The sequence below is a fragment of the Molossus molossus genome, unplaced genomic scaffold (assembly GCF_014108415.1).
Source record: "Molossus molossus isolate mMolMol1 unplaced genomic scaffold, mMolMol1.p scaffold_m16_p_6, whole genome shotgun sequence".
Classification (NCBI taxonomy): Eukaryota; Metazoa; Chordata; class Mammalia; order Chiroptera; family Molossidae; genus Molossus; species Molossus molossus.
Window position 1 is genome coordinate 3,665,134 of NW_023425399.1, and position 139,036 is coordinate 3,804,169.

Genomic DNA, 139,036 nt, shown 5'->3' on the forward strand with positions numbered 1-139,036 from the left:
CGTCAGGCAGCAGCAGGCCCCTCTCTGCCCCGCCCACAGCCCCGCCCCCTCGGCATGGCCTGCGGTAGGGGGAGGATCCTCAGGGTCCTTGGACCCCGCATCACAGCACGACAAGCTGCACAGAGAAGGGCTCCACGTCCCATCCTCCCTCAGCCTGTGCAGGGAGCTGTCACGGGCCACACCCGCCGGCGCTTGCTGGCGCCCTTCTAGGTCAAGAACACAGGCTGGCACCCTAGAAGCCCACGGCCCGCTTCGCTCCCCACGCGTATTCCTCCACCTCTGCGGAAAGTGACCCAGATTCCCCTTTTAAGGTAGTGACACAGAGTTCACTTTTAAGATCAATTTGGTTTTTAAAGTCAGTCTTTTGAGACAGATACTGAAATATTTATGGCTGAAATGACATGATGTCTAGGATTTGCTTCAAAATAATCTGCAGTGGAGGGCCGGGGAGCAGAACCGTGGCAGACACAAGACTGGCCATCCGCTGAAAGGTTTTGAAGCTAGCTGACAGGGTTTTATGTATAATTATATATAAAAATGTACAGGCGATGTTAATACATTTTATGTATTGTATTATAAATTATATATAACCCTATAAATAATGTATGTTAATATATTAAAATAATTACATATAATACATTATATTGCAGTACATTTTATATTCTATATATTATAGATTGTGGGTACATTATATTATGTTATTCAGACTACTTTTGCACGTGTCTGAAATTTTCCATTGGAAAGGGTTTTTTTTATTGCTATATAAAATTTTTTTTTTAAGAAAGTCGTTTTAGGAAAAGGGCTACATAGTATAAAGTGGTGGGTGCCCAGATGTGGCAGACACGATGACAGCGAGGTGCAAACGAGCAGGGGGTGCACCACTGACACCCTGTTCCCATGCCGACAGGCTTCCTTTCCAGGAGGCAGGGGAAGGTGCAACCCCCCCACCCAGGACTTTCTCCCTCTGGCTGCATGGGGGCGCCTTGGAGAGGTCGGTGGCCTGATGCCATCCCTGTGGACACTGAGGGGGGGCAGGGAAGAAACCATTGCCTTCGTGTCTCTGCCCTTCAACAGCATAAAAGTGCCCTGTTGCTGCAGTGATCCCCACTCGGACACCCGAAGGCATCAGGGGTCAGCAGGCCTGGCCCAGCTTCTCCTTACAGGGCTCTGTGCTGAGGTCACTCACAGGCTGGCTGCAGGCCCCGCCCAGAGGACCACAGGCCCAGAGCTCGGACAGCCAGCCCCCGGGCCACCCAGAGCCCAGACCCAGGGAGGGCACCTCCACAGTGGATGGGACAGACCCCGAGAGGCTCAGGAGGCAGCTAAGGGGACTTGGCAGAGCAGAGACCATCAGCCCCTCAGAAGGTGTGGAGGGCCTCCGAGGCCCAAAGCTCAACCCCTGTCCCCTTGGACGCCTCCCAAGCAGGGACCCAATGATAGCTTCGAACTCGAACCACACAGCGCCTCCTTCTCGCTGGCATTCATTCAGTGTTCTGCTAACACTTACCAAGTGCCTCCTGCACTCTGGGGGCGTTCTAGAGCTGAACATACAAGACAAAGGATGACCCTCCCAGGCTCTTAGCACTGCCACATCAGGAGGACACTGTATCACCCCATTTTCAGATGGGGGACCCGAGGCGGTCAGGAGGGGGAAGGTGCTGCAGAGAAGAAACCAGACATACACACAGCTGAGAGCTACCGAGCACGACTGTATACTTTCCTCTCCACCATCATGAGTCGGTGCTGGTAGTAGACGCCTTCTGCGTACTGGGCTGAGGGGGGGCGGTGCAGCATGTTTGCTTAGTTTCAAACACGGTGGGGACCCTCCATTTGATCCTCCTTGTCTCGCGTGGCAGCTGCGCGTGGCCACTGAGCCCTGGCAATGTGCTGGGCTGAAACGAGACAGACGTTAAGTGTGAAACACTTGCTGATTTCCACAGCTTGATAGGAACACACGAGGAGGTGAAGTATCGCAGTGATCACGTTTTATTTGATGACATGTCAGCGTGGCAACATTTGGGATACGTTAGGTTAAACGTAACTTTTAAATACATTGTTAAAAGTAATGTCTTGTGTTTCTTTTTACCTTTTTAATGTGCCTGCTAGAAAGTGTTGAATGACATGTGTGTCTAAGTCCACTTTACAGATGGGGAAAGTAAGGACACAGGGGACCAAAGTCATGGGCGTGCACCTGTACGTCACGGGACCCGGTTCAACGCTGCGCTGTCCCTGTCTTGCCATTCTCGCTAACTCTGGACCGAGGGCCCGGGCATTTGCATTTCGCACGCGTGGAGGAGGCAGGCTGCCCACACTGGCCCAGACACACCGTAGCTGGGCGGCATTCGAACGCGGGGCCGGCGCTAAGCCCGCACTCCTCGCCGCTGTCTGGGCTGTGCGGGGAGGGCAGCCTGCAGGAGGGCCCAGGCCCCACACCCTCATTCCTTCGCCGTGTCCCTGGCGTTTCCTGGACCACATTTCTCTTTCTGAAAAGCCTGAAGGATGGGGTCTCCTTTAGAAGTGCAGGCACGTTCCCCAGCCCTGCTATTTAATTTCCCCAAACCTGCACAGCTCCTCACTGTTCCAGAAGGCTCCGTCCGGGGGCTCCTGAGGCCCCCTCCAGCCTCTGTTCCTTGAGTAGAGAGAAGAGAAGAGACCTAACTGGGAGCAGTTTTGATTGGGGCAGTATTACCGAGGCCCTTAGGAGTTATTAACACCTTTTACGAAGCCATTGTTTGCGAGCTTGCTGTGCTTAATCATGTTAGCACCGTTAACTCCGATCAGCAACAACCCCACCTGCACGAGACGTCACCATGTGATAACACTCAGGAAACCACCTCGGAAGCCTGGGGGGACGGGGGAGCGCTCAGCATCCCTGCTAACGAACGTGTCCTCAGCTCGGGGGCCTCGAATTCCAAGGGGGTCCCCTCCTGCCTGCGGCTCAGCACCTGCTGCTTCCCAGCCATTCATTCACCCATCACTAGGGCAGGTCTAGGGTCCCGAGACATCACCCGTGAGTCCCGTTGGGAGAACCCCCGGGGGGAAGGCCTGGGAGGGGCCTGGGGTCAAGAGGGCACCGGACAGGAACTGTCGACCTAGTCACGTTTAATTCTTTTTCATGCTTGTCAAACAACAGACATTCGTAAGGCGAGAAAGGCTTGCCTTTCCCCCCCACACTCAAGTCCCAGCTCCGCTACTTGAAAGCTGTGTGACTTTGGGCAAGGGACTTCACCTCTCTGGGCCTTATCGTCTCGTCTGTAAAAAGAACCCCGGAACAGCACCCGCCTCGGAGCCTTTGTAAAAGTGAGAGAGTCTGTGCATTCGGCACATGCTCAGGCACTAGTTAATGCTCCACAGGGCACATCACCTCTCAAATGTCAGCGGCCACACGCAGAGCAGGTGGGGGTACAGCCTTTCAGACCGGGCGCCCCTGTGAAAGACATCCGCACACACATTTCCGTAGTTGCATCTTTCACCGTCCTTTACGAAACAGACCGTCCTACGCACGCTCGTGTGTGTCTCCTCCCTCTCGGTACTGTCCCCAGGCAGCAGTAAGTGACGAGGGCCTTCCACCAGGGTGTGTATCGATGCAGAACTTTTCTGGAAATATTTCGGACCGACAGCAGTCCGCAGACTCCTTCCTCATAGCTCCGTGAGGCACGTCGGCTGTTCCCATCTTAGAGATGAGGATGCTGAGGCAGCAGGAGGTTTAGGGGCGTGTCCCAGATTCGCCCTCATGCTCTGGATTCGAGAAGCCCCACCTCTGGTCCGGCGGCGCCACCTCTCGCGGGCACCTCGCAGGCAGCACTTCCACAGTTACACAAACGGCAGAGTGCTGGATGCTCCCGGAAACCCAGAGACAACCTGTGAGTCCATCCACCGGGGACTGACCCAATCACACGTGCTCCGCTACCCGGAAGAGGGTGATATATCCGCATTCTTCAGCACGGGACACTGCGACAGCCCCGAGGGGGACGCGAGGCATGGAGCCGCACGCGGGGTGGATTCTATTTTTGCCTCAATATACATCTAATATAGATGCACACCCCCCACCATGTGTGCAAATACACACAGACATGAGACAGGAGGAACAATGTATCCAAATGTTAAAGGGCGTGTCTCTGGGCAGTAAGATTCTGGATTCTTTCCACTTATAATTTTCTTGTTTGGTTTTTTGTTGTTGTTGTTGTTTTTGCCATGAGCACGGATTGCTTTTATCATGGGGGACAGGTGGAGATGTAACACATGATTTTGATACTTTTCAATTTGAAAAATGTGCGTCTGCTTTCTGGACAGAAAGCTGAAACCACGGTCCCTCTCTAGCTCCAGAGAAATCTCAGCCTTCCTGAGTATTGATGCACCTGCTCTGGAGTGTGGAGGTACCGTTGTTTATTCAACCGTTCCCCTGGTGACAGGGGAGGGGACAGGGTGTCACTCCCCTGATTACACTGTTGTAAGACCCCATCTTCCCAGCAGACTCCTCCAGACTCTTGCTCTTTCTAGTGCTTTTGAAGGACACGGCCATGAGCCCCACGTGAGCCACGAGGAAATCGATTCTACCAGTAGCCCGCGGGACCTTGTCGCTGATTGTCACCCAGCCCCACACCTCGATTTCAGGTGAGACCACAGCCCTGTCAGTACCTGGCTCTCAGCCAGGTGAGATCCTGAAGCAGAGGCCAGACTCCTGACCCAGAGAAACCAAGAGATAATAAGTGGTGTTGTTTAGGCTGCTCAGTTTATGGTGATTTGTTACCAGCCACAGATAACAAGGACAAGCTCATTCATTCATTCATTCATCCAGCTCTCTGTTAGACAGGCTGCAGGTGGAGCAAATCAACACCCACGAAGCCTCGTCAGGTGCGGGTGTCTCTGGCATTCGGGGCACACCTCAGCTCTTCAGTGTCGAACTGCAGTTCAAACGGAACTGGGTGTCCTTTATTTCATCCGGTGACTCCGCTGCTAGGCCCCTTGGAAAAGACGCTGAGCGGGTACCTCCTGCTGGAGAGGCACGCAGCAGGCCCAGGGGACGCCCTGGAAACAGCCCCACCCGGCCAGCTGGGGAAAGACGGAGCCAAACCCTAAACCCCTCCCATAACCCAGATGTGCAGCCCGAGCCCAGCCACCGAGTCACCGACCCACAATGGCAGCGCCCTGCATGGGGGCTGCCTCAGCCAGACACACCTCCAGGCTCCCAGCTGGATCGGGGCGGTGGGGCTCTGGCTGGCCCTCTCCTGTGGAACAGGAATGAGGCTGCCCTGCCCACTTAGCTCTGCCGGGCACCTGTGACTCCCAGCTCAAGGCACCAAGTTACAAAGGTAAGGAAGAGACAGGCTCATTCCTCAAGGGGCTTAGGGGCCAGTAGGAGCCAGGAGGTGGAGGGAGGGAGGGAGGGAGGGAATGAATGCATTTGTGCAAAAACGTTCGCAGCAGCAACATTCATCCTGGCCACACACTGGAAACAGCCCAGCCGTCCCTCTCCGGGAGGCCGGATAAACAACCAGGGTCTGGACTCACAGCGGAATACTACTGAGCCACGAAAGGAACAAGCCTGCGACACAGGAGAACAAGGACGACTGCGAGGGAAGGAAGCCAGAGGCGAACAAAGGACACATTGTGGGACCGCCCGGCTGAAGCTGCGGGGCTCCCGCTTCTCCCACGGCTTAGGAACCGGGGCGGGGCTACCTCGAAGGGGCGGAGCGACCAGCGGGGCCCAGCGGCTTCTGCCGGTCATGCCCTGCCTCTCCGTCTGGGCGCCAGTAACACGGTGTGTGTGTTCGCTTCGTGGAAATTCACTCGTCTGATCGCGTGTGACTGGTGCACTTTTCTGCGTGCGGGTCATATTTCAGTAAATAATTGCGTGTGAAAAAGAGGCAGGGGGATCAACAGGTGAGTGGATCAACAAGCGGGGTGCACCCACACCAAGGAATACCACCCAGAAATAAAAGCTACACGCAACAACGTGAACACATCTCAGCGTGTTTCTATTGAGTGGGAAAAGCCAGACCTAAAACAGCACTGTGTGATTTCGTTCGTATAAAACCCTAGAAAATGTCAAGTCATCTATGGGGACAGAGCAGATCAGTGGTTGCTTTGAGGAGAAAGAGATCACCGGGGGACACAGGGAACCTTCTGGGGACGACAAGGAAGTGCCGTTCCCTGACGCGATGGTTTCCCGGGTGTGTACATGAGTCAGAACTGACCAAATTGCCCACGTCAGTGTGTACAGCACAGTGTGTCAGCAGGGCCTCGGTCAAGCTGTTTTTAAAGGGAAGGGCAGAACCCTGGGATGTGCCAATGGCTGGGATGTGGGGGGTGAGGGACAGCAGGCAGGTGACAGTGACCCGACTCATGGAACAGGAATAGGGTGCGAGGATAGGACCTTTCATCACAGTCATCATTTACTGCCTCACGCCACCCAAGATTCTGGAAGGCAGGGCCTGGGTCTGTATTTGGGTACCACTGTCCCCCTGTGGGCACCAGCACAGGGCCGGGCACCTGGAAGGACCCACACCTGTGTAATGAATGCTGGCTGCTCAGGAAAAAGCATCCTCTCCTAAAGATGGTGCAGGTGCCCTGGCTGGTTTGGCTCAGCAGTTAGAGTGTCGTGGGTTCGATTCCCAGTCAAGGGCACGCACCTGGGTTGCAGGTTTGATTCCTGGCCCCTGGTCAGGGTCGTGTAGGAGGCAACCAGTCGATGTGTCTCTCTCACACCAATGTTTCTTTCTCTCTCTCTCTCTCCCTCCCTCCCTTCCATGCTCTCTAAAAATCAAGGAAAAAATATCCTCGGGTGAAGATGAACAGCAGCAACCAAGATGATGTAGACTCAGGGCTCACACCCCGGAGGCGCGTTTGCTTTGCAGCAGGGCCCACGGCAGATCTGGGGCAGAGTGGGAGACGGTGGGAGGAGAAAAGAGGCCTGGCTTGTGGTGCCAAGGCCCCCACAATGTCCCCTAGAGAAGAGCAGCAGGCGTCCGCGGGGCACGCCCCACGTGCAACCACACCGCCAGCCTCCGCGCCATCCGTGCCTGCAACACCTTGACATGTCGGTACCAACACTACACCCACTTTACAGGCGAGGAGACTGGCGGTTAGAACCGAGCTTGAGAGCCGCAGTTCCCACCCGGGAGCAATGTGGCCCCAAGTTCGGGTTGGCAGAGGTACCAGATCACATACAGGACACACGGCTAAATCTGAATTTCAACAAACAATGAGTCATATTTTTTACTATAAGTATCTCCCAAATATTGCATGAGACATACTTATGTTTGGGACATAATTATACTAAAAATGATTCATTGTTAATCTGACAGCCAAAGGGCAGCAAGCAATATGTGGTGATGTCTAGAGACAGTTTGGGTTGTCATAGCTGGGGGACATCTAGTAGGGACCATGGTGAGCATGGTGTCAGCCCCCAGGACAGAGTTTCTGGCCGTGTCAATAGCGGCAACATTGAGAGATCCTGACCGAGAGCCAGACCGAGGGCTGAAGTTCGGGGTGTCCACCCTGGGGTGAGAGGGAAACCTGGGGTGTCATGCCTCACCTGGGAAGCTCCCAAATACGAACAGAGAGCAGCCCTTGCCCCATAAGAACAGGCCCATCAACACACACCCTGAAAGTGTGTATCTGATGGTCGCATTGGTCAGGAGTGTAGAGATGATACAGAGGGGTGAAGAATAAATAAATAACTAGAGAGGCTCAAATTAGCCATCTGATGGTTTCAGCGTGGAGATTTGGTACAGTTTGCTCCAAGCATCCTGGTTTCCTAGGATACACTGGCCACGCATTAGCTGTCTCAGGCCAAAAATAAAAGATTTGCGAGAAAGAAACCACAGGACGTTGCTGCTGCTTTTAAAAATCAGACACCCTGGGCTCCGGGACCGACCAGGGCTTAGCTCTCTCTCCCTCCTGTCTCAAGAGCGTGCAGGAGCTGACAGTGCGCTCTGAATTCAAATCCAGACCCTGTCGTAGCCAGACAGCTTTAAGCATGTAATAGCTGTCCTCCTCAGGCCTCGGAGAAGTGCCTTCTCTTTTCAGCACGAGGGAGATGCTCGCACTTCATAGAGCCGTTGGCACTGAGCAAGGCCCACCCCTAGGAGCCGCTCCCCGCTCTGCCAGGATGGGTGGGCAGGGGAAATGATGCACAGGTGTGCAGCGAGCACACGTGTCCTCCTGCGGCCCTGTCTGAAAAAATCAACAGCTGGAAACAACCACAATCAACCAGATAACAACAGGAGGATGCTGCATCGAGGTGGTCACCAATGCTGCAGAGCAGAAGGAACAAACCACTATGACAGCGACGGAGATGAGTCTCCCCAGACAGTGGGCGAAAGAGAAGCGGAGGGGAGAGAGCCGGCAGCGGCTGGCAGGTGGCAGGGAGGATCTGAGAACCGGGACTGCCACGGCGAGCTGCAGGGGCACGGACCACGCCTGCAGGTGCCCTTCCCTGGGCCCAATGGCAACTCCCCTCTCTCCGTGGGCTCCAGGCAGACCCCATCCAGCCACAGAGGTTCTGGAGGGTCTGCTTCACGAGGTGGGATGTGTGCACTCACCTGGGACTCTGTCCTCAGAAGGGGATCTGAGCTCTGCTCTCGTCACCTGGACATTCTTAGTCATTGTGAACGGGGAGCCCTACATTCGTAGTTTACACTGGACTCCACAAATGGCACAGCAGGTCCTGAATGGGAAGCCATGAGGTTTGGCGTGTCCTTATTTCTGAAGCACACTTACGCTGGCTGGAGCATGGAGTATGGACGTTGTGAAGCAGGCGGACCTCAGCTTGATAGAAAGAAGGACTTCCCGCCAGCGACTGTGGAAACACCTCTGCAGGCGCCCCAGGTCACCAGTTAGTGCTTGCTGGTTTAGAGGGCCAGCTCCATGAAGGCAGGTATGGGCCTGTCATGCCCACCAGTGTACCCCACCCTAACCCAGCACGGGGCCTGGTATGCCCCAGTGGCAGCCAGTCTATTTGCCACTCTGACTTGTGCCAGCTGGGCACTGAGGTGGGTGGCAGGACCCCAGCTCACTAGGCTGTGCCTTACCCACCTGATTTCGACCCCCTCCCTTCTCTCTTGGTTCCCAATAGCACAGTCCTGATTTATGAGAATTTTCTTGGAAAAGATTGAGAACTGGGTGAATATTGGGAAAATGAATCAGTGGTTAAGACCAAGGGCTCTGGAAACAGACAGACCTGGTTTGAATCTAGCCCCACCCCCTCCTAGCCACAGGACCTTAGAAAAGTTACCTGCCCTCCCTCTGCCTCAGTTTCCACATTTGTAAAACAGGAATGAATAGCACCCAACTTGTATGTTTGTGAATATCGAATTAGAGAAGACAGACTTGTAATCTTTTGAAAATTAAGTTAGATAAGACATGTCCTTTTGTAATAGTATTGGACTAAGGTTTGGGCTTCGAGATAATTATTCAGCAAGTATATATGGAGCATGAACCATGGGGCAGATCCTTCCCAGGGCACAAGGTACCTCCCACCATCACCTCCTCCCCCGCGGACTCATGCTGGGGAGACAGAGTGAGAAATACTGGAGCGCTGCCGTGGGGGAGGAGAAATTAAGCCACTTGCCCGCGGTCACACAGGTAGAAGCGTGGGAGTCACAGTGTATCTTTCGTGGGTTCTGCGTTATCCCATCTGACGCTGCCTGGCACAGAGTAGATGCTCAATAAACCTCTGGCGAATGGACGGATGCCCCTGGACCCTCAAAATCCTGTGAGGCACCTGCTGCTACAAACAGGCCTGGGACGGCAGGAGGCGTGCAGGGCGGCACCCACGCACACCTTTGGGGGGGTGGACCCCAGCCCCAGACGCGCTGCCGCCGCGGCCACGCCCTCTCGCCACCACGTGGATTTAAAACCCACGCTGCCGCCGAGCTCCTGCCCCTCTCTCGCCATTGGACGAGGCCGCCCGCACTTGTGTCCAATCGAATGGCTGCTCCCGGAATCCGAACTTGGGATTGGCCCGTCCGCGGTGTCATTTCGGGCTGCCCGTGACGTCAGAAGTGTCTGGCACCCCCGCCTCTTCTGTGTCTTGACTGCGGTTAAAGGATCCACAGGGAAGACGCGGGTGGGTGTCGCTTCAGAGGCGCTTTTAAGAAACCTTTAAAGAAAATTTAAACTCACGTTCATTGCAGAAAATACAGCAAATGTACGTCCCACAAAACCAAGTACTGTTAACATTTTGGCAAGACAGCATTTCAGTCTTTTTTAAAATATAATTTTATTTGTACAAAATTGGTATCAGTTCTGCAGCCTATTTTAAACTTTATAAAGGACTTTTCTCTCTCCTATCAAATTACCTTTGAAAACATCGTTTTTAACAGTTGAATTATCTTTGACCTTCTTTGTTTAACCAATCACCACCACCACCACTAATTTTGTTGCCTTTTTCTTTTAAAAAATGAAGGTAAGATCAATATTTGTGTTCTTAATACCCAGTTCTTTATGTCTTGAGAAGATGTAGAAAGGGGACTAGCGGGTGAGAACGCACCGACTTTGAAGACCTAGTACACATTGCAGATGGCCTTGCGCTCACTCGGACACGCACTGGGCCAGCTGACCCTGGGAGCTGCGGGTACAGCAAAGAACAAGACAAGGTCGCCCGTGGCCCTTTCAAAAAGGCAGTGGCATTCCATCACCTTTGAAGCAGGCTCGGGCACACGTGTTACCAGGCCCCGCGTGAGCACAGGGCTCCCTGGCAGAGTGGAGGGGCAGCATCTCCAATTCTGGCAGGGAAGTCAACGTGGAGGGCAAGGGTGTGTTTTGGATGTCCACTCCCTTGTGGGGACTGTCGGGGCATTGTGATAACCCTGCGGGGCCTGGGCTGAGAGTCGGGAACGGGGTCCGGGCTCAGCTCTGCGCTGCACCAGCAGCTTGACCTTGGCCAAGTCATGTCCGCTGTCAGAAGACAGAATTTGGCTCTAATATTTCCTTCGGTCCTTCTGCCTCCTCCTGTTCTTCCTGCCTCGGTCCCGAAGTCCTGTCTTCTCTGTGGAACCCAGGTCCCTGCTGGAAATGAGAAGCTAGAGAGGAGGAGGTGGCTCCCTGGTGGGGGGTTAGGATGGGGAATCTGTGACCCGTGTAGCAGGGCTTTTATTGGTTTGCCCTGCTCAACCATGTGCCATTTGTCCAAGAGCTAAGCTCCTGTATCAACACCTAAACACAGGACACAACCAACAAAACACAATGCATACAAACTGCCCCCAGCACGAGTCCTGTACACCCCACACGTACACGCAACGCACATACACACACACGCACACATGTGTGTCAACTTCATGGTTCAGACTACATCCGGCTCTGCTCTGGTACCAGGCAAGTACTTGGTCTTGGTAGGTGCTGGCCCAAGGGCCTGGCTTCCAGTATTTCTTAGAACAGTGGTTCTCAACCTTCCTGATGTGGTGGCCCCCCCAACCATAAAATTATTTTTGTTGCTACTTCATAACTGTAATTTTGCTACTGTTATGTCTTAGGCGACCCCTGTGAAAGGGTCATTTGACCCCCAAAGGGGTCGCGACCCACAGGTTGAGAACTCTTCAGAGCTTGTCATTAGGTGGGTATCCGAGGGACAGGACAAAAGGAGAGGTATGGGGTGGAGGATAGAATATCAGCAAGTGAAGTAGCCCAAACATGACTTGTATGGTTGTGTTGACCCAGAAGTTTGCTGAGTACTCAGGGTATGACAGACCCGGGCCACCAAACCCACAGGGAAGCACTCACTGGGGCAAGTCAGACCATCCTGCTCCCTGGAGTTGCCAGTTAAGGGGAGACAGACAGTGAACACTCAAACATACATGTTCAGTGCTGCTGGCCACTATGCTGAGGCCGCCACACACACACACACACACACACACACACACACACACACACTGTGAAACTTTCTACCCACACCGGGGGTGGAGGAGATGCAGGATCTTGAGGTGAAGCAACCCGACGTCACTCACACAGGGTTCTGGGAGCAGGGGCCCAGAGGCACCTCTCTGGGTTAGGTTTCAGGGAGCCCAGGGGCCGGTGGTGCCCGGGCCGGCAGGAAGGCCAGGGCAGACCCCAGCAGAGGCGGTGACGGCAGAAACACCATTCGCTAAGGCTGGGCTCTGAGGCCCAAATACCAGCAGTCATCCCACTCCCCCACCCATGGGTCCCTGAGCCTCAGTGTGCCCATCTGTCAAGTGGGAATGTAGGAGCTGGGACTTCCCGGGGCTGTTGTGGGGATCCACTGAGCTACCGTGGCTGGCCGTGGGACCTGACGTGTGCTGAATGATGACGCGGACGAATATGAGAATACAGGCACCAGAGCAGGGCCTGCCGCCCAGCAGTGTCCCAGGACATTAGCTCTTGTTATTGTTTAAAAGCCAAACAAGACCAAAAAAAAGAGAACATGAAGTCCAAAGATGCAAACCTGGGAATGTGGACAGGCCGATTAAACCCCGGCAGGACTTGAGAAAAGAATGCGTCAGCCCTGGCCGGTTTGGCTCAGCAGTTAGAGCGTTGGCCTGTGGTCTAGAGAGACCCGGGTTCGGTTCCCGCTAAGGGCACGTACCTCGGTTGCAGTGTGTCCCCGGCCCCGGTTGGGTGGTGCGGGTGGCAACCACTCGATGTGTCTCTCTCACATCGATGTTTCTCTCTCTCTCTTAGTCTCTCGCCCTCCCACTGTATCTGAACAAAAAGTGGAAAAGTGTCCTCAGGTGAGGATGAAAAAAAAAAAACGAGCCCACTGGCTGGTGTTTCCAAGCGGTTCAGTAGGAGAGGTCTTTAACCCGCTGGGGGTGTCCAGGCGGCTTCTGGCTTCTGCAAAGACAGCTCTGTGGCAGGCCTGGGGGACGTGGCAGGACCCAGGAGGCCGGGATCTGCTTTGTCCCACAGCCGGCTGGCTGTCGGAGCAGGCCCTTTGTTGACTCAGCCGGGCACTTTCCACCCTGCCCAACAGGCACAGTCAGGACTGAGCCAGCCACCCAGCTGTGGCCCAAACCCATGCTGGCTTACCCCGTCCCGGACTGGCTGCCGGCGAGGGCCCGGCACCTGAGTAGGATCGACTACAGGATCTGCATGTCCCCGTGTTCAGAAGTGAATAACAATGTCAAGATGGGGACACTAGGGTACTAAACCAAGCACAGGGCGTGGCGCCTGCACCGGGACACCCCGTGAAGCCAGCCATGCCCCCCACCCCCACCCAGCCCAGCAAGGCCTCCTGACTGGCTTAGACTGGACCTTCTCTCTCTAAAGGTCCCCCTTTGGCAGATCCAACCCACACTCAGGGCAGACAGGGCACGTGCTGTCTGGAGGCTGGGAAAGGCGTGTCCCCAGCCGTCGCCTGGGGACACACGCGATTTTCACAATCCTATGACCTGTACCAACCAACCAACCGAGTTGGGCAATGTGTCCCAAATCCCAGACTGCTGGGACCGTGAGGATCCCCTGCTCCCCTTCCACCAAGGGCTTTGGCACCTGTGCCCTGGTGTGAGACCCCCTCTCAGCTGTCCAACCCCCCCAGAGAGGCCACCCTGACCCCTTGGGCTCCAACTGAGTCCAGCCCCGGTTTCTTTGTATTCTTTCCAGCTCTTGCCCCTCTCTGAAGCTGTCACCTCGATTTACATGTCTACAGACCTGCAAGAATATGAACCCCAGGAGGGCAGAAAATTGTATGGGGCCCAGGTAGATGCTCAGCAAATATGAGTGGAATAAATCACCACCTCTTCAGGGTGGGCTTCCCTGATCACCAGCCAGGCCACTAGCTCATCATTACCATATCTGAAGTGCCCTAGTGTAGCTCTGGGTTTGCATGGAGGCCTCTAGTCTCTCCTGCCCCCCACCATGTCACCTAGAGGACAGGGTGCCCAGTACCCAGCACAGAGTCTGGCCCTGAATGAGGAGCATAATATTTACTGACTAAATGAAGGAAACTTTGTTTCCCTACTTGCAGCCTCCCTCCCATGGGCTCAGGCTGGCCCAGCAGAGGTGGTCTACCCCCACCAATCCCCCCCGTCCCCCGGCCAAGGCTGAGGCGCTCCCATCCGGGCCAGGAATACCTCTTCATGTGCCCAGTCTAACCGTGGGTTCTGTGGCCCTCACCACTGATCCCCAGCACCACACAGGGCGCTTGGCACACATTTTTGCATATACAGTTGTGACCACCATGCCTGACACCCTGCATTCGGCCTCTAGACAGACCCAACTTTGGAACAGGGCAGAGACCACTAACTCGTCCCAGGTGCCACCAGCAAAACAGTGAGGTCACATGGGAGTAGGCACGCAGTAAATATGACCAGTGCTCTTGTCCCAGACAGATCAACCAGAGCTCAATGTGGGTAGGGTTTTGTGTTTTATTTTTTCACCCACTGAATTAACTGGTTATTTTTGCCTGCTGGCGGTTTAACCTGGATTGTATAAATCCTGCCTCATTGCCAAGACAATCAACGTGTGTGTTTTTCCGCTTGCCAGACAGGCCAGATGTCTGCGAGAGACTTGGAGGAGGACAGGGGTTCGCCTGGCATGGCTGAATTCCCAGCGCTCGGTGGAAGTTTGTTGACTGAATGAAGGAATGGCTACAAGGAGGGGCACCATAGCGGTCTCCTTTGGCCTAGGCAATGAAGGGGACCCACGGTCATCCTCAGGCGCAGCCAACATTTGCAGGGTCCCCCAAGGAACCCTTAGAACCTCCTTCCTTGGGCTTTTTCTCCAAGCTGCAGAGACCAAATTTCAGCAAGACCTATCCCCTCCCTGCTCCTGGACCAGTTGTTGAAATTGACCCCTCCTCCAGGTGGGGCTGAGACTGCACAGTGATCTGACACAGGCCCTGAGTGCTCTCCCCATCCTGGCCCCTGGGCTTGGGCCTCGCTCTAAGAGTCAGCTTCTCCCAAACAAATGATGGCCAGTGCCTTTGAACCTCCCTCTGTACTGTGCACTCATGGGCTCCCCCATAAAAGTTCTGCAACGCTCTGATTGGTTCCAGTCTGTTAAAAGGAAATAACTTTTAGACTCCCCCCCCCCCCCAATACAAAAATAGTCTCTGCTTATTACTAAAACTCCAGGCATTACTGGGACTTGGGGATTTTTAAAGAACTAGATTGTGTGTGTTGCCCTGGACCGTTTTTGCTCAGCGGTTAGAGCGTCTGCCTGCGGTCGGGAGAGAGACCTGGGTTCGGTTCCCGTTAAGGGCACGTACCTCAGTTGTAGTTTGTCCCCGGCAGGTCATGCAGGAGGCAGCCACTCAATGTGTCCTTTTCACCTCAATGTTTCTCTCTCTTCCTCTCTCTCCCTCCCACTCTATCTGAACAAAAAATGGAAAAATGTCCTCGGATGAGGATAAAAAAAATTAGATGTGTGTGTTGAGCAGGGGGAGGTGGCACAGATGCCCAGGACTTGGATTGAATTTAGGTTCCACCATTGTGTGAGCTTGAATTAAGCAAACGACTCCAGGCCAGTTTCCGGGTCTGTAAAATGGGGCTAATAAAAATCCTGCCTCCCAGAGAAAGTGCCAGGTTGAGTTCATATCTGGTAAGTTTCTGGCACCGGGTAGACCCTCCATGTAAAATACAGGTTTAGGGAAGGGTCTAGGGGACACACCAAATTGCTAAAAGGTGGCGATGTGCCGGAAGGGGGCCTCTTACATAATATTTCAACGTCTTTTTAAACCAGGAGAATGTGTTCTTGGCACTTGTGTAATTAAAACTTAATGAAATAAAAGTACGTCTCCGCACTTCCTCCGCCTCTTTGTGCTCGGAGCCGCGCCCCCCGCAGCCGGCGGCCCCTCGGGCAGCAGACAATGGGTGTGGATTCGCCCCGGGCCCTGCCGGCTGGGACTTCTCACTCGTCCCGGACTCGTATTTACATGACAAGGGCTCTGGGCATTTATCTAAGCTGTCCGGGGCGTGTCTACGCGGTCTCCAGTTTTCCCAGTCGACCTGCTTGGGGTCGGGTAATAGGGCGCCAGGGGCGAAGTGGGCTAGGGGTCGCGTAGGCTGCAGACCTGGAGGCAGGGAGTTTTCTGCGGATCAGGTATTGGGTGATCTGGAGGGTGCCCCCTCCTCTAATTCCCCCTGCCTTGAGCCTCAGGGACCTCGTACTCCTTTGGGAGGACAGGCTCCCCCCAAACTCTAGGTCAAGGACTCGGGGGGCTCAGGGGGCGGGAAACGCACCCCCGCACGTGCAGCTGGAAACGAATCCTGCTCCTCACACCGGGGTGTGAAGGGCAGGGGTCCCAAACTGACCCTTGTAGGGGAGGGGACCCAACGCCCCTCTGCTGCGCGGGTCCCAGGTCTTTGCGGGCCGCCTCCCTCTGGCCCTTTAAGAACCCGCCCCCTTCCCCATTACCCCGCCCCGCGGCCCGGGGAGGGGGTGCGGGGGAACCTCGGCGGGGATTGGCGCAGCGCGCGCCCCCTCCCCGGCCCCCGCGCGGTGGGAACCGGCAGCCCCGTCTAGCGCTGACGTCAGACCGTCTGCCTGCCTCCGACCGCGGTCTCAGAGCGAAACCCGATCTCCTTGGACTTGAATGAGGAGGAGGCGGCGGCGAAGAAGGAGGCGCCCGGCTGGGGGAAGCCAGCAGCAGAGGCTCTGCCCCGGCGGCAGCGCGCGCCCCGGCTGCCAGCCCATTTTCCGGACGCCACCCGCGGGCACTGTCGACGCCCCCGGGGCTGCGGAGGGGCGGCCGGAGGACGCGGGGGAGCGCGGCCCCGCGCACTGAGTCCCGCGGCGCCCCGGAAACTTGGCGGCGTCCCGAGCCCGGCGAGCCGGGGCGCGCCTTCCCCGCCGCGCGCCTCCTGCATGCGGGGCCCGAGCACCGGGCGCCGGCCGGAGCCCCCCCCGGCCGCCCCCGTGCCCCCTGCGCCCCGCGCCGCGCCGCCACGCCGTCCATGCACCGCTTGATGGGGGTCAACAGCACCGCCGCCGCCGCCGCCGGGCAGCCCAATGTCTCCTGCACGTGCAACTGCAAACGCTCTTTGTTCCAGAGCATGGAGATCAGTGAGTGACCCCGCCCCCCCGGAGGCCCCATCGGGCTCAGACCCTGAGTCCAGGCGCAGCTGCGGGCGGGGGCCCGGGCTGTGCGCGCCCCCTCGGGCCGTGAGCCCTGCGCCCCGGCTGCGCCCGCCGCGCCCCGGGCGCGCCCTCCCGGCTCGCGGCAGCTGGCGGCCGGCCCGGCTTTGTCCCGCGGCGCTGCGAGCCTGGCACAGCCTCCACTGCCCGCGCCCCGCCCGCAGGGACTCGGACCCGGGGCCGAGTGGTGGAGGGCGGCGGGGCGCCCGGCGAGAGGGAGCTGGGGCGGGAGGAGGCGTGAAGTTTCCATTTTATTTCCCTAAGGGGCAGTCGCATTGGAGCAATTAGGCCGGCTCTGTATCAACTTTGGCTGGGAGGGGGGTGGCGGGCGTGTGAGACACTGGCTCGCGAGGTGTCTGAGGCTCTGGCTCTGTGTCTGGCGTGTGCGTGGCGCTGTGTGTCTCGGTGTCTGTGAGTGGGTTTCCGTGCGTTTGTGAAGTGTGCGTGTCTGTGTCTCTGGGTCTCAGCGCGTCGCTCTGTGTGTCTGGGTCACAGTCTGTCCCAGGAGTATGTGTTTGCAGTCTCCTTCCGTCTGTGTCTGGGGCTAGGTGCCGCTCTTGGGGGGGGGGGGGGGCTCTGGGGACCGTTTGTGTCCAGGTGTCCGAATCCAGGGCTCGGCGCTGGTGGGTCGGGCCCAACGTGGATCCCGAGTATGTGTGTCATTGTGTGAATGTCTGTGTCCCCGACGCACCTATAAATATCTTCTGTCTGGACAGCTTGGCTCAGTCTGACTGGGACGGTGGTTACAAATGAGTCAAAGTTTGGGGCTGTCTGTATTTGGGGCAGCCTTGCCCTGACCCGGAGGTAGAGGAGGGTAGGGAGAGGAGTGTCTGATTTGCCCCGTACTTCCGTCCTACGTAGCCCACCCAGGTGGAGGTGCGGTTGGATGGGAAATTGACTGCCACCCTCTGGGATCTGCCTTCTAGCCAACATCCCTCCCCCAGCCACCCTTCTGAGGACCTCTTGACTCTCTGAACTCGTTTCCCCAACCTGGGCGCCGAGCTCCCCAGGCTAGGGGGCACACGGCCCTTCTCTGCATGGCCAGCTTTCCAGCTGGGACCAGGAGCCAAGAGGCAGCTGCCACCGAGCCAGGGCAGTCACCAAGTGACTCATAAGCCAGTTTCCGCAGGCGGCTGCCACAGCTTTCTGCCCCTGAGCCTGTACAGTGAGGCTCAAGAGGTAAAAATAACCCATGACCTGCCTGCTGGGGCAGGCGGGCAGGCTTCGGCGGTGGGTCCTTCCATTCACTTCTCCCCACCCCCTCCAGTCCTGGAATGGAAAGCCTCGCCCCCACCCCCCCCACCCCCAGCAGCCCTGCGCCAGGCCCGCGAGGTGCCAGGAGAGCCTGCCCAGAGCCAGCGTTTGCGGAATTGAGTTGCATTTAAACCAGATTGCTTCCCAAAGGCCCTTTGTGAACTCCAGAGGCTAATGAAATGCACGAGGATATTATTAAAATATGTTTGCACATGTTTGGAGAGAGTCTTGCGGTGCCAAATGGATTGCTGCTTAAGTGCCCCCACCCCCTGCCTCCTCTTTACCCTCCCCTTCTGTGAAGCGGCTCAGGAAACCCCCGCCCAAGGGGTCCGCGCTGTGTTGAACTTGTCACCTTGAGGGCTGGGCTCTGACATTCCGCTCTTGTTCTTCCTTTGGGTTCAGGGCTTTAAAAAACACTCATTCTTATTTCTGTCCCTTCTGTGACTAATATTCTGGGTTAATACTTGCCCGCAGGGACCCTGGAGGGTAGCGCCTGGAACCCTGGTCTGTCCAGTTGGCCCTGGGGTGGCCCATTAACCTGGAATTTTTACACAGGGCCCCCTACTTATTGGAAGGAGGCAGCCAAAGCCCAGGTGTACCGGGACAGTTGCAAGCGTAGTCAGATTTCAGTGAAGGGTCTGTTGAGAAAGCCTTAGGGCCTGCAGTCTCTTTACACAAAAAGAAAGGAAGGAGGCAAAGAAAGATGGAAGGGAGGAGAGCATGAGCAGTGGCCACCGTGGAGCTCAGACGGATAGCTCCAGGAACACTGCAGATGGCTGTGGAGGTGGCAGCACCCCGGGGCTGTTCCCGGAGAGATTGTCCGGCGTTAAGCCTCCTCAGCCTCGGTTTCCTCACCTGGAAAAGGAGACCCTGAGGTTGAAATCCTACCATCTTTCAAGAGGGGCCTCTGCCCTCCAGACTCTGGCTGGAGGCTTCCATGTCAGAAGTGGTCCCTGCCCCCGTGGGCTGGGTCCTTCGTGTGGTCTTCAGTGGCCCCAGTTTCAGACCTGGGAGGAGCCTTGGCCAGCTCAGTGCCCTCGTTTTATAGATCAGGGGAGGTGGCGACAGAAAGCTTCGCCCCAGGTCCCTCACCCACGCTAGACCCAGACCCACGGTGATTACTCGTGGAGTGCACACACTGCCCCTTGAATGTGGAACTTGGGCCCCAGAGCAGGTCCACCTTGAACTTGGGGGGCTGGAGCAAATCAGCAGCATCCCTGGAGGGAGGGAAGTGGGGAGGGCTCTGAGGAAGCCAGACATCTGAAATGGGCTTGACTTGGCTTTCCCAAGACATGGCAGGGGCCCCCGTCATTTCTGAGAGTCAAGGGGTGAAGGGTGAGGTCTGATGGCAATTCACTGTTCCCAAAACACACCCCACAGAAAAATCCGCCATCCTTTAGAGAGCAGGGGTCTTGAGATGAAAAACAGTGGGTTCCAGTGACACCCCACCGGAGATGGCCGCCCGGGAGGGGGCTCGCTCCGGCTCCTTTGAAGAAGGGGATTCTCCTGGTATGAATTCTCCTCGCGTCCTTGCTGACCTCTCTTCAGTTCCGCTGTGTCTCTTAGAAACGACCCCTCTTCCTCCATCAGCGTCTGCTCTTGGGGGCAGGTAGAAGCAAACGGCTCTCTGGACAGATGGAATTGTAGGTCATTACAGCTGTTGGCTCTCGTGACGTTTCTTGAGGGCCCTGGGAGGCACCCCCGCCCTGCACCCAACCTGCACCCTGTGGGCAGTATCTGCAGTGGCATTTTGGGCTCAACCAGTCGTTGAGCCTCTGATGTCTCTTCTCCCCCTGATTCTGGACAAGCAGTCCGACACAGCCTTCGGGGACTCACAGGTTCTGATGGTTCGTCCGACAGTTGCTGTTCCCCGTTCACACTCAAATCCAGGCCAGATGATTCCTCGTGGGGATGGAGGGGAAGGTGGTGCTGTGCTGATGATTGGCAGCATCCCTGGCCTCTCCCCACTAGATGCCAGCCGGAGTAGCATTCACTCCGCCATCCGGGTCGGAACAAGTAAAAGCATCCGCGTGCTTCGCCCCAGGTCCCCCTAGGGTGCATGGCCCCTGGCTGAGAACCCCTGCGATGATTGGTTTCTGCAGGGGGGGAGTGGGGGGCGACACACAGATCTGAGTTGTCGAATCCTCAGTTCCCATCGGAGGTCAGTCCCTGTACATAAAGACGGTCACTCTCCAGTTTGGCTCCTGTTGTGTGAAGGGCAGGTTGGGCTCCTTGGTGAAGTTTCCAGTTTCCGTCATGGATTTGCATTTAACTGGAGGAGAGACAGGCATCCGTGACAAGTCGGTATGGAAGATTCGGGGTAAACTAGGGGTGCCGAAGGCCCGCTGCGCCCCTCTGGGCCCTCTCAGCTGGGATTTTCAACCCACAGATTTTTTTTTTTTTAATCCTCACCTGAGGACATTTTTTTCATTTCTTGTTCAGATAGAGTGGGAGAGAGAGAGAGAGAGGAACAGAGAGAGAGAGAAACATCGACGTGAAAAGGACACATCGAGTGGCTGCCACCCGCACGACCCAACCAGGGTCGGGGACAAACTGCAACCGACGTACATGCCCTCAGCGGGAACCGAACCCGGGTCTCTCTGGACCGCAGGCCGACGCTGTAACTGCTGAGCCAAACCGGCCAGGGCTCAACCCAGAGATTTTACGGCTGCATCTCAGGTTGAGGTGCAATTAGGGGTTGCGTTTTGACTGGACCTCAGCTGCACCGCTCGGTGTGGCCCGGGTCTGGGTGGGCTTAGCGTTTATCAAGACAAAACATCTAATTGCTGCTGCGTACAAGTACACACACGTGCACACCCACGTAGACGTGCACGCACACTCGGCCGCCACCTCTCCACTTTCCTACCAGCTTCTCTTTGGGTGGGGAATGGCTGCAGCTTCTCCTGGGCAGGCAGGTAAGAAAGAGAAATGGGCCCCGGCCGGTTTGGCCCAGCGGTTCGAGTGTCGGCCCGCCCACAGACCAACAAGTCGTCGGGGTTCGATTCCAGTCAAGGGCACGTACCTCGGTTGCAGTTTGTTCGCGGCCCTGGTGGGGGTCATGTGGGAGGCAACCAGTCGATGTTTCTCTCCCCCTTCACCCCTCCCTCCCTCCCTCCCACTCTGTCTGAAGATAAATGGAAAAATATCCTCAGGTGAGGATTAAAGGGAAAAAAAGAAGAAAGAAATGGGAAGAAAGTGCACACACATTTCCCCCTGAAAGTTGTACCGATGCATGTACTTTCCCTTCGAGAGAGAGGGGATGGAGTGACGTGGGAAGCCACCAGGAGAGAAGGCTGTTGAGGGGGTCCCGCCGTGGCTGCTGGTCTTCAGCACATAAGGTACACGGGCACCCCGATACCTGCCCCACCCAGGGTTTTGAAACGTCTATGGTTTGGTCAATTGTTCACACACAAGAAACATTTCGAGAGGAGGATCCTCCTGGTGGTCGGGCCCAAACCAGAGGGTCTGTGTGGGTTTTGGTTCCAAGTAGGATCACCCAGAGACAGCTGGGCAGCTGGGCCCCTGCCCACAGAGAAGACACTTACACATGGACTTTGGGAAGGCCGTGTGCCGCCCTTGGGCTCTGCTGCACAGCGCGTGTGCCGAGGGAAAGAGATCAAAGCCAAGGGCACATTTTGTGCTTTGTAAAAGGTGTGGTGGGCTCACGTGTGTGTTTACGGGGCCGGCCCGCCCTCTTCTCCGTGTGCCCGTGAGCAGCGAGGGTGGCAGCCCGCGCCCAGGGCTTCCCCAGCCGGGGGGCATGGTCTGGGTGGAGGCCAGCTTGCTCTCCGTGGGCCGCAGAGACCTGGGTCTGCCCCGAGAGGCCACTGCTGCTCGGCTCGGCGCCGCCACACCGGCCTGTGTGGCCGGCTCTTTCCGTTCCAGCGACCTGGGCAGCTTGACTTCGATGTAGAACTGGGGTTTTACGTACTGGAGAGTCCCTTTTTTTCTCACCACGAGGACCCCACAAAACCTGCCCACAGACCCGGTCTGGCCTGTGCGCTGCCTTCCGGTCAGAGTGTGCCCAGGGCCAGGGGGATTGAGGCCCCGCTCAGTTCTGGAAGCCCGGGCTGGGCCACCTTTGGCCCGTCTGCAGAATGGGGGGACAACAGCCCCGTGTGCTGGGTGTTGTGAGTATTCAGACCTCAGAGCTCTTGCTCCACCAGAGGTGGGCCGCGCCCTCCATGGAGTCATGACAACGCTGAGCAGTGACGGTGAACCCCCCTTCCCTTTGGGTGACACTACAGAGCTGAACCCTGACACCTCGGGGGTCTCATCAGGGCCTGCTCAGCTCTGGTACGAAGTCACCAAGCTGGACTGGCTCACCTACAGGAGCGGGGGCTCCAGCGCCCTGGGGGGGGGGCTGCGGCTGTGGGGACATCCCCAGGCTTGCTGAGAGCCACGGGCCTGCTTCTGTCTTCTGTTTCCAGGGTGACTGATGGATCTTTGCTTCCACTCCCTTTCTTAGTTGGGTACAGAGAGCTTATTATGTGCCAGGTACTAGTGACACATTTTTCTCAGTCTTCAAAACAGCTCTGCGAGAGGCCTACTGCTAGCACCGATTTGCAGATGCAGACATGGGATCAGAGAGGGTAAGACACTTGCCCCAGGTCACACAGCCAGGCTCCCATGATTTCCTCCCCATGACGCCACAATGACTCCCCGAGCCCCAGCGTTTTGTTTACCAGACTTGACGTTGCCGTGGTGGTTGAAATTTTATCCTCCGACCGCAAGCCCATGCTGGAGCTGCCTCCAGGGAGGAACACTAACGGACCTCTGAGCTCCCACTCTGACCCCACCCTGGCTGGTCCACGCGCTGTCCAGGTGCTCCGGGCCATCGGGCATCACAGTGGGAGCCTGCTCTCCGAGAGTCGCCGTTCTGATGAGGATGCGCAGGAGACTGTTCTTCAGGGAGGCAGCTGGTCACCCTCCCAGACTGGTCACCCACCTCACGGGTCTCTTGGTCAGAACTAGTGCATGGTATAGAATATCGTGTCGTTAGGGTGCTGTGCCTGTGCCCTCTGGTCGCCAAGCACTGAGGGGTTCCCGTTAGATCCCCCAGCCTGGTAGGTACCTTGTCTGTGTATGAGGAGGGAAGGAAGTGGGCAGGGTGGGTGGGTGGGCTTGTAGAAAATTCCAGACAGGCCCTGGCCAGCTTAGCTCAGCAGTGAGAGCATCGGCCCTCGGACCGAAGGGTCAGGGGTTCGATTCCCAGTCAAGGGCATGTACCTGGGTTTCGGGTTTGATCCCTGGCCCTGATCACGGTCATTCAGGAGGCAACCAGTTGATGTGTCTCTCTCACATCAATTTTTTTTTCTGTGTCTCCTTCCCTTCCACTCTCTCTAAAACAAACAAACAAAATTCAGTGGAAAAATATCCTTGGGTGAGGATTAACAACAACAACAAAAGAAAATTCTAGACAGGAGAGGAGTCAAGACACAGACTCTGAAAACCATCCTTCTCTGGGCAAGCATGGAGCCCCTCGGGCCTTCCTGGGCCCCCCTGGGAAGCTGTGCCCTCACGGGGATCGGGGCAGGCCCCCGGGAACAGAGTGTTGTTTTGAATTCTCCAAGGTGGACCCAGTGTCTGGGGCAGGAAGCTGTGCCTTAGCCTCTGGACACGTCCGAGCGGCCCGTCCCCTGGCCCCGTTGTGGGGGTCGCTGTAGTGCTGGTAAGAGCATCTGGGTGACCAGAAGGCGTCACCAGGGCCTGTCCTCGCCCCAGAGGGAGAATTTCTAGGGCGATTCTTCTCTGCACACACTTGGCGCCTGTCAGTTCCTCTCCTGCCGCCGGCACCCGCGGGTGGGGCTGCCGTTCGCCCTGAGGTGCCGGTGAGATGGCCCCTGTGGAAAGGAGTTAGGCAGCTGTGTGACTGACCTCCGGACGCATCAGGGGCGCTCGGATCTCCGTGGTGTTCCTGCGAATTCTGCTGTGTGTGTGTTTTCCACTGGGGCAGGTGGGTGGGAGAGAGGCTGGGTCCCTTGGCTGCGCACCGAGCCTGCAACACGCTTGCTGGGACGTCGGCGGGGAGCGGAGGCCTTGCTGCTCTTTCCGGCACGTGTGTTAACTAGTCACGTAGTAGTGTCTCTGGGTCTGGGAAATGGCTCTGCTACAGGAAAGCGAGTTGTAATAATTTGGTCACGAGTGTGAAGTCCCCAGTGGCTCTGCAATCTGGGGGCTGGATCAAGTTTGCTTCTGGATTCTAGGAGCCAATCCCAGAAACACCTCCTGGGGCTCCGGGGCTCAGTGCTGGGCTCCCCCAGGCTGGACAGATACAGCCACGTGGTTTGAGACACCACCGTGCCTTCTAAGCTCGGAGAGATTGTGGCACAGTCATTGTCCCTAATACGGACCCTGGTGTTGCCGGGGGAGGGGCAGCCTTAGGATCCTGGTTGGGATTGATGGAAAGTTTGCATGATCGTGGCAGAATAGACGGCCAGTAACCAGCCCCACAGTTGGTGACAGGGAGGATTGGTGGTGACCCTCGGCTTCCCCCGAGGCTGCTGGGAGCTTGCAGTGGTGGTGGTGACCCTCGGCTTCCCCCGAGGCTGCTGGGAGCTGGCAGTGGTGGTGGTGACCCTCGGCTTCCCCCGAGGCTGCTGGGAGCTGGCAGTGGTGGTGGTGACCCTCGGCTTCCCCCGAGGCTGCTGGGAGCTGGCAGTGGTGGTGGTGACCCTCGGCTTCCCCCGAGGCTGCTGGGAGCTGGCAGTGGTGGTGGTGACCCTCGGCTTCCCCCGAGGCTGCTGGGAGCTGGCAGTGGTGGTGGTGACCCTCGGCTTCCCCCGAGGCTGCTGGGAGCTGGCAGTGGTGGTGGTGACCCTCGGCTTCCCCCGAGGCTGCTGGGAGCTTGCAGTGGTGGTGGTGACCCTCGGCTTCCCCCGAGGCTGCTGGGAGCTGGCAGTGGTGGTGGTGACCCTCGGCTTCCCCCGAGGCTGCTGGGAGCTGGCAGTGATGTTCTGAGAACGGCTGTCGTCCGAGGAGGCCTGGCTGGCAGCTGCCGCCCTTTATTTTCTCTCACGGGGAGTCACCGATTTCCTGGTGTGGTGGTTCACGTAGGCTTCGAGGGTGTGTTGGTCCCGAAGGTGTCCCTGGCTTGGGAGGTGGCGGTAAGAAGTGACAACTCTGCTCATGGATTAGTCGGGGTGTCAGTGATTAAGAATATAGAAACATGTGCTCCTGTATATAAATCCACATATCTCTTGTGTGTATAAGACACGAAGATGTGTTTTCTTATCCAGTGTGTAGGATATTTTTAAGTGTGTGCATTCTGCTCCCCAAGGCTGGAGGCTTCTCTGAGGTCCCTCGACCAGAGTCCCTGCTGTTGGGATGGGGCTGAGCCTGAACCCCACCCCAGCTCTGCCCTGGGCTCCCCGAGGCGGAGGGACCAGGGTTCCCAGGCTCTGTCCTCAGAGCAAGACTAGTGGTGAGCTGAGTCTGTTTTCCTGCAAAGCTTGGGCCACACCAACTGCCCTTTCTCAAAAGAAGTTTTTCAGCCCCAGCGGTCTGGCTACCTGGTCACCCGCTGCTCCTCCAGAGTGGACTCCTGAGACCGCTGTGCACCCCCCACCCCCACCCGGCTTTGCCCGTAATTGTCCAGGCTGTTGGTGGCAAAGCGGGGTGTAAGCCGGGTGTAAACTCAGTTTTATTCTCTCCTATCTCTGTTTGCCCACAAGGGTTGGACATCTCTGACGGGAACACTTTCAGACTTTGCTAATACTGCCCGATAAGGCTCAGCTGCCTGGCCGACAGGGTTCGACCCAGCCCTGTGAGCGATGAACCCCCAGCGCTTCCCTGACGGAGACTCAGGATTTGCCTGTGGTCACAGCCAACGTTCTTCCTTCGTCGGCCGGAGTTAAACCGGGTAAAACCGCTTTGATCCGAGGGTAGAACTCCAGTTGCTGTCCGTGGAGAGGTGCCCTGCGAGTTTAGTTCTCGCGGGTGATGTTTCAGCAGCCTCCTCACAGGAGAGAAGCCCCGTGTTCTAGAATGGCCCCTCCCCTGAGAAATACACAGAAGGTAATGCCAAGACTGACACTGAAACGGTAACTATGTATAAACGTGCTTCCTCCCTCTGCGTTGCTCTCGTGGCTACACATTGCAGGGACTTCGTCAAGGTCTTCACCCTCCAGAGCGAGGTAGAAAGCGAAGGGGGTGGGAGCCCTGCAGGAGTTTGGGGGGCTGCACCAGCCCGTTTGCAAATTCCCAAACCATCCGCGCTAGCTCCAGCTGCCTCCCTGAAAACAATGTAGCCGGTAATAATTCTGTAAACCCAGGAGTCAACTTTGCGCAAACACCCTGAGTCATTTCTTTGTTCTTTTTTTTCTTTCTACTTTGTAATTGGTGTCTGTGGAAGCCGAAGGCTCGGGCTTGCAGAGGGCATGATTCACGCCTCGGTGTCTGCGCCCCGTCCTGCAGCCATCTCAGGGTGCCGCCGCGGTGAGCCGGGTGATTCACCGCCGGCCGAGCGGCCCGGGGTCACGCCAGTCGCAGGAAACTGTTTTCTAATCTATTTATGGTATGGGAGAAAGAGGTGGGTGTATTGACATGATGGAAAGGGTGTCAATTACATTAGTGAATATAACCGATTAAATAACACCAACCAGCCCTTTAAACACCACTCCATTTGCCGCGGTAGATCGTTACGATAGACCCCAGCCAAGCGCACTCCGTCTGGGCTGCCTCGCCGCCCGCGTGGACGGGGCGGGGGTGGGGGGGATCTCTGAGCAGGCTGACGGGCAGGGACCCCCCCCGAAGCCACACATGCGGGAATGTTGCCCTTTAAAAAGCCAACCACCTGGGTCCACCTTGACCAGTTTCAGTCTCTCTGCCTCAGGGTCAGCGGCCACTCCGCGCGCCCCTCTCATTTTCTAGCGATGACAGTCGTCGGGTCTTTGCATCATCTGTGAAGTGTGAGCTGCTGGTTTTACCTCACTTTATTAGTTACTTTGGGCTCTAAATAAAAATTCCACCGTCACCCATCCAGAGGCTAATTAGCAGTGCTTGCTTGCTACATGGCCCAGAGGTGTCCCCGTGAGCCCGACTTCCAATCCCGTATAATTCGAGGCGCTCCCCACAAATGAATACTCCCAGAGCTGCTTGTGTTCCGTTGAGGAATGTTCCTTCCTGCGGCCACTTCTTCCAGCCGTGTCCTCTGGTTGGCTCTCCGTCTGCAGACAGTGCTCCATGGCGTCCTGCCCTCGGCGTGGCTGAGGAGGGGCGGCTCCCTTCAGTGAGTGCTCAGCTCCTGTGACCTGTGGGTCAGGGGAGCAACCCTCCAGGGTGGATTGAGCTGCTTTGCAACTTGGAAGGCTGGGTCAGGAATGGGCGCATGGCATCCGGCCGGCACATCCCCTCCTGCCCGAGACGGAGATCTCGGGTCCAGCCCCCCATCCACTCCTGCTGGCCTGCGGTTCTCTCCGAGGTGGTGCCCCCGTGTCCACGCCCAGCCATGGTTCGGGGTGGGCTCCAGCAGTGACGTCGCCAGTGTAGGCGATCCTGCCAAGGAAAACCGAGCAGTATCTGTACAGAGAACTGGCCGGCGGAGGGCTGCGGGGCTCCTGGCCCACCACTCCTCATGGGACATGGCGGCTGCCTACCAGGCCAGGGACAGTGCCTGCGTGAGTTCTCAGGCTGTGCCACCACCTGGGGGTGACCCAGACTCCACCGTCAGCTGCCAGGCTGGGTCCCTCTCAGACCTCTGGGCTTGTTCCTGGGGTGATCTGGAATAAGATCCCCCTTCTTACGCAAGCACCCTGACAGTACTTCGTTTGTCTTTAAAATCAGAGTCACCTCCTGGCCGGTGTGGCTCAGTGGGTGAGCGTCCACCCAGGCACCAAGAGGTCAAGAGTTCGATTACCAGTCAGGACACATGCCCAGGTTGTGGGCCAAACCCCCAGCGGGGGGCATGCAGGAGGCAGCTAATCGATGTTCCCTCTCATCGACGTTTCTCTCTCTCTTTCCCTCTACTTCCCTCTCCAAAAACAAAGAAAATAATTTTTTTTTAAATAAGTAAAAAAATAAAATCAGAGTCACCGACTCAAATGCCACAGAAGCCTCCATTTTACCAGGCAGCCTCTTTCCCCCAAAGTGTTGAGCTCAGTGTGGCAGTCCTTTACACTCTAGTGAGAATGAGCTCTGGACCCTTTCCCAAGAAGAGACTCCAGCCGGTGGGGGTGGGGTTGGGAAGAAGAAAGGGAGAGGCTGGGCACCCGGTGCCCAGCAGCTTTGTGCACTCACCATTTTCTCGGCGTTCGCTGGGGACAGCGTGGCCTTCCGAATCCCGGGGTTCCAGCTCACGGCCTCAGATGCCCACGGAGACGGTACACCCGCGTGTGCACGGGGTGGCAGCGCTGAGGCGTGTGCGTGCGGCCGTGGCGGTCACCCAGCCAGAAGCAGAGTAGGATCCGAACTTGGGCTTTCGGGGCTCAGATGCCTGTGCTCTGCCCACCATCCCCCAAGCTTCAGAACCGCCTTTCACCCAGGCGAGGGTGTGGCTGATTTCAGGCCTTTGTGCTCCTTTGCCCTCTGGCTTTTCCAGCTGGGCCCTGGCCTGTTTAGTCCCCTCCTCCTCACACTCTCCTTGGAAGGGTCACCTGGCCATGGTCTTGAGGCTTAAGGCTGCAGAGAGCAAGAATTTGTTCAGCATCAGGTTGCAGCTGAGGGGAGAAAGGGGTCACTGTGACCTGTGGGGGGCTGGGTGGAGGCTGGGTTCCCCCAGAGGTGCCTTGTGAGGGTCAGGGGAGAAGCCAGAGAACATTAGGATTGGAGGGCCCTCTCCAGCCCCTTCCTAAACTCAGCTCTCCGCCGTCCTGGCTGACCAGGAGCCCTAACACGCAGGCTGCACCAGGACCAGTTCCTGGGGGTGGGGCAGGGCAGCCGGGCTTCTTAAACCTCCCGGGGTAATTCCAGGCTTCAGCGGAGTTAGGCCCACTGGGCTGGCCCAGCCCCGGGCTTGCACACGTGCAAACCGAGGTCTAGAGAAGGAAGGACGACCCCAGGCTAGTTTGCAGCCCGAGTCCTGGTGACAATCAGAGGCGCACTACCAATACCGTCACCTCGCAAGGCCCCCCGCACACCCCGACCTCACGCTGGCATGCCTGTCTCCTGGGCTGGGACCCTGAGCACCGTCATTGTCCTTGTCTTTCAGGCCAGGGCTGGCCAGTTCTGTTGTGTTCTGAACCCGGTGCTGTAAGCGCTGAGTGACCCCTGTCCCTGCGGGTGGGGCATCGCCTGGGGTTTGGTGGGCAGGGTGGTGGCTTGGGACCTGCAGGTTTCTGTCTTTAGTTCAGCTAATGGCAGGGACCAATTGGGTGGGCATGTGGTTCCACCGGGACAGGACCCGACTTGGCTCCCTGTGGCCGGCTGGACACGGCCCTGAGCCCAGTCTTTGGTGGGAGCTGCCCCCCACCTCGGCCTCCTGGGCCCCTGGCAAGCCCGACGGGCTCTCTGCGTCACTCGGGCAGGCTGGCTCTTGGCACAGGGAGCAAAGGGGAGAATCCGAGGCAGGAGTAGGGCTGGTGGGCCCACGGTCGAAGGTGAAATGCTCTGGACACGCGGTTTTCCTGTCCTTGGGGAGCCCCTGCTGGTCTCTGTCTCCCTTGCCTTCTTCCCCCCCCTCCCTAAAGTTCTTCTCTGGAAAATGGTCATGAGCCCAGGGCTCTTGGGAGAAGACACTGCAGAGACCCCGGGAGACCACCAGCTGTCCCTTCTCTTCCTCGCTGGGATGGTTTCTTGCGGTGTGGTTTACAGACGCACGTGTACGTGTAACGGGTTGTGGCGAGCCTGTGTGCGGGACAACTGTCCAGACCCAGATGTCCCCGCCCCTCCCCGCCTGCTCCCCGGGGCTCGCGGTTCCCCGGGGAGCACTAGCCTCAGTGGAACCGCACCGAGTTGCCTGGCCTCCTTCAGGCAGTCCCCCGACTGAGGTCCACCTGCGTCGTGTGTCTCAGCAGCGGCTGCTTTTCGTTTCTGAGTCTTCACAGGGCGAAGGGACCGAAGGGGCCAGGCCGGGCCTCGAGGGAGCCCAGGAGCCCCTCGGGGAAAGGTCTTGTAACCTGGCTCTGGGCCCCACACACAGGTCCTGGGGGCCTCAGGGTGGCGGCAGCAGAGCCATGGCCCGGGCCCAGCCTGCCTCCATGCCAGCCCTCCAGGTCGGCTCACCTGGCCTGCATTCCTCTTCGGGGAATGAGGATGTGGGTGACTCCAGACAGGTATGAATCATGTCTGGGGGAGGCGGTTACTCACCGGCGGCGAGCTCGGGGCCGAGTTCCTGCCGGCTGACGGTCAGCTTGGACCTCGAACGGAGCTGTGTGTCTAGGGGGCTGGAGCTGGCAGGCTGGGGTCCCGTGCCCTCAGAGTCGGGGTGGCAGCCCCGAGCCGTTGCTCCTTCACTTCCCAGCTTTGTGGTCCCCAGTCCTCACTTCTACACCTGTCAAACGGGGATGTCAGTGGGTGTCTGACTTCCGTGTGCCGGCCTGTGACAGCGGGTGGCCCACACTCTCACCGTGCACCTGCTCGGTACCTGCAGCCCCGTGGTGGCCTCCATCAGCCCCGTTCTAAGTGCCCTCCCTTGGAGGTTTGGAGACGGCGACAGACCCAGGGCAAACTCTGCCAGCTCGTGAGAAAACTGGATGGCACGTGGATGGGCATCTCACGTGTAACAGTCACGTTAAATGTACGTTAGGAGAAACCGGAACAAGCACCTCATTGATTTCCTGGATGCTGTTGTTGAAGATGTTGCTCAGTAGTAAAAGAGTCTATTGAATATTTATTGAAAATTTAAAATGAACGCACTGAGGAATTGTGATCCCTTTCGTGGTGTTTGGAAATGGCAAACATCGGAGAGGCTGGTCGATGTGAGGAGGTGTGTCCCAGGCGTCGGGGGCTCGGATGAGCGATTACAGACCTGGGACCTCCTGTGCACTTCACTCGTTGGCCTTCTAAGGTCACCCAGCTGTTTGAAGGTCAGGGTCAACTTGATTATAATGAGATCAAGGTCATGGGGTCGTGTCCCCTCTGGAACTCCAGGGAAAAGTCCATGGGCTGGAGTTACGGGTGGACAGGGGTCTCCCCTGCTCCCTCCAGACACTCGGCTCAGAGCAGCTGCCTGCAGGCGACGGGGTTCAGCTTTATTGTCAGGAGGGGCTGATGGTGGAGAAGCCAGCCCTTTGCCCCTCTGGACTCTCCCAGCTGAGGCTCGGAGTATCAGCGACCTGCAGCAGTGTGTCTTCTGGACTCTGTTTTAACCAAGGTCTCTACTTTTTTTTTTTGTAGTGGAAAAAAATCTCCTTTATTTCATTGCCTTGGTGCCTGACATGGTTTGATATTTTGCAGAATAGATCTGTGATGTATTAGCAGCCTCCTAATGCACCTTTTGGCTCTGGGGAGAGGAGACACGGTGGGAAGTGAGTGACAAAGGTGTGTCCTGGCTCCGGGCCTTGCAGGGCTGCGTGGCTCCTGGGGTCGCCCCCACCATCACTGGTCACTGCTGGGAAGTGTCCCGGGGGCCGGGCACGGGGGGTGCGGCCACCCGTCTGGTTCGCGATTTGGCACAGCTGTGCTTATTTCCAGTCTTCAGAACAGTCTGTGTGAAGCAGGTGGGGAGGGAGCTTGGGGACCCCTCGGTGAGGCTGGAATTGCGCCTCCGGAGAGGTGGCAGCGCGCCCGCCAGGGACCCAGACGGTGAGCCGGCGCCCTCCCGACTCGGAGGCCACCTGGGCCTGGTCCCAAGTCTCAGGTCCGGGCCTGTGTCTGGGGAATGGAGACGAAAGGGCAGGGGGCCTCCCTCCGCCCACGGGCCGTCCTCTTGGGGTAGGTGAGAACACTCCCTCTCCCTGCCCACTCCTCGTCCCGGGCCTGCCTCTGACCTGACTACCTGTCTAGGAATTTTTATTGCGGCTCTCCGGGAATGCGACGGAGCCTGGCCGAGCAGGTGGCCGTGGTTCCGCTGCTCCGTGGGGACTGACTGGGCTTTGTGTTGTCTCTTTGTGTCTGGATCCTGCCTGCTTGTTTCTGGTTAGATTTGGGTTTGACCACTTCCCTGAGTTGGTTCCATGAGGTTTGAGTCAGGAGGGTGGGCCCGAGGGTAGGAGCCCCACCCGCGTCGCCGAGAAGGATCCCCCGGCGCGCCCTGCGGTGCGGAGCCCTCCCGCTGCCCCGGGGCACGGTCCCCTGTCCGGATGTGCACACGGAGGCGCTTGCCCTGGTCTCGTGGCTGCTGTGGCAGAGCCAGGACTCAGACCCACAGGACGGCTGCCGTACTCACTGATTTAGGGGTGTGGGCCCTGGACTTGGCCGAGGGACAGCTGTGGCCCCTATGGATCGGAGTGACCTTGCCAGTCAGCCGTCGGTCACTGCGGGGGACAGAGGGGCCCCGGGCCCCAGCTGACTCCTACTTCTGCAGGCCACCCTGCCGGTGGGTGCTGAGCCAGGGGGAGGGCACACGCCTCTTCCCTGGCTGGCAGCCTGGGCCTCAGGGAATCCCTCCTGGGGCCAAGGGTGGCCGGGCGTCTCCTGCCGGCAGTCGGCCAGTGGACATCCGGGCTCCTCGGAAGGAACAGGCCTGAGCAGGGCAGGGAGTTTGGGGAGGCGGACGAGCCTGGGGGTGTGAGGTCTGGGGCTCCACTCCCCTGGCCCGGCTGTCCGTGGTTTCCTGCCTTTGGCCATGACGGCCCTGTTCTCTGACCCCCACCCCCGTGATTCCGTGGACACACCCGATCTGAAGTCCAGCGCCGCCTGTTGACTCCTTGGAGGGGCAGCCCCATTGTGGAGGGAGCAAGTGGGCACTGAGGACCTGGACTCAACCAGGGGATGGCAGTGGGCGGGGTGTGGAGCCCAGCAGCCTGGATTTGACCCCCACCGCTTAGGGGAGTGTCCTTGGGGCTGCTCCCCCCTCTGAGCCTCTGTTTGCTCATATGTCAAATGGGGTCATAGTGAGGGGGTCGGAGGAGAGTCCGAGCCTGGCCCAGTGCCGGTGCCCTGTACGTGCTCGGGAGACGCAGCCTGTCTGCTGTAAGGACATGGTCAGTACGGAGGGACACGCAGCTACATCCCAGGACCTCCCTGGGAGACGGGAGGCAAGAGCGAGCGGGGCCCCGGCTTCTGTGGGAAGAGTTAGGCTGGGGCCTTGGCGTTCTGCCCGGGGAGAGGGTCCTCCGGGAGGTCCCAGGTGCCAGCCCCTCCCCGTCACACGTGCACCGGCCCTGAAGAGACAGCATTTTTGCCTCTTGTGTCTCAGTGGAGACAGTGACCCTTCTTTCTGCTGGTAGAAAGTGATGCGAGCTTCTTATTGAACCGGAATTGAAAGGGTCTGATCGGTGGCGGGGACAGAAGTCGGAGTGCCGCTGCCCCTCCGGACATTTGCACTGAAGGCCGGTGAAGGGGCTGAAGGGCTGGTACCGGTGGTTGGGAGGCGGGCGCAGCCCCACCCCACCCCCAGCCGCGTCAGCCTCGGCAGGGCTTCCTCTGTGGTCCCTTGGATAGGCCGAGCTCCTGAGTCCGACTTTCACTCAACTTCGAGAACTCCTGCCGGTGATGCAGGTCTGACACTATGGATCTGATTCAGGCCTCCCTACGGATGGGGTCCCCGAGACCCAGAGAGGGCAGTAGGGGCCTGCGGCCACAGTCCCTTGTCCCGGGACATGTCCCCGTTGGGAGCAGGGCCTTCCAGACACAAGAAGACCCGGCGCCCCCGTTGGGCCCTCCACCCTTGTCAACCCCGAATACGTCACGCTTACAAACTGAGCGTCGTCAGCTGATGTTCAGGGATGTCACCTGGGTCCACCTGGGTTTGGGAACCTCCTGAGGGCCTCCTGTGACTCTGATTCTGTAGTCACGGCTCAAGATTCCCCGAGTTTCACCGGGTCAGGGTGTCCAGCTTTGGCAGTGGCCCGGGCTGGATTCCGGGTGCTGGGCTCTGACCACGTCCGTGTCCCAGGAGGGACAAGAGGCGCGGGGCACCGGGGAGGTGGGCCCCGATCGTCGCCCCACTCCCGCCCCTGCGCCCGACCTTTCTGCCTGGGAGGCCAGGCCCGGTCCGCACACAATGCCCCTTCTCACGTTCAGACGGGCGGTCTAGACGCTCACCCTCCCTTTGTCTGGAGGGTCAGGGGTTGGGGAGCGGCCCCAGAGAGCGGGATTGGGGCCCAGGCAGGAAGAAATCTTCCCTGAGAGAAGAAAGGGGTGGGGGGGTGTGAAGGGACACGGTTTCAAAGGAGGCGGCTGGTGTCTCCGCCTGCCCGGCCAGTGACCAGCCCTTCCAGCAAAACATGCCCTGATTTGTAACGATGGGGGCGGCTCCTGACAGAAACGCGGCGAAACCCAATCAGGCTGACGCCCACTCGGGCCTGTGCGCCCAGAGCTGCTCAGCTGACACGTCTAAATAAAACCAGACGCCTGTGCCAATGGGTCTGGGCCAGAGGCAGCGCCCAGCCCGGCTGTAGCCCAGGAAACTCTGTGCGAGATGCAGCTGTGCCCGCCCCCGCCTCGGCGCTCGGGATCCTGGCTCGGTCTGAGGGTTTCACTAAGGGCGGGGCAGACAGAAACGTCCCCACGGTGGTCCCCGAAGCCACCTTGTCCCCTGGCCATTGGTGTCCCTGCCTGGGAGCTGGCCCTGACCAAGGAGAGACGCAAACTGCCCCGTGAGGCTCTGGTTCCAGGTCTGTCACCTCAGACCCTCGGTGGCCTCATCTGGAAAATGGGGACATGAGCAGCCCCAGGAAATCTTCCCAGGGAGGACCAGGGTGATGTCATGAGATGACCCACCATTCCCGCCAGGCACAGGAAGTGCCGTCCCTCTTTAGATGTGGACAGTTGTGGCATTGTTTAGTCTTGGGACAGAGAAGGAATGCGCAGACCCCCCTTCCCCGCTGATTCAGTAAAGCGCAGGGGCAGGAGCCACTGGGGGGCGCTGCCTGCGGTCAGGAAGCGATGCCGGGGAAGCCTGGGCTGGGGGCCCCTGCCCAGGACGGGGTCCGGCCTGGTAGGGCTCGGCTCTGCCAGGACTTGTTGCTGTGTGGTGTGGTCAGTTGCTTGTCCGCTGTGAATGGCCGTTGCCCCCAGGAGGCCCCGCCCCCTCCGCTGGGCTGCGGAAGCCCCTGGCGTTGGGCTGGTTTACGGCACTGACCACCACTCAGGCCTCAGTGCCTGTGGCCCAGCCTTGGGGAGGGAGAACAGAGTTCATCCCGGGCCGGCCGGGGCTTTCCTGCTGAGGCAGAGGAAGGAAGTGTGCAGGACCTTTGCACCTTGCGGGCTTCGGGGGCTGCAGCTGACGGGGGGAGAGGGGCCCTCAGATAGAGCTGTCGACTTAGAGCCGTTTGGACTTGACGCCGGGGTGCTGGGGAGCCCTGTGAGGGTGTAGAGCCGGGGAGGGGAACAGTTGGCACTTCATGCAGATGGGGCTGGAGGCAGGCAGAGCAGTAAGGGGTGGTCTGCGGGGAGCCAGGACACTGGGCCAGCGGAAGGGCAGGTGGGTTCACGGATGAAGACGGGGGTTGCAGTGGGATCTGGACCAACCGGCCTGACCCCGCCGTGCTCACAGCGAGAAGGGGAGGCAGACAGACAGGACCCAGGGAAGGCCAGGGACACAGGCCGTCGGAAGAAGGGGCCAGACAGAGAACCCACGTGGCGCGAGCTGATTACACCTCTCAGCTGTCTGGGAGGCCCTGCGGGTTGGGGAAAGCGGAACAGGACCGAAAAGGCAGGCAGGGTAGGGTCCGGTGTGGGCACAGGTGTGGAGAGAGGCTGGCCGTGGTGTGGCTGTTTGGGACGGTCCCTGGAGCCCAGCCTCTTCTGTTGCTGCCCGAATGTCCCTGATCATGTCCTGTAGGACATCTCCGGTTTCCTCTGGTCGGAGACCCCATGACCTTGAGTTGGCAAGAGTTTTGTTTGTTTGATGGGTAGAGTCTCCCCCGGCGGCAGGGTTGAGGAGGAGCCCGAGCGGGGCCTGAGAAAGCCGGTCCTGGTCAGTGAGCCCTTGTGGCCGCCCGGCGAGGGTGCCCACAGTGCCCGGAGGAGGCACCCACAAGTGGGCCCTTCCCACTCCTGGCAGGGTCCCTGGGCAGGTCGCCTCCCCCCTGGCCTGGGGCTGGCTTTTCGATGGCAGTGCTGACCCAGCTGGTCTCTGCAGCTCCGGGTCTCATAGTTCCAGCCCCTCGGCTCTGCCCCAGGCGCAGGGGACCACAAGGGACTCGGTGTCCCATCGCCCTGTTGAACCCCCGGGGCACAGGACACTCCTAAGTTCCGGTGTCATATCCGACATGGTGGCGGATGTCTTCCAGAGCCGGACATGCGTGTGGCTGCGGGGAGCCAGAGGCTCTGCCCGCAGACGGGCCGTGGCAGGATCACCCACAGGGCATGGAAGCCGCACAGGGGTAAGGGGGAGCCTCGAGTCTGGTCCTCTGACGTGTGCCCTGTAACCCCCCCTTTATTTGAGAGGTTTGAGGTCATTGTAACAAGGTCTCTGACAGTTCAGGTCACCGTGGTGACCTCCCTGGGACTGGTGTAGACGGTCGGTGTCAGTGGTGACCCTGCCGTCTGTTTACGGCGGGACCTGCCCCCAGCTCAGTTCTGCCCGAGTGAGATGTCACTGCGTCCACTTCACGGGCAACGGCAGCGAGGCCCGGAGGAGTGGCCGGGACCCTGTCACCGTGGGAAGCAGGCTCAGAGCGGTGACTCGGCTTGGGCCGCCGGCCGGGGTGGGCTGGAGTTTGGTCTAAGTCCATCTGGCCCGATGTGTGGAGCACGTCGTTGGAGGCGGGGTGGGGGGCAGGCCAGGCTCAGGAACCAGAGCTGCCTCCCACGGGCGGGCAGGACAGGGCGTGGCTGGGGGGCCAGCACCCTGGCAGAGTGGGCAATGAAGGTTGGTGGAAAGAATGACCCCTTGTTGGGCACCTGGTGGGCACCAGGCCTAGCTCTAGAAGTTGGCAACCCCGATTGAAGGGACCAGAGACCCTTCCTTTGAGGGGACCCGCCCCTGTTGGCTTCTCCAAGGTGTGACCTGGCCAAGGGGTGGCCCACGGGATCCTGGGGGCGTCTCCTCCATTGACCTGACCTGGCTGATGGGAGGCGCACTCCCTGGCTCGGGGCATGTTTAGGGTCACAGTGAGTATACTCTGTGTGCACCCCCGAAGCCAGCCCCCCCCACTGCGCTCCTTCCCTGGGAAGGGAGCAGTGCCCATTTTGCAGCGACCCTTTGTGAAAATGGGAGCAGCACCCCCCATGCGTGGCTGGGGGTGACACCAAGTAACTCGCCCGACATTTTCTCAGCCCCCCTCCGCCCGCATGTGGAGACACGTTCTCATCCCCGTGTATTTTACTTCCACCCCTTCGCTACCCTGTAAAACCGAACAGGGCCGCGCAGGGGCTGCCCCGCCAGGTGTCGGGAGCGCTGGACGGGCAGCCTCTCCTGGAAGCCGGGGAGCAGGGAGCGTGGGCCGGTCGGCCACGCACGGTCCTATTTTAAGAGCAGCTTGGAGCGCAGCCCAATCAGAGATGCTCTGTCTTCTCTCCGCGGCAGCCAGCCCCGCCCCTCCGCCGGCAGACCCCGAACCAGAGCGATAACTTAGCATTTTCATTTAAGCCCGTCTGACAAATCGTTCCAGACGCAGAGAGCAAAACTGCATCTTTAAATGGCTACTTTGTCAGCGTGTCTCTGGGCGCTGTAAAAAGTCCTTTGTTACCTGTGTCTAGACAGCACGCCAGCGGGGTATTTGGTCTGCGCGGGACAAAGATCTGACGAGGTTGAATTCATTCACCGGCGTGTTTTAAGCAGCTTTCGAAACACTTGCTCATAAACGGTGCGGCCCAGACTGCCCTGCCCCCCCCAGCCCGCGCTGGCTTTTCTTGTTCCATAATTTCTTGCCTGTTGGGGCCGTTGGTGCGGGTGCAGCGGGTGCCCCGCGAGGAGGAGACGGGGTGACTGCGGCTGGCAGCTTTATTCTGTCCCTAATTGTCCTCTTTCTGACGGTCTGGACGCCCTGCAGATGTGTGTTCTCAGGGACCGGCATTTCCCTCTGGTGACGGACACAAAGTGGGACGGCTGGGGGCTGAGACGCCACCCTCGAGCCGTAGGCCACCCTCCGACTGTTCCCCCTTCAGTTCAGTCACTTCACCCCCTGGAGCCGTCGCCTTGACCACACTTGGACCTGACTGTGCTAATTTTAGACCATCGCTGAGAAAAAGAGAGACAGCAACATCCCAGGTTTTCTCCGCCCCGGAGGACGAGCAGAGATCCCCTCCCCCAACTTCCCCCACTTTTTACCACTTTTGCACATTTTTTTGGGTGGCACACAGACTAATAAGAAACATCAGAGGTTGGCTCTTTAAAGAGGGAAATACAGGGGCCACCCGAATAGGTCTGAGGTTTGAGTTATTCCAAGTAGATGCAGGATGAACCTCGTTGCCACAGTGACTGGGTGATTGTTGCCAGAGTGAGAGAGGTGAGCAGGGCAGTGGAAGTCTCCTGGACCCCACCGGCCCATTGCCCTCCCGGAAGGAACTGAACCTGTAAATGGGCACTGTCCTGCCAGTGACCAGAGAGGGACCACTTTGGGCTTCTCTGGACTCGGCAGGGGGTGGAGAGTCCTCCCCCACCCGGTGAGGCAGCCCCGACGCCGGTGGAAACTGACTGGTTAGTGTCCAGCTGTGTGTTCAGGCCGGGAGGGGGGCAGACACCAGAGCATTCTTCTGCGGTGGGGGCTGCAGGAAGGAGGTGGCCGAGCCCTGCCCCCTCCCCAGCTGGCCGCCCTCCCCCTGAAAACTATTGTCATTGCTGTTGGCCTGCACAGCCATAAATCTCCCCCAAGTCATCAATCTGCCCTGGGGGTTTTACATAGTAGGGGGCACAAAAGGTGGGGAGGGGCTGGGGGCAGGTGGCCGACCAGATGTCTCCTGGGATCCCTACATCAAGCGAACCCCACTGGTCGGGCTGCTGTGGGGGGGGCAGACATTCAATCTGCACAAGCTAGGAGGTGGAGGAAGTACACGCCAAAATAGCCGGGTGTCTTGGCCTGATCCTTTGATTTCTCCCCCCGAGACAGTCCAAGCCCACGGGCGGAGTGTCGCAGCCCACATGGCCCCGGGTGGGGCCCGGCTTGTGACCCGCTCTGTGTGGGCAGCTCGGGCTGAGGCCCAGAGCTGGGGAACGGGGCTCTGAGCCTCTTCGTCGTTTTCTCCTGAAAACCTGTAATTCCCTTGCCCCCGAAGGGAGCAGTGGGGTGACCGAGTCTGTAATATCTCGAATTACATAGTCATTGAGGTTTCTCCCCCTCCCCCATTACTGTAATGCCCATCTTTAAGAAGAAAAATTCTAAATGTAGGATTTGGAAGTTAGGGGCTCTTTTAAAAGAGAGAGAGAGAGAGAGAGGCTGAAACGACATCACCAAGGCTTTTGCGGCCGAGCTGGCCCAGCCCCTCCCGCCGGTTCCCTGGACGGGTCGGGTTCTGGGCAGGACTTGCCTAAGGAGGATGGGCCGTCAGACAGCCGAGCCTCGGGCGGGGGGCGAGTCTGCACTGGGACTGGGTCTGCCTTGGAGTCATTACCGGAAAAGGATGGCATGAACCCGTCACCAAGCCAGTGTGGCCCAGAGAAATGAGTGGCTCCAGGATTGGTTGTTTTTGTGGGTTTTTTTAATTTTCCCTCCAAAAACTGGCCTTTCCCGCCACGCAGAGAAATGCACTCTTGCCTTGAGTTTGGGGGAACTTCTATTTTTTGCTTTTTTTAAATAATTGATTGTATATCTCCTGGTCTTCTTTTTCTTTTGAAAGAGCAGAGGGGACCCCCCTCCCACCCTCCAGCAGCTCAGCTGGCACAGGGAGCTGAGGGTGGGCACGGCGCCCGGGAGCCCGCGGCCTCGGGATAGGATCGGAGAACATCTCCTGAAGCTCCCAGCTGGGGGGCCTGGTTTCTTTCTTTTCTTTTCCGGAAAGTTGGAGAAGTGGGAGTTTCCAGGCGGCCTTGGTGTGCGGCCTTGTTTTGGAGGTGAGTTGCCGCTCGTTTGTCAGGCAGAAGTGGCGGGGAGACAACATCTGTTTTCCTAACGTGAGGCAAGTCTGGTGAGCCGCCCTGCTTTTCGGGGGCCAGCTCGTGCAGAAAGCCCTCTCCCCGGCCGCGCTGGGGGGAATATTTCCGGCCCCTCAATTGAACTCCCTTCCGTCCGGGGGGCATCGCTTGCTGCTGCTGGTGGGGAACGTGGACTTTCAGTAGGTGACGGGTACCACTGCAGTGAGCTTAAACACATTTTTATTTTATTTTTTATCCTCACCCGAGGATATTTTTCCATTTTTGTACAGATAGAGTGGGAGGGAGAGAGAGGAAGGGAGAGAGAGAGAGAAACATCGACGTGAAGGGACACATCGAGTGGCTGCCACCCGCACGACCAACCAGGGCCGGGGACAAACTGCAACCGAAGTACGTGCCCTTAGCGGGAACCGAACCCAGGTCTCTCCGGACCGCAGGCCGACGCTCTAACCGCTGAGCCAAACTGGCCAGGGCGCTTAAACACATTTTTAATGGAGAATCGGGGGTCCCAGCTGCACCCCCTCAGTGAGTATCATTTTAACGAGTGTATGGGGTGCTGGCTGAAGACCCATTCTCCCATCATGCTAGCACCCCTTTGTCAGGAGGGGCAGTGGGCGAGTGAACTTGGTGGGGACCCCGACCTGGGCTGCTCGTCAGTGGGGTGTTTGTGCTTTGGTTTGCAAGGCACCTTGCGGGGGTCATTGCCCCATTTTATGGATGAAAACACCGAGGTTCAAGGAGAAGCGCCTTGCCCCAAGGTCATGTGGCGATGTGATGACAGAGCTGGTCCCCTGCCTCCCAGACAGGGCCCAGAAAGGAGCATCCTGCCAGGTGCTGCTGCAGCCTCGCTGTGCTGGCCCCAGCTACCTGCAGCCGTGTCTGTGCAGACCTGCGGTTTCTGCAGGAAAGAGGGTGGCCTGGGCGTGTGGGGAATTGGCCTTCGTCTGTTCGTCCAGTAATTCAGCTCCTGCTCCGTGTCCCTGAATTAGCTGGAGATGGGTGATGGTGGATGGAAGGGCCTGGGCCAGCCCACACTCTGCGGAACCCAGACTCTGTGGGAGAGCAGACAGCAGATGCCATACCCCTCCCAGGTGGGACAAGCACACGTGTCTCCAGGCGTTGCTAGATGTCCCTTGCTGGGCAGAACCCCCCCCCCCAGCCCCCGCAGTGAGAACCGCTGCTTTAACCCCGCGGGCCTGCCCTTGACGTGGCTGTGTGAGTGTGGCAGCCGGCAGCCTCCTCATCTGTCACATGTGCGTGATGACAGGACCCCCCGCAGTGGCCGCTTGGGAGCCTTGGATGATAGAGTGCACTCAGCTCCCGGTGCAGCCCCGCTGAGCCATAGCGGCTGGACCTCCGCTGTGGTCTGATGGGCAGGCGTCACCCTCCCTCCCTCACCCGCCCGGGCTCCTGGGCGTTCAGGTGAGCACGAGCCAGGCTCCACGCCACATGCCCACCTTGCAAAGACGGGCAAGGCCATAGCCCTCACCCTCTGGAAGCTGCACCACCGTGGGTGGCCAGTACCCAAGGGACTGGGGGCTGGCACTGGCTGTCCAGCTTTGCCCAGGTTTTCCCGTGACTCTGAGCAACCGTCTTCCTCTCTCTGGTCCCATCTTCTTTTGCACATGACCCATGTAGGGATTTCCAAGTTGCTGCCTCCCCCAGAGACCCAGCACCCCATAAGCTTCAGGGAATCTCGGAGCCACTCGAGGTGCCAGGGGTCCACCCCCACCTCTCCTTCCTACCGTATGATTTTAAACGTTAGGCTCCAGCGTTTGCTTTTGTGTCTGGGACTGCAGCGTGCGTTTATTTGAACCAGTGGTTTCTCCACTAATCAGTGAAAGCCTGCCAGGGGCACGGGGCTCGGTGTGCTGTTTCAGAAGCTTCCACAGCCATTCTGCTCGGTGGCCCTGTTTGGAAATCACACTGGAAAGTGATACCTGGATCATTGTCAAACCCACCTTTTCTGCACAGTGTCTGCAGGCACACACACAGGCACGCGGGGTCGTGCGCACACTTGTCTGCAAGCGGCCGACTCCCCAGCGCACTCTCAGTCCATGTCCCAGAGGTGTCAGTCTTCTTTCTTGCCCTTGAATGTGATTGACATTCCTACCTCAGGGCATTTGCACTGGTCATTCATTTGACCAGGAGTGAGCCTCCTCCTCTGACATCCCCACCTGAGGAGCCCTCCCACCCAGCACTCGGCTCATCACCTTCTTGCATCTCCTTTCCAGCTATGTGTGTATGTTCTAGCTCAGTGCTGCCCCCTCTCCCCGGCAGACCTGAGGCCCATGGGGCCAACACTTGCTTCTCCTGAGTTAGCACGGGGCCTGGCATGGACTCCCCGATGCAGCAGGACTGGTGCTCACTCATCACAGATCAAATCCTGCTCAGCCCAGGTTTCCTGAGGACAGGTGAACAGTATGCATTTGAGAGGAGAACACTCAGGTGTCTTCAGATGCCCATGCAGCTCCTACTCTGCTTGCCCCTGGTGACCCCACCAGCAGAATTTGTAGTGGCTTTATCATTGGCTGTAGATTGGTACTTTACAATGATACAAAGATACTTTGATACATTGTATTAGGATATTTGGTTGTATTGGGCATACAAGGACACTTTGATACACTGTATTAGGATATTTGGTTGTTTGGGGGATACAAGGACACTTTGATACACTGTATTTGGACATTTGATTGTATAGGGGATACAAGGACACTTTGATACACTGTATTGGGATATTTGGTTGTTTGGGGGATACAAGGACACTTTGATACATTGTATTTGGACATTTGATTGTATAGGGGATGCAAGGACACTTTGATACATTGTATTGGGATATTTGGTTGTATCAGATTACATTGATACTTTATATTGGGGGAACCCAAGCTGCTCTTTTTCCTCTTGGGAAAGAAGTTGCAGGCTCTTTGCTCTTTGCTAGGGGGAAGCTGGTAGGAGCCATTGCTGAGAGGTTACTAAAAATCTTTTTGTTTCTAAATTTTAAATGGCATGTTTAGAATTTAATCTTCAAACCTGGGAGCCAGACCGGCAAGTTGAAAGATGACAGCCGAGAGATGGTTTCATTTGGCTGGCTGCGGTAGCCAGATGGCAGCTGCTGTGAGCGGGAGGCGAGGAGGCTGGCAGAGGGGGAGCGGCTTCTGTTTCGGCTCTTACCCTCCCCCGCTGTAAGCCGCCCTCCCAGTGCCAGGCCTGGGCTGCACCCACAGATCACTTGAGGCAGCCGGCGGTGCCCTCTGCCAGCGTGGTGCGAGGGCCCCAAAGGACAGGGCCCTCCAGACTCTTCACTTTTGTTTAAAAAAGACTTTATTGGGGGATTATTGTGGAATTGCAATTTTGTCAGCTTGAGAGCACTATATAAAGGGAGTCAGACTGTATGCAACTTTTCAGACGGGCTTTGTCACTCAGCATGACTGACGACCCTGGCAGCTGTCCTGTGCATCCACAGCTCTTGCCTCTTCGTGGTGTGCAGTACCCTGTGATGGATGGACCACCATCCGTTTACCCATTCGCCCGTTGAGAGCATCAGGCTGCCTCCAGGCGGGTTGTCACAAATAAAGCTGTGTGAGCATTCGTGCACAGGTTTCTGTGTGGACATAAGTCTCGTGTCTCTGGGATAAAGCCCAGGTGCGCAGTTGCTGGGTCAGATGGCTGTTGCATGTTTGGTTTTGTGAAAGACCCTTCACTTTTCATTAATACCTCTGCGTCCTCTGTCCTCTGGGTAGAGATGCCCTCTGGTGCGTGGACCTGGGACTTGGCTTCCTTCTTCCCTCAAATATGAACCGAGGGCAGCATTGTGCCAGGCGTGGTGTCCACCACCCGGATACAGTGAGAACAAGATAAACAAGAACCCTCACGTGGCCCTTCTTGCTGGGAAGGTGAAATCAGTAATAAACAGGCAAGCAAATTAATAAAGAAGACGGTTTCTCATAGTAGCCAGCACGTACGCAGTGCCTTTTTACGTGCCAGGTGCTTTCTAGGTACTTTACAATCCTCAAACAGGCCATTGAGGTGGGGCTAACGTTTTCTCCATGATGCAGATAAAAGGGCAAAGGTGTAGAAAGCAGAATGAGACAGATCCGGATGGTCCAGGCTCTTCACCAAACACTACACTGCTCCTTGCGGCCAAGACAGGCCATCAGGAGGCCTCCCTGAGGTGGGCCATGCAAAGATCCCTGGTCAAAACTTCATGTGCAAAGGCCCTGGGGTAGGAACAGGAAAAAGGCCAGCTTTGCCAGAGAGTGATGAGCAAGGGAAGGAGGTGGGAGGTACGGAAATGAGGTTGAGTGCGCCTTGCGGAGTTTTAATCTAAGCATGAGTCAGTAATTCAATAGATTTATTTTTTCTTTTATTGCTGTGACTGCTAGGTGCAGAATAGGTGGGGGAAGGGAGCCCAGTGTGCAAGGGAGGAACAGGGGATGAGGGAGGACAGGTAGACAAATCTTTTGCTCCTGAGGAATGACTCCTAAGTCTCCCCAGCCTCAGCCTGGGGACACCCCCGCAGGTCCCTGTGTGAGTGATCAGCTCCCTTTGGAATACAGTGCAGGGCGAGATGTCTCCATGGCCGGAGCCCCAAAGTCACTGTCCATGGCTCTGCCTGCCAGGGTGGGAGAAAGCCCCCCGGCCCGACCCCAAACATCTGCGACTGGACTTTGTTTTCCCTCCCAGGTCTGGCTCCCGGTGGCTTTTTCAGGCTGCCGTTTGTCCTCTCCCCTGCCCACGCCGGTGGTTGTCGTGTAAATGGAATTTCCCTGCTCGGTGTCAGCCACAGATCCTCAGTAAAACCGCGTTCTTGTAGCCCCTGCCCTGTCCGTGGGCTGCCTGCTTTTTTTAAAATCCTCACCCGAGGATATTTTCCTTTTTTTTTTTTTTTCCAGAGAGAGGGAGAGAGAGAGAAGCATCGACGTGAGAGGGACACTATAGACTGGTTGCCTCCCACACGACCCTGACCTGGGCCGAGGGCAAACCGCAACCGAGGTGCGTGCCCTTGACCGGAATCTCACTGGTCTGCGGGCCGACGCTACCGCCTAGCCGAACTGGCCAGGGCTGGCTGCCTGCTACTGGCCTGGTGGCCACGCCCCAGGTCATGCCTTGCTGTGTGCCAGCTGGTGTCGGAGGGTGAGTGTCCCCCGGGGAAACTGAGGCACACACACAGGGTTCGAGTGTGGAGCGTTTCCGAGTCCCTGGAGCTCAGAGAGAAGGCACCTTGGTCAGCGGCTTCTCAGCGGAGAGGCCGTCGGAACCCGGTCTCCCCAGTGTCCCGTGTTTTCTGTTTCTGGGAGATGCTGCGTCAAAAAAAGGGATCATCCCAAGGCTGGAATAGTCTCCCGTGGGGCGGGGACCAGGAGGCGCTGTGTCTGGGGGCTCTAACTGCCCTCTGGGTAGTCGGTTTGCCTGTCACCTGAAAAAGAAAGAGGGAGAGACTCGAACAGGGAAAAGATCCCTAACAGTTTGGACCCCAGACAGTCACACACACACGGGAGACACTGGAAAGACAAATCCCCCCGAGAGAGGAGACATGGATGCAGACAGCTAGGAGACAGACACACAGACGCCTCAGACAGACCCAGCCTCGGCCCCCAGAGAGGACAGAGACGACACTCACTGCCCCACCTGCTCAGGGCCCGGCATCGCGGACCACACCCTCCCCCTTGCTCTCCTCCCTGGGTCCTGCCCAGCCAGGTGGTCCGTACAGTGGACCAGTGTCCGCGTGTCCAGCATTGCCCCCTAGAACCTTCCAGCAAAGCGGTGAACAAGCCGGCAGCAAGGAATGCCTGACCCTCCATCAGGGCTACTCCTCGGGACCCTGGGCCCCGTAACGTGAAGAGCCGAGCCACAGCCCGGGGACCAGTCTGGCTTCTGGGGGACTCAGGCCTTGCCGCCTGCTGTCCTAAGAGATGACGGGGCCGGAGCAGAGGCTGCTTTAGCCGCTGGGGGTGGCCAGGAGGGCGGGTGTGGCTGTGGTTCTGAATTGAGTTCTTGTCCCTCTGCGGGAGAGAACACAGGTTAGGACACCAGGCTCAGTGTCCCAGGCCCGGCCATGTGACCTGTGTGAGCTTGGGCAACCTTGGATTCTTGTCCCCAAAGTAGGGACAGTAGGACTAGGATGCTCTGGGGAGCTGCTGGGAAGGTTTGGTGACGTGACAGAGCCCTCTGACCTGGGGCAGGACACAGCGAGTGCCTGCCGGACAGTCCTTGTTAGAACGGCGCTGGGAGAGTTCAGGTCAGGGAGCATCTGCAGAGACACCGGCAGGGGCACGGGTTCTAACCCTGTCGCCTTAGAAGAGATGAGTCACGGGAGGACAGAAAGCTCAGCTCCCGGGACCAGCCGGGCCCCGTGCCTGGCACACAGTAGGTGCTGCATGGGTGATGGTGGGGGCTAGAGTCCCCAGGGTAGGTGCAGACGACCGACTGCCTGTCCTTCTGTCCCCAGTGGGTACCCTTGTGTTTCCCAGGTTCTTCCCCCAGGGCACGGGCCCTGCCCCCAGGACTTGTAGGGTTTTCCTGCCTATGGCTCCTTGTCTCTTTAAGGTGTTAGTCTGCTGGGAGTTGCTCCAACCAAACACCCCAGACTGGGGGTGAAACAACAGAGAGCTATCGCCTCACTGTTCTGGGGGCTGGAAGTTCAAGGCCCTGGCACACTGAGTTCTGGTGAGACCTCTCTTCCCGGCTTGTAGACGGTCCCGTGGCTCTTCTTCTGGGGACACTCATGCTCTGGGTTTGGGCCTCGCCCTGCGGCCTCATTTAACCCAGTGGCTTCCATAGAGGCCCCATCTCCAAATACAGCCACACCGGGGGTCAAGGCATCCGCAGATGGGTGTGGGGGACAGACATTCAGTGTGGCACAGGCCCCCTTCCTTGGCCCCGGATGGAGGATTTGGGAAGGCAGGTGAGAAGGGCCAGCTCTGCAGGTGGTTCAAGTCGCTGTCCGTGCCAGCGTAGGGTTTACTGTGATCTGTGCACTGAGACCCGGGTTCTGTGAATTCTCGTGTCAGATCCACAAGCTAGAGAGGTGGGTGCTGGTGGTGCTGCTTCTCCAGACGGGGAAACCGAGGCACCGAGAGTGAAATCACTTCCTCATGTCGCATGTTTGGCCAGTGGCGGATGCGGTTGGGTCGCGGCAGGCCAGCTCAGGGCCCCAGTCACCACTGGACGGCCACCTGCCCTGACGTTACAGAACCGAGCCCTGTTCCCAGGGGCCCAGGGCGCCTGTCAGCCACCCCCCCACCCCCTCCCCCGCCTTCTCCCGCCTTCGCTGACGTCTGACCTTGGCCGTCAGTCTGCCTCCCGGTGTCTGCCCCGGCTCAGACTCAAAGAGCTGGGCCCCGCTCGGTCCTCAAAGGGAAGGGCACCCCCGGGTCAGCGGGGAGACCCCTCCAGGCGCTGGCTGCCTGGCCGACCTCCGAGGCGCTCCTGCACGTGGCCTGTTGATGGAGAAGCTATTGAAAAGGGACTCAATAGCGGCCACATTGTGCCACCCCGATTCAGAGCGGCGCTCGCTTTGTGTCCGAGCCGCTTGGAAGCGGAGCCGGGTCGCCTCCCTCTCCTGGCGCTGCCGTCCTGGCTCATGTTGGGAAACGCCGGGCTCTTGAAAGCTGGTCCTCGAGAGAAAGGAACATCTGGTCTGCAGGGAGCTCGCGGGGCCTCCCCGGTGGCGGGTCCGGGTGCCTCGCGCGTCGTCAGCCACACTCGGGAGCAGGCGCACGCGTGCCGGAGTCTTCGGGTATGCTCATTAGGATTTTTAAAAAAACTTTAAAGGGACCAAAAGTATGCAAACGACATAGACATACAGAAAGTACGAAGTATAGTCATCTTTTCCCAGAAGAAGCCGTCGTTAACATCCAACGTGTACCCTCGTGTTTGCTATAGAAAGGAGTCTGTTACATATACGGGACCGCGCTCAGTGTTTCTGCCCAACAGTGATTGCTGACACCCACCCATCACAGACCTGGGGACCCGTGCTTCTCAGCCAGGGTGACTGACCCCCAGGGGACATTGGGCGACATCTGGAGACATTTTTGGTTGTCACAGTGTGGGGTGCGGGTGCTCCTGGCACCGGGTGGGTAGAGACCAGCGATGTTGCTGACACCCTATGATGCACAGGACAGCTCCCCAGCAGGGAACGAGCCAGCCCCAAACCTCAGGGGAGCCCAGGTTGCAAAGCCCTGCTGTAGATTTAGGGATCTCTGAAGTGGCCCCATTATATTCCATAACATGACAGACTAGACCAGGCTTGTTTAGTGGGCCTGACATGGTCTCTGGGTGGTCGGCCCCTTACGAACCCTGCGGTGGGAGCCGGGTGCTCTCCCACCCATCTGTGAGACAGAGTCGTGGGAGCTGAAATCACTGGGTTGAAAGGTAGTGTGCATTTTTTTTTTTTTCAGTACGTGCCCCTAGCAGGAACCGAACCCGGGACTCTCTGGTCCGCAGGCCGATGCTCCAACCGCTGAGCCAAACCGGCCAGGGCTGCATTTTTAATTAAAAAAAAATTCTCACCTGAGGATTTGAAAGAGAGAGAAGGGGGAGAGGGAGAGAGAGGAACATTGATCGGTAATCTCCCACACGCGCCCCGACTGGGGATTGAACCCGAAACCTTTGGTGAACGGGACAACTCTCCAACCAGCTGAGCTGCCCGGCAGGGCACTTCCGACAGCACCGCCCACGCTGGTTCTGACCGTCTCCACTGCCCGCGGACCACCCGTGCCCACTGCTTCGTGTCTCCGTCTCGAGAGCGCGTTTAGGCACGAGGCTCTGCGCCGATTACCCAGCCCTGCGCCGATTACCCAGCCCTGCGCCGATTACCCGGCCCTGCGCCGATTACCCGGCCCTGCGCCGATTACCCAGCCCTGCGCCGATTACCCAGCCCTGCGCCGTCCCTCGAGCTCCCAGCCCTGCGCCGATTACCCAGCCCTGCGCCGATTACCCGGCCCTGCGCCGATTACCCAGCCCTGCGCCGTCCCTCGAGCTCCCAGCCCTGCGCCAATTACCCAGCCCGGCGCCGATTACCCAGCCCTGCGCCGTCCCTCGAGCTCCCAGCCCTGCGCCGATTACCCAGCCCTGCGCCGATTACCCAGCCCTGCGCCGTCCCTCGTGCTCCCAGCCCTGCGCCGATTACCTAGCCCTGCGCCGATTACCCAGCCCTGCGCCGTCCCTCGAGCCCCCAGCCCTGCGCCGTCCCTCGAGCTCCCAGCCCTGCGCCGATTACCCAGCCCTGCGCCGATTACCCGGCCCTGCGCCGATTACCCAGCCCTGCGCCGATTACCCGGCCCTGCGCCGATTACCCAGCCCTGCGCCGATTACCCGGCCCTGCGCCCATTACCCAGCCCTGCGCCGATTACCCGGCCCTGCGCCGATTACCCAGCCCTGCGCCGATTACCCGGCCCTGCGCCGATTACCCAGCCCTGCGCCGTCCCTCGAGCCCCCAGCCCTGCGCCGTCCCTCGAGCCCCCAGCCCCCATCCGGTTCCCGACGCGCTTTCCGACCACGGCCACCGCCGCAGCCTCCTCCGGGGCCGCCTCCGAAGGATGACCTGGGACAGGTGGGTGGATCTCAGCCAGGCTCCGCGTGAGCTCTGCCACCTGGCACCAGAAGTCAGTTCTGGGAGGTCCCGCACCAGCCCGGGCGGGGTCTTACCAGTCAGACAGAGACGCACACAGCAGGCAGGCCGTGTGGAGTTCAGGACTTGTCTTCGAAACCCTTGAGACCCGTCCCGTGTGTCTCCGCAGTGCACCGTGCCTGTGCGGGCCGGCCTGGGCTTCGGGGCTTCGCCACCCGGGACGGCCGAGGGTGCGCCTTCTGTTGGGCACGGGGGTGCACAGCTGAGCCCTGGGTGCCCGTCCGGACACGCCCAGGACCAGAGCGGGGAGACGAGAGAATTGGCGTGTGACGGGGAGGGAGGGGCGCAGGGGAGGCAGTCAGCCAGGTGAGGAGGGGCTGCCGTGGCCTTCTGGCAGGGACAACGGTGCGAGCTGGACCTTTCGCTGTTGTCGCGCTTCATCTCCAGGGATACGCAGGCCAAGAGGTCACCTGCCTCCCAAGTTTCTCGGGCCAGCCCGGTGCTGAGGGGACAGCGCCTGCTTGTGTCACTGGGCAAGCGGTGTCTGGCCACATGCGCCTCCCCCTCTCCAGTGAGGGGGGCAGGCCCAGGGGACTGTCTGGCACCTGGGTATCACCTTGGACTCCCCAGCCAGGCACCTGGTGGGCGGTCAGGCACCCCTCCTAACCCCACAAGGGCATATCCAGGGCCAGTCAGAGGCCACCCGAGGTCTGGACCTCGCCACGTTCAATCCCAGGATGAGGGCCTTGACCCCCCACCCCACCCCCACCCCGAAGTGCTGGGGGGCGTCACTTCGGGAAGCCTGTCTGTTTTGGATGCTGACAGATCCTGCTTCCATCTTTTTTTCTCTTTTACTGTCAGTGTGTCCCATGAGGGTCTGTCCTTGCTGGGGGCCTCCTAGGGTGACCATGCCAGTTTCCTGGGTGGCTCGCTGGCCTCCATCTGTACAGACAGTCCCCCGTAGACGCAGGTATGTAGGATTCATGCTTATGTTAAAATATATACGTTTGTTCTTTTTCAACAAAGACGGCTCTTCCTGTTTGGTGGCTTCTCCCTTTTCTCACTCGGGGCGGTTTTCAGGTTGGTGCGCCCGGTCCGCTGGCATGTCTCCCTCGTTCCAGCCCCTGAGGGGACATTAACTGGAGACCCGCGGGGGCCTTCTTGACCCTCGGGTGTGCTTGTGAGAACAAACGTGATCATTTATTAAACATAACTGTGTACCTGCCCTGGGTGCTGGGGACAGAGACTAAGCAGAGAGTCGCTTCAGGTGACACTGGCGTTCTAGGAGGGGGACGCAGGAAACGCATGGTTAGCCGGGTCACCAATGGCATTCTGAATTAGTGCCACAGAGGAAAATGAGCAGGCAGGGGACATGGGTCCTGGGGTTGGGGACAGAGCACCGTCTCAGACAGGGTACTCGGGGGCGTACTGGGGCAGTAACACTGGGATAGAGGCCGAAGCTAAGGAGGCAGCAGCACGGGATCTGGGGAAAGGTCATTCTAGGGAGAAGGAAGGCATGTGCAAAGGTCCCGAGGTCAGGCTGTGCTCGGTCCTTTCACAGAAAATGTGGGAGCAGAAGGGAGGGAATTCCAGGAGAAGTCCATGTGCAGGCGAGTGCCCAGAGGTTGATTTCCCTGGAGAAGTTCATACTTGAAAGATGCGAGGGGTTATGTCCCTTAGCTCCTCCCTGGCAGGGGCATGCACTCCGGTGGGCCTTCTCCAGCCGCTGTGGATTCAGGGTGCCCAGGGCCCTGCCTGGGGATGTTGCTTGCAAATGAGCTCATATATTTCTCTGCACAGCAGTGTGAACTGGGGCCTGGGTTGCCCCCCGTTTCTCCCCGGGACCCTGGGGATGTGCCTGCGTTCACAGTATGTGGCAATGCCGGGGTTCAGACTCGGGGACCGTGGAGGCACACCCCATGTTCTGAACCTGTACCCTCAACTCCGCCGTGAGCAGCAAGGCGGGCGCCTCCGGCCCTGGCGCCAGGCACAGTCCAGCCGGCTCGGGACTCGTCCCCTGGACGCCGGCGCACAGACGGGTGAGGGGAGGGTGCAGACCATCGGGCGTGCTTGGCGTCAGCACCTGAGACGTGGCGCAGGCAGCTTCTGAGAACACGCCCAGGTTTGCCGCCTCGCAAACCCACCTCCTCTTGAGGACATCCTTTTTTTTTATTTCCCACTCGAGGACTGTTTTCCATTTATCATTCAGATAGAGTGGGAGGGGGTGGGGGAAGGGAGAGAGAGACAGAGAGACACATCGATGTGATGGAGCCACATCAACTGGCTTCCTCCTGCACGACCTGACCGGGGCCGGGGACGCACCGCCACCGAGGTACACGCCCTTGACCGGAATCGAACCCACAGCTCATTGGTCCGCGGGCCGCCGCTCTAACTAGTGAGCCACACCAGCCAGGGCGACATCCATTCTTTTTAACCTGTTGACGGTCTTCCCCGAAGAAGTGAACGTGCTAGCACGTTGGAGGTGTCTGAAACGGCACCAGGACTATCCAGGTGACGTGTTATAGACCTGTTCACCTGAAACCTGTAAAACCCGGTGTCACCTCAATACAGTCAATAAAGGAAAGGGGAAAGGAATAAAGTGGCATCAGGAACCAATCAGAAAGTTATTCCTTTGACATCTGGTTCCATTTTATTTGAAACTGGGGGTGGGGTGGGAGCTGGGTTCTCATTCACATTCAGCGGGGGTAGGTGAGGGAGGAGGGGCCGGCAATGAAGCGGCTGGAACCCCAGGCAGGCTGGGGCTCCGTGGAATGACAATGAGGCCTGCCCCGGTGGGTCTCATCCAGGCGGGCCTAACGAGATTAGATTTTCATAAATCTCAGACAGCGCCGGTTCCTAATTCCTCCGTGTGCGGCCGGGAGGCCAGACGGGGCAGCCTGCACGGGCTGCTCGTTACCCAGGAAGCAAGCCCCTCCGCCCGGAGCAGACACGGGGGTCGTGGGGGGTGTCTGGTCTGGAAACCCCCTGCGGGCTGGCAGGAGGCAGGTGAAGTCTGGTCCGGCTCCCCAGCTGAGGGAAGAGAAATGAGCCCCAGCACCCCACTGCCACTCAGATCACTCACCGAAGCTGGGTGCCATCACCCACGTCCGCCTGTAACACCCACAGCCAGGCCCGTTCTCAGCAGGGCTGGGAAGTAGCCGAGGCTCCTGCCCTTAGTTCAGGTGGCAACCCTGTCACCAGGAACGGGGTGCCACAGACGCGCTGTGGTCACCGGTGGAAACCACAGGTCTCCTGTCCCCCTGAAACCTGTCAGGTGGAATTCAGTGCGGTTCCGTCTCCGGGTCGCAAATGTAACTCTGTGTATTCTTCCCGTGTCACGGATCTGGCTGAGTGCTTCCTAGCTATTTTGAAATAATTGGTTTCTTTTTAAGCCGCAATTTCCATTTAATTTCAAAGCCCATATTCTGAGAGAGCGTCCTGGCTGAGCCTGGACGTGGCCTCGGGGCGCTCCTGACTCGGCCGCTGGCCACGGTGGCCCATGCTGCAGCGCAGGGGTGGTCCCGTCCTGGCGAGGCGCCTGGCACACAGGTGGTGGCAGAGAAGATGGCAGCTGTTAGTTCTTTATGCAATGCCGTGGGCAGTGCCCACAGCTCCCCTGGCAAGAGGTCCCTCCTAACTGTCCTGTGATTTTCCTCTGTTGGCAGGGAGAGCTGGGCACCGCTGGCCACAGATACTGGCTTCCTGGACCCTGTGGCGGGTGATGCTCCACCCAGGGGACCAGTCCCATTGACACGAGTCCTCTGCTTGAACCCACACTGCCTCGGACATTCCGGAGCCTCGGTGCTCAGGATCACTGGGCGAGGGGCGGTCCTCACCCGGCCCGGACAGCCTGGGCTGGGGTTTGGCCTTAGCCAGTCACCTCACCTCTCTCGGCCTCAGTTCCCTGGTCTGTAAAGGGGTGGGTGGCATGTGAGCATCTGCGACCCAGAAGGACCGTGAGGGTTCCGTACGACAGCATCTAAGGATTCGGGCCGTGCCTGGCACCTGGGGGACCAGGGGGGGGGGTCAGTCTCAGCAGGGAGGACGAGCAGGGCGGCTCAGCCCACAGTGAGGCGGGGGGACCTGCTCACTTGGAATTACTCACGAGGAGAGGACGCTGAGTTAAGTTAGAGTGACCTGGCTTTGCAGGTGGGAGGTGGGTCACCCGAGAGCCTGCCACCCCCCTCGCCTCCCCACTGTGAGCAGAGCGGACTCGACACGGGGACCCAGTGAGGGAACAGTGGGGTTTCCCAAAGGCTCCCTCTCACAGCGGGTCCTTGGAGGGACCGGTGCCCATACGTCTCTGGCGGCCTCGATCCAGTGCCCCCTGGGTTACCTTTGTGGATGACCTTGCTCCAAACCTTCAACCCTGGGGCATAGCCAGCTTTTCCAGGGGTGTCAGGAAGTGACGACGGGGAGGATGGCGCGCCCCGTTTCCCGTCCCGTCTGAGCTCTCTCCAGGTTGTAGCTGGGCTCACAGAGGTGCGTATGCCAGGGTCACATGGCACACACGCCGGAGCTGGCAGAGGCAGGAAGGCGGGACCCTGGGCGTCTTCAGAGGTGCTCGTGTGTGGGGGGGACTGACAGGTACTTCGGGGAAGCCGGGGGAATGGAGCAGAACGGGGCCCTTCCCCCACCTGAGGCTCTGGCCCTGCTTTTTCTAGGCACGACCTCAGACTGCTGCTCCCCAAGCCTCAGTTTGCTGGTCTGCGAAGTGGGGATGGTGATGGCACCCGCCTCCTTCACTCGGGGGAGGGGAGCTCAAAGCTGGGCCGGTGCACTTGCTGCAGCTGGTAGACTCATCACCATAGTTACCGCGAGTAGTTACCATGATACAGTGAGTCGGGCTGTGGACCAGCCCGCCCACCCGCTCTTGCTCGGCCCCTTTGTCGGTGGCCAGGCTTTGGCTGTGAGTCCTGTGGTCACAGATTTGGGGACCAAGGCCGGGGGGCTCAGTGGTAGGACCTACCTCTTCATGTACCATGCAGGGTGCTTGGCCTCGTGTCCAGGTAAAGGGGGGGGTCCTGTCAGATCGGGGAGACTGAGGCAGGGCTCCACCTCTGCCACGAGCAGCTGAGTGACCTGGGACTCCTCGTTTGGCTGGAAGTCCCCAGGCGCCCACCCCGTGCCCAGGCCCGCCAGGGCTTTCACTACCTGGACATGTTGCATCAAGGCCAGGCCGCCTCACACACGGTTTCTAGGTTCCGGGGAGATGGGAGGCGTGGGCGCTCCGGGGAGCCTGCCTGGAGGGGGCGCCGTCCTGTGTGGCCCCTGGGTCTCAACCAGCGGTGCCCGCCCAAGTGCCCGTCCAGAGCAGGTGTGGACGGGGAGGGGCTCAAGCTCCGTTTGACACGACGCTGAGGCCCAAGCCACCACCGAGGCCGGGCAGGTGACAGACCCAGGTGGGGCGGGGGCCAAGCGGATGACACACGCCTGTTTAAAGAGGGTGGCTGCCCACAGCTCCACTTAGAGGACTGTGGGTGCACATGTCCTCAGGCCTCCAGTTTGCAGCCTTTCCTAGCAGACGCTTTCGGGGTACACTTCCCAGAAAAGGGGGCGCATGTCCTCTGAGACCGTGTCCCCTGGAAGGAGGAACACCCTGCTTCTGAAAGTGCACAAGGGCAGCTGTCGCAGGACCAGAGTCCCCCCCTCAGCCCACGATCGAGGCCAAACAGCAGCCCAGGGCATTCTCTGCCATGTGGGTTGGGGTGAATCTGCTACCGGAGGCGTGGGGGCTCTCCTGTACCCTCAGTGCCCCCCGTGCCTCTGCCCGAGTGTGGCCTGTAGGATCCCGGTTACCCCTTTCTCTTGGGCCAGTAGGTTTGGGCTGCCCTTGTTTTACTGTAACTGGGGTGCTAGGGAGCCCCCCATCAGTCAGTCACCTTGAGGGCATGCTCCCTGAGTACTGAGCACGTCACTGCACAGAGGTGTCCCGGCAGGTGCACTTGGGGCGGCTGGGAGGACCCCAGCGAAGCCCGGGTGCACAGCGGCTCTGCTGGCCAGGCCACAGCAGGGCCCAGGGACCCTCGCCAGGCTCCCTCCTGCTCTGGGCCCGGACCCCGGGCCTTTGGCTTCCAGAACGTGACACAGACCCGTCGTACTTTCTTCCTCCTCAAGTTTCTCCCTCGCGCCTCCGTGCGGGTGTTCTGGTCTGTGCCTTCCTGGGGTGGTGGCCCGGGGACCTGGGTGGGCACAGTGGCGCTGTCAGGAGCCCTGTGTTCATTTCTGGGGGTGATTCTCTCTGGACACTGGACCCCAGAAACCAGGTCCTCCTGCCTTCTGGGCCCCTGGCAGCCCTGCTGCCATCCGGGCCTGACAACACCAGGAAGAGGGCCGAGCCTGGCCTGGGCCCGCACGCTGCGTGGGACAGGGACAGGGACAAAGGCAGCCCCGCACCCCCCTCCCTCCCGGCCCAGTGCAGGCAGGGCCCCTGGAGGCAGTGGGGGAGGGGCGGGGGTGCCCACCCGCGCTGTCCGCGGGGTGAAGAGGGCGCCGGTCGGGGGAGGGGAGCTGAGGCCCCTCCGAGGAGGGCGGCCGGGGGCGTTGCACAAAGCAGGCCTGTATCCCCTGAATGGGTGGCTTTATCCCGGGTCCTAATGACAGGACCTGGGCCCTGTGGAATCAAGCCAGGCTGCCCAGACTTGGACCAGCCTGTCGGGAGGCGGGAGGTGTGGCCACAGTTCCTGGGTTGAGGCCAGAGGCCCGGCCTTTGCCCAGCCCAGGCAGAGAAAGTGAGTATGTCCTAAGGGCGGTGGGGGCTCGCCAGGGTCCTGCCGGGGGGCCCCTTCTCAGGGCTCCGTGTCTCACCGAAGTCCCTGGCCAGTTCATCCCGCCTCTGGCCTCTCCCCAGTGAGCGGGGGACACGGTCCCACCCATGGGCCAGAGCCAAGGCCCAGGCTCCGGGTAGGCCAGGTGGGAGGAGCCAGTTCTGGGCCCCTGGGCACACGAGCGTCACGGGGCCTCAGGTGGGTGATGGAAGGACCCAGACAGTGCTCAGCCCTGACGGGAGGCTGGGCTGTGCCCGTTGAGCGGCTCCTTCTTCGTCCCGGGCATTCTGTGCACATGGGCGGTTGCATGGGCACTGCTGGCCCCCACCCACAAGATGCCAGGAGCACCCGCTGTGACTGTCACTCCTGTCCATAGATATGGCCACATGTCCCCTGGGAGGCAGACTTGCCCGACGTACTAAAGGTGCCGGTAAACTTGGCACAGTTGGCAGATGTGTGGGGAGGGAGCGGGTGTCCTGCAGAGGCCGGGGGGGTGGCGGGGGGGACGGAGGGCGGGGCTTCTGCAGGATGTGGGTTGTGTGTGTGAAGCTTCTGTGGTAACTTTCACCGAGGACGCGTTGCTTTCCCGCCTGAAGCCTCGGGGAAACTGAGGCCGGAGGCAGGATGGGTTGGCCCTGCAGGGTGTAGAGTCGGGGGGGCCCAGCTTGGGGGTCACAGCCTGTGCCCACTCCCCCCGCTCCAGCTGTCTGTGTTGTGGCCGGAGCTTGAACCTGTGCCCTGGGCCCTCGGGTGGTAGCTCTTTAGCGCCTGGTGTCATTGTGGCGTCTCCCTACCCCCTCGGGTCAGGGAGGTACCTTCTCCTGCTTGTTGGGCCGGGCATTCTGCCCCTCTGCCATGTCACCACCCAGGGCCGGGCAGGGCCAGCACCAGCGTCACCTGCTGCAGGGTGGGGGCAGGGGGCTCCGTGGACACCAAGCATGTCTTGGTGACATGGGCCTGCCTGAGTCTGCAGAAACCTCCCCGGCAGAAACCTCCCCGGCTCCCGCAGGATCAAAATAACCTTCCTGGCCCAGGCCGGTTTGGTTCAGTGGTTAGAGCGTCGGCCCGCGGACCAGAGTCACGGGTTCGATTGCTGTCTAGGGCACGTACCTCGGTTGTAGTTCAGTTGGGAGGCGACCCATCGGTGTGCCTCTCACATCGATGTTTCTCTCTCTCCCCCTCCCACTCTATCTGAAAATCAGTGGAAGAGTATACTTGGGTGAGGATTTTAAAAATTAAATAAAAAGTAAGTAAACCTTCCTTTTGAGGGTTTTTCCACCTTCAGGGGGAAAAACAAAACAAAACCAGAAACAAGAAAGGAGAATCGCGGTGTCTGCAGCCACGGGACCGGCCACTCTGAGCCTCTTGGCCAGAGGGGTCCTCCCACACGCTGTCCTGTCGCGGGTGGTGTGTGAGGTGTGAGCAGGTGCGTGTGTGTGCGTGTGTGTGTGTGTGTGGGTGTCAGGGCGGCGCAGGAGTAGCGGTGTTGGCGGGTTCTGCGTTGGGCCCCAGGGTCTCACGAGCTCCTTTCTCTTGCAGCGGAACTGGAGTTCGTGGAGATCACCATCATTGTGGTGGTGGTGATGGTGATGGTGGTGGTGATCACGTGCCTGCTTAGCCACTACAAGCTGTCGGCACGCTCCTTCATCGGCCGGCACGGCCAGGGCAGGAGGAGAGAAGACGCCCTGTCCTCAGTAAGTGCCCCGCCCGGGGCCGGCCCAGGTGTCCCATGTCCAGGTGCTCACAGGAACTGCAGGGGGCACAGCACTAGGTCCAGACAGAGACCGATGGGATGGGGTGAGGCAGAGGGGCCTAGTTCTGCAGCAGTGACCCCGACACAGGGAGGGCCACTCCTGAACCAACACCCTACAGGGTCTGGGCCAGGGACTCCGCGCCTTGGAGGCAGCAGGTCACCTGGGGAAAGGACCTTCCTGGGGCCGAGCTGAATTCCGGTTCCACGGGTCCCGGCCGTGTGCCCTGGGACCGATCCCTGACCCGTGCAATGGGGCCGTGGTCCACATTCGTTGTGTAAAAGCCGAGGGTGGAAGCTAGGGCAGGGGGTGCAGGCTGGGAATGCGGGAGGTGGTGGGCAAGGGTGGCACACATCGTTAACCGTGTCGCGCACACCGGGAGGGCAGTGACAGGACGGTTCTCGGGACTCGGGAGGTTGCCGGAAGGCCTGCCCGCAGGTTCGGGCGTCTGCTTGCTCAGGCCGCTGCCTCAGCATGTCACCAGGGCACGGGGTGGCCTCTCTGGTCCCTCCGAGACCCAGCACGTGTCCGAAGGCAAGGCATCCGTGTGCCGCAGCCAGGGCTCAGCTGTGTTCACCTGCCGCGTCTTCACGCGCCGCTTCCCACGCCTGCAGCAGCCCGGGAACCCATTTTACAGAGCAGAAACGGGCTCAGAGAGGTGGGGACGCGAACCCGAGGCCACACAGCTTTGCCGTGGAGGTTTGAAGAGCCCACGCCTGGGTGCTGGGCCAGGGAGGACACTTGGCACGGAGGAGAGGACGCCAGCCCTCGAGCCCGTGCTCCAGGTGGTCCTCTTCCCCCCTGGGCCTCAGTGTGACCGTCTGTAGAATGGGTGGAGCTGGCCTTTCTCCTGCCACCCGTGTGGTCCGCCCTACGGTCCTGGGAGGATGAAGTCAGCGAGTGGGGGGTGCAGAGGCTCCAGTGGGAGGTATCCCTGCACAGCCCCGTGGGCAGCACCTGGGGCTCCCCGCCAGGCGGAGGTTAGGATTCATTCGGGCCCCGGTTCCAGGATGCTCGAACCTAAAGAAACCCGCACACCCACCACCTGCCCAGCCACCTGCACAGGCCCCCGGGGATGCCAGCTGGGCAAACAGAGCCTCCTTCCGCCTGATGTAAGTGTGGCCCCTTTTCAGGGTGACTTCTGGGAGTCTGTTTCCTCGTGGGCACACGGCCAGGTCCATTCCCGTGGTGCCTCTGCGGTCACTGCGTTTGTGCCACGGCCGCGTGGTGGTGGTGTCGGCGATGTGAGCGGGAAGCAGTGGACTCTGGCCCTTTAAGGAAGCAGCCTGCAGACACCCGGTCTAGACAGGGAAGGCTGGGTGAGCGTCTGCAAGGGAGCTCAGAGAGGACAGGGGCCAGGTGGAGCCTGGGATGTCGGGGGAGGGGCCCGAGGAGCTGGAAGGGACAACCCTGAGGGTCTGGAGTTTGCACCTGGAAGGATGTTGGGGCCATTCAGTGAATTGGGGAGCAAAGTGAGTAAGACCCTGCCTCTGGGCGGGAGGGTTTCTGGACAGCAGGGCCGTGCCGTGTGGGAGCTGAGACACTGGGAGCCCCGGGGGGGGGCATCTGGCCTGGTGGGGTCCTGGAGGAGGAGGTGATCTCCAGGTGCACGGAGGTGGTCAGTGACAAGGATGGTGGTTGGTTCTGGGGTCTGCGATGGGGCTCCAGGCACTGATTGGTGTTTTCTTAACTTCCCTGGGTGGTACTGCTTTGCACCCAGGTGGAGAACCCCTGGGCTAGGGCTTGGATGGGTGGGGTGGCCTTGTCACAGAGGGCCTCGCAGGAGGCTCACATTTCATCCAGGCCACCTTGTCTGCTTGCACCCCTCCTCAGGGCTCCACTGGGGAGCAGGTGGTTTACTGGGAGACTTGAGAGGATGCTTCAAAGAGCTTATCACAGTGCCTGACACCAAGGCAGCAGTGATACGTGGTGTTGGTACCGGTAACAAAACGGTCGCTGACGACCATGCTAACAATGGCAGGGTGCATCCTAGACCCCAGGAGTCCTCATGGTTTAGTGCAGTCCTGAAGGGACGGGTTTGGGAGACGCCGCGCCCCCTAGTGGCCATACATGAAAGTACAGCCTGTTGGTCTGTTCCTCCCTCGACTACAGGTGTGATTCCTCAATTAGGAGCCCCCCAGAAAACATGCCCCCAGAGGAGTTACTGGGACAATGGATGTGTTTGTTATTTTGAGTCTGGCGATAGGCTCCTAGTATATACACATGCCAAAGCTTAAGCAAGTTATATACTTTGAATATGTACAGTGGCTTACATGTCAGGTACATCTCAGTAAAGCGCATCTTAATTTTTAAAAGAAGACGTCCTTCCCTCCAGGGTTTGCGCCCTCAGATGAACTTATCCTGATGTGGGGCCCCACTTTCTTGGCCCTCAGGTCTCTCCCTATGGAACAGGAATCTCAGTAGGGAGGGGAGGGGTCTTTCACCAATGGAGAGAAGTCCCTGGGGCCACGGGCAGGCTCCAGCTTGGTGGGAGCTGGGGGCCCTGATGTCTGCCAAACAGTTTCCTGTCCCCTTGGCCCTCTTTGGGGTTGGCTCACGGTCCCTAACCTCTGCCCCAGGGCCCAGGCCAAGGTCAGGGTGACCTAAGCAGGGCAGACGCCACCCCTGCCCGCAGGAGGTAGTAGGTGCGAGGTTGTGCCCCCACAGAGCCCCTGTAGCCTGGCTGCCCGTGGGGGAAGCTGCAGGCCCCCCAGAATTTCAGGGCAGAGGGCATGAGCTTCATGAGGTGGCAGCTAGATGCCTGGCAGCTGGCCCAGAGCTCGGCATGGCAGTGCCCACGTCCACATCTGTTGGCTCACCGAATCATTTTGTGGCGAAGCCGCAACGTGGGTGCTTTGCTTATTAACTCTTGTCTCTCTTCACCTGTAACCTGGGCTGACGGTAGAGAGGCCAAGACAGTCCAGAGTTAAATAAACATGTGGACACGATGATTCTTGTGAAGGAAATAATTAGGTGACAGAATCTTTAATGGGTGAGGGCCCTTTAGATAATGGTGTCAAAGAAAGTCTGTGGAAGACACTGGAATTAAAAAGCAAGGAGCCCTGGCTGGGTGGCTCAATTGGTTGGAGTGTCATCCTGTGCACCGAAGGGTCTCGGGTCCGATTTCTGGTCAGAGCATGTACCTAGGTTGTGGGTTCACTCCCCAGTCAGGGTGCATACGAGAGGCAACTGATCAACATTTCTCTCTCACGTTGACGTTTCTCTCTCCCTCTACCCTCTCTTTCTCTCTCGCAAATCGATGTGTTCTCAGGTGAGGATAACAAAAACCAGCAAGGAGTTGGCCATGCAGTGGGGTTGTCAGTGCAAAGGCCCTGAGGTGCACAGTTAGCACCGCGATGCACCAGACAGCAGTCAGCATGGCTGGAGAGAGCGTGGTGATGGCACCCAGCATTTTCATAAGCTCACCGAGGGCCACGTGCTCCCCCCATGGCTTTTGTGTTCCAGTCCTTGAGTTCTGGAAATCAGTAACCTGACCAAGGTGGCGCAGCCAGGAAGGGGCAGTCAGGGCCAGGAGCGCTGGGTCAGGCCAGGCTTCTTAGCCAGTTCACGCGTTACTTTGGATTTATTCTGAGGTCTGCAGGAGGCCCTGGCAGGTTCCGAGACGCGCCCTCGAATCGGCTGTATGTTTTGGAAAGTGTAGAAGGTGCCTCTTCAGGGGCAGAGAGGGAGCCAGAGACGGTGCCTGAGAGGTGTCCGGGGCCGGGCCCGGGCAGTGGGTGCGGATGGAGGGAAGTGGACAGTGCAGGGTCTCATTTCCAGTGGGGACCTCAGGGCCAGAGCTGGGCGGACCCTTGGCCTCGGCTCTGTCCGTCTTCCCGCTCACCTGCCTCTCCCCCCGTACAGGAAGGATGCCTCTGGCCCTCGGAGAGCACCGTGTCAGGCAGCGGGATCCCAGAGGTGAGCCCCAGCGCCGTCGCCGGCTCCCTTCCCCTGTCCCCCCCCACACCTGCCCCCAACACTGCTTTAGTGGACCCAGAGGCTCCCAGCCCAGCAGGTCCCCTTCCCCGGGCGGGAGCAGTGTGGCCGCTCAGGGCTCACACTCTGCCGTCTTTGGAGAAATGTGCTGGGTGGCCTGGCTCCTCCCTGCGGGACAGGATACGCTCCCCACCCCAGGGAGCAGCCCACAGTGTCTGCCACCAGCAGGCTGCCCCCCTTCAACTCGGATGATGTTCCCACCCAGGGCTCCCGGGGGATCCTCCTGCCTGCCCTGCGGCCCTCTGTCCACTTAACCCGGAGAGCAGAGCCCCCCGCGGCACCCTTGCCCCCGCCCCTGCTTCGGGGGGCCTCACTCAGCTCTGCTCCCTCCAGCCACAGGTCTACGCCCCACCGAGACCCACGGACCGCCTGGCCGTGCCCCCCTTCACCCAGCGGGACCGCTTCCACCGCTTCCAGCCCACGTACCCCTACCTGCAGCACGAGATAGACCTGCCCCCCACCATCTCTCTGTCGGACGGGGAGGAGCCGCCACCCTACCAGGGCCCCTGCACCCTCCAGCTGCGGGACCCGGAGCAGCAGCTGGAGCTGAACCGGGAGTCGGTGCGTGCGCCCCCGAACAGAACCATCTTCGACAGCGACCTGATGGACAGTGCCATGTTGGGTGGCCCCTGTCCCCCCAGCAGTAACTCCGGCATCAGCGCTACTTGCTACGGGGGCGGCGGGCGCATGGAGGGGCCGCCCCCCACCTACAGCGAAGTCATTGGGCACTACCCCGGGTCCGCCGCCTTCCAGCACCAGCAAAGCAGCGGGCCGCCCTCCTTGCTGGAGGGCACCCGGCTCCACCACGCACACCTCGCGCCCCTGGAGAGCACGGCCACGTGGAGCCAGGAGAAGGAGAAACAGAAGGGACACCCTCTCTAGGGGTCCCGGGCGCCGGGCCGGACAGCGGTGCGTAAACGGCAAAACACTCCGCACTTCGAAGAAGAGAGAGGAAGGTGCGGGGCACACAGGGAGACGCGCATCACCACCCCCCCCCCTCTCTGTGTATAAATACTTACATGTTCTGTCTGGTCTGAATGCTCAAGCTAAGGAAGCTTGCAAAACAAACAAACAAACAAACATGTTTCTTTGTTGAGCCGTGTCTTGAAGGCAAAAGAGAAAAAAAAAAAAATTCTCCCCTAGTCTTTTCTGTTCGTAGTTGAGCTTCGTGAAGGCGTCCTTCCTCTTGTTTATGACGATTTCACTTAACTTTAAAAACATATTTGCACAAAACCTTTGTTTAAAGATCTGCAATATTATATATATATAAATATATATAAAGTAAGAGAAACTGTATGTACGAGGGCAGGAGTATTTTTGTATTAGAAGAGAGTCCTATTAAAAAAAAAGCAAACGAACACCACACCGTTGTTTTCTGAAGCAGAAGAGAACGTGGCCGTTTCGGAGTGTCGACTCGGAAAGGTATCACCTTGTGAAGAAAACAAGGACAAAGCAGGGGTTTAGAGTTATTTATATAAATGTTGAGCTTTTGCACTATTTTTAAATATAAATATGTCAGTGCTTGTTTGATGGGAACTTCTACCACGTCTGTGGAGACTCGAAGGGAGAAAAGGGGGTTCCGACGTCCGGCGAGGTGGGCGCGCGGCGGGCGCGCGGAGTCTGGAGAGGCCTCGGGCCCTTCCCTGCAGAGGGGAAGCCGCATCTAGTGATAGGTTCTTACCTCGTTACACATTCCCTCCCGGAGGGGACGCTTTTCTCCCCTCCGGGTCAGAACAGCCTTGGAATCACCCGAGCCGGGCAAGTGATTCGAGGCTCTGAGTTCCAGGTGGTGGCTTTGCCTTACCCCAAATGAAAATAAACTTTGTTACTGAAGGAATTATAGTTTTTCCTCCTATTTTTTTTTTTTTTTATCATGAAGGTCCCCCTAGGCAGGGGCTGAGGGTTCCTGCGGACACGCCAGGGGGCGCAGACGGCTTGTGCAGAATTGGGCGGTGGCTCTAGACTTTGTGGGCGAGGTCAGCGCAGTCCAGGGGCACATCGGAAAGGCCCAGAGGATGAGGAGTATGACCTCGCCCCCGTCTTTCTCTCTACCTGTCGATGCTCACCTCACCCGCCAATGCACGGAGGACCAGAGCTGAGAAAGGGACCCCCGGAGGACGAGGCCACACCCCCACTTCCTCCCGGAGACAGCCCTGCTCCGGGCTTCTTCCCGCGTGTTTTCACAGCCTCCTTCTGAGACAGGACCCTTGTGTCCCAGGGTTTTACTGAGCAGATGTGGGTGTGGCGAGCCCCCTCGTTGGCGCGTGCAGGTGAAGGGGCACGCGTGGGCACCTGTGTGCAGGCATGTGCGGTGGGGTCCCTTGGCCTCCAGTGAGGACAGTGGCCGGAGCAGGAGATCCTCCTCCCAGTGAGGACTTGCTAATATTCGTGGGTGGGTGACCCCCAGCCGGAAGAGCAGCCCCTCACCCCATTTTCAACCAGATGCCAACTAGCCCACTGACGAAGAGAAGGGTATGAGGCAATAACCAGTGTTTCTAAGCAACTTTTTTATTACTTGAAAAACAGACCTGATAACAGTTTTGAAGTTCTGACCATGTGAACTCTATTTATATATACATTTAAGAACACAGGGACCCCCAGGTGAGCGGGTCGTCTGAGTGTCCCCTGACCAGCCTGGCAGCACCGTAACGATAAAACCTGCCTCCTGAAATCGGTTCCCCTCAAAGAGGATTCTTTTCCAAGTTCGTGCAGAGAAGTCAGTGATAGTCTGTCCTAAAAGGTACAGGGACACATTTGTAAATAACATTTTTAAAGGCGTGTCTTTCTGTGGAGGACCGCCCTAGTGCCTTACTGAGGAAGCATTCGGCTCTGGTCACCAGCCCGGCGTCCCGGACGCTGCCCGGCCCACCCGGGACTGGCCTTCCCACTCTGTCCGCAAAGGGCTGCTGCTTCCTTTCTGACGTCCCCACCGCCCTCTGCCGTCCCACCTGCACGCACCTCCTTTGGTCAGGTCCCCTCCTGCCCCCAGTCTCCCTTGGCAAGCACTGTGCTTACTGCCCACCGGGGCCGAAAGCCTAGAAGTGGACCTCATTTGTGTGAGTAGCATCAGCCAAAAGCCAGCCTGCAGCAGCCCCGGGGTCCCCGAGCCAAACTCTGAACCTTGTTGCTGGTGGCGTGGTCCGGATCGGCTGTGTATTCTGAGTCAGAAGGAAGCTGGAGGGTAGCTGACCTCAGCTGGTTTGAGGGCAGACACGTCCCTCTGGCCACACCCCCGTCTTGCGGTCCAGGCCACCGTGCCACGTCCCTGGGCTGCATGCCCAGCAGGAAGTACATGGCCGAGCACCTCGAGCAAACCAGTGCTGTGTGTTTCTGGAAGTTACCGCCGTAGCTCTTGGTTTCTCTGTGGACCTCAGAGCTGGAGGGTGGCGCACTCTGTCCTCTAGCTGTTGGCTTTCATGCCATTGTCTTTGCAAATCCTTTGAGCACCCCTCAAGAGGCCCCCTGTTTCCAGTAGAGAGTTGGGGGGTCTTCAGAAGTGGCTGGTTGGAGGGGGACCAGGTTGGGCTCAGAAAAGGGGGCAGAGCTCAGCTTTCTGTAATGTTCATTGTTTTCCTGCTTGTCAATCGTCATGTCCCCCGCCCCCCTTCTCGCTAAGTCCACTAAGAGCCATCGTGTTCCCCCAAAGCCCAGTGTTTGTGCAAAGAGCTGAAAGTGACTAATGTTCCACCCGGCGAGCGCCAAATCCGTTCCCTGTCCTTGTCCGTCTTCTGCACGGTACGTTTCAGAGATTTCTTTTCTCTACGTGCAACACAAACCTTCCGGATCCTTAAAACACCCCAATGATATAAGGAAAGAGATTTTGAACCCCGAAATCCGCGCTTCAAGTTGTGTGTCCCCATAGGGCTGAAGGACGCCACGCTCCTGTTCGCCTGCCCGCCCCCTGGTGGCCTGCCGCGCGGCGCTCACCTGCTGCTCTCGCGTCCACTCGCCCCCTCTGCCACCCGTGTCCCGGTTCTGTTGAACTGTAACCCTTCCGTGGCACGCCGCGTGCAGGGCCCACGTCGCTGCTGCGTTAGACTGTTTGGATGCCAGTCCACAGGCCTGATGAAATCGCTTGTGTATCATAATCATTAGTGCAATGATGACATTCTGAAAAGCTGCAAGACTTATACAATAAATTTTACAATTCTTTGGAATGAGGCTGTTGTATTTCTTTGGTCGCTCCTCTGCCCCCACCACCCTCAGCAGCAACGCCAGGACCCCACGGAGCTGCGGTGTGACCTTGACCAAGTCCTCTGTCAAGGGCAGGAGCCCGGAGCCAACACTTGCTCAGGGAGGTGGTTTTAACGAGAGCTGGTATTGGAGTTAAAAGAATCTCCAAGACATTGTCTGTTTTTCCTCCTTGGAAAAGCATACACCACCATAGCATGACGGAGGTCCTGATAAGGTCTGCAGGAAAGAAACTGAGGTAGGGCTCTTACAGAATTAAACTCTGAGACATGCCCGTCTGCAGGGATGGTCACGGTTGTCTCGCAGGGGACACCATTTGGGGAGTTGGGAAGAGGACCAGCAGGAATGAGCCACAGAACCCTGAAAGGGATCCCAGGGGGTCTGAGTAAGACACTCACAGTGCCCATGACAGAAATGTGTTTACTTCTCTTTAATGTTTGATACACATTTTTTAAAAAATCAGCCTAGCCCTGGCCGGTGTGGCTCCGTGGTTAGAGCATCAGCCCACACTGAAGGGTTGAGGGTCTGATTCCCAGTCGGGCACCTACCTGGGTTGCAGATTTCATCCCGGCCCCAGTCAGGATCTGTGCAGGAGGCAATTGATATGTGTGTCACATCGATGTTTCTCTCTGTCTCTCTTCCACTCTCAAAATCCATGGAAAAAAATCTCCTTGGGTGAGGATTAACAGAAAAGCAAACAAACAAATCAGCCTGAACAGAGTCCATAACCCGCAGCACTGACCAGTTTGGCCTCAGTCCCAAGGTTTCCTGAACTCTCACGCTGCACAGGGGCAGAGCTCAGCCCGCACTGCCTGCTCCCCCTCCCTGGGGCACAGAAACCTGAGCTTTCAGACTCGGAGAAGCCACGGAGCTCCTGGCGCCTCAGTGCCAAGAGCAGGTGGGCTCCGGAGCCCGAGTGCCTCCCTTGCTGACCCTCAGCCACCTCATCTGTGGAATGGGTTGATGGGTTTGCATAGAATCAAATGCTCCTGGGAGCTTCTGGATCACACAGCTAGCTCACCTCCCCAGGGAGCCGGGGCAGAACAGGGCCTTTCTCAGCCAGGTGGGGGAGTCGGGTTCTAGTGGAAGGGAGATCCCCCCCACCCCTCTCTGAGAACAGCCGAAGCAGTATCGCCACATCGACCAGTTTAATGACTGAGCTGAGAGCAGCCGGCGTGTTTGAGCATCTGTTGGGTTACAAGCGCGATGCTAAGTCATCGGCAGAAGGCGGCTGCTCGTTTGCGTGCGGAGGAGGCTGCTGGGGGTACCAGGCCTGAAAGAACTCACCTGGGACCACGGCACCGTGCGGTGAGGGCAAGAGTGGACTGTTAGAAGCGAGAGGGAGGTTCGTCAAAGGCTGGGTCACTGAGCTGAGAGAGTGAGGAGAAAAGGAAGGGGAGGTGACGCAGGTACCTGCTTGAACACAGGCCACCAGGGGACCCGGCCGGCTCCTGCACAGACCAGAGAAGCGGGGCTGAGCCTGGAGGCGGGGCTGAGCCCCTCACACCCTGCATGGTGGGCGGCCAGGAAGGGTGCTGGGTGTGGCTGATAGGGAGCGGGGGCACCCAGGAAATGATTAGGAACATCACACGGGTGATCAGAAGGTGGCCAGGAAAAGGGCCGAAGGCTCCATGTAGAGCCGATCCAATAAGCAGGCATCGCACACCCATCGTGGGCCAGCAGCACCCCGCCTGCGCCGGGGACGCAGCTCCGCTGTGACGCTGGGTTCCGCGGTCCTCGGGTTTCAGGGTGGAGGTTTGTCTGTGGTCTCAGCTCTCTAGCAGGTTAAGGAAACACCGATTTCCTGTTTGTCCGCCGTCTCTCCTTGTGAGGATAGGCGTGATGACTTCCAGGCTGTTTTCGTGTCAGAACCGAAACAAGTTCCCTGGATCGTTTCTAATTTTAAAAATTGAGATAAAACTTATATACCATACAATTCATCTTTTTAAACGCACAATTCAGTGGGTTTTGGTATAGGCACAAAGTTGCACAACCATCCCCACTATCTGATTCCAGGACGTTTGCACCATCCTCGATGAACACCCCCCTTCCCCCCCACACACACACCTGGCAACCAATGATCCACTTTCTGTTTCCATGGATTTGCCAACTTGAAACATTTATAAGTGGAGTCATACAGTATGTGATCTTTTTCTTATATTATGCGTCTGGTTTCTGTTACTTAGCATAATGTTTTTCAAGGTTCACTCAGGTTGGAGCAAGCATCAATGTATTCTTTTCGGTTGAGTAACATTCCATCGTGTGGACACATTGTTCCCGTTGTTCATCCCTGCACCGGTTGGTGAACACGGGCAGTCTCCACATTGGGCTAGTATGAGTAATGCTGCTCTGAATATTCACGTACGAGGCTTTGTACGGATATACGTTTTCATTTCTCTCGGATGTAGACCTCGAAGAGGGGCTAATTAGCTTCATCATGTGGCAATTTCTATTTAATTGCTTGAGGAACCACCAGGCTGCCTTCCTCATCCGCAGTGCCAATTCACATTCTTTTTTTTTTTTATCCTCACCCGAGGACATTTTTCGATATTTTGTTCAGATAGAGTGGGAGGGAGAGAGAGGAAGAGAGAGAGAGAAACATCGAAGTGAAAGGGACACATCGAGTGGCCGCCACCCGCACGACCTGACCAGGGCCGGGGACAAACTACAGCCGAAGTACATGCCCTTAGCGGGAACCGAACCCGGGTCTCTGTAGACCGCAGGCCAATGCTCTAACCGCTGAGCCAAACCGGCCAGGGCCCAATTCACATTCTAACAGCACTGTGTGAGGGCCCCGATTTCCCCACTTCCTCACCACCATGTGCTGTTTACCTTTACGAAATCACTACTATCCAGGCACAGACTTGTGCAACCCTCACCTCTCTCTAGTTCCAGCATGTCTGCACCGTCCTGGTGGGTGTGAGGTGCTATCTCACCGTGGTTCGGTTTGCATTTCCTTGATGTTGAACGACGGTGGGCACATGTTCACCTGCTTGTCGAACCCCTGCCTCTCTTCTTTGGGGCAATGTCTATTCACATCGACCTGGATATGCGCCCTGACCGGGAATCCAACCCGAGACCTTTCGGTGTGCGGGGACGGCACGCCAACCGACTGAGCCAACCCAGGGCCCTTTGCCCATTTTCTTATTTGGGTGATTTTTCTTTTTTATTGTTGAGTTCTAATATGTATGTTCTGGATACTAGATCGCAACTAGGTATATAGTTTGCAGAAAAATCTCTCCCATTCTTTATGTTGTCTTTTCACCTTCTTTAGCGTGTTCTTTGAAGCACAAAATGTTTTAATTTTCACGAAGTCCAGTTTATTTATTTATTTATTTATTTATGTATTTCTTAGTCTGTCTCTTGGGTTTTCTGGTGTTATATTTAAGGAACCATTGCCCAAACCCAAGGTTTCCTCTTAAGAGGTTTCTAGGGCTAGCTCTTCTCTTTAGGTCTTCAGTCTGTTTTGAGTTAATTTTTGTATTTGGCATAAGGTGGATGTCCCATGTCCTTTGCTTCCTTTGTTGAAAAGACTCTTCTTTCCCCTGTTAAATCGCCTTGGCACCCTGGTCGAGGATCGATCTACCACGGTGGCGTGGGCGGTGTGGGTCTATTTCCGGACCTCACTGAGCGGTGTCTCCCCTGACGTCAGCTCTGCACAGTCCTTCTTACTGTAACTGTGCAGGGACTTTCAAGAGGTGTCTACCCTCCAGTTCTGTTAGTGTCAAGATTGTTTTTGCATATTCTGGGACCCTTAAGAATCTGAGGGTCAGCTTTTCAATTTCTACAAAGCAGCCAGCTGAGATGTCAGTAAGAATGACACCGGATGGGTAGAGCAGTGTGGGGGCGGCGGCTGTCTCAGCCACAGCAAGTGTCCTGAGCCATGAGCGCAGGGGGCCTTTCCATCGATGTAGAACTTATCTCGCTTCCTTTCTGTGACCTTCTGCTGCCCTCAGTGTGCGCGTCTTGCATGGGTTTTTGTGAGTCTGTTTGTTTTTGCTAAACTTATTTCTAAGTAATTTGTTCTTTTTGATCCTTCTGTAAACGGAATTGTTTTCCAGATTTTATTTCTGACTCTCCAATTGCTAGTCTATGAGAAGGCAGCTGCTTTTTAATCATCGTAGCAAACCTGCAACCCTGCCGCACTTGTTTGTTAGGTCTGAACGGTCGATTTCCACAACCGAAGAGCAAAGCAACGGAGCTGGGCGAGATCACACGCCACCAGGTACAGACGTGCGCATGCGGTTAGGAAGGTGTCTGTCCCAACCTTCAGAAGTCTCATCTGTCTCCTGCTTTCCCTTTCAAGCAGCTTCTCCTCTCCTGTCTCACCTGGATCATTTCTGAAAGCTCTAAACCAAACGAGAAGATGCTTGTTTCCCATTGTCCCCCCAAAAGTCCCAGAATTAAATCCCACTGGCTTGGCTTAGGTCATGTGCCCATCCACCGACCAATCACTGCAGCCACAAGAAGAGAGTGCTCTGATGGGCCAGGTGCGGGTCACAGGCCCTGCCCTGGACCTGGAGGTGTGGTCAGCTCCCTTCCATCCACAGGGATTGAGAAGGGGGAGAGGGGATCCCCCAAAGGGAAACCGGGAGTCCTGGCTGGGGAGTTCAGCTGGTTAGAGCGCCCTCTGGATACCCCAAGGCTTGGTGTTTAATCTCCAGTCAGGCCACATCAACCAATGAGCGCAGAAACAAGGGGAACAGCACATCACTGTCTGTCTGTTTCAAATCAATAAATTAAAAAAAGGAAAACCAGGGTGATTTTACCAGAAGGGGGCTGAGTGCTAGTCAGCTAAAAACAGCAGATGGCAGGACACTGGGCAGTCAATGCATTAACGACGGAGCTGTTCATGCACCGCAAGCCGAGCCCCGCCAGCCCCCGCCGCCTCCTTCGCGCCGCGCGTGGGGGGGGGGGGGGCACCCGCACCAGCCCTTCAGCTGGCTCTGCGCTGCTATTTGTTGAGATCGTGTCAGCGTGTCTGGCTTCCTGTCGCCGGCGGAGACGGAACGTGCGAGTGCGGACGGATGTGCGAGCCAGCGAGGGAGACAGAACACGCCGGAGTCTGCCAAGTCGGCTTCGCGTTTTCTTTTACACTTTGTACAGTTGTCCCCAAGAAGGAGAACTGTTTCTAAAAATAAAACAAAATATTATAAAAAGCTTCACACTCCGATGGCTTGGAACAAATGATGGGTTTGAATGTGCAAATCAATGTAGGAAACAAATGCCCATCCGTGTGTGCACGTGTGTGTGTACGTGGGCACTCGTGTGCACGCGTGTGTGTGCTCGTATGCCCGATGGGACCCCGCTGCCCCCCCCCCGCATCTCCCTCTCCCCGCCCTCTGTGCACCCCCTGGCGCGACTGGTTACCCTGAAGGCGGAGGGCAGGAACCATGTTCAGCTTATTAAAAGGCTTTCACTGGGCTCGAAATAATTAAATTTGTCTTTAAAAGCATCGAACTTGATTGAATGAGCAGTTGAAAAACGGGTTTTTACGTTCACGGAGTTAGGTTCTTCCTCCCGCCTGCTCTCTGCAGGGGTGAGCAGGGATGCCACCGGGCAGGACCGTCCAGGGCTGGCTCTGCGGTTACTTGCTCCAGATTCAAATCCTCCCTCCTCTGGAGCACACCCCACACACTCGGGCCACAGCCCCGGGACCCCTCTCTCTTACCATGTGTGGCTCCCATTTCACCTTTTACCTTCTGGGCGTGGAAGTCTTAGCACTCAGGCTCCAGAAGTCTTTGGAAATGTTTGTGTTCCAAAATGCAGGGGGAAGACTAGCGAAATCAGAACCCAGACATGTTTAATTAAACGTCTAGACAACCTGCCCGGCCAGTGTGCTCAGTGGATGGAGCGTCCTCTCGTGGACTGAGAGGTCCCGGTTCGATTCCTGGTCACTGGGGGCTTGATCCCCAGTGGGGGGCGTGCAGGAGGCAACTGCTTCATGTTTCTCTCTCATATCAATGTTCCTCTCTCTCTCCCTTCCTCTCTCTCTAAAAATTAAAAAAAAATCAATAAAACATTAAAAATGTTTAAAAGTCTAGAAAACCTAACATGTCAAGTTCATTAAGTGTTCCATTTAATCATAAAACTTTCATTACACTTAATTACATTTAAAACAAATTTACAAGTGAAATCATCTCACTTTGAGAGAATTCCCAAGACACGCGGTGAAGAATTTGTGGACAATTGTAATTAAATGAATTTCTTGTAGGCAAATAATTTTGGAAGTGAAATGATTTTTTTTTAATATCGTTTGATTATAAAAATATAAGTTAGATGGAAATTCATTCCAATTTATTTGTTGGGGTGAGGGCAAGGACCTCCCAACAAGAGCTGGTGGGGGAAGGTATAAGAACAGCCCGGTGCTGGCCACATCCCCCTCCCTGGCCCACCTCCTCCGCCGTTCTCCCGCACCCAGGACCCCCTTTCCAAATTCCCATTTTGCTTGGGTGAAAATCCTCCAGTTGCCCTTCCTTTGTCCCTGAGAAAAATCTCAAGTTACTAGCACAGCTAATTCCCTGGCCCCGTGCAGCTCCCTAACTCTGCACCACTGGCCCTGGTCCCCTTTCCAGGCCGGCACTGCGGAGAGTGGGGGTGGGGCAACCCAGGACTTGGCCTGAACCACTTGTCTGTCCCTGGATTGGGCACTATGGCCCCTTCTGCAGCCGGAGTGGGAAGCGGAGCCAGGAAGCAGGGAGGGGGCCTTCCTCCTGCTCCCCCTTCCCTGCCAGGCTCCATGTGGCCTGGGATTAAGAAATGATTTGGTGAGTGACCGGCTGGGACTGCTCTCGGAGAGGACGGTTGGAGGTCCTACAATGCGGACACGACGGCTCCTGTTCACTGAGCACATGCTCTGTGCTCTGAACACCTCAGGGCAAGATCTCCTTAACCTTGGCGACCACCCCACCTCTGAGCCTCAGAATGAGGAGGGGCTCGCTCCGGGCACAGAGCTCAAAGGCGGGGGTGCCAGGTCCAGAGCCCCAGGCCTGGCTCCAGGGGACGCGATGACCCAGCTCTGCCTTGAAGAGCAGCGGACTGACGGACGGACGGACGGACGGACGGAGCCTTGGACGCTGCAGCTCGGCTGGTCTTGGTTTCTCTCCGCCCTCTGCCAGCTCCTGCGACCTGTGCACTTCCCATCCCTCTCTGGCCACCTCCAGTTCCCCGACTTGGCCCTTGACCAGAGACATGGTACTCTCCACACTGGGTGCCTTCTGACCTTTCCACTCTCACCCCCGGGAGGACTCCTCAGAGGAAACGTGAGAATAGCATCCAGGCTGCCGGAGAGAAAGGAGCCGGTTTCGCCAACACAGAGTGTGGTAAAAATATCTTTTAAAAGAGAGAGAGGGAGAACTCGAAAGACTCGAGATCAGTGACATGTCATTATCATCTGGTTTGGGCGGAGACTTCTAATAGTTTCCAGAAAAACACAAGCCACAGAAAAGGACTCTGCTTTTCGGAGCAAAAGCGATTGGGCTCAGCAGGCAGGGTGCCCTCTGGGATCTCCTGTGGCCGCTGACACCGCTCCCCGGCGGAGGAAGGGGGCCCCGGCGTCCCTGCCTCTCCCCCTGTGCCTTCCACACCGGACAGCAGGCTCTGCGAGTGGACGCTGCCCTTGAACTCAGGCTCGGACCTGATTAATGCACAGGTGCCGTGGGCGGCCATACGCACAGGCACAGCGGAGGTACCCCCGTTCCTTCCCCAGAGGAACAGCGGAGCCTCTCAGTGGAAGGGACAGGTAGGTACTCCCCAACATCTGTTGTCCCACATTTTTAAGTACCCAAATCCCCACTTTAAGCCAGGTACAACGCGGCCCAGAATAAAGAGCGTCCTTCCCAGCCTCCCTTGCCGGACACGAGACGAGCGGATGCTGATGGGGTGTGTGCAACTTGCAAGTGTTCTTAAAAGGGAGCGACAGGCTCTCCTCCCCTTTTCTCCTTCCTGCTGCAAAGAACTCCGATGTGAAGGCTGGAGCTCAGGCAGCCATCCCAGAACACAAGGCCAACCTCAAACAAGGGCCACAAACGGCAGAGCCACAAGATAGGAGGGGCCTGGGTTGCAACACCACGGTGTGCCCCACGACACCTGGGCCACCTATCCGACTGTTTGAGGAGGAAGGAAGGAAGGAAGGAAGGAAGGAAGGAAGGAAGGAAGGAAGGAAGGAAGGAAGGAAACATTTGGATTGGTTAAGCCTCTGATATTTGGGGTAAAGACCATCTTTAAAGTCAAATTTACCCTGAAAATCTCTTAAACTGAGAAGAGGAATAAAAGAGCATCCAACTCTTGAGACGTGAGCACCCGCTCAGTGTGGGGAGAGTTCCCGCAGGTCCGTGGCCCCACGCATTCCCGCCGTGCCCTGCAGTGCCAGGCGAGGTGGAACCCACCCACGGCACATTGTTCTTTTCTTTCTCTTTCGCCGTCTTCCTTGTGCCCAGTGCCTACGGCTATGTCGCAGAGCTGCATCCCACACATTCTTAACTTCCGAGAACCCACTAAGTGTCCTGTGGACGTGTCTTTCTTCTTGATTGTTGCTGTTTTATAGACGAAGACGCGGAGGCTCGGGCAGGCTGGGAGCCGCAGCCCGAAGCAGGGCCTGCCCTGGGGAGGAAGCGGGGGGACCCTTGTCCTGGCAGCCCCTCCCGGGCGCCCGGCTTCCCAGCACAGGGGTTCCTGCCGCACCTTCCTGGGGACCACTCGGAGCCAGGGTGGCGGCCACATGCACTGGGGCTAGGAGGGGGCCATCCAAACATGGCCCGATGGCCACGAGAGTGCCAGGCTTCATCTCTGAGACACAAGTGGTCCTTCCAGAAGCCCACCTGACCCTCAGGTTGCAGCTTGTGCCCCTCAGCCGGACCTGCAAGCCCACCAGGCCAGGCACCTGGGTCAAGGCCCCGGCTTGGTGCTCCTACACTAAGAGGTGAGCAGCACCCAGGGATGGAGTTAAGGAGCCCGAGAGGCCAGGGAGGGTGGGGGAGAAGCCGAGGTTGGGCCAGATGGACTCGGGTTTCCCTGGGGAGATGTTGGGTGGGAGGTTGCCCTTCAATCAGAGGGAGCAGGGCCGGCGCCCAGGTCGGTGAGCGGGTGCCACCTGGTGGCCAGTCCCGACAAGGCGTCTTCCACAATCTTAAACACCCGCAGCCTCCCCACCCTGCGTTTAAAATTAATACTGCCAGTTCATACAGAGATACAGGTTACTTCGGTTTTGCATCAACAGGGAACAAAAGCATCATTGTGGTTTCCTGTTTGTTTATTTTAAAAATATGTTTGTATTGATTTTTTTAGAGAGAGAGGAAAGGAGAGAGAGAGAGAAACATCCATGTAAGAGAGAGACACTGATCAGCTGCCTCCTGCACGCCCCCCACTGGGGATCGAACCCAAAACCCAGGCATGTGCCCTGACCAGGAATCGAACCGGGACCTCTCAGTCCACGGAACGACGCTCAGTCCCCTGAGCCACACTGGCCGAGTGGTTTTCTGGTTTTATCGAGTGATCAAACTTTGCACTGTCGCAACGTGTCAACGGCATCACCTGGGATGCTGGGCCCTGCCCCCAGAGGTTCCAATATAACTGACCTCGTGGTGGACTGGACATCAGGGCCTCTCCACAAGACGCTGGGACCCTTTTCCTTCGCTGCTGTCGCTGCTCGTAACCCTTTGCAGAAATGCTGCCCGGAGAGTGTCCCCCAAGGGAGCACGGACATCTGCTGGCCCGCCCAGGCCTCTGCCGCTGGGACCTCGAGCCCAGGCGCTTCCTGAGTTGAGTTCTTGATCCTCTTGGCTGCCTCGCATAATGCTTTTCATTTCTGCATGCCTCAGTTTCCCCTCTAGTACCTGAAAAAGAGCAGTGGTTCTGAACTGCTTGGGGGTCACTTATGAAAGTGATGGGGTTCTTCCCCTGAAACGCGTGGGTACCCGATTGTGCTCATGACTGTAAATAACACTGGAAGTAAATGGGGGCACAGAGAGGCGAGATCATGTGCCCAAGGTCACACAGCCAGTAAATGGGGGGGGGAGGGGGCTGGGTTAAAACCCAAGCATTTCTGTGGCCTTGGACAAGTTTCCTCACTGGCCGGAGCCTCAGTTTCCCCTCTGAGAAGAGGCCAGTACTAGTCCGTGCCCTGTAGCTGAGTTAGGGAGGCACATGAGATTTGAAAGCACACAATAGGTGCTCATTAAAGAGAGTTGTCATTTGGAAGCACACAGGGTCATGGGCACCATCCACTCACCCAGGTGCCCTAGCCTCCATGTGGGTGGTCAGGGTAGGCATCGATGGGCACCTGGGAGCTGCTCAGCTCTTCCCTGCCAACCTCTAGTCCACTCCCTCTTGCTCATCAATTCTACTTTCAAGTTCGTTTCTTTCTAAAGCAACACACAGAAGTTTCACTTTCCTTTCTCCACAACACTGAACGTCTGGGCTCCCTAGACCTCTGTTTCCGGGGTGTGAACAGCTGACAGCTGGCCCATAAAGCTGGCCCCCATCACATCTGCCTGAGACCGAGGTTCAGCCACGCGGGGACACCCAGCCTCGATCCAGCCCACCCTCACGAGGCCACAGGACAGGAGACAGCCACTGCACCCCCAAGTCTCCCGGGACTCCTAGCAGCTGCTGTTAGCATGGCCCAGGCGTCTGTGGACCCAGACGAGACAGGTACTTTCCCCTCCCAGGAACAGCGGGGATGGACGTGGGGGGCCGGGGGGCTGGCTCTCCTTTGCTCACCCCAGATAATAGCAGGGACAGTGCCCTGGGCACCGGGCACCATGCTCGCCATGCATTTCACCATCACCTCAGCGAGGGGCACTGTGCTGTTCCCATGTTCCACGTGTGCTCGCCGAGGCCCTGGGAGCTAAAATGACTCAGGGCCTCCGGCAACGCTGGGGGCTGGGTGTGTCGTCACATTCCTTTTGAGAAATAGCAGTTGCTCTGCTCAGAGGTACACATTCCCCCTGCTGCGCTCTCCCTCTGACCACACTTCACTCCTGGGAGGACACGGTGGGGGTGGCCCCGTACTGAGCGATGGCTGCGGTCCAGGCCACCCCTGGGGGCTGGGGGCTGGGGGCTGGGGGCTGAGGCTGTGGCTGGGGTTTTGTGGTTTTGTTGTTGTTATTGTTATAACTCACATCCTCACCACCGTCTTTGAAGTAGCTGCTATTACCCCCACTTCACAGATAGAGAGACTGAGGCACAGAAAGGTCACACTGCTCTAGGTAGCAGAACTGGGGCTCACACCCAGGAAACTAGCCTCAAAGAAGAAAAAGGAAGAAAAGAGGGGTGTGCTGGGGACGGGGGAGGGGAGGGTGTGGCCCAGGCTCGGCTGGTTTCCAGGTTCCTGTCACACTTCCCCAAGGGGCAAGTAGGTACCAGTCAAGGGCACTCGGCAACCGCTGTTCACTTCTTCCCTGGTGGGCTCTCCTCCCCTTGTCCACGTGTCACTCACGCCTCGTCCCTCTCTCCACTTCCCCTTCGCTGGAGGACGCAGCTTCCTTGCTGCTCCGGGGACGCCGGGGAGGTGGAGGAGGGCGGGAGGAGGCTCCGGGCCAGGACCACCAAGAATCAACTCTTCTCAGGACGAAGCAAAGTCGAGTGTGTGGTTGATTGCTTGAGGATTTCCAGTGGCAGATGACTGTGGGGGACAATCAGGTGGGTGCAGGGGTGAGCACCCCGGGGATCCTGATTGCACCTCACCTGCCGGGCACGGACCTCAGCACTCTGACCGCGAAGGCACCGCAGCCCCGCTGCAGAGTCCGGAACTGGGCTGTCCCTTCCCCACCCCACTGCCACCAAGGAACCTGGGAACAGCCAGAAGGCAAAGGATCGGATAAGGCCACCACCCTGGACGAGGACCCAGACCTCCCGGAGAAGGCCCTGCTTTGCATTTCCCTTGGGGTTCCTGGGGGCCAGTGTCCCCCGGAGATGGGCTTCTGCACCCGGTGCTCCTGTACCCCGTCCCGCACTCCCCGGAGAGCAGCTGGCTGGCTTTGGGGGATCGAGGGGGGGGATTTGAGAGAACCAGGAACAGTGTGTCTAGGACAAGCCACACCACAGACGGGGGTGGGGGTCCAAGAGGAGGGTGGGGTTTGAAGGGATGGGGCAGATCTGCCCTCCCCTCCCCCTCCTGTCCCTCCATGCCCCTCTGCTCTGAGGACACCGCGCCCAGCATGCCCTTGGAACCACTCACAGCAGGTAGAGGACACGGAAAGGCCGGGGCACCTCCTCTGGCCACCAGGCTGTCCAGCTAAGGTCATTTCTGACCAGCCCAGTGCCCCTCGCTGAACAGCGGTGTTGACGATGTCTCTTCTGGCCTGGGCCCCTTCCACGTGGGCCCCCCTGCTCCGGGCCTCCCCCAGCTCTCTCCCCGCCCCCTCTCCCCTCCCAGACCTGGAGCAGAGGATCCTGAGGGTGTTGAAGGAGGCTGGCTCCCCTATGAAGGCTGCCCAGCTGGCAAAGGAATGCCAAGTGCCCAAGAAGAAACTCAACCAAGTTCTCTACCAGATGATGCCAAAGGCACAGGTGGTCCTCACTGACCGCGCAACGTGGCGCTTAGGCGAAGTTGGGGCTGGAGAGCTGGTTCCCACAGAGCCAGCCCAGCTCAGCCTCGGTAACCGGCCATCCTGGGGGCGGGTGGGACCCAGGGCGGGTGGGACCCAGCACCAGCAATCCCGGCCAGGCACAAGCCTGGATTGGGGCCTGGGGGGTCATGTCCCCTCACCGCGGCTTGGCTTTCTTTTCTGGCCAAGAAGAGGTGCTCAGCAAAATAAAGTATTAAGAACAACAACAGAAAGTAATGATGACAATGGTAGTGACGGTGATAATGGAACCGAGTTAGCATCACCCAGGATCCCCTCATCTAGTCCGTAGCCCACAGAGTAAGGAGCTGACGTTTGTCAGGTACTTACAAGGGGCCAGGCGGAGCTGGGGTTCACCTGGATGGTAAGAGGCAGTGTTCGGCCCCTTCCCAGACGTGCTCGGTAGCGAGGAAGCTGGCCAGCTGGAAAGAGGCTCGGCATGTGCCAGCGGCCCCCCTCGCCGAGTGGAGTCCCCCGTCCTGTGCCTCCCCTGACCCCTCTTCCCTTCTCCAGCAGAGAGACCCCGGCAAGACATAGTGGCCATTCCACAGAAGCCTGGTTCTCAGCTCAGTCAACAGCGTAAGCATCTGGGTTTCCTTTCCGCTCCTGGGATGTGGGGCCCGTTTCCTCTGACCCCCCAAATTCTCCTTGGCCACTTGAAATGTCAGGAGTGTTCAGGGGCCACGCTGCCCCCCACTGAGAGGCTTCAAGAAGTGCTCAGGGGCAATCCCTCCACGGGGGAGAAGCCAAACGCCCGAGCACCGACCTCTCCAGGGGGCTGGCTTTCACCGTGGAAGTCCTGGTGCGGGCACTGCCCAGAGCGCTGGGTCCCTCCCCCGCCCTCAGGACGGCTCCCATGTGCATTGCTGTCCACACTTTACAGATGGGGAGACTGGGCACCGAGGGGCGAGGTCTGCCCGGGGGTCACTCAGCTACTGAGCAGTGGAACAGACTCAAAATCAGGGGGTCCTTCCTAACCCCCCGCCGTCCTGCCTCCCAGAGGAACAGATCTATGGGTTTCTGAGAGCCAGAGGGCCCTGTAAGGCCCTAGTCATCGCCCAGTTCCTGGGGAAGAAGACAGCAAAAGACGTCAACCCGGACTTGTACGACATGAGGAAAAGTCACCTGTTGGACCTTGACCCGAATTCAAAAGCATGGGCGGTCTATCAACCAGGTGAGCCCTTCCGTCTTCCTGCACCCGGGCAGGGCAGAGGGAGAGACTCTGAGGCCAGCACGCGGCCCTGGCTGGGCACCCTGCTAAGCACTCGGCCTGCTCCGCCTTCAGACGTACCAGAGGCTCGCGGTGGTCCTGCTGACCAGCCCCTGGAAGGGGTTCTAGGAGGCAGGGGCATGCTGGTGGGAGTAACCAGGGAGGGCTTCCTGGAGGCGGGGCTTGAGGCCGTAGTTGCAGAAAGCAAGAGGCTGGGAGCGGGTGCCCCACTCCTGACTGGATCAGCCCTGGTGCAGGGCTCAGCCTGTGTTTGCTGACAGTTTTCTGTAGGCACTTTGCCCAACGTGAAGCTGTGAAGTCGCTGAAGAAGACCAGGGGCTCAGATAGCTGCAGGGTGGAGCCCAGAGCGACTTATCCACGAGGCGCAGCAGGCTTGGGGCCCAGGGCCTCCGGGCCTCTGCCGGGTCCACGGGGATGTTCTCATTTCTCTTGAAATCAGAAGAAAAAGGTGAACGGAATAACAATGAGTAGCTAATCATGACTCGCCTGGTTTATCTGTCTTTCTCTCAAAGACATAGCAGGTCATCTTAAATATGTTGAGAATGGAGGAAGGGCCCACAAAGGCCCCAGAGCCCAGGGCCCACGAGGGTGGGAGTGTGGCTCCCTGTGGAGTCAGCGATGCCTCAGGCAGCTAGCTGCCCAGTGGGCCAAAGTGGGGCAGAGGCCCCTGCTCACGGAGACCCCCAACTGTGACAGCAGCCAGATTTTAAACACTGGTGACAAACTCAATTCTTCAAAATGCCTTGTGAGGCAAACAGAGTGATCTGGGCCAGAAAGAGCCCCTGGACAGCCCCCCGCCACCTTGGCAGAGAGCACTCAGAGGCCAGCAGGCGTCAGCCTCAGGGGGAGGGGCCGAGGGCGGGGCGAGCAGGGAGGCCCCTCCATTCACCCTGGGGAGCAGAGGACCACAGGTAGGGTGACCTGCTGTGACGATGTCCATGGGACAGTCAACTGAGATACCGGGGCATTTGTCAAACATGCCAGTTCCTGGGTCCCCCCTAGGGCCTAAGGACTCAGCACCCCCGAGTATTTCCCAGCGCCTCAGGAGATTTGGATGCTGTGAGCTGGCATTTGGAACCCCTGAACACTCCAGAGGTGCAAAGGGGTTGAGTGAGATATTATTCTGCAGAGGGTCCCGCGGAAAGAAGTCAGCCCTCCACAGTCATTTACCAGAAAAATCCGGTCATGATCTATCAGAACGGACCGAACAACCACATCTCCATCGAGAACTCTGAAGCAGTCCAGATCGGACACTGGAACAGCATAGTGCAACAAACTGCCCCTTGGGACAGCGGTGAGATCTCTGAGGGACACCCCAAGGGGCGCCTCGGGCCGCTGCTCTGTCGGCGGGCGCAGGGGAGGGGGGCACTCAACTCTCTGAGGAGAAAGGGTGGCCTCCCGATCGCCAAGGTCCTCCTTGGTGGCCTCCTGAGAACAAGGAAGTCTTTCTTCATGCCTGGATCAAACCCTTCCTGATTCCCCTTCATTCCAATACCTTTAGTCTCACTTTCCAGGGGACCCTATTTTTCCCATGAGAAGCAATTCAATTCACTCCCCCTCAGTAGAATGTCGCAAGGAGTCCTTGCGGTGCTTTGTTTATCCTGAGACACCGTTTTCCCCCACATTATGACATCTTAGGAATCGGAATGTATCTCACGGTGGCATCCTAGTTTTGATGAAATACGGTCCTGCCAGGCACTGTGGTGAGAGGGCACAGGGCCACCCCTCAGTACAGCCATGGGCCACCAGTGAGAGCATCAGCCCAAAAGTTGGAACCCTTGCTGGGCCCTCAAGAGAACCCTTCTCTGCTCTGGGCCTCAGTTTCCCCAGCTGTGAAAGAGGAATTTTGCTCTAGAATCTAGATGATGCTTTGCCCAGTCCCGGTCCTCCGGGCTCTCCCTGCCCGACTCCGGCCATGCGCACAGCTGATCACCGCTTCCGGGTGCTAGACAGCCAGCTCCCTTTCGTTCCGCTCGGAACAATTCGAGCGTGTGCAGCACGACCTTTGGGAACCGGGAAGGTCACGTGAAAAGAAACGCTGAGCCGATCAAAGCGCCAGAGGCCTGAGCCTCTGTATGTACACAAAGGGGACTTTCTCCTGATGGACCCTGAGGACTGAGGGTGACCAGGAGGCCCAGGAAGTGCTCATTGCTTGGGTTTTAAGTACCCCAGTGACAACCCAAATCGTGGGGACCCCCGTGCAACCTGTTCTGCGGGCCCACGTGCCCGATGGTGCCCAGGAAAAATTCAGAGGCCTGTCTCTGTCCGGTCAGGAATTTGTGTGGGGGGTGTGGGGAGGGCCAGAGGGTGAGGGTCAGAGGTCATGTTGCTCTGCTTCTTGCCATGCTTAACGGCTCCCCTCTGCCTCCCTCCACCAACACCAGCTGATGCCTCACCTCAGGATCCCCTGGCCGGATCCTGGGGGTCCCAGAACATCCACATAGACAGGTCTGTGCTCAAACGGGTGCAAATGGGCCACGGCAACAAGATGACCCTTCAGACAGACCAGGCCACAGCCCCCGGCCACAGCCCCTCTGCCAGCAGCCTCTCTGTCAGCCCCCCAGGTAACGAGATCACACAGCCATCCTGCTGTACCCCACCCACCCCCTTTGGCTCCTCCCTGGACAGAACCTAAGCCAGTCTTTGCAGGGAGAGGGGCATGATGGGAAATTCCTTTCCATCTACCAGGAGGCTGTACTGGAGTGCAGCAGGTGGGGCTTTAAGAGCTAGTACTTGGGCTCCCAGCCCCACTGCACCCCTCGGGACCTCAGTGTGTCCGTCGGCACAGTGGGTGCGCAGCCACAGAAGCTGGGCCGGCTGCAGCGGGGACCGAGGAGGGGGCCGACTGGCACAGCATCTCGGAGGGGGAGGGCAGGAGCCACCTCAGTACCCAGAGCCCTACTAAATGCTGTCAGTGGTGGCCAGAGGGCTCAGGAACCGGCCTCCCCATCTGGTGATGAGACAGGCTGGGGGAGGGGTCCGGCAGAGACCTGGGGGGGGGCAGGAGGCAGTTTCCGGAAGAGGGGAGGCCAGCGAGGTTGGAGGAGCGCCACAGGGTTTTGCAACGGGGAATCAGTGGTGACCTGAGGGGACAGAAGGAGCCTGGGGAGCAAGAGGAGGTGACGCTGAGCCCCGACAAGTCTTTTCCGAAGTTTGGGTGGGACGGGAGCAGGACAGCAGGGCTGGGGACCGAGCTGGGCCCTGAGAAGATTTTAACCAAAGTTGGAGATGTTGCCCTGGAGCCGCTGGACCGCTGAGAGCAGGGAGGAGGGGCAGGGGCGGGGGGGGGGGGCTGAGTCCCAGGGCCAGCACGGAGGACCAGGTCAGCGGGATGAGGTGGGACCCAAGCTGGCCAACCTCGGGGGAGGGGACAGAGAGCCTGCAGCCCAGGGCGGCGAACGGTGTGTGCAGAGGAGCTGGGAGCTGGGGGTCAGAGACGCCGGCCATGCAGGGCTTAGCCAGGCTGGGGCGCTGGGGGGCTGGCCTCGGGCCCTGCCCACTGCTCACAGACCTCCCCTTGTCTCTCTTCGACTAACCCACAGTCTCTGCCACCACCGCTGGTCCAGAATCTTCGTTTGACATTCGAATGCCCACATTAGAACCTCACCCCGAGGGGAAGGAGGACATGGCCCAGAAAATCCACATCAAGTCCTGCTTGCTCGAGGATGCGGCCATTGGCAACAGCAACAGAATGAGGGTCAGCCTGGGGACAGCTGGCCCAGGAAGAGGGGCGGGGCCTGAGGACAGCAGTGGGGACCTTGGGGAGCCCGCAGAGGACACAGGTGAGCCTGGGACGGGGTGGGGCCCTGAAAGTTCTCTCTCCCATCCATCCATCCATCCATCCATCCATCCATCCATCCATCCATCCATGCACAAGCCTCCCATTCCCAGAGTCCGCGGCAGTGGGTGTCACAGCAAGGAGGCTCTGAGAGGGTGCGGGGTCGGACCTAACCCATCACTGAGCGCCGAGCTGTTTCTCCACCTGCAAAATGAGGACAAGAATAGCCCGCTCGGGCCCCACGCCTGTGAGGCTGCCCTTCCTGGGAGCCTTCCGGAACATGATACCCCTCCTCTGTCCTCACCCGCCCGCGCTCAGTCACTCACTCCGTCCACTGATTCTCCCCACCGAACGACGCGGTCGTCACCTTCTTCCACGTGTCAAATGTGAGGCTGAGCAGTTCACGCGCCCTCGCCCACAGACACCCCTCGCCTGGGGACAGTCAGGAGCAAAGTGGACCAGTGTGTCCTGCTCGGGGGGTCAGTGTCCGGTAGGGGAGCAGGGACAGCTCGCAGAGCCATCGGGCCTCTCACGGAAACAGCAGCGCTGTATAGAACAATGCAACCTGGGGGGCACAGGGGACCCGGCTCAGCGGGGGGGGGGAGCGCACCGGTGAGCACGGGCAGGGCCTCTGACCTGGAATCCTAGAGGAAAGCTGACCCTCTGAGGTCGTCGGGGAGCCTGGAGGCTTGAGGCAGAGGCGGCACCGTGGGAGCTCAGCCTCAGTCTCTGTGGTTACCCCTGGGGTCAGGGAACGGAGGTGGGACCGGAGCCACTGGGCTGGGCCCCAGGGAACTGAGTCGCCGCCGGCATGCAAGGTGAGACGGCTCACACGTCTCTCGGGCACCATCTCCTCCCCAGCGCCTCAGCCAGAAGCTGCGAAGCCCAGAGACAAGGTGGCTCCCGATGCTGGTCGTGCTGACCCCGACGTGGCCACGCTCCTGTCCCCGCTGGAAACCGTGGCACTCGAAAGCAAGGATTCGGAAGCCGCTGCAGACGGCCCCTGAGTGGACGGGGCCCAGCAGGGGCCTGCAGGAGGCGGGGCTCAGAACAAACAGCCCCGGCTGGACGGAGGGGGTGGACAAAGGCTGGAGGGGGCCTGAGCCCTCGCACTGTACGGTTCGTCCCATAAACGTTCTTGACCTTCTTTTTCTTTTTTTTCTTGTACGTGCCCCTAGCGGGAACCGAACCAGGGACTCTCTAGTCTGCAGGCCGACGCTCCATCCGCTGAGCCAAACCGGCCAGGGCAACGTTCTTGACTTTCTTGTCTCCTGACCATGGCCAGCATGAGTCGGCACATGGGCTGGGCCAAGGCTGGGTCTGTGGTGACCAAGAGCAGAATGACAGGGCGACCCCCAGGATCTCGGGGCGCCGAGAGGAGGTGGGCTGATGGGAGGGGTGCTCAGGCAGCCAGCAGGGCCCAGGCAGGACACCCCACACCCCGGACCACCTTCCATCACAGTTGACTCTCGTCTTGTCACTTAAGACCTGATTTCTCCAGGCTGGAGAGGGGACAAGGGCCGGACCACACGCACCTGGGAGTTGAGAGCTCCGAGCGCGCCCAGCCCCAGGTGCACGCGTACTCCAGCCCTGGGTTCCTGGGGGGACGGGGCATCCCGTCCCATGGGCTGGAACTGCCCAGCCTTCGGGGGCAGAGTTATCTTGGCCCCCACGGTGACCTGGGCCCCAATTCCTTTCGCGCGGGGTACAGCTTGCGAACGTGCCGCCAGGCGGGGGGGCATGAAGCAGGCTTGCTCGTCCGTCGGCCCCGTCCTGCCCGGGGAGCTGAAGCTGGCTTGCCTCCGGCTTGCCGAGGTCTGCGGTCAGCCAGGCCCGCGTGAGCCCGATCAGAGGGCATCTCGGAACTCGGCCCGGCTCCCACCGCCAGCCCCAACCAGCACCCCCTTCCCCAGCGGGACCGCCCCTCCGTGCAGTCCATTCGGCAGAAGCCTGCTGACCAAGCGTGGCCAACAGTTCTTGGGGCGGGGGGCGAAGGTCCACCATGGTCTCTTGAGGAAGAAAATTAGCTAGCTACCGCTGGAAGTGGAGAATGACGAAGTCTGTCCACCCCCCACTCCCCGGCTGTCACTAGCTCCCCCCTCCACCCATCCTCATGTGCACACAGAACTTGCAGCCCCCTGAGTGGGATGGGGGTGGGGATGGGGAGGAGGCATCGGCCCAGGAGTGATTTTCCACACCACCTGCTCACAAAGGCAATTCCATTGCTTTATCCCAGCTTCCTGACTCGTCTCAGGTGAGGCCAGACGGGACTCCTCTCCCGGGGGGTTGTAGCAGACAGACATTAGAGGCTTAGAGCAAGAAAAAGACTCTAGGGAGTCATTCAGGAGCATTTGGGCTGCGAGGAACAGAAACCTAGCTCACCTGGGATTTAATTCTCTCACGCAATTGGAAAATCAAGGAATACCTTGCTTCAGGAATGGCTGGATCCAGGGGCTCAAGCGTTATGTTTAGGCCCCTTTCTCTCCATCTCTCTGACGCTCTCTATGGGACCACCAGTCACCCACCACTTGTGGCCTGCCAGCTTAGCAACCTGAGCAGAAAGAGAATTCTTCAAGTCAAATACTGCTGGTAGAATGTCCCAGGGAAGATTTTGATTGGTTGAGCATGGGTCACATGCTGATCCTTGAGCCAATCAGGGAGACTGGAGTACTCTGATTGACTGATGTGGTGGGGGAAGTGAGGTCATCCACGTGGACCCGTTCCCTAGGAAGGAGAAGGAAAGGTGCTGAGCTGGTAAAAGTCAGGTGTCCGCTTCAGGAAGGGGGTGTGGGTGCTTCTTCCCAAGATTCCCTAAACACAGGAGGGCTTCTTTCTTTATTGAAGGGAAGAGAAAGCACTTCATTTGAGGGGTGATCACAGCGTCGAGTCCTTGTGGATTTGTGTGGACGTCCAGTCCTTGAACCCTGTCTGCGCATCTGTTCCCACTCTGCGCAACAGCAAGGGTTCCTCTCCTGCCCCTTTCGCGGGATGTTTGGGAAACGGGGTGCACTCCGTAGGCACGTGTGACTTTAAACTGGAGGTGTGCGTAGTCGGCGGGTGCGGGAGCCATTAGTAGCCTCTACATTACAGAAAAATCCTGCTCAAATGAGATTTTACTTATAAAGGTATTTCATAAGACATTTGAGAAAAGCTTTCAACCTGAAGGTTAGACAAAAAGCCAACGAACATAAGAGAAATTATGAGGAACTAGAGAGAAGGCAGCCCTGCCTGGCCGGAGAGCTCAGCTGGCTCGAGCATCGTCCCGATACGCCAAGACTGTGGGTTTGATCCTCGGTGCGGGCACATACAGGAATCAACCAATGCATGCAGAGGTGAGTGCAACAGCAAATCTCTCTCTCCCTCTCTCTCTCTCTCTCTCTCTCTCTCTCTCTCTCTCTGTCCTCTCTCTCCCTTTCTCTATCTCTAACATCAATTTAAAAAGCCCGGCCGGTATGGCTCAGTGGTTGAGTGTTGGCCCATGCACCAAGAGGTCACCGGTTCAATTCCCTGTTAGGGCACATGCCCAGGTTGTGGGCCCGATCCCCAGTGGGGGGCATGCAGGAGGCAGCCAACTGATGTTCTCACTCATCGAAGTTTCTATCTCTCTGTCCCTCTCCCTTCCTCTCTCTCTCTAAAATCAGTAAAGAAAGAATTTTTAAAAATTATTTTTATTAATTTGTTTTTGTTACAGATGTTTCTCCTTTTTTCCCCCATTGACACCCTCCTCCTCATCCCCCCCACCCCGTCCCCAGCTTTGTTGGCTATGTCCATTGGTTATGCGTACATGCATATAAGTTCTGTGGTTTATCTGTTCCCTCCAATACCCCCTCTTCTGAGGCTTGTCAGTCTGTACCCCACCTCTATGTCTCTGGGTCAATTTTGTTCATCAGTTTATTTAGTTCATTGTATTCCACAAATAAGTGAGATCATGTGATATTTGTCTTTCTCTGTTTGGCTTGTTTCGCTTAGGATAATACTCTCCAGGTCCCTCCATGTCGTCTCAAAGGATAAGAGATCTTTCTCTCTTACAGCTGCATAGTACTCCATTGTGTATATGTACCACAGCTTTTTTATCCATTCGTCTACTGATGGACACATGGGCTGTTTCCAGATAATAGCTATTGTAAACAGTGCTGCTATGAACATGGGGGTGCATATATTCTTTCTGATTGGTGTTTCAGGCTTCTTAGGGTATATTCCTAGAAGTGGGATCACTGGGTCAAATGGAAGTTCAATTTTTAATTTTTTGAGGCAGCACCATATTGTTTTCCACAGCGGCTGCACCAGTCTGCATTCCCACCAGCAGTGCACTAGAGTCCCCTTTTCTCCACACCCTTGCCAACACTTGTTGTTTGATGATTTGTTGATGGCAGCCATTCTGACAGGTGTGAGGTGATGCCTCATAGTTGTTTTAGAAAAAAAATTTTTTTAATAAAAACTAAAATCAATTAAAACTTTTTTAAAGAAAACGCAGCGAACAGAAGAAGATGCCAGAGCTTCACCATTAACACCCTCCAAGGAGGGGAGGTGTCGCCCCCAGGAAGCAGGAATGTTTTGCTCAAAAAAAGGAAGTTTAGGAGAATGAGGAGAAGCTCCTTGACACTTTAAGTATGAAAGCTGAAATTTATTTAAAAAGCCCTGGCGGTTTGGCTCAGTGGTTAGAGCATCGGCCCATGGACCAGAGAGTCCCGGGTTCGGTTCCCGCTAAGGGCACGTACCTCGGTTGCAGTTTGTCCCCGGCCCCGGTTGGGGTCATGTGGGTGGCAGCCACTCGATGTGTCTCTCTCACGTCGATGTTTCTCTCTCTCTCTTCCTCTCTCCCTCCCGCTCTATCTGAAGATGAATGCAAAAATGTCCTCTGGTGAGGATAAAAAAATACAAGAATTGGAAGACAATGAGAAATTTTCCTCAGATTGTAAGATCATACAGATTTTGTAAGAAATGGACAGGAACAGGTGCGAGACGCACAGGATTCGTTGGGTGAGCCCTGCACCTCCTCCGTGGGGAGCACGGGTCAAGTAGGAGGTACGAGTTATCAAAAACAAAAACAGTCCCCAGATGAGGGACTGTGAATTTCTAGACGGAACGGCCCTCCTTATACTCGGCACAGGGACCACAGTGCCTCAACCAAGGGACCCGTCATAACGAAACTTTGGAAAACGAGGGATAAAGAGAAGGCTGAGAAGTCTACAGCCTGATTCTGGGCAGGAAACTGACCAAGAGCTGGGCTGGTCTGCAATGAGAGGCCGATGATTGTGGGAATGAAATTTCAAGTGAAACCATAAAGTTGAGAGGTAAAGAAATATATTTATGAATTTGTAAGAAGTGTTAATAGACTGGACGGTGTGGCTCAGTGGTTGAGCGCCGACCCCTGCACCAAGAGGTCGCCAGTTCGATTCCCGGTCAGGACACATGCCCAGATTATGGGCCCGATCCTCAGTGGGGGGCATGCAGGAGGCGGCCGATCGGTGTTCTGTCTCATCAATGTTTCTGTCTCTCTCTCCCTCTTCCTTCCTCTCGCTCTCTCTCTAATATCAATAAAGAAAAAAAAATTTTTTTAAAAGAAGTGTTATAGACATATTGCAGGTCTGTTGAAATGTTTGCATTTAAAAAACTGCATGCGTGTGTGCGTGTGCGTGAGTGTGTGTTAACCCTGGTGAACACGCAGACGTCAGGTAAGGCCTCTTCCAGCACCTCAAACAATTGTCCGTCTGTGTCTTGGTTTGGCCTCCCACAGACTCAGGTTTCTCAGACCCCACACGGAGACCTTCCAGCCCCAAGGGTTCTGCTCTATTGGTGACAAAGAGGCTGCTGTGGTCCAGACCTTACATCCTCACTGAAGACGAAAGTAGCTTCTAAACCCATCATTTTTAGTTGGTCACAGTGATGGGAGTCACTTGCTGTGATCCAGGCCCATTGGATGTTGGGGGAACTTAGACTCATAAAGAGCCACTGAGCACCCCGCATTTTCTAAGCTCCCTTTAGGCGTCCTCTAAGCAGATGAGTACATGGAGGCCCAGGGAGGGTAAATGACTTGACAAGACGATAAGTGAAGCCCGTGACGGGCTGAGCCTTCCAGACTTCCCCAGACCGATCATAAACCCGTCATCACCAGAGGCCCACTCACAGCTCCCGTCTGACGGATGAAACCAGGGTACCACCAGCTCATCAGCGAGGACAAACGGCAGGGTCCGCGTTTCGTATTCTCGGAGAACGCTCCTCCGGCAAGAAAGGGATCCTGGGGAATCAGGTTCCCCGAGTAAAACACTAGACATGCAGGTAGCCAGCCCTGGGAACCCCTCAAGGAGCCCGTGGCCCAGAGAGGTAAACTGAGGCTCAGGGAAGTTAGGCAGTTGCCCAAAGGACGGAGGCAGGACTTGAACCCAGGCCACTGGCTCCTAAGCCAGGGCTCTTAACCTCGTTGCTGAAGAAGCTGTAGGGACCCACAGCCGGCCCGGCTCTCCCGCCGGGCCCCACTTTTTAGGGCTCATGCACTCATTTCCTTCCCCACCCCCGCCAGGAACCTTGGGCCTCGGCCACCACCAGCTGCTGGAGAAGCAGCCCCGGCAGGAAAAGGCCCCAAAGCCAGGGGGCCCGGGCCAGGGACAGCGCCCCGCCCCCACACTGATGGAAGGTACGGGGTGCGAGGGCGAGGGTCTGGAACGGAGGCCCTGCGGTCCTGGAGGTGAATCCCGGTTCTGCCCTCCCTGTCTGCCCCCACCCCACCCGCCCGCTGAGCAGCTCGGGGCCCTCCCCGGCGCCGGGGGCCGGAGGCGGTCAAGCTGGCCTGGAGGGCAAGGCCAGGCGGCTGGGCAGCGCAGCGAGACCGCACATGGGAAAGGCCGCAAAGAGGAACTTCAGTTCCGTGGTTCTCCCGGGGCCCATCTCACCCACATCCCGTTCGCCCAGGGACATGTGAGAAGTCGGGGCCACTGCTGGTTGTCAGGCGGGGGGAGGAGGGCAGAGGGCACTTTGCGTCTGCTGCCGGCACTGCCACGGAGGGAGAAGGGAAACGACGCACACGGCGCCTTGCCTGCCTGGGTGAGCCGTCTGAGCCCGAGTGGGCCCGGGAGGCCGCACGGTCCCCGGGAGGCCGCACGTCCCCGGGAGGCTGCGGGCGGGTCCGCCGCTGGCCTTCCCCAGCCCCCAGAGCTGCCGCCTCCCTCGGCTGTGGCCCTTCCTCCTCCAGCCTCCATCCCGGGAGCTCGCCTCTTCCAGGCTCTTCCCCCTTTCTCTCCTCTCCTCGTCTCTTACAAGGACCCCTGGGACTGTTTGGGGCCACCCAACAATCCGCAACCCCCCCTCCCCCATTTCAAGAGGCTCAATCCCATCTGCAAAGTGGGTTTCTCCGTCCAAGGCGCCGTACTCCCAGCTCCTGCGGACTCGGGGGTAGATCACGCTGCGGGCGGGTGGAGGCATCAGTCGGCCTAACGCGCTGCTGGGCAGGACAGGCCCGTCCCAGGTCATTGCGCGCCCTGTCAGCAGTGCCCAGGCTGAGGACGCCTGCAGCAGGGGACACGGGCTGGGCGTCGCAGCCCTGGTGGGACCCGAGTGGAACCGAGGGTGGGTCCCATCGCCTCAGCATCGGCTCCTGCTCTGTAAAATGGGTACGAGTAAGGACAGTGCCTCCCAGTTCATCGGGAGGGTCCGAGGAGAGCCCACTCAGCCCTTGGGACATCTGGATCCACCCCAGACCGAGGACAGTCTCTGAGGGGGGCCCTGGGCAGCTGTATTTTTAAAAGCTCCCCATTATCCCAAGGAGTCCCCAGCGGGCACACCCAGGGTGGAATTGTGACCCCAGCAGCCCCACAGATAGGTGCAACCTCCCACCCAGGGCCACCATCTGGCTGGTCTCTGTAGTAGGAGGGTATCTGGGGGCAGGGGAGCCCCAGTCCAGTGGCAGCCAGCCTCTTCCCACCCAAACACCAGCTGAGCCAGCTCCCAGCCTTCCACAGCCTTGGGCCGAGCGCCCTCTGCTGGCCACAGGCTGCGTGGCCGCATCTGGCTGTGCGGAGCTTGTGAAATTTCAGGGTCCCTCTCACCAAAGTGGCCAGACACACGGCATTCCTCCCATGGTTTTGGGGGGTGCCCAGCACCTAAGCTTGTCCACAGACCTCAGGTTAAGTTCCTGCACCTCCCTCCCCAGGGGGCCTCCTTTCACACCCCTGTAAGCTGGGACCCCGGGAAGTCCCAGCCCAGCTCCTGCAAGAGCCGAGGACCTTACCTGAAACCTTCGCTGCAGAATCCCAGCCCCGACCCCAGGGGAGCTGCCGGTTCGGGACCCTCGTACCAGCTCAAGGAAACCTGCCGTCCAGGCTGTGAAGAAAGGGATTCTCACCTCGTTTCACATGCTGAAAACGCAGAGGCACAGAGAGGTTGGGCTACTTGCCCCAGGTCACACAGCCAGGATTACACCCAGAGACAAGGTGGGTGAAGACGCCGGGATGAGGGTGGAAGGCCCGTGTCATGCTTGGGGACACGCCTGGTCCGGGAGGTGAGGAGGACGGCTGCAGGACCCGAGGGGGCAACGCATCTGAGCAGTCAGCCCACATGTCCTACCTGGGCCCACCTTGGGCAGACACCTAGCCTGTCTGTGCCTCAGTTTCCACGTGTGTAAAATGGGATCATTGCTGCTCCCCCTCAAGATGGTTTTCAGGAGGAAATGGGTCCGTGTGTGCTCCCAGGAGCCCGTGTCAGCACTGTGGCTGAGGGTGTCCGTGGTGCCCTGCGCCCTGCACCCTGCGCCGCCCACACCTCAGAGGCCACGCCTCCTCTGCGTCCTGCCCCCCCAGGCCCCTCCTTCCTTCTCTGACTCCTGGGATAGTCCTGACGGGTAGTCTGACATGGGCTCAGATCGGATGGGATCAGAAGTCACAGCATCCCCAGCTCGCCCTGGTCCAGGCCTGGTGGGCAGTGGGTGGTACACAGTCACCTTCTGGGTGGTGACATTCCCTGAGTGACCTGCCACCTCTGACCTCAACACCCCAACCTCCAATGCACACACAGCTCAGTGCCTGGGGCAGAGGTAAGCGGACCTCCATACAGGGCGACCCCTTCCCACCGTCACACACACGGCGCAGGACCACGCTGCCAGGTGTGGCCTCTTCCAGCCCCGCCAGAGGGGCAGCCAGGCCTGGGCCGCATCAGGCTCAGCCACGGACCATAGGCACCCACGACCCACGCACTTTCCGTCACGGGCAGTCAGGGCTCACTCCGAGTCTGGGGGGGGGCCGCTGTCAGCGGACCCTGAGGGTGGGGATGGGCTTGGGCCCAGCACCACGGCGTTTGTGTCCTGACGTGGGTTTGTAGCAGCCCTTGCTTCCGGGTGCTGAGGGCTTTAACGTGTGTCTTGCTCCAGGGAAGCAAAGACCGAAACAAAACCCTGGGAGCCTCGCTTTGCTCCCGTAAACCCCATCCCCTCCTGAGCCCCCCGAGTCAGCCCTGCCATGCCCACAGTGTGTGCACAGCGCTTCAGGTATGTTGCAAAGAACACCCACCAACACGGCAAGACACACCGAGGGGTGCTCGGGGAACAGCCCCGCAGATCACACGACGCTCCGGGGTCTGATCCACGTTTGGGGTCAAAGGTCCGAGGCTGAGTGGGAAGTCGAGCAGGAAGTCACCTGTGAAGAAAGGCTACCTCAGGCTGACACTCCAGGAGGCTGGTCTCTCCCAGCTCTCTGGCCTTCTCCTTCACCTGCGGGCACACGAATTAGCTGGGTAGCTACACACACCCCCAAGAACAGAGGTGACTGCCGGCCGATGTGCCTCAGTGGTTGAGCATCGACCCATGCACCAGGAGATCGCCGGTTTGATTCCCGGTCGGGGTATGTGTCCAGGTTGTGGGCTAAATCCCCAGGGGGGGCATGTAGGAGGCGGCCAATCGATGTTCTCTCTCGTCAATGTTTCTATCTCTCTCCCTTTTCCTCGCTCTCTAAAAATCAATAGAGCAAAAATATTTTTAAAAAAAAAACAGCCCTGATCGCTCACGTGCTCTCTCTCTCTCCCCCCGCCCCCCATGCCTTTTCCCACCCTGTTCCCCCAGGTGTGCTTTTGTAACTCTTTCCTGCGCCCACATAAAATAAAAACAAAACAAACAAAAACAAAAACAATAAAAGAACAGCCCTGGCGGGTTTGGCTCAGTGGTTAGAGCATCTGCGGAACAGAGAGTCCCAGGTTCGGTTCCTGCTAAGGGCACATACCTCGGTTGCAGTTTGTCCCCGGCCCTGGTTGGGGTCACGTGGGTGGCAACCAGTGGATGTGTCTCTCTCACATCGATGTTTCTCTCTTTTTCTCTGTCCTTCCCTTCCTCCCTCCCACTCTATCTGAAGATAAATGCAAAAATGCCCTCAGGTGAGGATAAAAAAAAGAACAGAGGTGACCTGCAGGAATAGGCCTCCTGCTCCCTGGACACTGTGGGCCCCGAACTGGGCCAAAGCCATGGCTTTGACCACCAGGTGGCGCACCTGATCTTTTTTTGCAAACAGCCCAAGCTTGGCGTTAACGGGACAGTGGGACAGGGGTTAGCTCTCTGCCTTTATTCAAGCTCAACTTATCCCAGGAGCCCTGGGCTGGTTCCTGGGGTCCTTCCCAAAGCTGGAGTGGTGAATTCTAAGACCTTCCCCATTCCCATTTCATTTCTGTGAACCCCCAAACTTGGCAGTTCCTGTCAGGGTGACTACCCTGTACCTCTACCCCCTGCACTCAGAGGTGTGTCCTCCAAGTGACCTTTGGGTGTCTTTGCATCCAGTCCCTGCAAGGCCTTTTGGGATCCATCTGTCCTGACCCCTCCCAGCTGTCTCTGACACCCTCATTCCCACGAAGCTCCTGCCCCTCACACCTCCCACCCCCTCTCCTGGTCAGCACCTGGAGCCCTGACACTTGTCTCTGGCTGCCTGTCTCTCTGCCCATCTGTCTGATATTGTCTCTCTGTCTCTGTCTCTGTCACTGCCTCTCACCACCCCCTCCTACAAGATTAAATCTTATTGTCCAACAAATCTACAAACACCCATGTGTCCGCACAGGCAGATTCCCAGGCCTGACCCCTGCAGATGATCGGTCCAGCAGGTATGGGCGAAGCCCAGGAATCAGAATTCTGTGTGAATTTCATTAGACTTCCCTGCCGAAAACCCTTCATGGTTAGCTCACTGCTCAAAATCACTCCCAGCCTGGTGTGGAGGATGACCTAACCCTGCTGGTCTCTTCGGCTTCGCCTCCTGACCTCTTTGTCTCCCTTCCTAGCCCCAGCCTCACCAGCCTTGAATGTATTCCAGTCTTCCTGCCCCAGGACCTTTGCACATACACTTCCTCTGGCTTTCTTTCTTCTTCTGCCTCAGCTTCAGCGTCTTATTTCAAGTGTCCCCCCTCCTTGTGGAGACCCGCCCTGTCACCCCAGGTACCCCGTGTCACAGCTCCTTGCTGTTTCCTCCTGAGCACCCAGGCCCCCCCACCATCGTTTTACTTCCCGATTCCTCGATTACAGACTCTCCGGACGACACTCCTCACAAAACCAGGCAGATCTGTCTGTTTCCGCACTGTCTCCTCCGTGTCGTGAACAATGTCTGGCCCACAAGTAGGGATGAAATGTGTTTCGTGAATGAACCAATGAACAAATGAACCCGCTCCTATAGGTGACCGATGCCCAGTGGGGGCTGGAAACCTAGACAGTTGGCCTGTCATTCAGGGCCTTGCAAGGTCTGGCCCCACCCACCTGTCTCCACTGGCTCGTGTGCCCCAGACCTGATTACTCGATGCAGGAAGACCCCACTCGGCCTGCGGGCCTTTACCTGGGCAGTGCCCCCCCTGCAGGCTCCCTCCTGCTCCGCCACCAAGGCTTCCGGGCCCTTCCCAGAGCCAACATTTACCTCTCGGTCCTATAAGCTCCACCCGCACATGAGCGGTGCCTCGGGGTCCAGCCAGAGGCACTGGCTGTGTTCTCAAGGGGCAGCACCACCCCGGGGCTCGGCCCGGGCTCACCATACTCAGCCCCCGTGTGAACACCATACAAATGCCGGCTCCAGGTCCCAGCCCAGGGTTCTGCTCTGTGGGGCGGCGGGACTCGGGAATCAGCAACCCCTCCCCAGGCTGAGCCCAGTGACCCGGTTCTGTTCCTTCGGGGCCCAAACTGGAAAGGAGCAGTTCCTGACCTCGGCCCTTGGCCGGACCCGTGGCCTCGAGGTTCATGGCGGCCTCCTCGTCCACCTGGTCCGGGGCAGGGACTCTGCCCGGGGCTGCCTCAGCAGATAGAGCCCTCCCCGGGTGGGTGCAGCGCACCTCTCTGCGCCTGCTTTCTGGTCTGCCGACCGCACACCGGGCCGAGAGGGACTCCGCACGTGGCCGGGCCCGTCCACTGCACAGGGCCCCGGACGACTGTCCCACTCAGGGCCCCGTCCCTGCCCCTCCTGTCCCTGTGCCCAGGCCAGTGGGAGCCCATGTCCTCCCGCCTTGTGGTCCCCCTGATGAAGCCATCACAGCAGGGCCGCCTCTCAGACTCCCGGAGGTCCCAGGAAGACCGAGGTGCCCTGTGAACCCCGCAGTCTCCTCACCCACTTCCCTTTGGTCCCAGCTGCCAAGTGCCCCCCCACGGAGTCAAGCGTGTGGACTTGAATCCCCTGACGGGCGGGGGACTTTGGGCAGGGACTTCACCTGGGCAGGGGTGGTGACAAAGACCAGGTCTCTGTCCAAGTGCTGACGTGGGGTCCCGTGTTCCCTTGGAGTCACCGGGTTAAGCATTGATTTTTCTTGCCGATTCTGGCTTCGGACAGGGGACATCTGCGGGAGCTGCCAGGGCTGGATGTGGATCGACAGCTAGAAGCTTCTGCCTGGGTGGGGGCTGCCTCCTAGCCCTCACGCCCTCCCCTTGGCTGACATTCAGGGCCCAGACCAAACCTCTGCTCTGCCTTCGCCCCGAACTTCAACCCGAGCCCCACCGCCTGTGCATCCTACTGTGACCCCACCCTTTGCCACGGGTCCCCTGCAGCCTGCCCTCCCCTGGGGGCAGCTGGGGAAGGGCCCTTCCCGCGGTTCTGAGGTGGTTCTGCCTCCTTCTGCGTGAGACCCAGGCCTCTGGCTCCTGACCCTTCAGTGCCCCGGGAACAGGGAAGGTCCAGCTGGGTGGCTCTGGGTGTCCCCAGCCCCGGCTCGCCCTGTCCTCTCAGGACCCGGGCCGATCTCTCTGGAGGCCTCACAGCCAGCCTGCATCTCCTAAGTCCCCTCTGCATCATCATCTTTCTCAGGACACCGCAGCGCCTCCCCACGGACCCCTCGCTGCCCTCTGTCCCTTCCCCACTAAGCACCCAGGGACCTGCCGATGCCAGTCCTGCCGCACGCCCTCTGTAACCATCAGTGGCTCCCCCTTGCCCCGTGAACGTGTTCCTGGGGTCAGCTGGCCCCGCCGCCCCCTCCACGTCCCCTGGCCCCTGCCCAGCTCTGTACGCCAGCCATGACTGCTGCGTCCGGTCTGGGCGCCCTCGGCCCCGCCCTGCCTCAGAGCCCGGCAGATGCTGTTCCCTCGCATGGACACCCTCCCTGCTTCACGTGGCTGCGGGCCTCAGCTCAGGTGTGCCCCCTGCAGACAGGAGGCGGTGCTGCGCCCCCCTGAGAGTCCCCCCTCCCCCCAGCCCCGGCACCATCTCGCGCGCTGTCGCTCTGGAATCAGCCTTCAGCTGCCAGGAGTTTCCGTTGGGGACAACGTGTTGGGCTGACATGAGCCGGGGTGACAGAGGCTGTGGGTGTCCCCAGGACGGAGCAGACGGGGTGGTTCCAGGTCCCCACCCGGCCCTCGTGGGGACACACTCCCCCTGCTGCTCTGCCCCTCCCCCCCTCCCCTCCAGCTGGTCGTGGCTCTCCACCTTGCCCTATGGGGCAACCCCTCAGGGTCTGCGTGTCCCCAGAATCCCCCCGTGCACCATGTGGGGAACTGCATTGGCTTGGGGTCCCTGAGGGACGTGTTGTTTCTGTCTCCATCCCTGGCTCAGAGGTGGCTGAGGGGCTCACATTTCAGGGCCTGGAGCCAGGTGCCCAGTAAAACCTGCTCTGCTCTCCTCTGGCCTCGTCCCCAAGGGGCAGATCATGACAGAGTTTGCCACGCAGGTGAGGCCAGCATTAGATGTTCGGTGAGCGCTCGGGACTGTGCCTGGCATGTAGTAGATGCTCAATAAACACAAGCATTGTTTTTACTGTCCGCCCACCACGCTTCTATTTTTCCATCAGGGTTGCACCTGGCCTGTCCCACTGCCGGCTGCCCAGCAGATGTTTCATGAATCAGCAGCGACACTCAAGCATCGAGAAGACCCTGGCCCCCTAGGTGGTCTGGGATCTCTGGGGCCACCCCCACCTGGGCTCTGGAGAGGCAGGAGGAAGCGCTGTGACCCCAGCCTCACAAGCTCACTCCCTTCCCACTGACCGGTTCCCTCCCCTTCCCTTGGGCAGGTCCCCAACTTCACCCCTATAATGACCACGCCCGACTCGTGCTGCACCGAGCCCTCTGGTGGCCTGAAACAGTCACCTGGCGGGCGGGGTTGCAGGCAATGATTAATAGGCGGCTCGGCTACATCTCTGGCTGGAACCGCCCCAGTTCCCGGAGACGCTGGTTTTGGGTTAGCGGGGGCAGCCTGAGGCGTCCCTCGCTCAGGACTTTGGTCAAGAAAAGCAAGGCCTGCCAAGTCTTGCCTGAGCAGGGAGAGGGTTAGGAATCGGACCCTGGATCACCGCCCCCTCACCCCATCCAGGACAACAGAACCCCCAATGCTGGGTGGCGGCCGAGGGGGCAGGGTGGGGCTCGTGGTTTTCTCAAAGGCACCGTGGTGCTCTGCTGTCCTGTCTTTGCTTCTTGGTGGTTTCGAACCTGGAGGCGTTTCTGGGGCGGGGGCTGCTGGGTCACAGGCTGGGGGCCCAGTGGACCAGGGAGTCAGGGAGGGAGCTTCCCCAGCTCGGACCCCGCTCTGGACAGAGTTCCTCTGAGCTGCGGCGCTGGACCATGGGCCAGATCGCAGCCCCTCTGAGGGCACGGGCTGTGCAGGGTCCCGCATGCCCTCTGTGTGCCAGGCGGGTGCCCCTCCATCCCCCCAGCAGCCTCGGGCAGGCAGGACGGTGGACAACCATGGTTTTAAAGCTGTGAATGCAATCATGGAGCACAGCTGCCGATTGCCCCCCGAGACTGGGTGCTCTGCAGCTAGAATATCAGGACCGGATCCTTCCACAGGTATGTGGGGTGGCCCAGCCCCCACCTGGCCTCCCTGCTGGGTTTCAGCCGTGGAGATGGAAACGGAGGTGCCCTGGGCAAAGCTGCCCAGCCCCGGAATCTCTGCCCTGTCACAGGCCACGGGGCTGGACTTCGGAGCGTGTGCGCCCTCAGCACAGCCTGTGACTCGGGGCTGCTCCCCGTGGCCCCCCTGAGGTTGCACAATTTAGCTTTGTCCTCGGAGGTGCCATGTCCCCAGAGAGAGTCTTGCTTTTGGAAGATGCAAGGTCCGTCACAAGGTGGCAGCCCCATCAGAGGTGTCCCGCCCCTCGTCTTAATGTGGACCCCAACTCCACCCCACCCCCTGCTCCACCCCAAGTGTCCTCTGTGCTGGTACCTATACCCACCTGCTGGTTAAAGCCAAACATCCAACCCAGGAGACATCTTTGGGCCTCACCACCAACATCCTATCCATCCAGGTCTGTCAGCTCAACCTCCAAATCTGGCCTGAAGCTGATGCCTTCTTCCTACCCCCCCAGCCCCCATCTCCCCTGGACCCTCCTCCTGGGATGGAGACCCCCTCTGCTGCCCGACCCCCACCTACCCCTGTATGATGTTGAGATAGTGGGGAAAGGAAAGGAAGCGAGAGAGAGAGAGAGAGATAAAACATCGAAGAGAGAGAAACAGATAAACATCCATCAGCTGCCTCGCTGCCCCCTGCACGCCCCCTACTGGGGGTCGAGCCCACAGGCCGGTGCAAGGGCCACGCTCTGTCGCAGAGCCACACTGGCCAGGCCAGGGGGAGCCTTTTAAAACCACTCGTCTACACCCGTGGCTCTCAGACGAGCATGCACTAGACTCCCTGGGGGGATCGGGGCTCCACCCTGAGTTTGGGGTTCAGCAGGTCCGGAGAAGGCCCCAAACGCAGCCTTTGTCCTGAGCTGCCGTGAGGGACCACAGTGGGAGAACGCTGGTCCCCACGCTGCCTCCCAGCCAGAACCAGGTGTCGACACAGACCCGGGACCCAGACTGGAGTTCAAGTGCTGGCTCTGCCACGTCCTGTGTGTCCTTCATCAAATGACCTGACTTCTCTGTGCCTCCGCTTGGTTTTCTCCTCCGTGAAATGGGAGCAGCGGCCATACGCCAGTCCCAGGCCTGTGAGGACTGAGTGAGCTAATGCCGTGTGGCGGGCCGGGCTCTCCCGGGAGCAGACCAGAGACGGGATGTGAGTGAGCCAGTGCCGTAGGAGGGGTGGGGACATGGGCCTGAACAGGGCAGGTGACCCAGGGAGGCAGCGGGAGCTCCGCGACCCGTTGCGGGATGCACCCCCTACGGCCGCCGAGGTTGAGGTCACTCCAGGAGGGGAGGGAGCTGAGGTGTGTACCCCCACCTGACGGTCCTGGGCTGCCGGCTGCCCCCGGGCCGGTGGGGTGTGAACAGCCTGCACGCACGCGGGGAGGGCAGTGCTAGGGTTCCAGCCCCCGGGTCACGGGGTTTGCTGGGCACCAGCCAAGGGCAGCAGCCGAAAATATAGCCACCGGAGCCGAGCCCTCCTGTTGCCCTTCCAACTCGAGACAAGGGCCCCTCACCAGAGCGTCCTCAAGGCTGGCCCCCCTCCCCACTCCGGGCTGTTCTCCCGACCCCTCCACACGGGCCCTTCCGCCGTCCACGGGCCTCACCCCTGCTCGCCTCCCCATCCACAGCGGCGGGCTCAGTCACTCCCAGTCGGTCTCCCCGCTCCCCCGCCGCGCCTGTCTACTGGACAGCGTTTCCGTCCCTGGGTCACGCTCTGTCTCCGGCTGGCCTGTCTCACCGGAGGCTTCCAGGAGCTGCAGCGCCAGCATCCGGCCCCCAGCCTGTGGCAAGCACAGAGCGGCATTCAATGAATGAATGAATGAATGAATGAATGAACGAACGAACGAATGACTGAAAGCACTTGACTAGCCCCGCCGGTGTGGCTCAGTGGCTTGAGCCTCATCCCGTGGACTGGGAGGTCCTGGTTTAATACCCGGTCAGGGCACATGTCCGGGTTGTGGGCTCAATCCTCAGTAGGGGGCGTGCAGGAGGCAGCCGATCAATGTTTCCCTCTCACATCAATGTTTCTCTCTCTCTCTCTCCCTTCCTCTCTCTCTAAAAAAAAAAAAAAAAATCAATAAAATCGTATTTAAAAAAAAAATACTTGACTGAATGTTGGAGAAGCAGCAATGTCGTCTGGGTCTTGAGCTTGAACCCCAGCCCATGATTCTGTTCTCCTCCTGACCCTCAGTGCTTCGCCTCTCTCCGGGGGCCTCGAACACCCCTCTGACCTCGGGAGCTGGAGAAATTAACCTTAGCAAGGTGAGAGCTCCTAACTGAAGGGCCCCATGAAACCCATTGATCTGGGAGCAGCCTGGACAGAATGAATAGTGGCTGCTCCTCCTTCACCCTGGGGACTCCCCAAAGCCTAGAGCATTGGTTAGAATTCACTGTGGTGCATGGAACAGAGAAACCAGGGTAGGACCACAAGGTCCCTTCTACCTTGTTGCCCCTCTATCCTCAACACAGAGCTGCTACTTCATAGTTCAAAGTGGCTGCTTGTGCTCCAGCCATCATGTCCCCATTCCAGACTTCAAAAGGAAATAGGGGTGAGGAAGAGGTTGCTCTCTCCCTGTAATACCACACACAAGACTTCCACTTACATCTCCTTGGCCAGCATTTGGTCCACGTCCATGTGCCCAGCAGCTAAAAACTGGGAGCCTCGTTGCTAAAGAATATGAAGAAGAATGGATGGTGTGGTGGGGAGCAGCTAGAAGCTCTAGTATTGCTTAGCTCATCTACTCTGTGCCAGGCGCTGGTGACACAGCAGGGGATGCCTGGTGAGGTCCCCATTCCAGCGGCGGGACAGACAAGAACAGGACAACATACACGGGCTTGGTGCCTGTTGGGCGAAGCCTGGAAATAGTACCATGGTGATGGAAATAGCCATGGGAGAGGGGCTAGACCTCCCCTACACCAACAGACCAAGGGGGCCTTTCGGAGGAGGTGACATTTGGACAGAGGCAGGAGGAATGAGAAGAAGCTGTTCCAACAACCAGAAAATGGCTTACCCTCCTCAACTCGGCCTCGGCCGGCACCGTCCCCCTGGGCCAGTCTCTGTTCCCCTCACCAATAAGATCTGAGCTGTTGCCATGGTCTCAGTTGGTGGGGGTGGGGGTCTTGCTCACAGCATGGGTCTGCACATGGCAACTGAGGCTCAGAGAGACTGAGAACCTTGTCCCGCACCAGTAAATTTCAAGGGAGGAGAGATTTTGCCCCCCTTCCCCTCAAGGCACATAGGTCAATGCCTGGAGACATTTCTGATCTTCACAACTGAGGAGGGGGCTGCTGTTAACAGTATCTGGTAGGTGGAGGCCAGGGATGCTGCTAGAAACATCCTACAATACCCAGAACAGCCCCCACAGCAGAGAATCATCCAGCCCCAAATGTCAGCAGTGCCCAGGCGGAGAAGCCTGCCCTGTGCCTCAGTTTCCCCACCTATAGAGACCGGAGGATCCTGGTCTACATGCAGGATCACCTGCCCCAAAACCCACCCTCCGGCTTCTCCGAGTGCTTTTCAGAATCCCCACCCCAGGCCCCTTCCCCGTACCCAGAGGATGGGGTTAGGATGTCTGCTATCTTAACAAACACCCACAATGACTCAGACATCCAGTGAAGTTTAAGGAGGAACAAAACTTGATGCGTATGAGGTGCCAGGCACGTCATCGCCCCCAAATCCATTACAAGTTTTAAGTATAGCTATTATTTTCACAGCATTGCTTAGAAATGGCTCGCAATCTCTAATTTGCTAAATTGATGTGTATATTGACTAAATAAATATTCGGCACGAAGCCCAAGTCCCCCTCCGCACTTATTAATCCTCAGGAAACGGACACAGGCACGAAATGAGCTTTGGCTCGGAGCTGCAGACAGGAACCCATTATGTTGCTTTTCAGTGTTTGGGGACTTGGTTCTGCAGCCCGGTCAGCCAATCACCAGGCTCCAAGTTTTCCATGACGCACTTGTCTGTCCGCAAACGTGCCTGGGTTGCTAAGGCTTTTTCTCAGACTTTGAAAGGCTAGGACAAGAAACTTTTAACTCAACAGGGGGACATCTGGGGTGACGGTCTTTTGGGAGGTTGATCTGAGGGGTTGATTGATGGCACCAATATTTGTTGAAGAAGAAATATTTGACCAGACTGGTTGAGAGATGACCTGCGACAATCCCCCTGTTCCCAGAATGAGGGCTGTCAATCCCCTCAACTCTGGGGACGGGGGAGGGGAGCGGGGAGCATGCCCTCTGCCAACACCCCTTCGGGGGGGAATGGTGCAGGGGTGCTGTTCTGTGGACAGGTTGCTTGGGGTTTCCCCACCCTGGGGGACTCTGACTTCAGGGATGTTGATGAGTCCTGGGGTCCAGTCTTGTACCAGGCTAGAGAGAGGGCGCCCCACACACGAGGGGACCCAGGATGAGGGGTTCTCCCGTGTATTGACTTCTCAAAGTTCCCAGTCCTGAGGGAACTTGCCTATGGTGCTGGCTGATGCTGGTGAAGCCACAGAGCAGAATGAGGACAGCATTCGCCTTGTGGGAGTGGGGGGTGGGGAGCGTTCCCCCCAAGGGCACAAGGCCCCACGGGGAGGGTGTGGATCCCCAGAGGGAGGAGTCATTGAGCCCAGTGCTCCCTGGTCAGGCATGGTGCCAGCCCGCTCGGGGCTCCCCACCCACGCCGAGGAGGGGTTGACCCACAGGCCAGAGATGGAGGCCGGGTGAGTGTCACGGTGACCTCAGTGGCTGTCAGACGAGGTTCCCGAGGGAACCACACCCAGCACTAACCCAAGCAAGTAAGCTTCCCACATCTACTGGGAGCCTCTCTGCAGCCTTTGTATCCTCAGGGACTCCCTGGGGTGAGCCTGTGGGACCCCAGGGTGAGGTGGCTACAGAGGACAAAGGGGTGAGGGAAGAGAAAACACACCTCCAAGCGAGGCCCCTCATCTCCACCGCCCTCCAGGCGAAAGCAGAAGCCAGTGCAAAGGCCCTGCGGTGTGGCCTAACCCCAGCTGGTCCACCAGAGCCTGGTTACAGGTGGGACCTGGCCTGAGACGAGGGCAGAGGTGGCTGGGTGGGGTCACACCGGGCCTTGGCCACGCGCAGGACAGATCTGCAGAGTCTCCCAGTGTAGTGGGCAGCCCCGGAGGGTTCTGTAAAGGGCATTTCTCCGTCTGGGCCTCAGCAGCCCTAACATCCGTCAGGTTCCACACCGGGTTCTGACCCAAGAGACATGCCCAGGAAGACCAGTACGGGCATTCCCAGCAGCCTTATCCCAAACGGGCAGACCAGGAAACAGACCAGGTGGTCACGAAGAGGGAACTGGTCACCCAAAGGTGCCGACAGTTCCGGGGGGGGGGCTGCAGAACCCCAAACTGCACACAGAGGTGCCCGTGCCTGTCGCAGACTCGCTGTCTAGCGAGAGCAAGGCCAGTGGCTGCCTGGGGCTGGGAGATGGGGGTTCATAGGGAGGGCACGGGGAACTTTCTGGATGACGATGGAATGTTCCAGATCTTGCTCTGGGTAGTGACACACAGGTGTCCAAACGCATCCCACTCTCCACTGAAGAGCTGCGCCACTGCTGCAGGTCAGCGAGGCCTCCACAACCATCTTTAAACCGGGGTCTGCAGGGGCTCGGGTCCAGGCTGCTCTGCCCTCCTCCCTCTCTGAGCTCTCCAAGTTCTCCAGCAAAAGCAGGACTTCTGTGCCAGTGGAAAAAGCCAGGTTCCGGGGGCCGGGGCTCCTGAGGCCGCCGCGCCTGGCTGCCCCGCCGAATCCATCTTATTGCCAGCGCCGGGGATTGCTCCCCAGGCGGAATCTTGAATATTCATCTGATTTACGGCCGGCTGCCGACAGCTTTATGAATCCGCCCACCAGTACCTGCAGCCGGTCATCCATCTCCCCGAGATTGTGCTTCTGCCAGTAACTCATGAATTAAAGAGGCCCGCGCCCCCGCCTGCCCGCCCCCGCGCGTCGTGACGGGAGGACCTGACCGGCAGGCAAAACGCGCCGCTGCTCCCGCCGCCGCGGGGGCGCTGGCGACCTGGGGTGACTCTCCGCCGCCCGCCCGCGGAGGGGAGGGGGCAGCTCGGCCCCTTCCCGCGGAGCCTCAGTTTCCCCTCTGTGTGTTGCCCGGCCGGGGGCCGCCTGAGCCCCGGGAGTGCGGCGTCTGGCTCCTGGCACTGCAGATGTGAGCAGACTCCTCTGCCCACAGCCTGTCCCTGAAGAAAGCAGCACCGCCCTCCATGGCCGGTGGGGGGATTCAAAGGGGGGCGCCTGGCACCTGGTGAGCACCAGGTAGCAGCAGGTGGAATGATTTCCATCCAGGACAAACGCCACAGGGTAGCTCCCGGCTCAGGAAGCAGCTCGCGGGTGCGGGCAGAGCCCACCCCTGTCCAGGGGTCCCCAGGTGAAAATTTATTGTCCCCAGCCCGGGCCACATCTGTCTCCCGCGTGTCCCCCAGAGTCTGCCGCCGGGAAGACGTTCAGTAAATGTCCCAGGCTTGATCACTCACCGGCCGAACCCTACATGCTGGACATTGGGGTCAGAGCTGGCGCAGAGGGTGGTCAGGGTCGCAGAGAGGCAGCCTGGTGTACGTGCTGCCTCCGGCACATGGCAGTTCTCGGGAGTGCCGCTCCGAGGTGTTCCCGAGTGCCCGCCAGACGCTGGGCACCATGGGTACTGGGATTGGGATTGGTGCACGTCAGTCCTGGTCCTCGGTGGTTCACTCAACCTATGATCATGAGTCCCTTAGGATCACAAAAGCTCATTCTACCTGTCCCCAAGGACATGCTGAGGGGTGTCCCCCCTCCAAGTGCCAGCCTCCACCAGTGTCTGCACTGTGGTGACTTCTAGGACTGAGGACCTGCCAGCCTGCAGAGTGCCCTTCCCAGACCTACGTGACAGCAGACGATCCTCGCCCCTCTGAGGTGCTGCTGCTCAGGTGGGCCCTGGACCTCTGACGGTGGCATGGCAGCCCCACCCCAGGCCCAGCCCCAACTCAGCCCCAGACCCAGCCCCAGCCCCACCCCAGCCCAGCCCCAGCCCAGGCCCAGCCTCAGCCCCAGCCCCACCCCAGCCCCAGCCCAGGCCCAGCCCCACCCCAGCCCCAGCCCAGCCCCAGGCCCAGCCCCAGGCCCAGCCCCACCCCAGCCCCAGGCCCAGCCCCACCCCAGCCCCAAGCCCAGCCCCAGCCCCAGCCCCAGCCCCAGGCCCAGCCCCAGCCCAGGCCCAGCCCCAGCCCCAGCCCCAGGCCCAGCCCCAGCCCCAGCCCCAGCCCAGCCCCAGGCCCAGCCCCAGGCCCAGCCCCAGCCCCAGCCCCAGGCCCAGCCCCAGCCCCAGCCCCAGCCCCAGCCCCAGCCCCAGCCCCAGCCCCAGCCCCAGCCCCAGGCCCAGCCCCAGCCCCAGCCCCAGCCCCACCCCAGCCCCAGGCCCAGCGCCCAGCCCCAGCCCCAGCCCCACCCCAGGCCCAGCCCCGCCCAGCCCCAGCCCCACCCAGCCCCAGGCCCAGCCCCAGCCCCAGCCCCAGGCCCAGCCCCAGCCCCAGCCCCAGCCCCAGCCCCACCCCAGGCCCAGCCCCAGGCCCAGCCCCACCCCAGGCCCAGGCCCAGCCCAGCCCCAGCCCCACCCCAGGCCCAGGCCCAGCCCCAGCCCCAGCCCCAGCCCCAACTCAGCCCCAGCCCCAGGCCCAGCCCCACCCCAGGCCCAGGCCCAGCCCCAGCCCCAGCCCCACCCCAGGCCCAGGCCCAGCCCCAGCCCCAGCCCCACCCCAGCCCCAGCCCCAGCCCCATGCCCAGCCCCAGCCTCAGGCCCAGGCCCAGCCCCAGCCCCAGCCCCACCCCAGCCCCAGCCCCAGGCCCAGCCCCAGCCTCAGGCCCAGCCCCAGCCCCAGCCCCAGCCCCAGCCCCAGGCCCAGCCCCAGCCTCAGCCCCAGCCCCAGCCCCAGCCCCACCCCAGGCCCAGGCCCAGCCCCAGCCCCAGCCCCAGCCCCAGCCCCAGCCCCAGGCCCAGGCCCAGCCCAGCCCCAGCCTCAGCCCCAGCCCCAGCCCCAGCCCCACCCCAGGCCCAGGCCCAGCCTCAGCCTCAGCCTCAGCCCCAGCCCCAGCTGCAACAGCAGGTCCCCTCATCTAACAAAGTCTACCCCACCGAGCTCAGGACACGAGGACGCAGTTATCCAAAGAGCACTCACTGTGCACCTGGTGCATTCAGAATGCTGCCATCCCCTTGTACAGACCAGGGAGCCGAGGCACAGAGAAGTGAAGTGACTCACTCAAGGTCACACAGCTCAGAAGGGGCTGTCTGACCCCAGAGCCCACACTCTCACCCCCATGCCCACTTCAGCCCAGCTCCAGCGGCTCCTCAGCCCCCATGAGTGTGCATCGTGATATCAGGGTTCAAAACGAGACACCCCCCCTTGGAAAGGAAGTGTATGACCTGAGGAGTCACCTCACCACTCTGAACCTCAGTTTTCTCCTCTGCAGACAAGAATGCCGGGCCCACTCTCTGCTGGGACACTGGCTGGATTGAGTATGAAGAGGTACCTGAAGCCCCAAGTACAGGGCTGGGCCATGGGGTGTGCTCAACAAGTCTCCCCCTCTCCCCTTCTCCCCGACTCTGGTATAGACCTCAGACCCCCTGTGTGTCAGGGACTGGGGGATCGAGGAGTCCAAACACCACCAGCCAGTTCTGGGGGAGAGAGCACCTCGGAAGGAGGTGAAGGAGGAAGCAGAGGCCAGGGCTGGGCACCAGTTTGCCTACTGGGCATTCTCTGGAAAAGCGTAGAAGCAGTAGACCAAAGCTCACTGGGGGAAAAGTCTTGGCTTCTGGGAACAGAACTTCCCAGGGGCTCAGCCTCTTGCTAAGGTTCTAACCCATGGACTTTTCACCTTGGCACCGGCTCCTGACCACGCTGGCAGTGTTTACCCTGCGGGAAGGGGCCAGTTAGACGCGGAATGCGTGTACGTGCGGGGGTGGGGTGTGCAGGAGGCCAGAGCCGAGGCAGCCAGACCTGGAGTCTCGGGGGTGGGTTCCCTCCTGGTACTGCCCCTCACCTTCTGCCCCCGTCCTCCTGCACCTTTGGCTCCTGGGATGGAACACTGGTGGATGCTCATGCCAAGCCCACGGCCCCCTCTGGGGATTCACACCCAGGGTGGAGGCAAACCAACCCAGGGGTGAAATCCAAGCTCCGACCCTTGCTAGCTGTTAGCACCCCCGCACTGTCTCATCTGTGGAATGGGGACCATGCCAACTCCCAAGTCTCAGCACTGAGGGAAGGAATGGAAGAGATTGTGCCAGGAAAGTGCTTGGCACACTGTACGCACGCAGCAAGTGGGGGCTATTGTCACACATATGGTGCTCAGTAAATGTTTACCAACTGAATGGGTGGGTGGGTGGATGAGAGGACGGGTGGACGGATTTGTGAATGGACACCTAGATCAGCAAATGGAGGTGGATGGATAGATGACTAGTGAATGTGCACTCATCCACCATCCATTCATCCATCCATCCATCCACCTGTGCATCCACCCACCCACGTATTCATCCATCCATCCATTTATCCCTTCATCCATCCATCCACCATTCCTGTGTGTGTGTGTGTGTGTGTGTGTGCGCGCGCGCGCGCACGCATGTGGCTAGGCAGACAGACGCCGGAGGGACAGACAGACAGACGGATGGGTAGATGAATAAATCAATGGCTGCATAGATGGTGATGGGGTGGATCTTCCTATGGGCAATTAGATGAATGGATGGACAGATGGAGAAAGATGAATGGACAGATGGATGACTAGATGGCTGAGGCCACAAACTAAATGCTAAACTGCTCCCCTCCCGAAGGTGGCAGCTAACCATCGCGTCAGCTCCTGCCTGGCACCGGGACAGGAGCCCGGCCACAGGGGGCCGGGACACTGCGGCTGGCTGCTCACTGGCTGACTCACTCTCCACCGCTAGAAACCAGCAGGGTGGCCGCCTGACATTTAAGATGGTTTCTAGCAATGTTGGCCTTTCCCAGAGCACGGCCAGCTGTTGAGCTCGCCCCTGGAGGTGCTCCTGGCCCCCCGTGTGCAGTCAGGGGCCACTCTCCCGGGGCTAAGGGGGTGCCCTGAAGAGTTGGGGGCCCCTTCCCCGCAGCTGCCTTGCTGCGTTCTGCCTGCAGCAGGGCCAGCCATTACTGTCATTACCCTTCGCTTAGGGGATTTAACGTGTAATGTGCCTGTGAGGAAGTGTTGGAGAAGGGGTTTCCCTGGCAACCAAGTTTCTAAACACAACACTCTCTGGGTTCTAAAAGCCACTTCTCATCTAATTCCTCCCCTGAAAATTAGCCCGGGACTTCTCAGATGCTGACGTTTGTAGCAGAACAGCAACCGGCACTGTTTGAAGCCATAACGACCTAGATTTGTCCCCTGCCAGGGGTGAGACCCTGGGAAGCTGGTCGGTTTCCTTGCCCCTTCGCCCCTGGCAGATCAGCAAGGACTGCAGAGGCCACGATGAAAGGGCCAGTTTCTCAGCTGCAGTTTGTCAAACTCCTGACGCCCGCCTGAGCTCTGGACTCGGATGGCTCACGGTCCCCGTTGGCCGAGTCCCGCCGTGAGCTCTTGATGGAGACCCCGGGGCAGCCGGGCAGTCTGGGCCTGTCCTCACGGACAGCTCTGGGCCCATCTCCCCAGGATGAGGACAGCCAGCCAGCATCCCAGTAATGGAGGCCATCAGTTTCAGGGTCTCCTCTTGGTTGACGTTTCTCTCTCTCACTGGGTACTTCCATCACCAACAAGCTTTCTACCTCTGTGCCCAAAAAAACGGGTCCCAGCTGGCTTTTCATACTGTGCCGGCAGTGGGGGGCCCTCTCTGCTCTTTCCATCACCTGTACCCTTTTCTCTGACCAAGCCGCACCCCATCCATTCCACCGCCTACACAGCACGCCCCGCCCCTCACCGCCCGACACTCCGCCCTCGACCCACCCGAGTCCGCTCACCTGGAATTCCTACCCTTTGCCCTTTAGATCAGCACTGTTCCAACGCCGCTTCCTCTGAAAGCCCTTCCTGACCCCCTGCGCATCCTCTGAACCTCTGTAGCAACCTGTCTACCCCTCCGGGAGCACCCAGATCTTCTGCTTTGTCCAGCTGAGCAGTTACTTTGTCCTGGAGACACATGGGACGGTGGAAGGCTCGGGCGGAGTTCACTGCAACTCTGGCTCTCCCAGCTGGGGGGCTGCGGGATCCCGCGAGCAGATGGAAGGTGGATGGAGGACGGATGCCCAGTTGACCGCTGTTTGAGGCCCCGGAGAGGAGATGAACGCCTGAGTGCGGGTTGGAGGGACCCCTGCAGAGATGTGTACTTGATGGAGGCTGTGTGAATGCAGGGATGGTTGGAGGTCCAGGAATGGCTAACTAATGGGCAGGCGAAGAGCTGAATCAATGGATGGGAGGAAGGGAGGTGGGGGGGGGAGGAAGGGAGGTGGGGGGGGGGGAGGGAAGGTGGAATGTGAAGCACCAAGCTACCCAGGCAGAGTTACAAAATCTGGGCGCAGGGGATAGACCAGGAGGCTGACCGTCCAGAAACTCTGACTGGAACAGAATGGACACCTGTGGATTCTCGCCCACGGGGAATGTTGCTCCCAACAGCTTGAGGCTTAAGGTTCTTCAGTGACCCTGGGAAAAAGACAGGGCCTCCTGTGGGACCCATTCATTAGAAGGACAGCGCTGACCACTCCTCCAAGCACTTGAGCCATTTCTCAGTGCCAAGCAGCCAAGGGGGCATTCCCTAACGCTTCACTGGAAGGTGACGGATTGACCTTGGAGAGCTGCCCGGGGGGGCGGGGCGCTGTGAGCGTGGCCCGGAGGAGCACAGCATTTCCGCACACGCTCTCTGGCTCGGCGACAGGAAAGGTTGATCCCACCGAACCAGCTGACTCCAGTCTTCAGCACCTAGCTGCTCCCCACTTTTGTGCATTGACGGGAACCCACACACTGGGGGGGACCCCGGCCCTCGCTCCCTACTGGAGCCAATGCCTCTAGCACAAGGATGTTTGGCCTCTTTTGACCCATCAGGGTTTAGAATGTGAAGGACAAAAGGCTGGATCAAGTCAACTCAAGGCTACTTGAGTCATAACCCATCCCTGGGAGCCCACTCATCCATGAAACAGGGGGACTTGCAGATAGACGACCCGCCCGATGGAGTTGGGGGGTGGTGAATGACAGCAGGTCTCTTCTGCACCCAGTTAGGAGGCCATCGGGATACTGTCCCTCTCCAGAAAGGATACATCTCAGTAGACATTGGTCACCGACACAGAGGCCACAGGAAGGTGCAAACACCTTCAGCTTCCCCTGGGTCTTCATCCCAGCCAGCCAGGCCTATTCTGACTTGGCATTTTTGTTTTTTTTTGTTTTGTTTTTATCCTCACCAGAGGACATTTTTCCATTTATTTGTTCAGATAGAGCGGGAGGGAGAGAGAGAAACATCGACATGAAAGGGACACATCGAGTGGCTGTCTCCCACACGACCCAACCAAGGCCGGGGACAAACTGCAACCGAGGTACATGCCCTTAACGGGAGCCGAACCCGGGTCTCTCTGGACCATGGGCCAACGCTCTAACTGCTGAGCCAAACCGGCCAGGGCTATTCTGACTTGGAAGTGCAGACTGTCACCTGGGAGGCTGGCTGGGAGGTGTGTACTGCACAACCCCAGGGGGCGCCATTCACACGGACCACGGGGAAGGGTTTCAAAACTTCATTGCTGGGGGTGGGGGTCTCTGGTTCCCGCTCGGGACAGCGGAAAGACAGACAAACTGCCTAGGATAACTCACTGAACCTGGTGCAGCTGGTCACGCTGCCTCCTGACTTCCCCATCAGACTCCCTCCCCGCGAGGGTGTAGACGCCCTTCTACCTGATCTCAAGCCTGTTAGCTGAGTGCCGGGCACATAACAAGTTGAGCAAATGACCATCATGAGGGAGGACACGATGGTGGAAACCGGACAGATCAGAATTGTTGTGGTTCTGCCCCAGGAAAAGGGAGAAGAAGCACCTCCGCCTCACAGCGGTGCCCCCCCACCCCCTTTGCCCACAGCCCCTGAAAAAATAAAAAGAAAGCGCCCGTCTGGCACGCTTGACTGAGCCCTCCTCTCCAGCCCACGGTTCCCTCCGACTCATGTTTAATTTCCCTGGGTCTGATGATCTGACTTAATTCAAAATGTAAATCTCATCTCCACGGGCGAATGGCGCTGAGCTGCGCATCGCAGCGGGGTAGCAGCTGCCGCGTGAGTCATGGGCCTCCGGCTCCCGTCTCTGCTCTTAACGGTGATGAAAGCCTCCCCCGGGCTTCAGACAGACGGGCGCAGCCTCCGTGCCCACCAAGGCCAGACCTCGGTTCACCTCTGAGGGCAGAGGGTTCTGTTAACCTGGGGTCCATGGGTGTGGGGGGAGGTGAATGCCAAACCCAGGGGCTGTGCTCAGCCCGGGAGGCTCCAGCTGGGCGAGGCTGGGCTCTGGGGCAGCTGTGGGCCACCCAGGAGCCTGTGCCCACTCACCCCGATTCAGGCACTTTGGCCCTGGCAGACAATGTCACCACCGACTGGGAGGAAACTGTCTTCACCCAGACCCTGAGGGTCTGGCTTTGAGTGACGACCACTGTCTTCCCTGTGGCTGACATGGTCCTGGAGTTGACCCTGGGCCACAGAGCAGGTCCCCTGCGTCTCCCCAGGAGGCGTGAGGAGCTTCTGAAAGCCAGCAGAATAGCCCGTTGTCTGAGCTCCCCCATGCCTGTCAAGACCAAAGCAGCAGCAGGTGGGAGGGACAGAGGCCAGGGGACCTGTGAGTGTGCCCAGGGATTTGAGCACCCCATTCCCCACCTTCCTTCCTGGGGTCCTGGCACTGGAAGAATTCAGCCCTCCGTGAGGCAGATGGTGTCCTTCTCTGGGACAAACAGGGGGTGGGGGGACAGGGCCAGCGTGCTGATGATCTCCCGGTGAACTCTTTGGGGTAGAACGGGCTCATGGCCCTGAAGTCGGCCCATATTATCTGTCTTGTCTCTCTCCCCACACCTGGACCCGGGGTCACTGAGTCTCAGTTCTAAGGGCCCCACTGAAGAGTCACACGGCTCCGACTTCAGGGCAGGTTAGAGGTGGAAGGACTTCCGGGGGGCAAGTCAAGGCACTCCTGTACAGCTGGGGAAACTGAGGCTCAGGGAAGAAGGGCCTGTCCCCAGGCCACACCAGGAGTCTAGTGGCTGCAGTGGGTAGTTATCACATAACCTAGAATCTATTGCACAGGCTTCTGCGACCAGGGAGGGGGAAAAGGAAAGTGGGCACCCCTGCATGGCTGGAGCCCCTGGGTGACATGAGCCAAACCCCCCCTTCTCTTGTCAGAGCTGGGGTGAAGTGCCTGGCCTCCCGCCCCGGGGTCCTCCCCTCTGCCGAGGACCAACCTGGGTTGAGAACTCAGGCTCCAGGCTAATGAGGATGAGTCTGGATGTGAGGCTCCTGGTCGACTCAGCTCTGCCACCTGCTGGCCTGCAGGTCTCAGTCCTCTGCCCTGTTTCTCCGGTGGAGGGTGTGATGATTTTTAAGGAGCTCAGTAATAATACGGAGATGTTCATGGGCCTTGACATTGAAGGTCACAAAGAGAAAGCCGGTCCCTTTTCTCTGCGTCCTCCTGGTTCTCTCCGGGACAGGATCTCAGGGGGCTGCCCCTGCCCCCAATGCGTATTTTTTGACAAGGTGGGCACAGGCCTCCAATTCCGAGTGGTCAGTAAACAGCTGGTTTCTAATGCGAGCTAAGAGGCAACTCTGTTTCCATTGTACTTATTCTTTTTTTTTTTTAACTACTTTGTGGAGCTATAATTCACATACCATAAAACTCACCCAATTAAAATGTACAATTCACTGATTTTTAATACAGTCACAGGATTGAGCAGCCTTCGCCATAACCTGGTTTTAGAACGTTTTTCGTCACCCCAAAAAGAAACCCTGCTCCCATGAGCAGACACACCCCAATGCCACCGCCCCCGACCCCTGGCAAGCACCAGCCTGCTTTCTGACTCTGGGTTTGCCCAAAGGTGGCCTTTGTGGCTAGATCAGGGTTGCATTTATGAGGTCACCTTGTGAGGGGATGCTGCTTTTAATGAATGGTTGGAATGCAATGCTTTCTTCAAGGAAAATTTCTGCCGACCGACTGACTGTGTTGAACTCCAGCGAACTAATTATCTGCTCCAGTCACCAGCTGTCCTCGGGGGGCGGGACGTTCACGGGACCGTGGGGAACACGGTTGATTCTGCCCGAGGGCCTGGAAGCCCCTTTGCAGTTGGTTCCTGACTGGGTAACTTTTCCGTGGCCTCCTCTCTCCAAAGCCCCCGAACCCTTTTCCCCTTCCTCCCTGACTGCTCTCAAAGTCCCCGTTACGGGGCGGAAAGACGGGGCCCCAGCGAAGTCTTGGCACAGTCGGTCCCTCTCTTCAACACACTCAGCGGGCCAGCTGTGGCCCCAGCTTCTCCCCAGTGGTTCTGTCCAGAAGCAGCAGTGACAAGTGTAATTATGCAATTAGAGCCACTTTCCTGAGCCGAACAAATATTTACAGCACATTTCGCAGCAAACTGCTTCGCCCGGAGAAAGTTTCTGCCGCGGGGCTGTCGCGCCGGCCGAGTCACATGTTCACATTCCCCGAAGCCAGGGGCCACGGTGCTAGCAGGTGGCAGCCAGGCAGGCGTGCTCTTGCGCCCACTGCCACTGAGGACCGATGATGCCCGCTGCTCCCTTCTGCGTCCCAGCTCTGCAGCATCAGGGGAACCTCTGGGCCCGGCCTGTCACGCAAGAAGCGGCTCTGTGACTATCAGATCCCCGTCCGTCCATCCTGGGCCCGCCGACTTCGTCTTCCTGTCACCGGGCTGCATCCCAGGAGCTGGTCCTTAACAAGAGCTCGGGCGGAACCTCTCCCAGGCCCCGCCGGGCCCAGCTTCCCGTGCGAGCCGGCGGGGAAACCCAAGGCAACACTTCGGAACAGCAGAGAAAGTCACATTCTTTATCTCCCTCTTTCTGAACCTCGTCTCCATCTCCAGCCCCATTTCATTCCACCGAGGGCCCTTGCTCCAGTTTCCTCGGGGTGAGGGCATCCTGTACCCCTGCCAAGCTCCCCCGTATGCAGCAAAGTTCTGGGTGCAATGAAGGAGGGGCCTGGTGTAACATCAAGGCGTTGGGGTGGGCAGGAGTGACGTTCAAAATATTTAACAACCCATGAGGCAGTGACCACTCGGAGACCATGCAGAGCCAGCTTCGGAGACCCTCCGCTGGGTGGGAAGGCCTGAGGGTCCCAGGAAAGGACCTGGGATGGAGGCGGATGCGTCGGGGCATCCAGCAGACTGGGGCAGCTGGTGTCCAGCAGTGAGGCGGGGTGGTTTCAGCGTCTCCCCTCCAGCCCCACCACGTGAACGTTGGCCCTGAGTGCAGAGGAAGGCTGGTCCTCTCTCCACCCCGCTCGGGCTGGCTGTGCCCTCGTGCTCACGTGAGGGCTGTTCCGCTCTTCTGTGCCCCTCCCCCACCGGATCCCAGAGGCCTCGGGCGGGCCGGCTCACACCTTCTCGGTCCGAACCCGTCACGTGGTTTCTCTGCGCCCAGCGCATGGCCGAGGCGCCATGAGGCTGAGCCTGCACTGTGAAGAGGCCAGGCTCCCCGCCCAAATGGTCAAGCCGGCCCTGTCCCATCCAGGGCTCCACCCGAGGGGCCCTTCTTGGAGATACTCTGGGCATCCCACCCCATCCCTCTGCTGGGCCTTGGTCTGGCCACCACTGGAGAGATGCAAAGAGGGGTGTGGACGGAGGCAGGGCCTGGGGTCCAGCCTGACAGCTCTCCCTGCTTCCTGTCCCTCTGGCTGGTGAGCTCAGCTGGGCAGCACGACTTCTCTGGGCCCAGCCTCATCAGTGTGCAATGGGGGTAACCTCAGCTGCCTCATCCTCTCCTGGGAAGATGGCATTCCTTCTGAGACATCCAGGGCCCGCCATGTGCTGGGCACACAGGAGGTGTGGACCTGACCGGCGTCTGCCCGGTGTCTCGGACGGCTGTGTACAGGGCTGTTCCACACCAAGGACAGGCTCCAGGGTCGGTCCTGGCGTCCCCCTTCCACCGACATCACACTGAATGGCCCCTGGCGGGGAGGGGGCAGCTCGATTTATGGGTCTGAACAAAGTGGTGAAAATACAGATGATGGCGATGCCTCCCCAGCCCAAGCCGGGCTCTGGCGGCTCCACCTTCACCAACCGATGTGCCCACCCAGCTGCATGGGAGCTTTGGCCCAGGCCGGGCTGCCCACCCTCCCCTGGCACAGGCCCCTGGAGCCCTCCTGCAAGCATTACAAAATGACCACCTTTAACCTGCTCCGTGCTCCTGCCGCACGAACGACACCTAATCCTTGTAGAAAAAGTGAGAGGTCCAGGTAAGCCAAAGGAGAACTTTTAAAACGAACGGCCTGTCCTCCCTGCAATCCCAGCTGTTACCGTGTTAGGGTGTATTTTTCAGTGTTTCCTAGGCACCGAGGTGCACATACGGGGTACGTTTTCTCTATGGACCTTCGTGCTGCGCAAACGCGACCCTTTTTCTCTATGGACCTCCGCGCAGGGCGGCAGGTGGCACGTCCGGCAAGTCAATAAAGTGTCTTCTCAGAGTGGTTCCCGCCGTCCGTTCTGGGAGGGACTGCGATTCCTTCCAGCAAACCCCTGTCGTTGGGCACTTAGCTTGCTTTCTGGGTTTTGGCCATGACACACAAGGCCCTGATGAGCATCCTTGCAGCTAAACCCTGCGCACGTCCGTGGCCCTCCCTCAGGACTCGCAGCCTGAAGAGAGCGCTGGACCTTCGCTAAGCGTTTTGCTCGGGTGTTCGAGGAGAGCAAAGGTGCCCCCCGGGGAGGTGCCTGCCACACGCGGAGGGAAGCGCTCCCCGGACTTTTCCTGCAATGAGCTGCTTTTCACTCCCGAGTCAGGGCTGGTCGCCGTGGGCCAGCTGCGTGGGAGATGGCGGGGTCCCTGTCCCTAATGTGGCACCATCACAGCTACATGGAGGACCCCGAGGGAAGGAAAAGAGAATCGCGGTCCCCAGGGCCCCGCTGGGCGTCCGGTCTCCATGCGCATCATCTCCCTGCATCTTTCTGCGACCCTCCTGGGAACGTGGTTGCTGCACCCATCCCGCAGCCGGGAAACCGAGGCTTGGGTCTGTGCGGTCGCCCGAGCATTCGCCACGGCCGGAGGAGGGAGGACGGTGACTCCCATGCAGACCCGGGTCTCTGCGGGGCTAGGCTCTTCCATCTCGTTCCCAGCAAGGACATGGCCGATGGCACACATGAGTGTCACTCCGGGTGACACGGCTGGCCAGAGGCACCGCTAGACTGTGTCCAAGGGCACCAGTGTTTACCGCCGCCCTGGGGAGGGAAGGGGGCAGCAGGGGGGGAGCAGGCGGCCAGACCTTTCCCTCAGATTCCCTCACCTGGTTCCCTGTTGTCACCGCTGACGACAGCATAGCAAAGCGGAGGCCACCGCTCTGGCTCAGGCCCCGCAGGGCAGGTCAGGGAGCCTCCAGGGCCCGTGCCCCATGGCCTTAAAGCTCGGAAGGGACACACGTGTGGCCCCCAGACCAGGGCTTCGGGTTAGGGTGGGCATGAGGATCAAGGGAGAGAAGGGAGGGGGTCCTGCCACCCCTGACTCCCAAGTACGTGAGACCCGCCACTCCCACCCACCCGCCAAACTCTCCAGAGAGAGAGAGTGGGCCCGTTTGTTGTCCTGGGTCAATATTTGCTGTGTGCCTACCGCACTCTGGCCTTTAGCCCAGACCCCAGCAGGGTTCCAGGAACGCATGGAGGTCAGGGGCCGCGCCTGGGCCGATCCCCACGGAAGACGTCAGGCTCGGTGTTGGTTTGGGGTCACTGTGGGGGACTGACCGGGAACCAGGACACTGGGTTTTCATTCTCCCAGAGGTGAGCCCCTCACCTTCCCAGGGCCTAGCATGGTCCCCTGCAAACCAGCATCACAGGGACGCGTTCTAGTGCCCAGGACTTGCAGATAACGAAACACTCCGCTGGCACGGTTTGGGGAAATTGAGTCAGGGACCAATCAGTGGCAAGTGTGGAGTCCGTTTGGTCCCTTGAAAATGCTTATTCTGTTTAAGGCACCTCCTCCAGGCTGTCCTTCAGTCTTTAAGGCCTGGTGGCAACATGATCGTACGAAAGGCTACTGGGTGAGTGGGTGACGCTGGGTGGAAGCCTACATAATCCCGAGCTGGCCAGCTCCGCCTGCAAAGGGAAAAACCCTGCTGGGGCTCAGACTAGGACATGGGCCCGGGTGTGCCTTTTAACCGTGGTGCCCAAACTCTGTCCTGGAAGCCCCTCTCGGGGGTCCGAGGAACTATGGCCTCGGTCCCCCACTCCCCCGCACGGCCTCCGGGAGGCTGCCTTCTGTGTTGCTTCCCTGAGACGGTTGGTTGCTGAGTTGGAGCCCATGCCAACGAAGGCTGGTGCAGAGAAAGATAGAAATCCGTCTGGAAGCCAGATTTAAATGGACAGCACTTAATTCTATTCCGTGGCTCTGCCCCTGCCCCCCGGGGTCTTGGTATTAGAACACGGCACTGTCTGGGAGTCTGCTCTCCCCTCCTCAAAGGGAAAGAAAACTCTGGCTGCTATTTCCCGGCCCCAGGAGACACTCCTAGCCTCGGTTTCCCCATCTGTAAAATCGGGGTGGTTTCTGATTCACCTCCCACGCGGAGCCGCTGCAGGGCCAAGGCCGCTTAGGGGCACAAGGAAAGCCACGTGGCGTGATTAACCTGGCGAGGAGTGACCAGCCGGGGCCCAGAAAAGAGAGGACCCAGGGACGTCATGCTTTCTACAGAAGGAGTGTACTCAGTTAAGTTCAGGGGTTGTCCGGACTGTTCCCCAACGCCCGGTAAGTGCTGGGAGCCTCAGGACCAGGGGTCCACTGCTGACCGGTGCTCGGGTACCCAGGCGCTCGGTTCCTGCTCGCTCCCGGGAGAGACCCCCATTGGCTGCTCCTTCTGGAGGACACTTTTCTCTCCTCTCTCCTCCGGGGGGACGGCGTTGGGAGACGCATCACTCTGTGAAAGTGCCTACAACAGCCTTCTTGTGGGAGGCCGAGCCCCCAGACCCAGACTGCTGTCGCCAGGCACATTTTAAGCTCTCCTGTCCCAGTGACCCAGGACCCACCTTGAAAGCGTTACAGAGTATAGAATATAGAAGTAGTGAATTCAGAAAACCCACAGTGTGGTGCCATGTCCCCTCCGGGTGACGTCCTCTGCTCCTACTTCCCAGCAGGCCCCTTTCTGCTCCCTCCATCCCCCAAATCACCCCTCTTTTTTTTTTTCCTTCATGGATTTTAGAGAGACAGGAAAGGAGAGGGAGACAGATAGAAATATTGATGAGTGAGAACATCGATTGGCCGCCTCCTACATGCCCCTCACTGGCGATTGGACCCACAGCCTGGGCATGTGCCCTGACCGGGAATAGAACCGGCGACCTCTTGGTGCAAGGTCGACGCTCAGCCACTGAGCCACACTGGCCGGGCCAAATCACCCCTCTTTATGAGTGATCCTAATGACCCCACGTTCTTTCGAGGGGAGTTGAGATCTGAACCCTCTCTTCTTGGTGGTTCACATTAAAAAAAAACAAAAACAACAAGCGAACAAATCTGTCTTCCTAGAAAAGTTTATTTTGTAATTTTCCAAGAAGTGTTCAGGGGGAAAGTGAAATTATGCAAAGGTAAGGAACGACGTATATAAAAATAATTTAAACACACATATTAATAATAAAGCGACATTTCTTTCTAGTAACGACTAGTAGGTAATCTTGCCCAAGAATTTTCCAAAGGTATTAAATATATTTTAGATAACAGTACATTCACACACATGCACACACTCACATCACACACACACTCATAAATACAGCTCAAGTATTTTTGTCTTCTGTGCATTCCAGTTAACTGACATAGCTAAAGTGAAAAATGACAATACGCCTGAGTGTCCTTAAGATTGAACAAATGTGCCCGGGATTGTGAATTTGGGAGACGTGCTAAGATTCCCCTTCCCAGCCTCGTTAGCTACTAGCCCCCACCCTGTGGTCTCATCTGAACGATTCAAGTGTCCGTCGGACATGCCCATCGGTGTGGTCGTTGTCTGTGGCAGGGGGTCTCATCAGGAAACTCACTCTCTCGTGCTCCCAGCACACCTCACGGACTGGAAAGGGGGTGATTTGAGGGGTGCGCTCTGGGTCTGCTTACATCTGGCTGACTCTCTGCTTCAGAGCCTGGAGCTCCCTCTCGATTTCGTAGGGGAGGTCGGCGTTCACCTGCTCCTCCAGGTAGGTCTGCACCTCCCGCACCTCCTTCTCCCAGAACTCTCTGGAGATGTCAAAGAGCTCCTTCATGTTCACCTGCCCCAGGCCTTTTAGGTTCAGGGCCCCCTCCTCGGGGATGTAGCCGATGGCCGTGAGCTTGGCGCCGCCCTTGCCGTCGATGCGGTTGAACATCCACTCCAGCACCCGCGAGTTCTCTCCAAACCCGGGCCAGAGGAACTTGCCTTCCTTGTCCTTCCGGAACCAGTTGACATGGAAGATTTTGGGCAGCTTGGCGGCGGGGCGCTGGGCCATGCTGAGCCAGTGGGCCAGGTATTTGCCGAAGTTGTAGCCAAAGAAGGGCCGCATGGCAAAGGGGTCGTGCATGATGACTTTGCCTGTAACACAGAGGGCTCTGCTGGTAAGTAAGTTCTCACTGGGCAGCGCTGACATGTCCATTGTTAACACAGGCATGCTTGGTTCCCTGTCTGCACAGACAGACAGAGAGACAGAGACCGAGAGACACAGACAGAGAGCAGAGACAGAGAGACAGAGACCGAGAGACACAGACAGAGAGACAGAGACAGGAGAGACAGAGAGACACAGACATAGAGACAGAGACAAGAGAGTCAGAGACAGAGAGAAGACAGAGAGACAGAAACAGGAGAGACAGAGAGACAGAGACAGAGGCAGAGAGACACAGACATAGAGACAGACAGAGATAGGAGAGACACAGATAGAAAGAGAGACAGAGAGACAGACAGAAACAAGAGAGACACAGAGACAGAGAGACAGACAGAGAGACAGACAGAAACAGGAGAGACACAGAGACAGAGAGACAGACAGAGAGAGACAGACAGAAACAGGAGAGACCCGGGCAGGAAGACAAGCCGACCCTGAGGCACACAGCACACCAGTCACCCTCTGTGGGCTGCGGACCTTGACTTGGGTTTACCTTTGTGTTCTGCAGCCGCCGTGGCCTCGGATCTCATGGACGCCCCCACAAACACCCCATGCTGCCAGTTGAGAGCTTCGTAGACGAGAGGGACACCTTTAGCAGGAAAGAAAAGATGTTCCTTAAAGGTCTGGAGCGCAGACCCTTTGGCCGCAGGGTCATCTCACATCTTTCCTTTGAAAAGAACTGCGCCTTCTAAATTCCGCTCACTCTGCATTCCCAGAGCCAAAGGGCGGGAGACTGCCAGGTGTGCCGCCCAGGCCACACAGCCAAAAGGAAAATGGATCAAGCAGCATTAGACTGAGGATCCAGACAGGCTCTGGGCGGCCAGAAGGGGGAGCTGTGACATTTGAGCCCGCCAATGACCCCCGATGCTTGCAAAGGCAGCTCAGATGGCTGGCACCCTCCGACAAGGTCATGGAAAAGGAGCAACTTCAGACCCTCCCAAAGGGTGGAAGGGAGTCTCACCAGCAGGTCTGCGCCCTCCAAAGATGATGCCCTCAATGGGCACGCCCTCGGGAGCCTCCCAGGCAGGGTCGATGATGGGGCACTGGCTGGCGGGGGTGCAGAACCGCGAGTTGGGATGGGCACATGGTTCCCCTACGACAGACAGAAAACAGAGGTGGGTGAGCAGCCAGCCCAAACACGGAGCACCCAGAGCTGCAGCCGCAGGGCCTCCGGGGGGCTCACCATCCTCAGGGCTCCATTCCTTGTTCTTCCACGAGGTCAGCCTGACCCCAGGGGCCAGCGGCTGGTCGATGCCCTCCCAGTAAACGCCGCCGTCACTGGTCTCGGCCACGTTGGTGAAGATGGTGTTCTTCTGGATGGTCTGGATGGCGTTGGGGTTAGTCTTCACAGAGGTTCCCGGCGCAACTCCGAAGAATCCGTTTTCGGGGTTGATAGCCCTCAGGTTACCTGGACAGTTTTAAACCGGGGAAGTCGAAGTGAGTGCCGAGCACAGTACACCTCCTTTTTGTACCAAATTCTAAGACTTTTTTTTTTCCTCTCCTCCTTAGAATATATTTCTCTTTCTCTCTCTTTTTTTTATCCAAGCAGTAACAATGACAGCTCTTCCTTCCTCGTCAGCTTCGCACCCACTCTATTTTAACGTAGGCCGTGTGCGAACTAACGGCCACACGGTTCCCTTTCGAGCCGGATTTGCTGGCACGCGAGAGAGCGCCTTCTACGGGACACGGATTTCTAAGACCCGGCGAGATCGGAATCACTAACGCCAAAGTGCGAACAGTGTGACCTCAGGGGAACTGTGCCTGTTTTAAAAGCCAAAGTCCACCGAGATCTGGTCACTATCAGCCACAGCCGGGCCTCGGAGAGTCACCTTGCTGGTCAAACTTCATCCAGGCGATATCGTCGCCCACGCACTCTATCTTCCAGCCGGGCAGCGTGGGGTTCATCATGGCCAGGTTGGTCTTCCCACAGGCGCTGGGGAAGGCCGCCGCGAAGTATTTCTTCTGGCCCTCGGGGTTGGTTATGCCCAGGATCTGCAGAGGCAAGGTTTTCCTTGAGCCCTTCCCTCCTGTCCTTCCCAGTCACCACCCCCTCGGAGCGTGCCCACAAGCCCCCGAGGGTGGACCCTCAACATCTACTTCTTCAGGTAGCAAGACAAATATTTTGAATGATGACGTCCAAAGGATCTCTATGGGTCTGGTTGTGTTTGAAGTCCTTCAAGAGGGGCACCCCCAAATGCACTCGTAATCATTGATGGCATTTCCAAATCCGTCCTTGGGGTGTCCTGGGTCTTGCCTGAAGGGCACTGGAATGCCATATGCACTTGCCAGCAGCGCCACCCCAAGCCACGCACACTCGGAATGCCCCCCCAGCCACGCACACTCGGAATGCACCCCCAGCCACGCACACTCGGAATGCCCCCCCAGCCACGCACACCCGGAATGCCCCCCCAGCCACGCACACCCGGAATGCCTCCCCCCCAGCCACGCACACTCGGAATGCCCCCCCAGCCACGCACACCCGGAATGCACCCCCAGCCACGCACACCCGGAATGCCTCCCCCCCCCAGCCACGCACACCCGGAATGCCCCCCAGCCACGCACACCCGGAATGCCCCGTCTTACCAGCATGTGCTCGGCCAGCCAGCCCTCCTCCTTGGCCAGCCGGCTGGCCATCCTGAGGGCAAAGCACTTCTTCCCGAGGAGCGAGTTCCCGCCGTACCCGCTCCCGAAGGAGATGATCTCTCTGCGGTCGGGCAGGTGGGCAATGAGGGTCAGCTCCGGGTTGCAGGCCCAGTTGTTCACCAAAGGCTCTGCAGAGGAGGGCACAGCCCACGTTAGCGTGGCTGGACCCCGCCTGCGACCCCCGGAGGACAGGCCCGGGGTGGAAGGCTACGCTTACTTCAAAAAATCCTAGCGTTGGGTTTTGAAAGAACGTGCTTACTTTTTAGAGGCAAGGGGCACCCCACGGAATGGAGACACTTGACGAATTCTCCGTCGCCCAGGGCTTCCAGGACAGGTGTCCCCATTCTCGTCATGATGCGCATGCTGGCCACCACGTAGGGCGAGTCGGTCAGCTCCACGCCCATCTTGGCCAGAGGCGAGCCCAGCGGCCCCATGCTGAACGGGATGACGTACATGGTGCGACCTGCAGGACCGGTCAGTGGTGAGAAATGACCGGGGACTCACAGGCAACTGGCACTGTCACCCACCACCCACATCCCGCCCTGCTTGCCACCGGCTGCCCACTTCACAAGAGCCTGCTGGGAAGCGAGCAGCATGCCCAGAGGCGCTGTCATAGATGTGCGTTTTGGGTTCCACCAGGCGTGGAAGCCGTTTTCCTGTTCCTGAGACAGCTTGTCAGTCAAACTGGGATGTACCTTTTCAATACGTAGCCAGTTTCGCAGACGGAACTTAAAGATCTCTGAGGCCACGGGAGTTTCCGTGACGGTTACAAGGACCAGTAGGACGGACGTAAGGATACGAGACTTGCGGATGTTCTGCCCAATCAAATAGGTGTTTTATTTACCTTTCATGCACCCTGGAAATCGGGCACTGAATGCTTTCTCAAAGTCCTCCTCCGACATCCAGCGACCCAGTTGGCTGAGGCCGCTTTTGGGGATGGGCACGGTGTCTCTTTGCTCTTGGGTAATGATGACCGTCTTGCTTTCGATTCTGGCCACGTCCCTGGGGTCAGTGAGAGCCAGCCAGCTGCAAGAATAGAAAGCACACGGGTTAGGGTCAGAGAGGGAAGAGCAGCTATTTTGAATGCACCCGTGTGCTGGATCCTCCCGGCTGAGCATCACTTAGGAACGGACCCATTTCCTTGTTATTGTGTCTGTCCCACACCTAGCGGGCGCCAGGCACACTGACGATGTTCCGTAGATGTGGACAGCCACCCCAGCCGGGACAAGGTCGAGGGGACATCTAGTAGACCGTGAGCTCGTCTGTGAGGACAGGGACAGTCTCACTTTCATTTTTATCCGAGATCTGGTTTGCAAAGGGCGTTTGTGTCTGTGCGCTCTCTCCTTTAAGACTTGGGCTCTGCAAACGTGATCACCTTAAAGTCTATATGGTTCTGGCCTTTACACGGTTTTTCAGAGGAGTGCAGCCCCTCCCCCAGCCCCATCTTCACCCGCCTCTGTCCACCAATCCAGCTTGGCAGGGCGGGAGGCGGGTGCGAATGCCGGGAGGGGCTGCGCTCACCAGTTGTCATACTTCTTCAGCCTCCTGATGGTCCCCTGCTCCTCCATTTGATGCAGCAGCCGCCGGTTCTCCTCCTCGGAGCCGTCACAGATGTGGATGCTTTCGGGCTGGCACAGCTTGGCATTGCTCTCCACGAACTCTCGCACCGCCTGGGGCAGGCTGTCCAGGGTGCCCTGGATGACCTTGACCGAGAAGTTGAGGCTGTTGGGAAGCTGAGGAGGCATTTCTGCGGAGTTGTGCTGAGGGCCACGGACACCACGGTCGCCTGAAATAGAAAGCACGGGGCGGGGTCCCTGAGCATCAACAAAGACAGACGCGCCTTGCGGTGCCCGGCGGGGCACCTGCGGAAGGCGAGGCTGGGAGGGAGAAGGAAGGGAGTTTGCGTTATCTCTGTGATTTTCAGCCATGGAGATTCAAAAGCCCAACGTACCTTCTTTCTCTCTGGGCAGTCTCGGCTAGAGACCCAAGGCTTGCCTTTGGGTTCTTCCCCTGGTGAGCTTTCCCAATGGGAAGGCCGTGCCTGGTGCTTGGTGGCAGGGCCAGCGGGCCTTAAATGCCCTGGAGAAGAGAGGTCCTGCCCCTTGGCCCCACCCCAGAGGCTCGTCTCTGACGTCAGGGGCAGGTCTTTGGATCACGGCCACGGCCGGTTACACTTGGACTGCTCCCCGCAATCAACCCCAGGGAGGTGACCCTTGGCCGGCCAGCTGCGGAGGAGCGCGAGGCAGCCTCGGACTCCCTGACTGGCCACAGCAGTCCTTACACAACGTCTGAGTGACTGAACTTCGGCCCAGTTCACTTCTGATGCAAAACACATGGCCCTTCCGCTGGCAGGTGGGAGGGTCGGGCTCGGCGGGCAGGACCACCCCCTGGACCCTGAGTGTCCAGGGCACTAGCTGGCAGCACAAGGTGTGTACTGACGGCTGCTGGTTGGCAGAACATTACGGTGGTAGGTGTCAGAGGCCCCTGGAAGGCTGTGCCCAAGGCTGGCCAACGGGTGACTTATGGGCACAGGTCTGATCTAACTGGGGGTTAGTAACCCCATTGAATGTCCACTGTGCCCCCCCAAATGTAAGGGCAGGGGTTTCTGCCTATTTTGTTCATGTCTGTAGGTACGGTTCCTGGCATATGGTAGGCACAGAATGACTGAAAGAGGAGCATTACCCGAAGGGCCTTGCATCACGACCGGCCCCTGCGGTGGAGCCATGAACAACCCTATGTCCAGACAAGGAAACTGAGGCACAGAGAGGCCTCAGTCGGTTACTCCCAGCTCCCAGCTGGTGGGCAGCAGAGGGAGGGCTAGAGGACGAGCAAGCGTCTGGGGCGCTACACCTGTGAGGTGCCATTGCCTCTTCTGGAACCTTCCGTGCATTCTCCAGGTAGCTCTGGGGGCAGCCACTCCTGGAGTCACTATCACTTGCCCTTGCAAAGTCCCAGCAGCGGGGAAGGGGTGGGGAGGAGCGGGGGAGAGCGGGCAGGGGGCCTGGCGGTTCTGGGAGTTCACCCTTGAGCAACGAGACCTTTACAACAGCTCTTTAGAAAAATGTGCTTTGCAAGCCATCGGACTTTCAGTCCAATTTAATGAGCCATGGAGCAGCTGCTGGTGTTTCGAGAGCATTGGGTGAGAAGTCAGGAGAGGGGGGCAGGCCCCGACTCCCCACAGCCAGCCCGGTGGCTCAGGGCAGCCCCCTCCCTCCAGGGAGGCCGGGCAGGGACTCGCCTGCCTCCCCAGGGTGTGCACTGAGATCAGGCCCTGACGGTGGCCGGTGGCCGTGCCTCGGTGGCGCACGGCCCTGGGAATGGCCATCACAGACCGGCGCGCTCGGGGGCCTGCCCCGGAGAGATCCCTTCTCACTGCAACATGGGGCGCACACGTGACCACCTCCACCAGAACGACGCACCCACTGCTGTGTTTCACTGGTTTCGATTTTTATTCAACCAGGTGAATCTTTCAGTATCAATACAATGTGAGCGGTTTTCGTTTTGAATGGTTTCCCGTGCAGGTCACCAGGATTCATCATCCGTGGCGTTAGTGTCCTGTCTAAATTCAGCCATGATGTGTCCGTGCTCCACCGCCGAGGGACTTTCTTGGCACGCGACGTCAGTGAAATTAGCCAGCCCGGTGCACGACCACACAGACACAACGCCCGCATTCACACCGGCGAGGGTCATCCCACCGGACGGGCAGAGAGGTCCGAAGCCGACAGGCTGGAGCCCCTCCGAGGGCACAGAGACTGGAAACAAAACCGCGAAACCAGAGCTCATTTGCAGCTCCAAACACTACTCATCACTTCAAGGTGTTTCTGCCCCGAGTCTTCCGTGAGAGAAACGGCAAGTTCAGGTCCCAGGTAGGAGCGGTGAGTCACCACCTCCCTGCAGCTAATCTGTTCATGGCCACACCGCACGGAGCAGTCAGGAGGCGGCCTGAGACGGGCGGGCCGGCTGAGATTGCAAAGGTGTGAGCAGGTGAGGTGTGGGGGTGGGGACCGGCTGTGTTCCCCGTGAGCAATGGGGAACAGAGCCGTGAACTTGGAAGGGGTCTCACCGAGGATTCGGGGGATGTTGGATTGTGACATACATTGATGTTTCTTGGTGACCTGGTGGCCAATAAAACAGCAGAAGTTCACAGATGGTGAAGGGAAGTCTGCAGATGGTGAAGAGATCAACACCAGCGCCTGAAGTTCCTGTAGAGTCAAGATGGGTGGTTTCCCTACTGTGCCTGAGGGAACAGAGGGGAGCCCACTGAGCACCCTCACAGAGGAGGGAGGATGGACTCCAAGCCCTCCTCACCCGCAGCACCCCTGACCTCCCCTGGGGTATGTATTAGGCTTCACATTGGATCTTGAACGAGGACTTTCACAGCCTGAAAACGTTGGACATCCACACTCTTGCCTTGGGGAGGTGGGGCCGCGGAGACCAGAGAGTGATGGGATAGGCTCACTCCACCCAGGGGGTGACCCCCAAAATGCCCCTCTGTTCAGGAATCTGAATGCATAGAAAAACATGGCCCTTTTCTGGTGACGACAGAAGGGACAGTGGTTTTCCAGAACGCGATAAGGACTAACAGTGTAAATCCCATCTCTTGTCCCAGAGCCAAAGGTGTCCGCTGCCAGGGAGAGCACTCAGCTGGCCGCACGGTGGAAATTTCCAGCACACTGAGCTGTGCAGTGATCGGCCAAGGAATCATTTGCCCCCCAGCCACCCAGGTCGTCCACCGCCACTGTGTTTGTTAGGGACAAATATTTAGATGTTCCGCACTTATGGGGTAATCTTCATGTCTTTGCAGTCTGGAAGGGATTTTGCGGAGCTGAACGAGTCTATTTCTTATTTTGGAGCCACAGAATTATATCATCGAAAAGGGTCCTTAAAAGAGTATGTCAATCCAGCTTAATGGGGAGGGGGTCTCCTTCGGGGGTGATGAAACGTTCCGGAAGTACAGAGGTGGCGGTGATGCATTGTGAATGTACTCAATGCCGCCGACTCGTACGCCGTAAAGTGGCTCATTTTATGTTATGTGAATTTCGCTGCAAAGGAAATTCAGGTAAAATAAAAAAGGGAAAAGGTAATGTAGTCCAGTCTGTTCTTTTGAAGATGGGAGAACAGTGGCCCACGGCAGGGGCAGGAATCTCATGGGAGGGGATTTTCTACAGCCCACTGGAAGAGGCGGGCAGACCTCCAATCCCTCCACACACCCACCAGCACCACCCCTCGACAGAGTCCTTTCCCCTTCTCAGTGGCCTTGTAATGTCTTCAGGCATTGAGCTGGTGCATTCAGTAGGGGACCACATGCAAAGCAGCTCATGCGAATTATTGGCAATAAATTCTCCGGGAGAGAAAAACCTTCTTGGACTTCCTCTGTTGCACTCGGAACAATCAAAGTGGATGCTCTTTGGACATCTTCTTGCAAGCTGTCACTTTATAGAAATGAGCGCTTCCCTGCCTGGCCTGTGTGGCTCAGTGGTTGAGCATCAACCCGTGCACCAAGAGGTCGCCAGTTTGATTCCCGGTCAGGGCACATGCCCCGGGTGTGGGCCTGATCCCCAGTGGGGGGCATCTAGGAGGCGGCCAATCTGTGTTCTCTCTCATCCATGTTTCTATCTCTCTCTCTCTCCCTTCCTCTTTCTCTCTCTCAAATCAAGAAAGGAAGGAAGGGAGGGCCGGAGGAAGGAAGGAAGGAAGGAAGGAAGGAAGGAAGGAAGGAAGGAAGGAAGGAAGGAAGGAAGGAAGGAAGAAGAAACGAGCGCTTCCCTGACATTTATTCCCCGAGGAGGACCGTGCCCATTGGGTTCTGAGAGGAGAACGTTCCAGCTGCTGTGATGAGCATCATTCGGGCTTTTCAAGATAAAGACTTCGAGCCTGTTTCATTTCGGAGCGACCCGCCACACACAGTCCAACACAGAGAGTTCAAATGCTCCGAGCACTTCGGAGGAGACCGGCGAGCAAGTCCTTCCCCGCCACACACCGGCGACATTTGACTGGCACGGCGGTTGAATAATCACTGCTCAGAATAGACCCGGGAACACTCGGCTCTCCTTGTGCTTTACGTATCTAATTATTCCCAGGACTGTCGTGTCAAAAGACGTCTCCGGTGACATATGTTGTTCCTCTAAAAAGAAAAAGCCCAAGCCGGAGATGAAATCTACCTTTCCGGGGAGGTGGAGGCCCGAGCAAGCCTGCATGCACGTGGGGCTCGCTTATCTCTGGCTGTTTTGTTTTGTTTTGTTTGTTTTGTTGGTATCCTGCAACAATTTTCATTTATAAGGCTATGAGAAAGAAAAAAACAAACGAACCTTTCACAAGTGTATAAGCAGAAGAAACAGATGACCTGAAGAAAATGACAAAAATCTGGCTGCTTTCGGACTTTCACTCTGAAAGCTTAAATGGAGAAGAAACTGCGGTGTTCTCTGCAGGGTTCCGCGAAGCAAAGCGTGTGCGTCACGTGTTCCGGCTCCCCAGCCTCGTGGGATGACTAGAGGACAGCCCAGCTGGGCCAGGGCTGCCAACATGCGCCCTCTTTGAAAACCGTTACCTGAAGGAAGAGCCTGAGAATGGAGGACTTTGTCTTAGGTCTGAAGCCAACGAAAGTAGGGATGTGACCAAGTCAGTGTACATGAAATGTTTTTTCAGTCACTAAATTCTGTATCCAGAAACAATCTTCCTTGAAAACTGGAAATAATACAACAGCATATCGTGCGCCCGGTGAAGGGGGCGGGGAGGGTGAAGAACACACTCCATCGCCTGAGGATTCCGGGCAACAAGGCTGGAAACATTGCCCCAAAAGAGTTATTGTGAACCTCCCTCTCTCTCTCTCTAAACAAAGGCGCCTGTGCTTGTTGTTGGTTTGCCCACGTTCGCGTCATTCCACCTTCTGCAGCGCTTGGACACTTATTAACACGCGGCAGGGTGCAATCCGCAGCGCGGACGCTGTGCCAGAGCTCCAGGGGGAGACAGGTGTGGGGAGGCACATGGAGCGACCAGCATCCTGGAAACATGTGGTCTGTTGTTTTATAACTGTTCCCTCTGCTGACTCCACCCTCGGGTCAGATTGCCGCACCCCTCGGGAGCTCCAAGGGTCGCCTCAGAACTTCATAGCCAGCGTCCCTTTTGTGAGTTCAACTCAGTCATACCCTCGAGCCACATTCGTTCGTACCTCAGGGCCTTTGCACCAGCTCTGCTGCCTGCCTGGAGGTGTCTTTCATTCTCCGTATGACCGGTACCCACCCACACACTGTCCACCACTGTGTTTCCTCCCGGCGTTCATTACTGTTTGAATGAGTGTCTTTGTGCACCTGTGTGTACTCCCAGAACCCCTGGTGCAAATGTCAGCTCCCCGACAGAGACACCTCATCAGTCTTGGTCACGACTTTGTCCCAGTCTTGACCAAAAGTGCCCAATAATACCCGTGGCACAAGTGAGTGGATTCAGTTTGTCTAACAAACCCCTTTGCTTGAATTCTCTAGTCTTGAGCACCATGAGGTTAAAGGCCGGGTAGTCCCAGCCTGGCCCTGGCTTCACTGCCGACCAACATGTTGGCTTCCCAGCTCCAGGCATCAGCCTCCAGAGTTGGAGAAGGGGGTTCCCCTCTGAGAATGTCTGCTCACAGCTTTGGGTTTAAGGATGACAGCTTGGGGTCATGACACCAGTCTTTGGAGAACTCAGCCAAGAACACATGTCCCCCCGATGCATCAAGGGACACCCGGGAGCACATGCCCCAGCCTCAAACTCTTGCTACTGTTATATCCTGTCAGACTGCTGACAAGTCATCGAGAAGTTTCTAGGTTTTATTTGTTTTTGTTTTGTTTTTTTCCTTTTTTTTTAAATTGATTTTTTAGAGAGAGATAGAAACATGGATGAGAGAGAACATTGACTGGCTGCCTCCTGCATGCCCCCCACTGGGGATCAGGCCCACTGCCTGGACATGTGCCCTGACCAGGAATCAAACCGGTGACCTCTTGGTGCAGGGGTTGACGCTCAACCACTGAGCCACACCAGCCAGACTCCAGGTTCTATTTGTATGGGATACTTCAGCCTTCTCCTTTCCTGAGACCCCAGAGCCTACGTGTACAAGTATCTTGTGGGAGTCGGTGACAACGGCCCTGAATGCACTGACTGCAGGCTAGCCGAGCGGCCACAGACAGGCCTGGGTGGGCAGCTGGCTCCACGGGCACCCAGCATCTCCGAGGGCTTTGCAGAAGCGCACTGCCTGGGACACCTTCCCCACCGGGGCAGAACCTTCCCCCCCTGCCCCGGGACCGCCTTCGGGAATGCGTGGAGCCCTGGGGCCGCTCACGAAATAGGGCAGCACGGCTGGCATGTAGGGCAGGAGCCAGGGGCGCTCCTCCACCTGCGAAGTGTGGGCAGGGCCACACGCCCGTCCGGCCCTGGTGCCTTTGATTTGGGGTGGAGGGCACTCAGGGTGGGCTCTGCCCGCACGCTCCCGAGCAGGGCCATGTCCTCGCCAGGCGTGCCAGCCTGTTCCGAGCCCCGTCTGAAGACACGGCACCGTGCCGTGGGGCACCGGAGACCGAACAGCGTGAGCAAACGTGTACTTTATATCAGCGCTTCGTTTCGGTTTTTGAGATGAAGCGATCATTTCCCTTGTGCTTGTTTATGAGCCGTGCCAGTGAAAACCCTGATGGGCCTGGAAGAGTCCACCACCGTGGCCCGGATGTCGGCTGAGCCCCCCAAACACGCTGCCTTCCTGGGACTTTTCTCTGGTGGTTATTAATTCATTCGTTTATTCAGGAAACCTCTCAGGGTCACTTGCCATCTGCCGAGAGACGGTGGCGGAAACACGGGTTTGTTGCGGAAAGTCTTCAATGTGACTGTGAATGAGCCACTTTAGAGAATATGGAAAAGTGTTTTATTTATTTATTTATCCTCACCCGAGGACATTTTTTGATAATTTGTTCAGATAGAGCGGGAGGGAGAAAGGGAGAGAGAGAGAGAAACATCGATATGAAGGGACACATCGAGTGGTTGCCACCCGCACGACCCAACCGGGGCCGGAGACAAACTGCAACCGAGGTACATGCCCTTAGTGGGAACCAAACCCGGGTCTCTGGACCGCAGGCCGACGCTCTAACCGCTGAGCCAATCCGGCCAGGGCCGGAAGTGTTTTCATAGTGAAAGTGTAAGAATGAGGGGCCAGAAGACCCCAGTCTGCGGTGGGGATGTGGTAGGCTGGCAGACAAAGACATCACGCTCAGTAAAATGCTCATTATGACAGTGCGGTATTAGAAAACTGATAATAAACATAAATAACAGGGACTCCATCTTCCCTTGCTTGCCCTAAAGTATAATAAAGTTACACCCTAAAAACAAGCTGTGCCTTCTCTTGTCCTCGTGAAACATTAGCCAGGGCTGGGCCGTCTGCTGGGAGCTGGCTCTCTCTTGCTGTGTTTCTTCCAGGGAGGATCTGCGCGGAAACTGTTGTCCCCCGAGGGAGCCGCTCTCTGGGGATGCGCACAGCGACGCTCGCATCATTTCCCATCAGCCTTCCTCTCCTCACTTGGGCACGACATTGGAGAACCGAGAGAGCCTGCGAGCAGGAGACAGAATCCCTCCTCAACCCGCAGGGTGGCCACGCATGCTGCCAGGGCCGACGTGGGCTCAGGAGCACGTGCGAGGGAGGAGCCCGCTCTCTCGAACCCCTCTTGCGGCCCAGGGCTCAGCTGCCCTGTGGCCTGGAGCTCTCCAGCTGCCGGTCTCTGCCAGGCCCCCGTTAGGCAGCACGGGCGTCCGCGTGGGACGGGGCTCCTCGTGCATCTGTTCCCAAGACACGCCGAGGCCCTCTTCACGGCGTCGTCTGACAGGGAGCCTGGGAAGGAAAAGATGAGCCGATGCTGAAGAAGATCCGGTGTTCAGAGGGGCCCTATCCATTTCCTTTTCGGTGACAGGACGAATGACATCAATGTCGTCCAAGTCTAGGTGGTCCCTGAAAACCCTTCCCTGTGGCTGGACCACCCTCCAACCCACCCTGGGAGAGACACGGGTAATGTCCACGCAGCGGCCTTAGAAAGACGCCCGGTGGAGGGAGACTGCGGGGGTCAGAAGCGCAGCGTCCTTGCTGAGCGTGCTTAAGCAGTCTGCCTCAGTGTCCCTTCTGGTTACGTAAGGCTGTGTGACCACCAAATGAGATCAGCCGCGGCAGCCCACGGCTGGACACCAGAGGCTCCCAGTCCCTCTCCTTTATCTTCTATTCTCTCTCTCGACAGGAACATCGAAGACATCCAGCAACACCCCAAACATCACCGCAGCCCTGCACTTCATCCATATCCGCGCTCTTTAGGGGGTCCCGACCGTCCCCACGCTGAGTCAGAGCAGGCGACGCATAGGACCCTCCACTCACCACCCGCCAGGGGGCCAGCCTCAGACTGTCTGCTGGATGGTTCCAGAGGAAAGTGCACTTACCATTTGTCTGGCTTCTTCATTCCTCCCGAGACAAAGGGACGGCCGCCTCTGCTCTCCCTGCCACGCTGGCTTCTAGTGCTTCTCCCTTTGGGTTTCCTTCCAGCCCCCTCCCACGCCTCTCCGAGGCTCAGCCCCCCCTGATCCCACTGTCGCTGCACCCGTAGCCCCCCGTCCGCCGGCAGCCCGCTCTGATGCACTCATCTGACCACTTGCTTTCCATCCCTGATCTTGAGGTTCATCGGGAACCTCCCCTGCTGCTCCCTCCGGCCCCCTCAGCCTCTAACGTGCAGGTGTCAGCCCCGGGGAAACCGGGGTCAGCATCGCCCTGCGAGGCAGACTTACCGGCAGCTCCGACTGCCGTCCTGCTTCTCCACTCATCAGTTTCATCGGCCGAAAAGCTGTACTTCATGTGTTCAAGGCCCCCGAACATCAGCAGGGACCAAGGAGGAAGATAAAGCCATAAATCAGTCCCACAGACACGTGCTGGACCCAAGACAAAGTCAAGACACTTTCTAACCTGAACTTGATGGTTACGTAACAGGAAGTTACATAAAAAGCAGGTCAACGGTCGAGTTCTGAGGGCCCGAGCATGGGGCGTCTAAATGTTCTTAGGCTCCTAGGGGACGGTTGAAGAAGAATCAGGAACTTCTTGTTTGAAGGGTGCCCCACTCAAAGGAAACCCAACACGTGAAACATCCCATAGAACACACTAATTGATCCTCGGGTAAGTACAGGTGAGGGTAGAATGTTCTGGGCAGTGACTGGGGAGAAAGTAGACAGGAAGAGAATCTTGGAAGTTGTAGGGCCTCTTGGGCCGGAAAGGATGGATCATTTTATCAAACTCCCTAATGTTTAGGTGAGGAAACAGGCCCTGGGAGGTTGAGGACACCAGGACTAGAGCCAGGTCCCTGACTCCAAAACCCAATTCTTTCCAGCAACTCGGCCTCTGGAAGCAGAATTTTTATTAACAGAAATGGTTTTTTAAATCCTGTCTCATGTTCTTATGATCGTAACCTTCTAATTCCTCTCTCTCTCTCTCTCTCTCTCTCTCTCTCTTTCTGTCTCTCTCTCTCCATCTCCATAACAGCTTTGTGGAGATACAATTAACACACCCTAAAACTCATCCTTTAAGGTATAGAATTCAGCCCTGGCCAGGTTGGCTCCTCAGTTGGACCGTTGGCCTGTGGACCGAAGAGTCGCAGGTTCGATTCCGGTCAAGGGCAGGTATTTGGGTTGTGGTTCAATCCCCAGCCCTGGTTGGGGTCATGCAGGAGGCAACCAATCCATGTGTCTCTCTCACATCAATGTTTCTCCCCCCGCCCCCCCCAACCTCCCACTCTATCTGAAAATAAATGGAAAAATATCCTCGGGTGAGGATTAAAAAAAGAAAGAAAGAAAGAACAGAATTCAGGAGCTTTTAATATAGTTTCACAGACCTGTGCAGCCATCCCCTAGTGGGTCTCAGAACACTTTATCAGCCCCCAAGAAACCCCTTGCCCATCAGCAGTCACTCCCCAGTCCCGCCTCCCCCTTGGCAACCACTCGTGTACTTTCTCTACCTGCTCACCCTGCCTGTCCGGCCCTCAGACGTGGTACCCAGAGACCCAGCATCGCCAGGCCGGCTCCGCCTCCCCAGCGGGTCCTGCAGCTCCTGTCTCCAACTTGACATTATCTCTCAATGGCAACAGGTTTTGTGAAAAGTCCCTGGTGACATTTCCGCTCCTCCCTCCAGCTCCCCTTCTGCGCACTGTCCGAGAGAGCGTTTCAGAACCCTGATGTGCCAAGCCGTCCATTTCGCTTTGCAGATCTAAGGGACCCTGTGGGCAGGTGTTTGTATAAAACATCCCTGCCTGTCGTCAGAACCCCTTGCTTCCCGAACTCAATCATCACGACTCTGATAGGTAAGGAAATGGGAGATTATCCAAAAACAATAGAACTGAACACTGAAGAAATGAACGTAGCTCGTTAGAGACAGAACCTGAACCTGGCCCGGGTCTGTTGATATCTACCTAGTCCCGTGAGCCTACCAAGAGGCCTCGTGGCAATGATTCAAAGTACTCGCGAAAGACAGGGGCTAGTGCCGGTGCACACAAACGAAAGGTTTCTTTCGATGATTTACTTTTCAATAAAATATCAATAGGTGAAACAGGACGCAATCAGACGTGGGCCCCCCATGTTGTGAACGTAACATACCCGAGAAGTGTGGAATGACCACCCTCAACGTAGGGCAAAAGGGGAGGGGCCTAAACCAACCCCATCAATTCCACACGCCTAACAGGGCTTCTGACAGAGGCCGGGTTAATGTTTCCCTCTGCAGACCTCTTAAGAGCACCTCTGCTAAGTAGTGACGGTGTCAACAAGATTTCCGGTGACTGTTTCAAACGCCTTGAGCAGATCCCGGCTTCTGAGAGCACGTAGCTCTCGGGAGGATTCTCTGTGAGAGGCTACGGAGCTCACAGAATGAAGCTCCCCCCGGCCATTCTTCTCGGTTTACTCAATGGTTCCCTCAAGAATTTTATCCAAGTCACAGCTGCCTAGCCCGGTTCTTGCTCACTTTGAAAGTAAGGAAATATCTTTCTTTAAATGGAAAATAATTTGATCTTTTAATCATTCAGCCAGGCCTTCCCAGACACGAGTCCAGATTACAGTGGGGCCGACTATTGCGGTCACAGCACAGAGATTTACAAACCACTGAGTTGGGCCGGCAGGGAGCATTTGAAATTGGACAGTAATGCAGACGGATGTGGGCATAGGGCGGAAGCTTGGACACATTACGTTACGCTCTGTCCTTTAAAACACTTGGTGGTAAATATCAAGAGGCCTGGTGAGATGCGTCTGTGACTTGGAATAAGGTCAACCTTGGAGAGACTCGAGGGAAGAACCCATAGAATCTCAGGTAATGTGCCTACAAGCACCAGTTGGGGACTGTAACGTTGTCCCATTTTGCACAGGACTCTGGGATCCACGGGGTAAATCGCTGTCCCCAAGGTTATCACACAAGGCGTCTGCACAGGAAAAAGTTGAGCTCTTGAGAGAAGGAATTTGAGGCAGACCGGGTTTGTCACTGCAGGACCAAGAAGTGTCCCGCTCCGAACTGCAGTGAGGGTCAGAAAACTATGATCTCGTCGGTGGCCCTGTGGCCCATGTGAGCAAGGACAAGGTTGCAGGAGGGGGTGAAGGGAGGTCTGTGGGGTGTCTCCTAGGGCAGAAGCTGAGTCTTGTTCTCCAATCGACTATCCTCCAGATACTTGGTTCATAAGAGCCACATGGTATTTATCATCAAATGGACAAAAGAGAGCTCAGAGTAAATCTAGAAAAGGGAGAATCAAAGCAAAGCATTGGGCCGGTGGGAGTTTGTAAAGGTGCAGACATGCTATGGAAGCCCACCAGCTTCTCCACGGTCTGGGTGAAGTGGTCCCCTGGACCAGTGCTTCTCAAGTGGGGGTGAGTCCAGAAACATCTTTGATTGTCACAAGTGGGTGGTGCTAGTGGCATCTAGTGGGTGGAGGCCAGAGAGGCTGCTAAGCACCCTCCACTGAACAGGACAACCTCCCGCAAAAGAATCATCCAGCATCAATCACACCCGCACTGATTCCCTAGACAGTCCACCCCTTGGCTCAACTGTCAGCTCACTGAGCAACCTGTGCCTCCTGGCTGTGTTGCTTTGGTTGCTGGTGGTGCCACAACAGCTGTTACTACTCCTTTCTATCACGAAATGCCTGAGAACAATGGCCGCTTCCATTCATTGGGGCCCTGACGACGTCCGGGAGCCGTGATCGCCACCCCACATGCTTTCCAGCCTGGCGTCTCATGCAGTGCATGAGTCCATGAGCTAGACAACATTCCGATGCCGATTTCCCGACGGCGACACTGCCTCTCAGAGCTGGGAAGCCACTGATTCGGGTGACCGAAGCTGGGGTCAGGATCCACCCACCGACTCCGAAGTCCGTGCTCTTCACCATTGCACTTGGCTGTCTTATCGAAATCATCCGGCGCTTCTTCTCGGACCCAGCAGTTCACGCGTCTGTTCTCCTATCTTACCCATGAGGACACGGAGGCTCAGAAGGGTTCGGGCTTGTCTGAGGTCATTAGCGGAGCTGGGATTCTGTACTAGGTCTGTCTTTCCACCCGATCACGGTAGCTGCAGGGAATGGGGCTCCCTGGATGGCAGAGTTGGGGTCTGTCTTTCTAGAAAGGTAGTGTTTTTGTTCTAAATTAAGAAAAGGGCACTTCGGTTGACACACAGGGTCTTCTGAGTTTGGTCAGTTCCACCGTGGGGTCCTAACAGAATTAAATGTCGGGACCTTCGAGGCTGCAGATCAGGCCCTGAGCCCGTGCAACAACTCCAAGGTGACCCCCAGGCCTTCCGTGACATCGGTCACCCTGCGACATCAACCCACAACAAAATGCAACCATTAACAAAGCACAACGCCACACAAACCGTCGCAGTAAAACCCACGATGGCCACCTTGTAAACATTAGCGTGGGTAAGTTCGACACCTTCGCAAATGCACAGGAAAACCCCCACCTGCAGATGAAACCCCCCGTGAAAAGTGCCCCGTGATATCTCCAGGCATGCTCTCTAGAATGGCGTCGCTCCCATTCCACCTCTCCGCTTGCCCCGACCATGCAGACTCAGGGTGCTCCATCAGACGCGATGAAGATGTGGGTGCCGCTGAGAACACACGCCCCTGAAGCAGCACCTCCGTCAGTGCCGCGGCTCGGCTCCCCGGCGGGGGCTGTGGAACTCCACCCTGGAGCAGCCCGCGCCCGCCCTGCGCTGTCCCGCACTGGCCAGG

At 58.2% G+C, this 139,036-nt stretch overlaps 3 protein-coding genes and 1 long non-coding RNA gene across 6 annotated transcripts; 2 read left to right on the forward strand and 2 right to left on the reverse strand.

Annotated features, from left to right (window-relative positions):
- Window positions 1-16,853: 16,853 nt before the first annotated feature.
- On the forward strand, window positions 16,854-63,452 carry PMEPA1 (prostate transmembrane protein, androgen induced 1). Its single transcript, XM_036245258.1, has 4 exons — window positions 16,854-16,962; window positions 58,181-58,335; window positions 62,257-62,310; window positions 62,722-63,452. The coding sequence occupies exons 1-4, from the start codon at window positions 16,854-16,856 to the stop codon at window positions 63,268-63,270; spliced, it is 867 nt and encodes a 288-aa protein (XP_036101151.1). The 3' UTR covers window positions 63,271-63,452.
- An 8,114-nt stretch (window positions 63,453-71,566) lies between these two features.
- LOC118619061 lies at window positions 71,567-77,410 on the reverse strand. The gene is made up of 3 exons (XR_004957132.1): window positions 77,299-77,410; window positions 76,155-76,412; window positions 71,567-71,710 (listed from the first exon to the last, which is right to left on the reverse strand). It is a non-coding gene; the product is annotated as an uncharacterized LOC118619061 (long non-coding RNA).
- On the forward strand, window positions 76,958-85,295 carry ZBP1 (Z-DNA binding protein 1). Of its 3 annotated transcripts, none has more exons than XM_036245731.1 (8): window positions 76,958-77,229; window positions 78,956-79,177; window positions 79,659-79,724; window positions 80,146-80,319; window positions 81,506-81,670; window positions 82,761-82,940; window positions 83,919-84,158; window positions 85,016-85,295. In XM_036245731.1, the coding sequence occupies exons 1-8, from the start codon at window positions 77,196-77,198 to the stop codon at window positions 85,159-85,161; spliced, it is 1,227 nt and encodes a 408-aa protein (XP_036101624.1). In that variant the 5' UTR covers window positions 76,958-77,195; the 3' UTR covers window positions 85,162-85,295. The 3 variants fall into 3 exon arrangements, with proteins under 3 accessions (XP_036101624.1, XP_036101625.1, XP_036101626.1); XM_036245732.1 differs by having other exon boundaries at window positions 79,662-79,724; XM_036245733.1 differs by lacking the exon at window positions 76,958-77,229 and adding an exon at window positions 77,662-78,219.
- A 34,764-nt stretch (window positions 85,296-120,059) lies between these two features.
- Window positions 120,060-125,838, reverse strand: PCK1 (phosphoenolpyruvate carboxykinase 1). The gene is made up of 10 exons (XM_036245504.1): window positions 125,758-125,838; window positions 125,328-125,592; window positions 124,651-124,832; window positions 124,066-124,269; window positions 123,747-123,934; window positions 122,993-123,155; window positions 122,347-122,571; window positions 122,125-122,256; window positions 121,657-121,752; window positions 120,060-121,099 (listed from the first exon to the last, which is right to left on the reverse strand). The coding sequence occupies exons 2-10, from the start codon at window positions 125,549-125,551 to the stop codon at window positions 120,645-120,647; spliced, it is 1,869 nt and encodes a 622-aa protein (XP_036101397.1). The 5' UTR covers window positions 125,552-125,592; window positions 125,758-125,838; the 3' UTR covers window positions 120,060-120,644.
- Window positions 125,839-139,036: the final 13,198 nt, after the last annotated feature.

Coding starts and splice junctions, on each gene's coding strand:
- PMEPA1 (XM_036245258.1), top strand. CDS start 16,854: ATGCACCGCTTGATGGGGGTCAACAGCACCGCCGCCGCCGCCGCCGGG. Junction 16,963..58,180: donor GTTCCAGAGCATGGAGATCA/GTGAGTGACCCC, acceptor TTTCTCTTGCAG/CGGAACTGGAGTTCGTGGAG. Junction 58,336..62,256: donor GAGAAGACGCCCTGTCCTCA/GTAAGTGCCCCG, acceptor CCCCCCGTACAG/GAAGGATGCCTCTGGCCCTC.
- ZBP1 (XM_036245731.1), top strand. CDS start 77,196: ATGGCCCAGGCGTCTGTGGACCCAGACGAGACAG. Junction 79,178..79,658: donor GCCAGCCCAGCTCAGCCTCG/GTAACCGGCCAT, acceptor TCCCTTCTCCAG/CAGAGAGACCCCGGCAAGAC. Junction 82,941..83,918: donor CCTCTCTGTCAGCCCCCCAG/GTAACGAGATCA, acceptor ACTAACCCACAG/TCTCTGCCACCACCGCTGGT.
- PCK1 (XM_036245504.1), bottom strand. CDS start 125,551: ATGCCTCCTCAGCTTCCCAACAGCCTCAACTTCTCGGTCAAGGTCATC. Junction 123,156..123,746: donor GGCTGGCCGAGCACATGCTG/GTAAGACGGGGC, acceptor TTGCCTCTGCAG/ATCCTGGGCATAACCAACCC. Junction 121,100..121,656: donor GGCGGCTGCAGAACACAAAG/GTAAACCCAAGT, acceptor TCTGTGTTACAG/GCAAAGTCATCATGCACGAC.